The 140,817-nt window shown below is 55.6% G+C and overlaps 2 protein-coding genes across 7 annotated transcripts; one reads left to right on the top strand and one right to left on the bottom strand.

The window, feature by feature from the left end:
* Positions 1-22,759: 22,759 nt before the first annotated feature.
* On the top strand, positions 22,760-31,641 carry COM (cartilage oligomeric matrix protein). The gene is made up of 19 exons (XM_071085995.1): positions 22,760-22,916; positions 23,169-23,254; positions 23,491-23,542; positions 23,983-24,155; positions 24,824-24,961; positions 25,226-25,300; positions 25,385-25,543; positions 25,621-25,725; positions 25,816-25,923; positions 26,428-26,587; positions 27,408-27,526; positions 27,766-27,818; positions 27,914-28,095; positions 28,209-28,387; positions 28,514-28,562; positions 28,966-29,162; positions 29,697-29,869; positions 31,218-31,357; positions 31,450-31,641. The coding sequence occupies exons 1-19, from the start codon at positions 22,838-22,840 to the stop codon at positions 31,494-31,496; spliced, it is 2,274 nt and encodes a 757-aa protein (XP_070942096.1). The 5' UTR covers positions 22,760-22,837; the 3' UTR covers positions 31,497-31,641.
* Positions 31,642-32,048: 407 nt separating this feature from the next.
* LOC105485505 (CREB regulated transcription coactivator 1) lies at positions 32,049-132,517 on the bottom strand. 6 transcript variants are annotated; one of them, XM_011747902.2, is made up of 15 exons: positions 132,356-132,517; positions 71,902-72,018; positions 70,770-70,817; positions 68,973-69,110; positions 67,807-67,868; positions 64,756-64,850; positions 61,529-61,614; positions 54,948-54,988; positions 54,314-54,534; positions 49,035-49,159; positions 45,391-45,699; positions 42,802-42,906; positions 39,358-39,444; positions 38,523-38,703; positions 32,049-37,170 (listed from the first exon to the last, which is right to left on the bottom strand). In XM_011747902.2, exons 1-15 carry the CDS (start codon positions 132,479-132,481, stop codon positions 36,959-36,961), a joined length of 1,953 nt encoding a protein of 650 aa, XP_011746204.1. In that variant the 5' UTR covers positions 132,482-132,517; the 3' UTR covers positions 32,049-36,958. The 6 variants fall into 6 exon arrangements, with proteins under 6 accessions (XP_011746204.1, XP_011746450.1, XP_011746281.1 ...); XM_011748148.3 differs by lacking the exon at positions 132,356-132,517 and adding an exon at positions 104,695-105,121; XM_011747979.3 differs by lacking the exon at positions 39,358-39,444.
* Positions 132,518-140,817: the final 8,300 nt, after the last annotated feature.

The following is a 140,817-nucleotide window of genomic DNA, read 5'->3' as shown; positions in this document are numbered from 1 at the left end:
CCTCAGGCACACCCAGCCATGCTGGTAGTGAACAGAAAAATAGGTGTGTGTGTGTCTGTGTTAGAGCTCTCCTTGCTTTGAACAGTGTCTTTGAAGGGGATGGTGGGTCTGTGTAAACCTCAGGTGGCGGAGGGCAAGCCGGCAGCCACCTCGATTCTACGATCACAGGTTGCTTTTTTGAGGATGTGCTAGTGTGTTGGGGAGGTGGGTTTTGGCTTGGCCTCAATGCTTCGGTTTCCGCAGAGACTCAAGGCTGCTACTGAGGGTGGTAAAGGATGCTGACAGTGTCTAGGGAGGAAGGTAGCCCCTGGGGACCCCTTGAAATTCCCGAGCCAGGCTTCAGGCTGGGATGTATTTTGTTTTATGTTTTTGTTTTTGTTTTGGTTTTTGTTTTGAGACAGAGTTTTGCTTTATCTCCCAGTCTGGAGTGTAGTGGCGCGGTCTCAGCTCACTGCAACCTCCACATCCAGGGTTCAAGCGATTCTTCTGCCCCAGCCTCCCTAGTAGCAGGGATTACAGGCGTGCACCACTATGCCCAGCTAATTTTTTGTATTTTTAGTAGAGATGGGGTTTTACCATGTTGGCCAGGCTGGCCTCAAACTCCTGGCCTCAAGTGATCTGCCCACCTTGGCCTCCCAAAGTGCTGGGATTACAGGCATGAGCCACCGTGCCCAGCCTGGGATATATTTTGGATGGAAGTTCACTGTGGCTGTTTTTTTATTGTTGGTTTTCTTGTTTGAGACAGGGTCTCGCTCTGTCACTCAGGCTGGAGTGCAGTTATGTGATCATAGCTCACTGCAGCCTCGACTTCCTAGGCTAAAGGAAGTCCCACCTCAGCCTCCTGAGTAGATGGGACTACAGGCATGGGTCACCACACCGAGCTAATGTTTTAAATTTTTTGTAGAGACAGGGGTCTTGTTATGTTGTTCAGGCTGGTCTCAAACTTCTGGCCTCAAATAATCCTCCTGCCTCAGTCTCCCAAAGTGCTGGGATTACAGGCATGAGCCACCACATCTGGCTACTGAGGCTGTTTTGGAAGGTGTGATGGCGGGAAACCAAATGCACTTTCCTGTGGGCGCTGTGGACCCCCACCCTCTATACACATCGAGGTGGGTGTCACTGTCCCCAATTCACAGACGACCATGTGGCCTCATGTAGCCGACATTCTAGTAGAGAGAAGGACAATAGGCAAAGCCATCAGGCGTACGAAACTGGTGTCACGTGTTACAAAGCAATAAGATCAAACGAGAGATGTTCGGGCTCTCACCTGTAATCCCAACTCTTCACAAAGTTGAAGCAGGAGGATCACTTGAGCCCAGGAGGTCAAGACCTGCCTAGGCAACATGGCAAAAACCCATCTCTACAAAAAAAGCGAAAGTTAGTGGGATGTGGTGGTGCGTACCTGTAATCTCAGCTACTCAGGTGGCTGAGGCGGGAGAATCGCTTGAATTCGAGAGGTGAAAGTTGCGGTGAGCCGAGATTGTGCCACTACACTCCAGCTGGGGTGACAGAGTGAGACTCTGTCTCAAGAAGAACAACAATGAGGCCTGGTGCGGTGGCTCATGCCTGTAATCCTAGCACTTTGGGAGGCCGAGGCAGGTGGATCATCTGAGGTCAGGAGTTCCAGACCACCCTGCCCAACATGGTGAAACCCCGTCTCTACTAAAAATACCAAAATTAGCCGTGCGTGGTGGTGGGCGCCTGTAGTCCCAGCTACTTGGACAGGAGATTTGCTTAAATCTGGGAGGCAGAGGTTGCAGTGAGCCGAGATCGTGCCATTACACTCCAGCCTGGGCAACAGAGTGAGACTCTGTCTCAAAAAATATAAATAAATAAATAAGAGTGAATCCTTCATGGGAGGGGATGCGAATGAGCAAACCACAGGTCCAAGCGCCCTCTGCAGGAGCAACCACATGTAGAAGGCATCCCCATGGTGTCCCTGGAGGTGTCTAGATGGGAGACAAGCTGGGGTCTTATTCTAGGCCTCACATTGAACTGACCCCGGGGGACCCAGACCCGTCAGTGGGAGAGGTTGGTGACCACCAAAGCCTGAAACCTGCCTGTGCCACCACGGTTTCGGCAGGAATCTCTGCTCAGGGTGAAGGCAATTTCCTCAGACACACCTGAGCACATCAGCTGATTTCCTGGGCTTGGTACCACGCAGCTTCTACTGTCCAAGCTGTCCAAAGAGGGGCCGTGTATCCCATTGGCCAAACTCATTGCAATGAACCCAGCTTTGTTCCAGGCTGGGCACGGTGCCTCCCACCTGTAATCCCAGCACTTTGGGAGGCCAAAGCAGGTGAATCACTTGAAGTCAGGAATTCGAGACCAGCCTGGCCAACATGGTGAAACCCCTCCTCTACTAAAAACACAAAAATTAGCCCAGCGGGATGGTGGGTGCTTATAGTCCCAGCTATTCAGGAGGCTGAGGCAGGAGAATCGCTTGAACCCGGGAGGTTGAAGCTACACTGAGCCGAGGTTGTGCCACTGCACTCCAACCTTGGCAACAGACCAAGACTCCATCTCAAAAATAAAAACAAAAACAAAACATAGCAGGACTGTTTGTTTGTTTGTTTGTTTGTTTTGAGACAAGGACTCTGTCACCCAGGCTGGAGTGCAGTGGCACGATCTTGGCTCATGGCAATCTCTGCTTCCTGGACTCAAGCAATTCTCCAGCCTCAGCCTCCTGAGTAGCTGGTACTACAGGCATGAGCCACCAAGCTGGGCTAATTTTGTTTGTTGTTTGTTATGTTTTGTAGAAACAGGGTTTCACCATATTGCCCAGGCTGCTCTTAAACTCCTGAGCTCAAAGAGATCCACCCACCTCAGCCTCCCAAAGTGCTGAGATTACAGGCGTGAGCCACAGTGCCAGGCCAATAACGGCACTGTTTAAAATACTGAAAATGGAAGCAGGCGCGGTGGCTCATGCCTGTAATCCCAGCACTTTGGGAGGCTGAGGCAGGCAGATCACCTGAGGTTGGGAGTTTGAGACCAGCCTGACCAACATGGAGAAACCCCGTCTCTACTAAAAATACAAAATTAGCTGGGCGTGGTGGCACACGCCTGCAATCCCAGCTACTTGGGAGACTGAGGCAGGAGAATCACTTGAACCTGGGAGGCGGAGGTTGTGGTGAGCCAAGATCGCGCCATTGCGTTGCAGCCTGGGTGACAGAGCAAAACTCCTATCTCAAAAAAATAGAAAAATAATAAAAATAAAAATAAAAAATAAGCCAGGCATAGTGGCGTGCACCTGTAGTCCCAAATACTCAGGGGGCCGAGGCAGGAGGATCATTTGAGCTCGGGATGTCGAAGCTGCCATGCAGTGGCATGATCGTGCCACTGCACTCTAGTCTGGGTGCCAGAGAGTTACCCAGCTGCCCCCTAAAAAGGCTGGGCTCGGTGGCTCACGCCTGTAATCCCAGCACTTTGGAAGACCAAGGTTGGCAGATCACTTGAGGTCAGGAGTTCGAGACCAGCCTGGCCAATAGGGTGAAACCCTGTCTCTATTAAAAAATACAAAAATTAACCGGGCGTGGTGGCATGCACCTGTAGTCCCAGCTACTCGGGAGGCTGAGGCAGGAGAATCACTGGAACCTGGGAGGTGGAGGTTGCAGTGAGCCGAGATCGTGCCACTGTACTCCAGCCTGGGCGACAGAGAGAGACTCTGTCTCAAAAAGGAAAAACAAAACAAAACAAAACAATACAAAAATTACTGGGGTGTGCTGGCATGCACCTGTAGTCCCAGCTACTTGGGAGGCTGAGGCAGGAGAATCTCTTAAACCCGGGAGGGGGAGGTTGCAGTGAGCCGAGATCGCGCCACTGCACTCCAGCCTGGGCGACAGAGTGAGACACCGTCTCAAAAATAAAATAAAATAAATAAAAGGAAATTAAATAACCAAAAAGTAGAAATGATCCAAATGTCCTCAACAGATGAATGGATAAACAAAATGTGGTCCATCTATGCAATGGAATGTGATTCAGCCACAAAAAGGAATGAAGCACAAAACAAAAACAAAAACAAAACAAAACAAAAGAGGAAGAATGCACTGCTCCCTGCTACAGCGTGGACGAACCCCAAAAACATGTGCCAAGTGAAAGATGCCAGACACGAAATGTCACATAGCGTGTGATTCCATTTGTAGGAAACGGCCAGAACAGGCAAATCCATAGAGACGGAAAGCAGATTTGTGGTTGCCAGGGCCTGGGGAGGGGAAGGGGGAGTGACCGCTGATGGGAACGGAGCGTCTGTACGGGGTGACGAAATAGTCTGGAAGTAGATCGAGGTAGTGATTGCACAACATGGTGTGTGTACTGAATACCATGGAATTTTGCACTTTATTTTATTTTATTTTTTTGAGACTGAGTCTCACTCTGTTGCCCAGGCTAGAGTACAGCCTCCTGGGTTCAAGCTCCTGGGTTCAAGCACTTCTCCTGCCTCCGCCTCCTGAGTGGCTGGGATTACAGCCATGGGCCACCACACCAGAAAACCGGTTTTGGAGCCCCTCTGTGTGTTGGGTTCTGACCCTACCACTTATTCCTTTGCACAATCTCAGGCAAACCGCTGCCCCCCAAGCCTCCATGTTCAGCTCTGGGATGTGGGGTCACATGAAGCCCCCCTTCCACCTTTCCACGAGCTCCCAAAGAACAGTGACAGATCCTCCTTGTTCCCATTTGTGCCCCAGCACCCGAGGCAGAAATGGGCACATTGTGGGAAAAGAGTAGATTGTTGAATGAATAAACAATGGAAAAATGCATCACTTCCAAGGTTGAGCTGCCAACCTCTATTTTTCCCTCCCCTTCCCTCCCCTCCCCTCTTCTCCCCTCCCCTCTCCTCTCCTCTCCTTTTCTGAGGCAGAGTCTTACTGTGTCACCCAGGCTAGAGTGCTGTGGTGCGATCTCGGCTCACTGTAACCTCTGCCTCCCAGGTTCAAGAGATTCTTGTGCCTCAGCCTCCTGAGTAGCTGGGATTATAGGCAGGTGCCAGCACATCAGGCTAATTTTTGTGTTTTTAGTAGAGATGGGGTTTCATCATGTTGGCCAGCCTGGTCTTGAACTCCTGACCTTAGGTGATCCATTCGCCTCAGCCTCCCAAAGTGCTGGGATTACAGGCATGAGCCAATGTACCCGGCCCCCAACTTCTACTTTTTGAGGGAGTTGCTCTCTGGTCAGGGGGACGAGGGAAGGGGAAACTTTCCTTAGTTGGAAAAACCCTGCAGAGGCCGGGAGCAATGTCTCATGCCTGTCATCCTAGCACTTTGGGAGGCTGAGGCAGGAGGATCACATGAGCCCAGGAGTCCAAGACCAAACTGGGCAACATAGGGAGATCCCATCTCTATAACAAGTTTTGAAAAGTTAGCCGGGCACGGTGGCAAGAGACTGTAGTCCCTGCTACTTAGGAGGCTGAGGCAGGAGGGTCACTTGAGCCCAGGAGGTGGAGACTGCAGTGAGCTGAGATCGCACCACCGCACTCCAGCCTGTCCAGCCTGGGTGACAGAGCAAGACCCTCTCTCAAAAAAAAAAAAAAAAGAAAAAAGAAAAACCCTGCAGAACCTGGACCTCCAAGGAGGGCATGGGCGGGCGGGCCGGGTCCAAGCCATTCAGCAAGAGGAACAGGGGTATGACAAACCCTTTCCACTCTGTGGTCAGACTCCCGGCCCGGAGAGCCATAAAACAGCCCTGCTCGGACTGGAAACATTTTCCTTTCATGTGTTTCTGGAGGCGCTGGCAGAGCCCACGAGGAAAATTCCAGCGGAATAAGAAGAAATGTCTTCAGCATCCACCGAGGGCCAGGAAGGGGCGGTCAGGCCGGGAAGGGGTGGTCAGACCCAGGCCTCGGGGGAACCCGGCTATGCTGCGGGGAGGCCTCGAGGCCCAGGCAGGGCCAGGCAGCTGTCAGCGCATTATCTGGGTCTGGGAGGCTCCTGTGGACGGATGGACCTCCCCAGCCCCGTGGTGGTGAGGACAGCGGGTGGCCTGGCCTGCTGGAGACAGCTCTCCTCAGGAATTCACATAAAACTGCTTTGAGATGTGTCTACCACGCATGTTGAGTCCATGGAGTTCCCAGGTCTGGGAGGGAGGCTCTCGGTACCTGGCGCAGGACGACGGGGTGCAGGTCTGATGTGCCTTCTGCTCACACACCTCCCATGGCTCCCCATTGCCCAGGGATGGAGTCCAAGTCCCGTTGTCCCAGGGCTTGTGGGCCTTTCCAGCAGTATGGCCCTTTCTCCCCTCACCCTGTGTGAGTTGGGCCCCTCTACACACAGTTCCAGAAACACTCCATTGTTCTCTGTCACCTCCAAGCTTTTACACACGCTGGTCCCCCACCCGAGCACCCTCTGAGGCCTCTTACCAGGCCAATTCTCATCTCTCCTTCAGTCGCAGCATAGCAGTCCCTCCTGCTGACCCTCCATAGCTGCCTGTGCGCCTCCATCATGACTCAAACCATTCTAACATTTGTTTATTTTATTTATTATTGTTTTTTATTGTGTTTATTTATTTTTGAGACGGAGGCTGGCTCTGTCACCCAGGCTGGAGTGCAACGGTGTGATCTCAGCTCACTGCAACCTCTGCCTCCTGAGTTCAAGTAATTCTCCTACCTCAGCCTTCCAAGTAGCTGGGATTACAGGCACCTGCCACTATATCCAGCTACTTTTTGTAGTCTTAGTAGAAATGGTGTTTCTTTTTTTTTTCAGACGGACTCTCGCTCTGTCACAAGGCTGGAGTGCAGTGGTGTGACCTCGGCTCACTGCAACCTCCGCCTGCTGGGTTCAAGCAATTCTCGTGCCTCAACCTCCCAAGTGTCTGGGATTACAGGCACGCACCACCACACCCAGCTAATTTTTGCATTTTTAGTAGAGACTGGGTTTCACCATGTTGGGCAGGATGGTCTCAATCTCCTGAACTTGTGATCCACCCACCTTGGTCTCCCAAAGTGCTGGGATTACAGGCATGAGTCACCACGCCCAGCCAAAAAAGGGTTTTGCCATATTGGCTAGGCTGGTCTCGAACTCCTGACCTCAGCCCCACCTCAGCCTTCCAAAGTGCTGGGATTACAAGCATAAGCTACCACACCTGGCCTAATTTTTTTTTTAAGAGATGAGGTGCCATGGCTCACACCTGTAATCCCAGCACTTTGGGAGGCCGAGGCAGGCAGATCACGAGGTCAGGAATTCGAGACCAACCTGACTAATTTTTTTTTTTTTTTTTTTTAGAGGAGTCTCGCTCTGTCACCCAGGCTGGCATGCAGTGGCACAATCTCAGCTCACTGTAATCTTTGCCTCCCGGGTTCAAGCAATTCTCCTGCCTCAGCCTCCCAAGTAGCTGGGACTACAGGCACACGCTGCCACACCTGGCTAATTTCTTTTGTATTTTAGTAGAGACGGGGTTTCACCATGTTGCCCAGGCTGGTCTTGAACTTCTAGTCTTAAGAGATCCTCCCACCATGGCCTCCCAAAGTGCTGGGACTACAGATGTGTGCCACTGTGACCAGTGTGCCACTGTGACCAGGCTATGCTGTGGGGAGGCCTCGAGGCCCAGGAAGGGCCAGGCAGCTGTCAGCACATTATCTGGGTCTGGGAGGCTCCTGTGGACGGATGGACCTCCCCAGCCCCGTGGTGGTGAGGACAGCGGGTGGCCTGGCCTGCTGGAGACAGCTCTCCTCAGGAATTCACATAAAACTGCTTTGAGATGTGTCTACCACGCATGTTGAGTCCATGGAGTTCCCAGGTCTGGGAGGGAGGCTCTCGGTACCCTGGCTCGGTACCCTGCCATTTATTGAGGGCGAAGTTCTGGGTTGTAGGCCGGTTGTGGTGCCTCACACCTGTAATCCTAGCACTTACAGAGAGGCCAAGGTGGTTGGATCACTTGAGCCCAGGAGTTTGAGACCAGCCTGGGCAACATAGCAAGACCTTGTCTCTCCCAAAATACAAAAATTAGCTGGACAGGGTAATGTCTACCAGGGTAATGTGGTCCCAGCTACTCGAGAGGCTGAGGAACACCCAAGCCCAGGGTGTTGAGGCTGCAGTGAGCCAGGATTGCACCACTGCACTTCAGCCTGCGTGACAGAACGAGACTCCGTCTCAAAAATACATACATACATACATACATACATAAAGTTCTGGTTGTAAATCCTGGGGCATTGCTGGGGGAGGTCTGGAGCTCTCAGAGGGTATATGTTTGTGAAACTTTGTTGTGATGGCCAGCATCCTCCTTTGTCCCCAAGGAGACAATCTCACCTAGTATATGCCAGGCACAATGTCATGAACTGGGGATAAACTACGTTCCCAACCTCTTGAAAATGTAGCCGAGAAGATAATTTCCGAGAGTGAGTTTTTGAAAGAAATACCTGGATGTAGGTATTTTTGCCCATGGGTTGGGAAAGATCTTCTGAGATGTTGACATTTAAGCCAAGTCCTGGGTCACAGAAGGGTATTATGTAAATATGAAGGAAGGCGCTGGGCGCGATGGCTTACACCCATAATCCCAGCACTTTGGGAGGCTGAGGTGGGCAGATCGCTTGAGGTCAGGAGTTCAAGACCAGCCTAACCAGCATGGGGAAACCCCGTCTCTGGCCTGGGAGCCCTACAGAGTGGGGCCAACCTTGACTCGCCTCATGGGACCCCACCGCTTGGGCCAGGGCTTGTCATGCAGGTAGATGCTGCACTTGACCTTGAATGTGGATGCGATTGTACAGCAATGTCCTGTGTTCCAGATGGGAAACTGAGTCTCCCCTTGTGTCCGGAGAGATGCGGGGACCCTGCTCTGTGGACTTCTGATCCGGCCACTCCGCAGGTCTCAGGCCTGTGGGCTGGCAGGGGCCCCAGGGCCTGTTTTTTCCGCCTGGTGCTGGGATTGACGTCTTGAAGGGACAACGCCTTGGTGCTGGTGATTATTTTTTTAACCTTTGCAGTTTCAGCCAGACACTCGAAACCAAAGCCATTCTGCCCCCCAGCCCCAGCCGGGCCACAGCCAGCGAGGCCACATGGAGGCCTGACCTGTTGGATGCTGGGCCACTGGCCTCCCCAGACCGCACGGTCCCAGCGCTGGGTCCAACTCCACATCTGGACTTTTCAAATTGGTCGTGGTTTCCAACTGGAACAAAAGGACCCGGGATGGGGAAAACATGGGGTCCCCCCACCCCACCCCGCTTGTTTGCACAAAGGACGGGGGTCAAGAGCTCAGCCAGAGCCCCCTGCCCACCTCCTTGCAATGGACACAGCCCAGGCCTGGAAGTCACAGGCCACTCTTTGCCCACAAGGTCCACGGTTCCATCTGGAGCCCGGCCAGCCCAGACCAGACACCTCAGCAACAACATGGCCAAGGTGGGATTCATGGTTTTCCGCCAACATCTCTTCAAGTCTTCCTGTGTCGGGCAACAGCTCTACCAACCACCCTGTGATGCGTTCAAGATCTGGGCAGCGTCTGAGACTCCTCCCTCCCTTCCTCCACAAGCTCATCGGCAGCTCTAGTCCTCTCAGGCTTCAAAACAAACAAATCCAACCTCTCCTCCCCACCCTGTGGCCCTGCCCTGGCCCTGACCCGACCAGCTCTTGCCTTGATATTGCCTGGCCTCTTCCCCATTGCAGCCACAGGAGATGTCTCAAAATCGTAAATCATGTTCCTCCCCTGCTCACACACTCTCCGTGGCTCCCTATTGCTCTCAGAATAAAAGCCACCTCCTTGCAGCAGCTTGCAAGTCCCCCATGTGATCTCAGCTTGGCCCATCTCTCTAACCCATCTCCCCGCTCCTCCCTCACTCTGCTCCAGTTACGTCGGCCTCCTCACCTCCTCCAACAAGAAAATTACTTCCGGCTGGGCGCGGTGGCTCAAGCCTGTAATCCCAGCACTTTGGGAGGCCGACACGGGCGGATCACGAGGTCGGGAGATCTAGACCATCCTGGCTAACACGGTGAAACCCCGTCTCTACTAAAAAAAATACAAAAAACTAGCCGGGCGAGGTGGCGGGTGCCTGTAGTCCCAGCTACTCGGGAGGCTGAGGCCGGAGAATGGCGTGAACCCGGGAGGCGGAGCTTGCAGTGAGCTGAGATCCGGCCACTGCACTTCAGCCTGGGCGACAGAGCGAGACTCCGTCTCAAAAAAAAAAAAAAAGAAAAGAAAATTACTTCCAGGGCCTTTGCACAAACCCACCTCTCTGCCTGAAGTGCCCTTCCTTAATTTTTTTTTTTTTTTCTTTCTTTGGAGACAGGATCTCGCTGTGCTACCCAGGCTGGAGTACAGTGGCACGATCATAGCTCACTGCAACCTCCGACTCCCCAGGGTGGGCATGGTGGCTCATGCCTGTAATCCCAGCACTTTGGGAGGCCAAGGAGGGCGGATCACCTGAAGTCAGGAGTACAAGACCAGTCTGGCCAACATATTGAAACCCCGTCTCTACTAAAAATACAAAAATTAGGGTGCGGTGGCGGGTGCTTGTAATCCCAACTACTTGGGAGGCTGAGGCAGGAGAATGCCTGAACCCATGAGGTCAAGGTTGCAGTAAGCTGAGATTGCGCCACTGCACTCCAGCCTGGGCGACAGAGTGAGATTCTGTCCCCCTGCCCCCCGCAACCCCAAAAAAAGTCACTCAGAGTAGCCTGTGGTGTCAGAGACCCACTAAGGCAAGAGTCTAGATGGGGATTCAGTTTCCATCAAGTTCGCCTGCACCACGAGTTACTGACACCATCCTCCTTTGGCCCCTGCCCCTGCAACCCCCAGAGGGGACTCAGGCTCCTGGCCCGGCCAATCAAAGCCCTCCACCCACCGACTACAGTGATTGGTTCAGGGCTGAGCCTGTGAGAGTCAGCCCTGAGATCTTTGCTGAGTTAGTCAGGGAGAGGGTGTTTCCTGACTCAGTGAGCTGGAGGAATTTCAGCCTGGCATTTCAGGGGTCCCTCCTTGCTATTCAGAAAAGGCAGGCAGACTGGGCGCGGTAGCTCATGCCTGGAATCCGAGCACTTTGGGAGGCCGAGGCGGGAGGATCACCTGAGGTCGGAAGATCAAGACCAGCCTGGGCAACATGGTAAAACCCCATCTCTACTAAAAATACAGAAATTAGCCTGTTGTGGTGGCAAGAACCTGTAATCCCAGCTACAAGGGAGGCTGAGGCAAGTGAATCACTTGAACCGGGAGGTGGAGGTTGCAGTGAGCTGAGATTGTACCACTGCACTCCATCCTCTTTTTTTTTTTGTAGAGATGAGGTCTCAATATGTTGCCCAGGCCAGTCTGGAACTGCTGGGCTCAAGCGATCCTCCCGCCTCAGCCTCCCAAAGTGCTGGGATTGCAGGCATGAGCCACGGTGCCCAGCAATGCCCATGTTTTTACTACACTGCAGATGAGAGACACCCTCCCTGAAGCTGCCAGGGTGGGTATTGGGAGGATTAGAACCTCATTCTCTTGCCTTCTGCTTTCTCATATGTAAGATGGAATGAGGTAATCAAACAAACGGAACCTAGCCAAAAAAAAAAAAGTGCTGGGGCGGTGGCTCAGGCCTGTAATCCCACCACTTTGGGAGGTTGAGGTGGGCGGATTCTCTGAGACCAGGAGTTCGAGACCAGCCTGGCCAACATGGCAAAACCGTGTCTCTACTAAAAATACACAAATTAGTTGGCTGTGGTGGTGTATGCCAGTAGTCCCAGCTACTTGGGAGTCTGAGGCAAGAGAATCTCTTTTTTTTTTTTTTTTTTAGACAAAGTCTCGCTCTGTCACCCAGGCTGGAGTGCAATGGTGCGATCTTGGCTCACTGCAACCTCTGCCTCCTGGGTTCATGCCATTCTCCTGCCTCAGCCTCCTGAGTAGCTGGGACTACAGGCATCCACCACCATGCCCGGCTAATATTTTTTTTTGTATTTTTAGTAGAGATGGAGTTTCACCATGTTAGCCAGAATGGTCTCGATCTCCTGACCTCGTGATCTGCCCGCCTTGGCCTCCCAAAGTGCTGGGATTACAGGGGTGAGCCACCGCGCCTGGCCTGCAGGAGAATCTCTTGAACCTAGGAGGCAGAGGTTGCAGTGAGCAGAGATCATGCCACTGCACTGGAGCCTAAGTGACAGAAAGAGACTCCATCTCGAAAAAAAAAAAAAAGAAGAAGAAGGAAGGGGGAAACGGTGTGGGCAAGGCTCCTATCAGGCCAGCAATCAGGTCCCCTTTCTGTGCTATGACCGCAGTTTTTCCCCACCACAGTCCTGTGAGCTAGGCATTCTGAGCCCATGGAAGGCAAGAAACTGTTGCAGCCCATGCTTTTGGCATTCTGCAATGCACCACGTTTGGAAGCAAATATCTGGGGGGTCCCAGGACAAGGGGCTGGGGCCTGAGAGGCAACCCAGCTGGGTGATGGTAAGTTCAGGTTTAGCATCCTGCAGGCTTGGGGTTGAGACTCAGCTCCAGCCCACTGTGTTCCTGGGCTCACCTCTGAGATGGGGGCCTCAGTTTCCCCCATCTCAAATGGACTGGTCGTTCTGGGCATTGGGTGCAAGTTCTGCTGGGCAAACGGGTGCTGTCTCTGGAGAACTCATTCATACATGGATGTGTCAAGAAATTTGAGCCGAGCTGTGACTCCTGGCGATGGAGCGGGCAACTTGTCAGCGCACCGTGGCCCAGAGGGGCCGCAGCTGGGGCAAGGCCTCTCTTCCATGCTATGTTGCTGCTGGCTTTGGAAAGGACACGGATATAAACGTTACCCATTGATTCCTTTGCCCCTGGCTGCAGAGCACTCGGCGTCCGGGGGAGCCTGGCCGGAGGCTGGCAGTGTTTCCTGGTACTTGGACAGCCTCACTTGGCCCTGGTGCCAGGACTCACTGAGTGTTTGGAGGCTGGCTGGCTGCAGGCATTGGTGACGGCATGGTCCTGTCCCACAAGGCTGCTCCACAGATTGGGGGGAAAAGCACCCTGTGGCTTCCGTGGCCCCTGGGAGGCTCCTTGGAGAGCTGAGAGGTGAGGGTGTGGCCAGAGGATGGTTCTGTTGGGGTTAACTCTGAGACTCTATCCTGGTAGCACCGTGGATGTGGGATGCCCCAATGGCTTGTCTCTGCCCCCACTGGGGTCCTGTAGCTTCCAACTACCCTTTGGTTCTGTGCTTCTGTTGACTGGGCTGTGTGGATCTCTAACTCTGTGGTCATAGAGGACAGTTCAGTGGCTCCATTAACCAGTGATGTCATGATTCTGTCATTCCTTAGTCCTGTGGATCCTTGTTTTGTGGTCTTGTGGCTTTTCTTTAATCCATCATCTCTCCATCCATCCCTCCACCCACTTCTACATCATCTATCCATTCAGCTGTCTATCCACCTATCCATCCATCCATTCATCCACCTATTCGTCCATCCATCCACTTATTCATCTATCTCCCCACTTATCTATCCATCCACCCATTCATTCATTCATTTGTCCATCCATCCACTTAAGCATCCATTCACCTGTTTATCTATCCATTTATACATTATCCATCCATATGTATAAATGTATACATTTATGCATTTTCATCCACTTATTCATTCATCCATACAATATATCTCGTTATCCATTCATTTTTCCATCCATCCACTTATCCATCCATTCATCCATCTATTCATCAATTCATTCACTTATCTATCCACCCATCCACCTATCCATCCTTCTACCCATCTATCCACTTATCCATCCATCTATCCATCCACTTATACATCATCCATTCATTAATCAATCCATTCAGTTATTTATCCATTTGCCCATCCATCCATCCATCCATCCATCCACTTACCCATCCATCCATCTATCCATCCACTCAGCCATCCATCCATCAAACCACTTTCGATCCATCCATCCATCCATTCATTTATCCATCCACTCATCCATCCATCCATCATCCATCCATCCATCCATCCATCCATCCATCCATCATCCATCCATCCATCCATCCATCCGTCATTGCAGTATTCCATCATGTGTATACGCAGGGAACACAGCGGGGAACAAGATGGTGGAGCTCAGTCTGATGGAGGAGGCAGCCCCATAACCCGTGTAACCTGGCAGTGCCCATACAGCATGGTCACAGCTCTGATGGGGCACACCAAGGGCCTGTGAAGGCCAGTAGGAGCCTCTAACCCAGCTGGGGCGAGGAGTGAGCCATGTGAAAAGGAGACAGGGCACCAGGGAGCAGTCACAGCCCAGGTAAGGGCCTGGCGTGCAGTGCAGTAAAATGTGGGAATGGACATGCCCATGGAGCCTAAACATGGCTCACAGCTGGCATATTTCCTCCATTTCCCCTCCCCGCCTGCAGCAGCCACTACTATCACCTCGCGGAACCTCCAACACATCAGGCCGTACCCACCTCTGGGCCTTTGCCCCTGCTGTGCCCTCTGCCTGGGGCTTTGCTCTGCCAGCACCTGTTTGCCCCCAGCAGAGTGGCCTCCCTGACCCTTGGCCTCTGTTTCCAGAAGGGGCCCAGCTGGCCCCTTTCCGTGCAGCAGTATTGGGGCTGGGCTCCTCCCTACCTAGGAGCCTCCCTCCCCCACTGGCCTGGCCCTGGCCTGGGCTCCTGTCTGCAGCCGCCGGTGGGTAAACACACCCCGCCCTCTGCCTCCCACGCCATCCATCACTCCCCGAACAAGGGCCTCCTGTTAATGAGCCCAGGTAGGGGCTGGGAGGGGCACGAGGGGTACTGAGGAACTACGCAGCGCTCTGGTCCCTGCACTCTCCGCTTTTTCCGCTGACAGCCCACCCCACCTTCTCCAGCGGAAACTGCAGAAGCCTGGTTGGGAGACCCTCTCCAGGAGCCTTAGGCAGGTGTAGGAGGTGACTCCTCTTTCTGAGCATCCAGTGACCAAATTGAGGAGACAGGACAGACTTGCTGAGCCTCAGTTTGCCAACCTGTAAAATGGGGATGTTAATAGCTGACATTGATTGAGGGCTCAGTGCTTTCTTTTTTTTTTTTTTTTCTTTTTTTTTTGAGACGGTCTCACTCCGTCACCCCAGGCTGGAGTGCAGTGGCACAACGTCAGCTCAGTGCAGCCTCTGCCTCCTGGGCTCAGGCAACTCTCGTGCCTCAGCCTCCTAAGTAGCTGGGATTATAGGCATGCAACACCATGCCTGGCTAATTTTTGTATTTTCAGTAGAGATGGGGTTTCACCATGTGGCTTAGGCTGGTCTCTAACTCCTGACCTCAAGTGATCCACCCACCTCGGCCTCCCAAAGTGCTGGGATGATAGACGTGAGCCACCACACCCGGGCCTTTCTTTTTTTTGAGACAGGGTCTCACTCTGTTACCCAGGCTGGCGTACAGTGGTAGAATCATAGCTCTTTATAGCTTCAAACTCCTGGGTTCAAGCCATCCTCCCACCTTAGCCTCCTGAGTAGCTGGACTATAGGCACATACCACCATGCCTGGCTAATTTTTAAATTTTTTTTTTTTTTTTTAGAGGCAGGGTCTTGCTATATTGCCCAGGCTGGTTTTGAACTCCTAGGTTCAAGTGATCCTCCCACTTCTGCCTCCCGAGTAAGGGCTGTGCACTTTCTGGTCACTAATTCATTCAGTTCTTACACTGACCCTAAGAGGTGAGGATTCTTCTCATACTTACTTTCACCTTGGTTTTTTTTTTTTTTTTTTTTTTTTTTTTTTTTTTTTTTTTTTTTTTTTTGAGACGGAGTCTTTCTCTGTCCCCCAGGCTGGAGTGCAGTGGCCGGACCTCAGCTCACTGCAAGCTCCGCCTCCCGGGTTCCCGCCATTCTCCTGCCTCAGCCTCCCGAGTAGCTGGGACTACAGGCGCCCACCACCTCGCCCGGCTAGGTTTTTGTATTTTTTTTTTTTTTTTAGTAGAGACGGGGTTTCACCGTGTTAGCCAGGATGGTCTCGATCTCCTGACCTCGTGATCCGCCCGTCTCGGCCTCCCAAAGTGCTGGGATTACAGGCTTGAGCCACCGCGCCCGGCCTCACCTTGGTTTTTACTGCTAGAGTTACCTTGCATAAAACTTTACACATTTCCATTTTTTACTTCATTAGACAGAGAGACTGAAGGAGAGAACAGAGCTTCTACAGTTAGCCCTGAAGGCACTCTCCTCCCCTCAGAATACAGATACTAGTTCATTTGATTGCACAAAACCCTCATTAAATATGGGTGTTATGCCTGTAATTCCAGCTACCCTGGAGGCTAAGATGGAAGGGTCGCATGAGCCCAGGAGTTAGAGACCAGCCTGGGCAACATAGCAAGACCCTGTCTCTACAAAATAAAAAAAATTAGCCAGGTGTGGTGGCACATGACTTTGGCCCCAGCTAATCAGGAGGCTGAGGTGTGAGGACAGCTTGAGTCCAAGAGTTTGAGCTGCAATGAGCTGTGTTTGTGCCACTGCACTCCAGCTGGAGTGACAGAGTAGGAACCTATCTCAAAAACAAGAAAGAAATAGAGAGAGAGGGAGAGAGAGAGACAGGGAGGAGGGAAGAAGGAAGGGAGGAAGGAAGGAAGGGAGGAAGGAAGGAAGGGAGGAAAGAAGGAAGGGCGGAAAGAAGGAAGGGAGGAAAGATGAGAGGGAGGGAGAGAGGGTGGGAGGGAGGGAGGCAGGAAGGAAGGAAGGAGAAAAAAAAGAAAGAAACCAGTATCTATTAAATATTGTGAAATTCCTATCTGTTCCTAGGAAATTCTTTTTTTTTTTAGACAGAGTTGTACTCTGTCGCCCAGGCTGGAGTGCAATGGCATGATCTCGGGTCACTGCAACCTCCGCCTCTTGAGTTCAAGCAATTCTCCCACCTCCACCTCCTGAGTAAGTAGCTGGGATTACAGACACCCACCATCATGCCTGGCTAATTTTTGTATTTTTATAGAGACAGGGTTTCACCATGTTGGCCAGGTTGGTCTTGAACTCCTGACCTCAGGTGATCTGCCTGCCTCGGCCTCCCAAAGTGCTGAGATTACAGGCGTGACCCATCACGCCCGGCCTCTAGTGAAATTCTTTCTCTCCTGAAGCAACTCTTCAGTATAGTAACCTGAGAAGGAAAATTTTACATTATAAGAAACTTTTGAAGGTGGCAGAAAAAAAGAAGAAATAAAGGAAAAAAAGAAGAAACTGAGGCACAGAGAAGTTAAGCAACTTGCCTCAGGTCCCACAGCAGAGCTGGGATATGAAACTCAGGCTCTGATGCCAGAGACTGAGACCTTCATCACTGTGCCCCACTGTCTCCCATGATGACAAGTTCCTGCCTTCTGGGACTTCAGGGATGACAGAAAGAGAAAACCCACAAAGGCTGAGTGGCAAGGTTTCAAGCATTTGGCACTTGCTCAAGAAAATTGTAGCCACTATATTTATTGTTGTCTTCTTCCTTTATCGCCATCCAGTAGAACCTGGGATGTAATGGGGTTATGGACAGAGTAAAAGGAAAATGGGGCTGGGTGCAGTGGTGCACATCCGTGATCCCAGCACTTTGGGAGGCCGAGGTGGGAGGATCACTTGAGCCCAGAAGTTGGAGGCTGCAATGAGTGAGCTATAACTGTCACTGTACTCCAGGTTGGGCAACAGAGCAAGACCCTGTTTCAAAAAAAAAAAAAAAAAAAAAAAAAAGGAGAATGGGAGAGGAGGTGGCACCTGCCAAAGATCACACGGCCAGTCGGGGGGCGTCTCCTGGACTTCAATGCTCAGAGCCCCCCATCCCACCCCTGCCTTTTGTTCCTTCTAGAGAGATGCCTCCAGTACGTCTCTCCCAGTTCAAGGCAGGCTGAGGATGCAGAGGTGGCCAAGCTGCCCTCCCCTGCTGCCCTGATGAATTCCGCAGACTGGGGGCCTACAGCCCGGCACGCCCAAGGCAGGGCGGCTGCCTTCACAACATACTTTCCTTCTGCATTCACAAAGGCAGGCAACGGGGGCGGGAGGCAGGGAGCCGGGGCGCCCACACGTCTCCTGGCTGAGCAGGCGTCTGCCAGGAAGGGCCCCGGGGCCCCATCATGCAGGCACCCGTCCCTCTTCCTCAGCCTGGCCAGGCTCCTGGAACCACGGGGCCTGGTGTGGGGCTGGCTGGGGCGCCGGCCAGAGGCTCTGGCCAGGAGGTCCTGGGCTCAGAAGGCATCTCAGCTAATGAGGGGCTCGGGCCAGCGAATGCTGGATTCTGTTTCTGTGGCAAGGACAGAGAGGGCGGGTGTGAATGACTTGAGGGTCTTGCATGCCTCAGTTCTAATTCTGGCTGTGTGACCTCAGACTGTCTCCTCTCCTCTCTGAGTAACATAGAAATAAGAATGATCTTGGCCGGGCGCGGTGGCTCAAGCCTGTAATCCCAGCACTTTGGGAGGCCGAGACGGGCGGATCACGAGGTCAGGAGATCGAAACCATCCTGGCTAACACGGTGAAACCCCGTCTCTATTAAGAAATACAAAAAACTAGCCGGGCGAGGTGGCGGGCGCCTGTAGTCCCAGCTACTCAGGAGGCTGAGGCCGGAGAATGGCGTGAACCCGGGAGGCGGAGCTTGCAGTGAGCTGAGATCCGGCCACTGCACTCCAGCCTGGGCGACAGAGCGAGACTCCGTCTCAAAAAAAAAAAAAAAAGAAAGAAATAAGAATGATCCGAGGTGTAAGCGACAGGCATAGGGTGTAAGTTTTTTTGTTTTTGAGACAAGGTCTCGCTCTGTCACCCAGGCTGGAGTGCAGTGACGTGATTTCGGCTCACTGCAACCTCTGCCTCCCGGGTTCAGGCGATTCTCCTGCCTCAGCCTCCCGATTAGCTGGGATTACAGGCACGCGCCACCACGTCCAGCTAATTTTTGTATTTTTAGCAGAGATGGGGTTTCACCAGGTTGGCCGGGCTGGTTTCTCAAACTGCTTGCCTCAGTTGATCTGCCCGCCTTGGCCTCCCAAAGTACTGGGATTATAGGTGTGATCCACCAGCCTGGCCCACGGTGTGTAAATTTCATATGGAATAAGCACGCTAGTAGTGCTGGAGCCGGCTGCTGGGCTGAAGGATTTCCCATGGGTCAGCCCATTCAATCCTCTCAATGGTGATCATCCCCATTTTATGGGTGAGAAAACTGAAGCACAGAAAGGTTAAGTGACTTGTCCTAGGTCACACAGTAAGGCCATGCTCACCAATATTTGAACCCAGGCTGTGTGGCCCCCTTCCCTGCCGTATCAAGTACAGAGGTGGCAGGGGTTACTAGGATTAATATAATAATGTTGGCTGGGTGCAGTGGCTGTAATCCCAGGGCTTTGAGAGGCCGAGGAAGGAGGATCCGTTGAGCCCAGGAGTTCGAGACCAGCCTGGGCAACATAGTAAGATCCCCATCTCGATTTTAAAAAAGAAAAAAAAAGTAATGACATTACATTAATTATGAAGAATAGTAATGGCCGGGCACGGTGGCTCACCCCTGTAATCCCAGCACTTTGGGAGGCCAAGGCAGGTGGATCACCTGAGGTCAGGAGTTCGAGACCAGCTGGCCAACATGGTGAAACCTGTCTCTACTGAAAATACAAAAAAAATTAGCTGGGCGTGGTGGCAGGCCCCTGTAATCCCAGCTACTCGGGAGGCTGAAGCAGAGGAATCACTTGAACTCAGGAGGTGGAGGTCGCAGTGAGCCGAGATTGCACCATCACACTCCAGCTGGGCAACAAAAGTGAGACTCTGTCTCAAAAAAAAAAAAAAAAAAGAATAGTAACGAACACCAATCATAGGGATGCTGTCCCAGCTCACCAAACCCTCCAACCTAACCTTTCTACACCAGTCCAGGCCCCTGGGTGGGAGCCCCTCAGGCTCGGAGGGACAGAGCAAACCGCAGACACTCACAGTCCCCAGGATCAGGGCTGGGCTGGAGGGTTATCCAGAGAATATCAGCAGGGAAGGCTTCCTGGAGGAGGGAGCATTATAGCTGGACCTTGAAGGATGGAGGAGGTTGTACGAGGTGGTGGGAACAGCAGGTACAAAGGCCCAGAAGAACACCTAGAGTGAGTTATTCTGTAATGTGAGACACGTGTGGTGTGCACAGGAGGAGGGGACTGCCGCCTAGAAGGGGGATTTCAGGGCTGGCGAGATCCAGGAGGCCGGAGTGTGACCCTAGACAGCCCCTCTCCGGGCCTCTGTTGTCCGATCTGGGGACACCCTCAGGAGCTCCGCCTTTATAATTCCCTCCGCCTGGAATGCCCTTCCCTGCAACTCCCCATGGCCCAGGCATGGATAAGGCCACGTGCGTCCAAGCCCCAGCACTGAGACCGGCCTGTGGCAGGGGCCTGGCTTCCATGTGCTCCTGTCCTAGCTGCGTGCAGCATATGCCAGCCCACAGGCCCCGCTGGAGCCGCGGTTTTCCTGAGAATTCTAGCACTGCCGGGAGCGGCCCCCAGGTGTGCTGAGGGCCAAGGAAAACAGGAGGTGAGCTCATGGCCCCAACGCAGGCAGCAGGCAGGGCAGGCGCTATTGAGGGACAGGTTTCATTGGAAATGTTCTGGCTGCGACCGGCTGCTCCCACCCACCCTCCACTTCTAGGCCTGTCTCTCCTCACTCACCCTCTGTGGCTCCCCATTACCCTCAGGAGACTGCTGGAGCCCCACACCACCAGCACTGCCCTTTCACAGCCTCATTTCCTGCTTCTCACTGAGCCCCAAGAGCTTGTCACCTTGAGGTCAGTCCGTCCAACGGGCCAGGTTTGTTCCTGCCTCAGGGCCTTTGCCTATGCTGTTTCCTCTACCCGGAATGCCTTTCTGCTCCCTCTGCCTGGCTGTGTCCTCCTCATCTTGCAGTCCTCAGCTTGGTGGTCCCTCCTCCTCCAGAAACCCTCCCTAACCCATCCCCTTTCAAATAGATCAATCTCCTGGGGGCTTCTACCATTGTCTGTGTGTCCCCGTCACAGCCATGGGCCCCGTGGGTTCCCCATTTGAAGGAGAGACTGGGTCTGGCTTCTTTACCCTGTGTGCCCATTGCCCAGCACAGGACATGCCACACAATAGTGCTTGATGTTTGTGGAATAATTAATATGTCTGGAAATTTCCCCGCCTCCAAGCTTCACATGCTTCTCTCCACCAAAACTGCCCTCATCTTTTCCCTCTGCTGATCCAAGTCCTCCTTTTCTTTTATGTCTGTTTCCTTGCCACCACCTCCAGGAAGCCCTCAGTGACTTCTCTGGAGGCTCCCCAGAGAACAGATCTGGCTCTGAGTCTAGCTTCACCCCTGCCCTCGGGCAGTGGCCTTAGGCCAGTCGCTTCTCCTCTCTGGGCTTCCATTTCCCTGTCTATAGAATAGAGGCTGTGAGTACTGGAAGGTGGGAGTGGAGAGGGTTAACTGACACCAGGAGGCCAAGGGGTTTTGTAGCTGGCCAGTTAGCGGTCACTTTTATTTTTATTACAGGCTGTTCCCACAGCAGCTGGAGTACAGTTTGGAAGGTATGGCACAGCCTGGACAAACACAAGCCCCGGCCGCCACCCTCGGACCTCCCCTTGCTAGAGCCCTTTAACTTACTCCCCTCCAGATAGGAGCCTCACACCCCATTGCACAAATTGGAAAACCAAGTGGGCCTGTCCCCTTGGACAGGAGGCGGGGCAAGATCTTGAACGCTGTCCCCTCCTCCACCAGCTGAGGGACCACGAGGAGGGGAGGGAACACGGGCAATGAGTTGGGTTGGGGGGAGCCATTTGCAGCCCTCCAGTGTTGGGGCCAGAAGCCGGCCTCCTTGGACAGAGGCAGGAAAATTGAGAGTCCCCGGTCTCACCTGCCCCTCCCCTGTTTTCCATTCATCATCATGATCATCATTGTTATTAATCATTAATTAATAATTGTTAACTTATTACCTCTATTGTGCAAGGAGGAAACTGAGGCACAGGCATAATTTACTGAGTTTTTTTTTTTTTTTTTGAGACAGAGTCTGGCTTTGTCACGCAGGCTGGAGTGCAGTGGCACAATCTCTGTTCACTGCAACCTCCACCTCCCAGATTCAAGCGATTCTCTGTCTTAGCCTCCCAAGTAGCTGGGATTATAGGCACTCGCCACCACGCTCGGGTAATTTTTGTATTTTTAGTAGAGATGGGGTTTCACCATGTTAGCCAGGCTGGTCTCAAACTCCTGACCTCAGGTGATCTGCCTGCCTTGGCCTCCCAAAGTGCTGGGATTACAGGCGTGAGCCACTGCCCCCGGCAATTTACCCAGTTTTGAAGCACATCAGAAGGAATGGAGGGCCAGTCTGATCCATAGTGGGTGGGCTATTTTTTCAGACACTGGTGACTCTGTTTCCCCAAGTGTGAGCTGAGGGCATGGAGCCTGCCTTGTTTGGCACTGGAACCTGAGTTTGGCATACAGCAAGCACTCAATCAATCAATAAATGAATGAGCTGAATGCTATGGCTAGAGCCTGTAATCCCAGTTATATGGGGAGTATCGCTTGAGGCGGGGAGTTTGAGACTACTAGCCCACTCTACATAGCCAGACCTGGTCTCTAAAAATTAAAAAAATAATAAAAATAAATTAGCTGGGCTTGGTGGTGCAGGCCTGTAGTCCCAGCTACTTGGGAGACAGAAGCAAGAGGATGCGATATAGCCACACCCCATCACACACATGCATACACACATACATACACATACACATACACATACACATACACATACACATACACACACACACACACAGAGTGAATGAAAGTGGAGGCAGTACCCCCTGACTCCCTGCCTCACCAGCTCTCTCCACAGACCCTGGGACTCAGTTTCCCCTCCATGTTGGATTCAGCTGCAGGAGACTTAGTGGGGCATTCCGGGCGGGGACTTGAAAGCAGGGGCCAGCGCCATCTGTTTACCTTGAGGCTGGACGCTGGGCAGGGCTGTGGTGGGCCGTCCCTGGGGCCGGCCGTGCCTTGGGGATAAATAGGCCCCGCGGGTCTCGTGGGCGGTAGAAAGCGAGCAGACACCCAGCTCCCCGCCACCGCCATGGCCCCCGACACCGCCTGCGTTCTTTTGCTCACCCTGGCTGCCCTCGGCGCGTCCGGACAGAGCCAGATCCCGTTGGGTAAGCCGCATTACCACCCGCGCCGTGCCCGCGGCGCCAAAACGGACTGTGGGACCCGTGAGAGGCCCGGGGTCCAGGCTGTTTGGGGCTCACGGACTGTTAGTAGGGGACGTGCCGGGCGCAGAAAGCAGGTGGCGGGACCGAGACTAGAGGAGCGCAGTGGGGCTTCGGAGGTCCGGGTTCGCTGCGACGGTGGGAGTTGGTGGTGGGGTTCCCCGCCCCATGACCCTCACCAGGTCCCCTTCGCCGCAGGCTCAGACTTGGGCCCGCAGATGCTTCGGGAACTGCAGGAAACCAATGCGGCGCTGCAGGATGTGCGGGAGCTGCTGCGGCAGCAGGTGCGGGGCCCGGGTGCGGGGCAGGGAGTACCAGGGAGCGGAAGGGGGTCTCCGTTCCCAGCAAGGAGAGAGGAGGTGCCCGAGAAGGTGGAGAGGAGCTGGGAAGGGAAGGGGATCGGCAGGTAGGGAGTCTCCGGCGAAAAGAGGCTGTGGAAAGGGAGGCCGGGGTACAGAGAGGGGAGACTCGAGGGACGAGGAGAGGTTGGGACCCCGCTGATTCCACCCCACCCCTGCAGGTCAGGGAGATCACGTTCCTGAAAAACACGGTGATGGAGTGTGACGCGTGCGGTGAGCGCGGCCGGGGCGGGCGGGAGAGAGAACAGACGGGAGACAGAGACGCAGAGACAAAGACAGAGAGCGAGGGAAAGCTGGGGAGGAAAAGAGATGGAAGGAGATGGAGGCTGTCGGAGAGGTGGAGAGACGAACGGGAATGAGGGGGTAGAAACAGAGACAAAAAGAGACAGAGGCGGTGCGAGAGTTTTGGGGAAGTGAGAGACGCCACGGGGCAGAAAAGCGGGACAGAGATTCAGGGAGAGACCAGGGAGACGCTGCGGGCAGAGCGCGCAGCCTCTGGGGCGGGATCGCGGAGAGCGCAGGACTTCGGGCCGCCTGGGGCGGGGTGTCGGGGGGGAGGGGAAGCCTCCGGACCTGGGGCGTGGCCATGATAGGCTCCGCCCCCCCAGGCGAGCCCCCGGTCAGCCCCGCCCCCGCCCCCTCTCCCCCGGCAGGGATGCAGCAGTCAGTGCGCACCGGGCTACCCAGCGTGCGGCCCCTGCTCCACTGCGCGCCCGGCTTCTGCTTCCCTGGCGTGGCCTGCATCCAGACGGAGAGCGGCGCGCGCTGCGGCCCCTGCCCCGCGGGCTTCACGGGCAACGGCTCGCACTGCACCGACGTCAACGAGGTGCGCCGGCCCCGCCACTCCACCGCCCTGACGACCCCCTCTACCGACCCCCAATCTCTCGCCGCCCCGGAGACCCCTTCCTCCACTGGGGGTGCTCGCCCCGACGAGCCTCTCACCTCCGGGGGTGCACGGCCAGACCACCTCCCTACCGCAGGGGGACGCCCACCCCTAGGACCATCTCCGTCACCACCCCGGACGCCCGCTCCCACAACCCCCTCCATAGCTAGTGACGCCCGCCCCGACGACTCCCTCACCGCCGGGGGTGGTCCGCCCCAGCTACCCTCCTCGCCGCAGGGGATCGCCAGTCCCAACGACCCTTCCACAGCCAGGGAACGCACGTCCGGACGACCCCGCCACCGCCGGGCACGCACGCCCCGACGACCCCTGCCCCCCTCTGCTGGGGATGCCCGTCCTCATCCTTCCTCCCCTCGCCCATGAGGGAACAGCCCCCTGGAGGCGCTCTCCTCTCCTCTCCCGGTTGCGCCCTTGCCGTCATCAAGGCAAAGTCGTGTCTGACCCCTGCGACAATTGCTTCCATCTCACGTGGCGAACAGCTCCAAGCACTGGCTTATGGCCCTTGAACTTTCCATCATCCGAGACACTCCGAGGTGCGGCTCCCAGGGCCCAGCTCGAAGCCCTCTGACCCTCTGTGGCCCCTCCTTCCCCAGTGCAACGCCCACCCCTGCTTCCCGCGAGTCCGCTGTATCAACACCAGCCCGGGGTTCCGCTGCGAGGCTTGCCCGCCGGGGTACAGCGGCCCCACCCACGAGGGCGTGGGGCTGGCTTTCGCCAAGGCCAACAAGCAGGTGAGGGGTGTGGGGGTCCCATTCTTGCAGCGAAGGGAAGGGGGCGTCCATTTTGTTTACCAGTAAACTCCTCTTCCAGCCTCTTGCTCTTTTTCCAGCCTCCTTCCAGCGGGAGGGGTGGGGAGAGGAGGGGTCCTCTGCGCCAGGGCTGATCGGTTTGGGGCAGGATGGAGGCGAGAGGCAGGATGCGGAGGAAGCGTGGACGAGGCGGGAGGTCCGGGGGTGTCTGCGTGGGGTGGTGACCTCTGAGTTCCCCTCCCCTAGGTTTGCACGGACATCAACGAGTGTGAGACCGGGCAACATAACTGCGTCCCCAACTCCGTGTGCATCAACACCCGGGTAAGGCCCACTGGGAAGAAAGGATAGCGAGAGGTGGGGCGAGCGGCCAGCGGCCTGCGCTGACCTCCGGCCGCTCGGGCGCAGGGTTCCTTCCAGTGCGGCCCGTGTCAGCCCGGCTTCGTGGGCGACCAGGAGTCCGGCTGCCAGCGGCGCGCACAGCGCTTCTGCCCCGACGGCTCGCCCAGCGAGTGCCACGAGCATGCGGACTGCGTTCTGGAGCGCGATGGCTCGCGGTCGTGCGTGGTGAGTGCGGGCGGGCTGGGCGTGAGGCGGGGTTGGGAGGCGGCCACGCCGGGACTCCCACTTACTCTCTCCCTCAGTGTGCCGTCGGCTGGGCCGGCAACGGGATCCTCTGTGGCCGCGACACTGACCTAGACGGCTTCCCGGACGAGAAGTTGCGTTGCCCAGAGCGCCAGTGCCGTAAGGTGGGTAGGGGCGGAGCGGGACTGGGCCGGGCAGGAGGGAGGGCGGGACTTCATGACCACGCCCCTCACACCTGCTGTGCCCGCCCCCAGGACAACTGCGTAACTGTGCCCAACTCAGGGCAGGAGGATGTGGACCGCGATGGCATCGGAGACGCCTGCGACCCGGATGCCGACGGGGATGGGGTCCCCAATGAAAAGGTAGATCTACGGCTTGGCGCGGTGGGTGGCTCACGCCTGTAATCCCAGCACTTTGGGAGGCCGAGACGGGCGGATCACGAGGTCAAGAGATCGAGACCAGCCTGGCCAACATGGTGAAACCCCGTCTCTACTAAAAATACAAAAATTAGCTGGGCGTGGTGGCGCACGCCTATAATCCCAGCTACTCGGGAGGCTGAGGCAGGAGAATCGCTTGAACCCGGGAGGCAGAGGTTACACTGAGCCGAGATCGCACTACTGCACTCCAGCCTAGTGACGGAGCGAGACTCTGTCTTTTAAAAAAGGAAAGAAAAGAAAAAAAGAAAAGGCAGAGCTGTGAGCGGGGCCTAGGGAAGTGGGATGGGGCGTGGCTTGGATGAGGGGCGTGGTCTCCGTGGTCTAGGAGGGGCGAAAGGTTCCCTGCAGAGGAGACCCGACCTCGGAGATTTGGGAATCTGAGGAGTGTGACCTTTGCCCTTCCCGACCTGATCCCACCCTGTCACACAGGACAACTGCCCGCTGGTGCGGAACCCAGACCAGCGCAACACGGACGAGGACAAGTGGGGCGATGCGTGCGACAACTGCCGGACCCAGAAGAACGACGACCAAAAGGACACAGACCAGGACGGCCGGGGCGATGCGTGCGACGACGACATCGACGGCGACCGTGAGCTCGATGGGGGCTGGGGGGCGAGGAGAGGCGGCGGGCACCGAAGGGCGGGATTCGGCTTCGGGACGGGACTTGGTCGGTTTTGGAAGCCGGATGGGGTGAGCTGGACTAGGGCGCCCTGGACCAAAGACCATGGTGGCGCGACAGAAAAATGCAAGCTGGGCTGGGAGGCTGGGAAAAAGGCAGGAGTATTTGGAAGGGAAGGTGGTCCCTGCATCAAATGCCGCAGGCAGGAATTAAGAGTACAGAGATTCGAGCCTGGGGTTTAGGACCTGGGAGGTGACAACTTTACAGATGGGGACATAGGGGCTCAGGGTGGCATACACAGGCACCCAGCTGAGTCACCCCGGGAGTGAGAGCCAGTCCCCCTCTCTGGCCTTTCCTTGGATGGGACCATCCATTCTTAAAGTTCCCGTGGGCGGATGCGGTGGCTCAAGCCTGTAATACCAGCACTTTGGGAGGCTGAGGCGGGTGGATCACGAGGTCAGGAGTTCGAGACCAGCCTGACCAACATGGTGAAACACCGTCTCTACTAAAAATACAAAAAGTAGCTGGGCGTGGTGGTGCACAACTGTAATCCCAGCTACTAGGGAGACTGAGGCAGGAGAATCACTTGAACCCGCGAGGTGGAGGTTGCGCTGATCTGAGATCGTGCCACTGCACACTCCAACCTGAGTGACAAACACACACACACACAAAAAAAGATCCCATGAAGCTGGGGCTCTGTTCCAGGCCAGCCTCAGGCCTGGCCTCATCCTAATGAAGTCGTCCTGGCCTGGTCCCAATCTTGGGACTCTGGTCCCGTGGATTCCCGCAGGGATCCGCAACCAGGCCGACAACTGCCCCAGGATACCCAACTCAGACCAGAAGGACAGTGATGGCGATGGTATAGGGGATGCCTGTGACAACTGTCCCCAGAAGAGCAACCCGGATCAGGTGAGGGCAGGCCAGACTCCAGCTGGGTAAGCCCTCTGGGTGAGCTGCAAGTTGGATTACCCAGCCCACAGCCCAGCTTAGAGCATTTCACACTGCCAGAGAAATGACCTCCCGGTCCGAGCAGTTTGGGGCGGGGGTTTCCTTGGGGTCAGGAGGACTTTGGCTATGCGGCTGGGTTGGGTGGGAAGCTTTCTGATTTCCTCTGTCTGATTGTGGACCCCCGTATGCTGTCCCCGCAGGGGGATGTGGACCACGACTTTGTGGGAGATGCTTGTGACAGCGATCAAGACCAGTAAGGAGGCCACCACCTGGGGTGGGTGTCCGGGTAGCCCTTGACAAAACGCTCTGGAGAGCTCATTGTCTCTGGATCCCACCTATCCACTCTAGGGACGGAGATGGACATCAGGACTCTCGGGACAACTGTCCCACGGTGCCTAACAGTGCCCAGCAGGACTCAGACCACGACGGCCAGGGTGATGCCTGCGACAACGACGACGACAATGACGGAGTCCCTGACAGTCGGGACAACTGCCGGCTGGTGCCCAACCCTGGCCAGGAGGACGCAGACAGTACGGCGGGGGCGGGGCCTGCGGTAGGGGCGGAGCCAGTGGGGCTCCTGGGGCGGGATCTAGGGTGGGAGGGGCCTGACCTGAGCCCACCGAGGGAGTCTCCCACCTCTCAGGGGACGGCGTGGGCGACGTGTGCCAGGGCGACTTTGATGCAGACAAGGTGGTAGACAAGATCGACGTGTGTCCGGAGAACGCTGAAGTCACCCTCACCGACTTCCGGGCCTTCCAGACAGTCGTGCTGGACCCGGAGGGTGACGCGCAGATTGACCCCAACTGGGTGGTGCTCAACCAGGTGGGAGCGGGATCCAAGTGGGAGGTGATGGGACCCTAGAACCCCCATAGTGAGGCCTATGCTGAGGACGGGGTGCCTAGGGCTGTCACGGCCAGCCTGAGGCCCTCCTTTCTTTGACCCCATCAGGGAAGGGAGATCGTGCAGACAATGAACAGCGACCCAGGCCTGGCTGTGGGTGAGAAGCGGCGAGCAGCGCAACCCTGCACGAGCGGGCTCAGGGAGAGGGGCCAGAGAAGGGGGGTGCCGGGGCTGAGGATGGGCGGGGTCAGAGGGGGGCGGGCCCGGACTGAGGAAGGGCGGGGCCAGGTGGGGCGGGGTTATGGGGGCGGGTCCGGGCAAAGGAGGGGCGGGGCCAGAGGAGGGGCGGGCTCGGGAAGGGCGGGGCCGAGTGGAGCTGGACTCTGGTGGGGCGTGGCCAATGGTAGATGAGGGCGTGGCTGAGTCTGGGCTCCGCGAGCGGGGATGGGGCGGGTCTGCAGGGAGATAGGGACCCAGGGGGCAGGTTTGAACTCTGGGTGCCAGGTTCCGGGGGCTGGGGCTGGCTTTCGGAAAGGCCACTGCTCTCTCCCCATCCCTAGGTTACACTGCCTTCAATGGCGTAGACTTCGAGGGCACGTTCCATGTGAACACGGTCACGGATGACGACTATGCGGGTTTCATCTTTGGCTACCAAGACAGCTCCAGCTTCTACGTGGTCATGTGGAAGCAGATGGAGCAAACGTACTGGCAGGCGAACCCCTTCCGTGCTGTGGCCGAACCCGGCATCCAACTCAAGGTGCCAGGGCCGTCCGTGCCTGACCTCTGTGGTTCTCATGCCCTCCCATGCCCCTCTCTACAACCCTTTACAGCCCTTAGAGCCCTCCAGCCTCCCAGCCTCATACTATGGACCTCAGAGCTGTCCCAGTCCTCCTCTGGGCTCCCGCAGTCCCCAAATCCTCCCAGTTCCTTGCACAAGCCCTCCAACATTCTCAAGGTCCCCCAGTCTTCCTATGGACCCTAAACCCTCTCGCAGAGCCCTAAACTTTTCCTTAGTTTCCAAGTCCTTCTGCAGAGCCCCCCAGTCCTCCCAGACCCTGAACCTGTCTACAGACTCCCAAATCCTCTCACGAACCTGCAGGCCACTGCTGCCCCCTGTGACCTATCCATAAGCTGCCATTTGGCCCCTCAAGAAGGCTTCCTTGTGGGTCTCTTATCCGGAACCCTCCTGGCCGCCCACCACCTGCTGCTCCCCACTGTCTCTCCAGGAAGGTGTCTAGGGGGGCTCCGGTGGCCCGTGAGGTCTCTAACCACCTTTCCTGGGTACTGGCAGGCTGTGAAATCTTCCACGGGCCCTGGGGAACAGCTGCGGAACGCACTGTGGCATACAGGAGACACAGACTCCCAGGTGCGGCTGCTGTGGAAGGACCCGCGAAACGTGGGTTGGAAGGACAAGAAGTCCTATCGTTGGTTCCTGCAGCACCGGCCCCAAGTGGGCTACATCAGGTGGGGACTCCACCCCCTGCGGTGGGCTGGGCCGGGGACACGTAGGCCCAGGTAGGAGTCCCCTGGCCAGGCAGGACCTGTGCAACCCTGGTCCCCTTATCTGTACAATAGGAAAGATACAGTGCAGTTAGAATGAACCTATAGGCCAGGCGCGGTGGCTCAAGCCTGTAATTCCAGCACTTTGGGAGGCCGAGACGGGCGGATCATGAGGTCAGGAGATCGAGACCATCCTGGCTAAAACGGTGAAACCCCGTCTCTACTAAAAAATACAAAAAACTAGCCGGGCGCGGTGGCAGGCGCCTGTAGTCCCAGCTACTCGGGAGGCTGAGGCAGGAGAATGGCGTAAACCCGGGAAGCGGAGCTTGCAGTGAGCTGAGATCCGGCCACTGCACTCCAGCCTGGGCGACAGAGCGAGACTCCGTCTCAAAAAAAAAAAAAAAAAGAATGAACCTATGCTGGTCCAGGCGTGGTGGCTCACACCTGTAACCCCATCACTTTGGAAAGCCAAGGTGGGAGGATTGCTTGAGCCCAGGAGTTCGAGGCCAGCCTGGGTAACCTGTCCCTACAAAAAAGAAAAAATTTAGGGCAGGTGCAGTGGCTCATGCCTGTAATCTCAGCACTTTGGGAGGCCGAGGCGGGTGGATCACCTGAGGTCAGGAGTTTGAGACCAGCCTGGCCAACATGTTGAAACCCCGTCTCTACTAAAAATACAAAAATTAGCTAGGCGTGGTGGTGGGGGCCTGTCATCCCAGCTACTCAGGAGGCTGAGGCAGGAGAATTGCTTGAACCTGGGAGGCGGAAGTTGCAGTGGGCCAAGATCGTGCCATTGCACTCCAGCATGGGTGACAAGAGTGAGACTCTGTCTCAAAAAAAAAAAAAAAAAAAAAAAAAAGCAGCCAGGTATGCTTGCACGTGCCCATGGCCCCAGCTACTAGGGAGGCTGAGGTCACTTGAGTCTAGGAGTTAAGGTGGCAGTAATTGCACCACTGCACTCCAGCCTGAGTGACAGAGCGAAATCCTGGCAAGGACACAGCACACGGTGTGTATCCAGCTAGAAATGGGGCCTCACCCAGTCCGTTTCTCAGTCTCTATTCCATGCTGCTAGCAAGCCCAGGTGCTCTGTTTAGCACCAACTATGTCCAGGGCCCTTGATGATGTTTAGCACCACTATGTCCAGGGCTCTGTTTAGCACCAACTATGTCCAGGAAACTGAGGCCCAGGGCAGAGGCCTCACCTGCTCCCAGTGCAGCCCAGTCAGGGGTACCCATCTTCCAGGGCTGGCCACTGAAGCTCTGAGAGGGAAGGGCCTAGCCCAGGTCCCCCACCCCTCACCATGTCTGACCCTCAGGGTGCGATTCTATGAGGGTCCTGAGCTGGTGGCCGACAGCAACGTGGTCTTGGACACAACCATGCGGGGTGGCCGCCTGGGGGTCTTCTGTTTCTCCCAGGAGAACATCATCTGGGCCAACCTGCGTTACCGCTGCAATGGTGAGCCGAGGGCCGGCGGGGCGCAGGCGGGGAGTCTGCACACTGGCCCTGCTGTCCTTCTCAGCCCTCATCCGCTTGCTCTTTCCCTGCAGACACCATTCCAGAGGACTATGAGACCCATCAGCTGCGGCGAGCCTAGGGACCAGGGTGGGGACCCACCGCCGGATGACAGCAACCCTCACTGTGGCTGGATGGAGGCTCTGCACCCATCCCCAAGGGGTGGCCGTCCTGAGGGGGAAGCGAGAAGGGCTCAGAGAGGACAAAATAAAGTGTGCGTGTGGGGAGTGGCGGCTGTGGTTTTTGCTGTGGCGAGACAATAGGGATGGGCCTCTGAGGGAGGGTCAGGCCAGGGGACCCCAAACCCAGGCCTCAGTGCTGCAGCTGCTGCTGAGTGCCAGTGGCCTGCCAGGGACTGTCCAACTGTGATTTGGGGTTTGGGGACGACCCACCACCTCATGGTCACAGGCCTGGATGCCAGCCATGGAAGAGCTGAGACCCCTGATACGGTGTCCGCCCCAGGATTCTAGGGGGCAGGTTTGCAGTCACCCCAGCTTTGGGGACCCCTTCCCTTGTTTGGTCTGGGGTGTGTGTGTGTTCGGAAGGGCCGAGGCACCTGCCAGGTGCACCTGCCACGCCCATGTGTCATCCCTGAGGGAGGAGGGAGGGGCTCAGATAAAAGAGGAAGAGCCAGTGACGAAAACGTTGGATTTTTATTACGTTTCATTACAAAGGATGCAAAGGTACAAAGACAAAAGCGGCCACGCCAGAGGATGGGGCAGGGACGGCCGAGTGTGCCCTGAGCCGCCTGCCCCCGCCCGCTGTGGCCGCCCACAATCATGGCCCACGGGATGTCCGTGGCAGAGTATACATGCTGGGGTTGGGGGAGAGCCAGCCTGGGCACAGAGGGGCACAGGCGGGAACAGGGCTCGGACTGGCGGGTTTGCATATATCAGTGGGGCCGCCCAGCCCCTCGGGGGCAGTTTCCTACTCAGGAGCATGGCAGGGCCAGTGGACTTTGGCTGCCAAAGCCCTCCTTCCCCAGGCCTGCTGGCCAAGGCCATGGCTAAGTCCCCTTGTCCCTGATGGGCAGGAGGTCAGAAGTGCTTGATGGCTGGGCTGGGCAAGGGTTGCCCCCAAATTCCAGAACACTTCAAGATGGGGGCCACCCCTGGACCCCAACACATGCCACTTGTCCCTGGCTTCTGGGGATGGGGTGCTGGCCAGGAGCCCAGAAGGTGGACAGAGCCTCTGGAATCATCAAAGCCAGCACCCCAAGGCCCAGCCCCTGCCCCCCATCCTGCCCAGGAGGAGCCAGGGCCCTGAGACCTGCAGGTCTGAGAAAGTGACAGGAGAGAAACTGAGGCTCGGGTCACGAGGCACTCGTTCCTGCCCCACCCATGCCCTTTGGAGCTCCCCAGCACCCAGGCCTGGGGGTACAACTTACTCCACCTCCTGCCCCCAGGGGAGAACAGTGTCTGTGGCCAGTGGGGGTGGGTGGACACCTGTGCCACACGGAAGGGTATGGGGTGCCTGACCCCTGCCTGGTCAGGACCCTGGAAGGCCAAGGGCCACAGGGAACAGGACACTCAGGTGGAGCTGGCTGCGGAACATCCCAGGGACCCCCAAATCACACGCCGCAAGACCCCCCCAGGAAATGGAGGCCCCTGGTCCATGGCGAATGGGGATAGAGAGAGACCCAGGTGTCCATGTAGCCCAGGCAGGCCTCCCAGGGTGAGGGGCCGAGTCTTGCCCCTGCTCTTAGGCTGTGTAGGGAAGGCTCTGGCGCCCGCACACCCTGACCCAGAGCACCACACGCAGGTGACGGGCCAGGCCCAGGGGCACATCTGTGCCATCGGCTTTGTGGCCCTTGTTCTGAGAGCCCTTGCGTCCCACCCCCACAGGGAGGGCCCCTCGGCCTCTGAGACGGCTCCATCAGGACCCAGTGAAGGTGACGGGAGCTGCTGTTTTCAGGGCGAGGCGACATAGGACCCCTGAATACTGCTGGACCTCACTCTGCCAGTCTATCCCTGGTTGGAGGGCTCCTTGGAAATACAGAAAACTCAGGAAGCAGATCGCAGCCTGAGTTTGGAAGGATGTTTGGTTAAAAAACAGCTCAAGGCCCACCTAACAGGGGCACCAGAGCCCCCTCTAGGGACAGGTCCCGCTGAGCCTGATCAGGCCTGGGATGCTGGGCAGAAGAGGCTCACACCTGTAGCCCCAGAACTTTGGGAGGCCGAGGAGGGAGGATTGCTTGAGCCCAGGAGTCCAAGACCAGCCTGGGCAACACAGCAAGACCCCATCTCTAAAAAAATAAAATAGAAGCCACCCTGCCTTGCCCCCCATGGGCCTGTCCCACCTGACTGGGCTCAGGCAAGGTCCCAGCTCACAGCCCCCAAGCTTGACATCCAAGCCCCAGCAGGAGGGATGGATGGACATGGGAGGCCCTCCTGGCTAAGGGTCCTCCTGTGAGCTCGGCCCCCTGAAGAAATCAGGCCAAATACACCAATGCCAACACTCTCCTACCCAGAGCCAAAAACGCACAAGCAGGGCCCTGACAGGGGCAAAGAACCCTCTTCTCTGGAGGACACAGAGAGAGGCTGAGCTCGGGCTACACCCTCTGCCTGCCAGACTCGCCACCCTGGGGAGTGACGTCAGCGAAACAGGCAGGTGGGGATGCCATGCTCTCAGGAGGGAGAGCCCTGGCCAAACTTCACCGTAGGGGACTGGTGTGCCCAGTGGAGGGTCTGCGGAAGCCATGAGCACACGGGTGGGTGGGGAGAGCAGCCTCTGACTCAGCGTAGACCAAGCACACAGGCGGCAGGTCAATGTACATGCCGCAGCCCCCAACATGGGCCTGCCCCTCAGGAAGTGGCTCATCAAATCACAGTATTTTCACATCACAAAGCAAAAGGTTGATTTCCTTAAGCTGTCTTTTTTCAGAAAGTCTTGGCAATTCAAGAATATGTAGTAGTGATATTTAAAAAAAAAAAACACACGTACACACACACAAAAGGCCATGGGAGGCCCGCCCAGGTCCAGGAGGGGCATGAACCCTTTTGGCACGCGGGGATGCCTGGCTGCTGGCTCCTGGCTGGGCCCTGGGGACCTGAATGGGCCCCACTTTCCCTGGCAAGCTTGGACCTTGGTCCACCAGGTTCTCATTGGAAAAAGAACTCCATAACGGACCAAGGTTGTCACGTTAACACAATGTCACTGTGAATCTGGCTTCAGGATGCTGGAAATGGGCCACGGGCCTGGGATGCTCCGAGGTGGGCATCCCTCCTCTCCTATCTGTCTACACCAAAGACCAGGGGACAAGTAGTGGTGCCCACCGGAGGCTGGACAGACGGGGAATGAGGGCTGATGAGGTTTCCTAGCGTGGTCCTCAAGGCCTTGTTTTGAAAACCGCATCCAGGCGGGTTGCTTGTAATTTTATTAAGGCCATTTTTTAAAAAGTCCCACATACAAGTTTAATGGTAATCAAACTCTCCTATGTACATGTAGTTTTTCTTAAAAAAAAAAAAAAAAAAAGTCCCCGCTGTCTGCCCCCAGCCTCCGTCATGGTAAGAGAAAGTGACCTTGACCTGGACAGACCGACACTCTGCCCCCGCCACACCTTGGAACAAGACGGCAGCAGGAGCAACATGACCAGGGAGCCTTCTCCTATGAGTGGCCACTTGGCTGCTCAGACACATGCCAAAGGCGTTGCCGGGGAAAGAGAGGGAGGGATAGTCGCTAGGATCAAACCCAGCTCTCGAGGACAGAAGCCAGGGTGCCCAGGACCCCAGTGAAAGCGGCGGCCATAACACCACAAATAAACGGACTCAGCAGAAGGCGCTGGCCTGGCAGGCAGGAGCGAGCGAGAGCTGCAATGCAGTTTTGGGGGGATCAGAACAGCGGTTCCTATTCCAAGGAGAACAGCAGAAAACAAAGCTAACCCCGATGCCTCCTTCACAGGGCCCGTGGTATGGAGGGTTCAGGACGGCTCCCAAGGACCCTGTCACCCTGGTCTTGGAGGTGCTCCTGAAACTAAAACGCACACTGCTGTGTGTCTCCAAGTCCACCTGACATGACCCTGAGCTGCCAAGAAGGGGTGGCCGGCAGACCACACTGCCCAAAAGAGGGGGCATGGGCTGGGAGCCAGAGGGTCGGGCGGGGAGGGGATGAAATGCCAGCTCCACCCAGGTTCTCAGGGAGGACCGTACTCCTCATCTCGCGGACCCTCGCTCCCTGCCAGTCCCCCACACTCTTGGAGCAGAGAGGTCTCAGCTGCCACTGGTCGTGGCATCTTCACACACACACTCTAAGGACTAGCAGGCACCTCTGGGAGAGGCCAGCAGGGCTGGGTCTTCGAGAGACCATCAATAAAAGGCGAGGCCCCTTCCCGGAAGTCTGTTATGTGGCCCTGGCAGAGGCACCTCTGCCTACCATGAGCTCCTGACAAGTCCCTGCCCGCCAACCAGCCCTTTCGTTTTGAGATAACTTGGGGTGAAACCCAAAAGCTGGACACAGTGCTTAGACTCAGGCGGGTGACGGGCTGCTTTGGGGCGCGTGGCCTCCATTTCCAGTTAGCTTAAAAAATAGGTAAAGTTGGATTTCTGAAATAAAAACATGCTCTCAGGCAAGTGTTGGCTTAAAAAGTTAAGCCACTCATCTACAACCAAAATGTAAATAGAAACTAAAAGGAAAACAAAACACACAATGAAACTCCCCTGGCCACCTCTCCCTGTACCTTAAATTAACAGCATCTATGACAGGACCGGTGACCACAGTGCGGGACAGGAGGGCCACGGGTTGTAAAGCCCCAAGAGGTAACCCCTGTCTCGGCGTGCGACCCCTCACGGGGCCTTCCGGTCACTTCCCGGCAAAGGTGGCCACCAGTGGGCCTGCCTGGGGTGAGGCAGGGCTTGGAGGGGATGGAGACAGGGCGAGGAGGGTCGTGCGGGGTCCGCCGCCCTGCATGCTCTGTCCACTTTGCGCCTGCCCTGGTGGACACCAGGGCTCTGTGTGTGCTCAGAAATATAAAAGACAGCCGTCAAAATAGTGTTTATTTCACTTTGCGTCTGCCCCGCGCTCTGGCGCCTCCTCCCTGGGGCGGCGTGGGGCTCACTCTCTACCTGACCACGGGCTGGGGATGGCGGATGGGTGGGGGGACCAGGAACTGAGGAAGGCAGTGAGAGCTGGACAAACAGTCGGAAAATGCGCCACGGCCCACAGCCCTGGTGGACCATGCGTGCCCCTCCCCTGAGCCTGCCTGCCACGCCGGGAGCTGACACTTCCCGCATCTTACAGGGGACGGCTCAGGCCCCGGGGCTGGGGGCGAGGGAGCCAGTGCAGGGAGGGTCTGCAGGGGTGGGGGGCTCACGGCCTCCGATCCCAGCCCAGCCCCGGGCAGGCAGGTGGGTGGATGGCCCAGCTCGCGGCCTCGCGATTGGGCTTCGCGGGAGGTGGACAACCGGGGGCGGGCTGGCGGGGGGCGCTTGGCGGCATTGCAAGCTCAGAATCACAAGCTCGGCCGTTGGCGAGGGACGGAGCGTGGCCGTCCCCGGGCTGGGGAGGCGCCGTCGGGACGGCTGAGCGGCAGGGTGCCGGCGTGCCCGCTCACAGGCGGTCCATCCGGAAGGTGTCCTCGGTGGCTGGGTCGGCCAGAACCATGTCGGGGTCGTTGAGCATGTGCAGTCCGTCGAGGGTCAGGGGGTCGATCTTGAGTTCGTCCAGGGGAAACTGGCTGTCGGAGTCAAAGCTGACGTCGCCGACCCCGGCCAGAGAGCTGGTCAGTTCTTTAGAGAGGCTGGGGGGGGACTCTCCTGTCACTGGGGGGTGGGGTGGGGACAAAAGGCACTGCTTAGCCTTGGCTCCATCGCTCGCATCCATGGGTTGGACCAGGCATGCCTGCTGGGCAACTCTGTCCCCTGGGTATGCTGGCAATGTCTGGGGACATTCTGGCTGTCATGACTGGGGAAGGGGACGCTACTGGCACACGAGATGCTGCTCAGCACCCTACAGTGCCTGGACCCCAGACACCAGTCTGGCCCCAGATGTCAGGAGCACCAAGGAGAAGCCTCGGGCCAAGGGCTGTGTCACTGACACACGTCAGTGTGACCTGGTGGGGACAGGGACCTCCCTGGCTCTGCCATGAGGTCTCCTCGGCATGAGTCACTGAGAAGTAGGCTGGGGTGACTGAGTGGACCCAGCTGCTGCTAGGGTTGGAGGGAATTCTTGGTTCCCCACAAAGACCCGGGTTCAAACCTAGGCTTCCACCTGTACTCAGTTTCCAGGTCTGAGAAATGGGTCTGAAAGGCCCTGTCTTTCTGGGCTGTTGAGGCCATTGCGGGGGTGAGATTCTCAGATTCTTCTCCTGAGTCCGAGGCTGGCACGTCCACCCTTGAATTTCTTGCCAACTGCTTCCTACACCCGCGGGGTGGGAACGAGGTGCTGGATTCTGCACTCAGAGCCCAGGCCACAGTGGGTGGCACTAAATACAGACACTTCCGGTTTGGAAGAGGCCAGTGAGGACTGCTCGGGGGGTTGGGAGGCATCACCCTCAATCCAGCAGCCCTGGCTCATAAGGGAATCACCTTCTTTAGCAGGGAGACCAGCTCTGGGTGGCCATAGGAAGGTCTGGGTTCTGTGCTAGATGGAGTCGGGTCTTCCTGACATGTGCCATGCAGGATGGGGCTGGCTCGTCCCCAGGAGCCCAGGCGCCGGCTCAGATTGCTTGGGTGCGGTTGTCACGGTGCATCACGGCCCTGACCTGTTAGCTGGCTGCCCGGGCTGGGCTCACCAGGCAGGGCCCACCCCACGGCCGTCCCTGACCCTGGTGCACATTCAGGTCCGGGGCCTGGGCAGTGGACATTGTGTACCCGACTGCTCGACCTTTACCCGGGCTGCGCGGCCACACAGGAGGCTGCCGAGAGGCGAGAGTGACCATCTCTGTCCTATGCACGGGACATCTGGTCCAGGGGTGTCTCCCTGGCCTGGCCCGAAGCCCAGGAATGAGTCAAATTTGGGGGAGAGGGAGTGTGGCCTCCTCGGGCCCCCACCAAGCTTGGGTCATAGCCCTGGTCCTGTCAACCCTCATGCTGCGGGGCAGCAGTCTCTGGCTGTCTCCGCATGGGCTGAGGCCCCTCAGGGCGCCGCACACCTGCCCCCGGCCTGGCCTCACCTGTGAGGATGATGTTGGGGATGCCACTGTGGCTGGCGTATCCCAGCTGCTGCGAGTCCGGCAGGCTCCCGTGGCTGCCCGTGAGGCCCATCATGGCCGCCTGCGAGTAGTTGAGTGTGGAGCCGGGGCTGTACAGGCTGCTGGAGCTGATGGCGTTCTCCATCATGTTGAACTGCTCCAGCTGGGAAGGGAGGCACACCAGGCTGTGAGGGCCACCACGGGCCTGCCCGGTTGGCCACCCCAGGCCCCTGGCTGCTGTGGCTGGCCTGCCCACAGCTGGGGACGATGTCCCTGCAGGATGCCCGGCACCCAGGCTGCCAAGCACGAGCCCCGCTCCGCCCGCCACCTGGGGCCTCCCCGCCACCCTGGAGGCTGGCTGGATGAATGGATGAATGGATGAGCAAGTGAGTGAGCAGCTCCAGGCTGCCACCAAGCCCCCTGGATGTCCCCGATCCTGGCCTCCACGAAAAGCCAGCAAAACCTCCCGGCAAACCCGCGTGCACAGTCCATGCCTAGGCGCCGCGTCCATAGCCACGGTCCCATCCCTGTCTGGCCCGGCGTTCGCTGCCTGCCCCTCCTCACCCTCTGCCCTTGGCCTCCACTCTGTGGGCAGGCACAGATGCCAGGGGAGGCAGCGCTAGGCCACCCCTGCCGGGGACTCAGCCTCTGTAGCCTGCAGATGGGACAGGGTGGGGACCAAGGGGCAAAGCTGTGGGGCAGGCAGGGGCCCCCCGAGCACGCGCAGCTCTGACTCGCAAGGCCCAGGTCCCAGCAAGGGTCCCAGCGAGCATCTGTCCTGGGCACCAGCCGACTGGCGGCCTGGGCGCCCGCTCACCTGGTGGGACAGAGCATTGGCCTGCCTGGCTGCCATCTGCTGCTCATAGTACGCGTCCCCAAACACGCTGCCCAGTGTGGAAGTGTGCTGCAGACAGAAGAGAGGCCTGCTGTGGTCACGGCCCAAGGCCAGGCAGGAAGTCGGCACCTCCCAAGCCCAGCTGGAAGACAAGAGGCCTCTGGAACCTCCCAGATGGTGCCTGGGATGGCAGAAGGCTATGATGCTTATTTTAGGGTTCCAGAAGTACCCCCCAATCCTGGATGACTTTTTTCCACCACCTGATCCTGGGAGGCCTCTGCACCCCGAAACCCCCTTCCCAAGGCCCCATCCCCATCTCCTCTCCTCAAGCCAGGCTAAGGGAGCCTCCATTTCCATCATAGGGAAGTTGGGGGCCACAGGGATGAGGAACTCCCACCCAACAGGCCCCAGAGGAGAACCTGTCACCAGGGCCAAGGCAGGAAGTACCCAGACGTTACATTCAGGACCGAAAGTGCACTTGGTGACTCCTGACAGGAGACAAAGGACAGGATGCAGGCCACGTACATGGACAGGATGGGCGTGCAGAGCCAGCCACCAGCTGAGAGAGCACAGGACAGGCACAGGGAGAGCCCCTGCCCAGGGCTGCCGGCCTGCAGGACCTGGAGCCCTACTCCTGCTATCCAAGGCCAGCAGGGCTCTCAGAGGCAGGGGGACAGGGGCTGTCCCTGTGACAGGAGCAGGGGGCTAGCGGAACTTACAGGTGGTGGAGACGCTAGAAAGGAGGCACCCGGAGCCCCTGCCCAAGAGATGGTGGGATGAGGCCTGGGTGGGGTGTGGAGGCGAGGAGACGGTGGCTGTGGACGAGGCCTCGGGAGCCGCAGCTGCAGTGTGACCTTGCGGCTGCAGGAGGCCTGGCAGCATCCCAGGGGCTGGGAGCTCTGGCTGGTATCCCCAGGAAGCCACTGTCCCCCAGCCATTCTCAGAGCTACAGCATAAGGCATGTGCCCTTCAAGGCATCCAGGTGAATGTCTCTATAGACCCAAGGCCCTGGCCCTCTCCCCTGGAGCTCCCCATCTGAGCTTTGCTCTAGAGCGATCTCCTTTGTTCCAGGAAGATCCCAACGCCTTAGCTTCTGGCCTCAATCCCAGAGAGGGGCCGGCCATAAACCCACCGGCTGCTCCTGGTGGTCAGTGGGCAGACAGCAGAGACAAACATGCTCATCCTGGGGCAAGAGGGCTTGTGAGGTTGGACATCCCACTCAAACGCCAGGGAAGAGGTAAAAAGGTAAGCCAAGGAAGGGAAGGCCAACCCACGTGGCAAAAATGCTATCTTGGCCCTAAAAATCAACGGTTTCGGGTTTTGGAAACAAGGACTGCAAGCTTGTGGCTTGGTTTGCCCAAGGCGAGGGAGGCAGGCAATAGGTAATGTCCTGGCTGCTGTAGAGCTGGTCCAAAGCTGGGTCTGTCCTGGGGCTCAGGGTGTAGGGTGGGCCCAGGCTTCCAGGACAGCACCTGATCCTGTCCCTGTGGGCTTGGGCTCAAAAAGACCTGGCATATGCGGGGGAACACAGGCTGAGGCTTCCCTGTGAGGCTGCCATGAGGGCTTGCCAGAAAGGTGAGCTTGAAGTTGGGAGAAAGCCACAAACCAGACCAAATGGTAGCTGCCTGTGGCCCAGGGCCTTGCTGGGGTGCACACAGTGCCTACTCGAGGCAGGGCACAGCAGGTGTGGGGTGGTCTGGGCCTGTGGGACGATGGGTGAGTCCTTGGAGACACAGTGCAGAGGGAAGGCAGGTCTGGCCTCCACCTAGAACGATCTGCCCCTGAGAGCCCCATCCTGATGTCCCCACACCTCCAAGAGCCGCCTGCCTCCCGCACCAGCGCACGACGGACACCAGACACACAGACGTGGGCTTGACAACACCGCCACCTGCTCGCTGCCTGGCAAACTAACCCGCTTTGGCTTGGGGCCCAAAAATTCACCAGACGTACTGGTGACTCTCTCCTGAGAGAAACTGGCTTCACCCCTAATTCCTGTCCTGTCTCACACGCAAGAGGGACCTCACTCAGGAACCAGCCCCCGTTGGGCTGCCCACCTGCGACAGGCCCCACCTGCCGCTTCTCCAGCGCCCCCAGCGCCATCCCCAACAGCACCACACGACGAGACCAGACACGCTGCCAGAGCCCGAGAGCTCAGAGAGCCAGTGTGGACAGACTGAGCGTGCGCAGACACCAGGCTGACTCCCATGCCTCCCCGAGACCACTGCTGCCCCCCACTTCGCCTCCAGAACACAGGGCTACAGGCAGTGATCCCAGACAGCCCTTGCCTGATGGGGCAGATGTCCCTACACACGTGTGAGAGCTGGAGATGGGGGCAGAGGGGCTTCGCTGTCCTTGTCTGTGGCACTCACAGTTTGCCCTGGGACAAGGGAGCCCAACCTCAGCCCTGGAGGGGCGACTCTTCTATCTAGCTGGGAAGTAGGACGAGAGCATCCCCTCTACCAGGGACAGGGATGGCTTCAGCACCCGGGGCACAGCAGTGGCTGCTAGGGGCTTCTCAGCTCGGTGAAATTGTGGGGATGAGATGGTCCCAAGATAGTGGAGTTCTGGGGAGGCTCTGCTGCCAGGGTAAAAAAAGCTGGGGGCTGGATGTTGGCCTTGTGGGTACCCCTTTTCCTGGACACATGTTCTAGATGGAATGTGGGGTCTACTGGCCACACCTGATGTCCAAGCACAACACGAGCAGGCTGAGTGGGGAACCAGGCTGGCCGCTCCCACCGGCCAGGCAGAACGGAGGGGCATTCCGAGGAACCTGAACCTGGGAGGGGCTGGGGCATCCGCGAGCCACGGTCCTATGGTGCTGGGCGCAGCAGGAAAACCCAGGGCTGATGGGTGAGGTCTGAGGCCGGCCTCAGTCTCCCGTCTGTGGAATGGGGACAAGGGCCCTGAGACACTGCAGAGTGGCTCAGAGAAACCTCCTGGGCCAGTGGTTCTGGAGAAACACAGCTGCCTATGGGGTGAAGGGGAAAGCAGGGCCGAAGAGTCAGCGCCTTCCCTGCGGGCCGGCCAGCCATCTCAGTTGCGCCCCCAAATCGGGGGAGCCCCCAAAGCTCCAGCTCACTCTCCGGGTGGCACACTGGGTGTGGAGGGCATCGCCCCTGGGCCACTCAATGCGGACATCCAGGCAGGGCCACAGCCATCGCTAATGTCACTAATGTACATGAGGCACCCTTGTCACCCCCACCTAGTAGTATTCAGCAGAGGCAGGCCCTGGTGGCTCCTGGGAAGGGGCCTGTGGGGTTCCTGCCCTGGTGCAGCCTGGTGGGTGCACAGCTCAGGTCTGATGGCGTGGACGGGATGAGATGCATGAGGACATGCATGAGGACAGACAGCGGGCAGGGAACACACGGGGCATGAACAAGACGAGCGTTGGTGCCCGCAGGCCAAGGGGGAGGCGACGCCCCTTACTTGCGGGGAGCTCCCCGGGGAGAAGCCTTGATTGGAGACTGGCGAGGTGGGAGACTGGTTGGCCGGGGAGCCGGCGCTAGTGCGGTACTGCTGTAGAGCCGGCGCCTGCGATGACAGACAGGTCAGCACACCGCAGCCCAGCTGCCCCAAGCCCGGGCTCCAGTCCCTACTTCCTGGGAGCAGCCTGATCAGCCCCCAGGCAGGTCCCCCCACCCCTCACACCTTGGTGACGTCACCACCCCACTGGTAGGCAGAGGAGCCTGGGCACCTGCAGGAAAGGTGGGTCCCTGAGACCTAGGGGGAGCCGCCCCCAAACCCAGCTTCCGAGGAAGGAACGGTGTGGAGGGTGGAGAACTGCCCTCCTTCCTAGAGCTACAGGAGGGTGATCAGAGGGTTGGCCCTGACTCAGCAGGCTCAGACCCAGATAGCAACGCGTGCACTCTCATGCATGCACACCGACACAGAGACACACCCACGTGCACACATATCCGCACTAGAATATATATACCCACGCATGCACACCCAGACACATGCACACACATCCACGCACATATGGACACCCCCACATACGTACACATATCCACACATGAATGTACATACCCACGCATGCACACCCACACATGCACACACGTCTACCCACACCTACAAATGCACACACGTGCATACATCCACACACAAATGTACATACCCACAAATGCACACATGCACACATCCGCACAAATGTACACACCCACACATGCACACATACCCACACACAAACGTCCATACATCCACAAATGTCCACACACCCACAAATGTACATACCCACGCATGCACACGTGCACACACATCCACATGCATGCACACCCATGCAGGTGCACACCACATACACTTGCACCCACCCACTTGTGCACACCCACAACCCACACACACACAGCCTCACGGGCAGGGAAAATCCAAGGCTGGGCAGGCGGGTGCTGCCTCCTATTCCCAGCTCTCCCTCACTGTGTGCCCTGGGCAGGTCCTCTGCCTCTCTAAGCCCCCAAGTCTGCAGCCCATCGGTCTGGCCCGTCTCTAAGGGTGGGGACTGAGTAAAGGCCATCTTGCTAGCAGCCCAGGCTCCCAGCACGGGGCAGCCAAGTCACTATCCCTGCCCTACTGCATAACCTGGGTTATGCCGTCTGAGACCTGCAAGGGGTAGCCACTTCCTCCACCTGCTCGAGGGACCAAAGGCCCGGGCATCTCACTGCTATGACCCAGACCTTTCAGAGAGGCAGGCTGGGCCAGGCCAGGCCCTGGATTCAGACCATGCTCTGGTCCTGGCACGGCCCAGCCATGCTGTGTGCCTGCAGACAATTTGCCTGACCTGTCTGAGCTGGTCACTGAATGAGGCCCAGCCTGACCAGTCCAGGGCCTATAACTGCTGTCTCCCCCATGTCCTTGGTGGCACTTTCTGGGCAGTGTGGGGTAGGGCTTGAGTCCAGGTGGGGTGGGGCGGGGCAGGGCGGGGGGTGGCAGTGAGCTCTCCTGTGTAGGTGACAAGTGCCAGCACTGTTACTTAGGGATGACTGACTTGAAGTGGGGGCAGGAAGCCGTCTTTCTTGTGGGGGGTGCTGGGCATAGACAACCTGACCTAAGAGCCCTAGAGGGTCGTCCCTGCACCTGGCCCAGACACCCTGTGCCTCCAACACCACCCAGCTCCAAGGTGAGGCCCCACCTTGGGAGCCTCCCCCAGGACCTGCTGTGTTTCCACCAAAGGAAAGACTTGGGCACTTTCCCATCCGGGGGCCCTGGGTGGTACCCTCCGAAGGTCAGAGCAGCTTGGGAATGTGGGTCTCTACCTGTAGGCTCACCCGCCTGCCCCACCCCGCTCAGGGGGCTGTTCTTTGCAGAGCACACAAATTTTTGGAGGACATTTAGCCTGCGGCTGGCAGCCGGGTCAAGTGGGAGGACTTGTGCCCCAAACACAGGTCCCTGTTTCTCTGGATGTGGCCCCATGCAGCTGTTTCCCACCCAGCCCACACCACTGGAGCAAGCAGGTGGTCTGCAGAGTCAGGAAGATTTGTGGGTACGGGGTCAAAGCCCAGCCCTGTCTGCCTGAGCTGGCCCTGAGCAGAAAGTCCAATGGTCTGAGCTGTAGCCCCCAGCCCTGGGCCCCAGGCTCTGTGCCCAGTGGGCTGCCGCCTCTCAGACTGGCCTCGCCTTTCCTTCCCTGATGAGCTTATGTCACCCCTGGCCCCCGGCCTGTGCCCCAGCCCGTGCCCCGGCCCTGAGAATGCTGTACTCTTCTTGCCTCCAAGGAAGCCTGGCTTTGGATGGGAGAGGTCAGACAGGCCAAGAGGGGGTGCTCGGCAGTTAAACATGGGGTGGCCCACCTTGGGTGGAGTCTGGGGCCAGCCACCTGCTCATGACTCAGTTTCTCCATCTCTACAGGGAGTGACAGTCTCAGTTTGATTCCAAGGGTAGCCCCGTGGAGGGCTGGGCCCGGGCAGCGTTCACTGGGGTCCTGACCCCTGGCCCATGCAGCAGGTAACCTGACTGTTCTGCAGCCCCCGGGCTGTCCTCACAAGACCCCCAGCCAGGCCCCGAGGGCCCCCACCCTGGGCTTACCGAGGCGATGTCGATCCCCATCGACGGCTGGCCAGGGTTCTCTGGGGGGGACTGGGGGAGAGAGGACGGTACCGTGACCGCAAGTGGGGGCGGCTGTGGCCCACGAGTCAGGCTGGCGCTGGGCAACAGGGGGCCACCGGGGGGCAGGCGGACGGGCGCCTGTGGGGGTGGCGGGGGTGGTGGCTGCTGGGACGCGGGCGGAGGAGGCGGCGGGGGCTGGGGCTGTGGCGGTGGCTGCTGGGAGCCCGCCTGGGTGAAGAAGGCGTAGGGCAGCTGCTGCTCCAGAGACAGGGCGTCCATGGCTACGGCCTGCAGGAGAGGAGAGCGTCAAGCAGGGCGGGTCCTGGTTGTCAGTGCCTGGTCCCCTCAGGCCCCCACAGCCTGGCATGCTCAGCAGGTGGGGTGGAAGTGCCTGTGATCACGGACAGCCCCTGGGCTCAGTGCTCCTCACGATGAGGAAGCCCAGGCTAGAGAGGGTGGGCCTCACCCAGGGCCCCAGGGGTCAGCTGGAGCTGTGCAGGACCTGACCTCCTCCAGCTTGTTGCGCCTGCACCCATACTACATGCCGTGCAGCTCAGGCCGCTCCACCAGCTGCAGGGCAAGCCCAGGATGGCCATCCCTGGTGGCTCAGTGAGCAGCCAGCTCCCAGCCCCTGTGGGTGCCGCGGGGGAACCTCAAGTGATCTACCTGCCTCGGCCTCCCAAAGCCTTGCCCACCCTGGGGATGCTGGAGAGGATGGGCTTGCTGGAGATACCAGCATGGCCCCTCACCAAGGGCTGGCTCAGGCCTTCACAGAGCTGGAAAGAGGAAAATCAATGAGAGGGAAGTGTGTGACGCTGGCTGTCTGGGTGGAAACTCACAGCCAGGTGCTACCAAGCTGACAGTCCTTGGGGAAGGTAGGGTCCCTGCCCTCTAAGAAAGGCTGAGCGTGCTCAGGAGCTATGGGACAAAAACCGCTTAGTAGGATGCCCGGCCTCTGAGGACCAGTGGGTCATTTGTGAAGGGAAAAGAGTTTCCAGATAGAGGGAAGGGGCAGGTATCAGATTAAGACAGCCTAGCTCATAAAGTGGCTGAAGACACAGCTGCCAGGAGCCAGCGCCCACAGCTCTGTCTGGATCTCGATCTGAATAAGACAACTTTGTAAGCAGACAGGAGACATGAGGGCCGAGGGGCGGGGAGAAATGGAGTTCGGGCCGGGCATTGCCAGGTACCAAGGAACTACCATTAACTTGGTTGTAGGTGAACAATGCCACTGTGGTTACGTTAAAAACAAACAAGCAGTAGGTGCGGTGGCTCACACCTGCAATCCCAGCACTTCGGGAAGCTGAGGTGGGGTGATCACTTGAAGTCGGGGGTTTGAGACCAGCCTGGTCAACATGGTGAAACTCTGTCTCTACTGAAAATACAAAAATTAGCTGGGCGTGGTAGGCACATGCCTGTAATCCCAGCTACTTGGGAGGCTGGCACAAAAATTGCTTGAACCTGGGAGGCAGAGGCTATAGGAGAGCCAAGAGCACGCTACTGCACTCCAATTTGGGTGACAGAGTGAGACTCTGTCTCAAAAAAATAAAATTAAATTAAAATAAAAAACTAAAAAAAATTTTTTAAATGTCAAAGTTCTGTTAGGGTTTTTTTGTTTCGTTTTTAAAAAGACAAAATGGATAAATTTCTAGAAATGCACAAATGACCAAAACTTACTCAAGAAAAAACAGAAAACCTGAATAGCCTTATAACAAGGAGATGAGATTGGAAACTTCCCAACAGATTTGAGCTAAGACACAGGGGGCTGCACTGCTGAATTTTACTAAACTCTTTTTTTTCTTTTCTTTTTTAAGACATGGGATCTCACCATGTTCCCCAGGCTGGACTCAAACTCCTGGGCTCAAGCAATCCCTACTTCAGCCTCCCAAGTACCTGGGACTACAGGAATTTACCATTACACAAGCCCAATTTTACCAAACATTTAAAGAGGAATTAAAAATGCTTCCAAAAAATAGAAGAGAAGTGAACATTCCTAACTCATTCTATGAAGCTGCACTGATTAGGTAAAAAAGAGGGAAGACTCAAATTACTAAAATCAGAAAATGAAAATGGGAACTTTGCTACCAATTTTATGTGAATAAAAAGGATTACAAGGCCAGGTGTGGTGGCTCACGCCTATAGTCCCAGCACTTTGGGAGGCCAAGGTGGGCAGATTGCATGAGGCCAAGAGTTCGAGACCAGCCTTGCCAACATGGCAAACCCCATCTCTATTATTTATTTATTTATTTATTTATTTTTGAGATGGAGTCTTGCTCAGTCACCCAGGCTGGAGTGCAGTGGCGCGATCTCGGCTCACTGCAAGCTCCGCCTCCCGGGTTCTCGCCATTCTCCTGCCTCAGCCTCCCAAGTAGCTGGGACTACAGGCGCCCGCCACTACACCCGGCTAGTTTTTTGTATTTTTAGTAGAGATGGGGTTTCACCGTGTTAGACAGGATGGTCTCGATCTCCCGACCTCGTGATCCGCCCGTCTCGGCCTCCCAAAGTGCTGGGATTACAGGCTTGAGCCACTGCGCCCGGCCTATTTATTTTTTTAAATTAGCTGGGCGTGGTGATGGGCGCCCGTAATCCCAGCTACACAGGTGGCTGAGGCACAAGAATTGCTTGAACTTGGGAGGCGGAGGTTGCAATGAACCAAGATCACGCCACTGCACTCCACCCTGGGTGACAGAGCAAGACTCTGTCTCAAAACTTTTTTAAAAAAGGGATTACAGCCAGGTGCAGTGGCTTACATCTGCAATCCCAGCACTTTTGGAGGCCAAGGCAGGCGGATCACTTGGGGTCAAGAGTTCGAGACCAGCCTGGCTGGCATGGTGAAACCCCATCTCTACTAAAAATTAAAAAAAAAAAAAAATTAGCCGGGCGTGGTGCCTGTAGTCCCAGCTACCTGGGAGGGTGAAGCAGGTGAATGGTTTGAGCCCAGGAGGCAAGGCTGCAGTGAGCTGAGATCGTGCCACAGAACTCCAGCCTGGGCTACAGAGCAAGACTTTGTCTCAAAAAAAAAAAAAAAAGGGATTGCAAAAGAGTATTATGAACAATTTTCTGCCATCAAGTTGGATAGCAAAGACGAAATGGACAAATTCCGAGACACATACAAACTACCCAGAAAAGTAGATAAGCAAATACAGCAAATTGAAAAATCAAAAGCTAAGCTCTTGAGTCTTTTTTTTTTTTTTGAAATAGGGTCTCACTCTGTCTCCCAGGGTAGAATGCAGTGGTGTGATCATGGCTCACTGCAGCCTCCACCTCCTGGGTTCAAGTGATCCTCTCATCTTAGCCTCCCTAGTAGCTGGGAACACAGGCACACACCACCATGCCCGGCTAATTTTTTGTATTTTTGTAGAGATAGGGTTTCACCATGTTGGCCAGGCTGGGCTTGAACTCCTGACCTCAAGTGATCCACCCACCTCAGCCTCCCAAAGTGCTGGGATTACAGGCGTGAGCCATGGCGCCCGGCCTGAAAATATGATAACAATTAGAAGTGTTGGGAGCATTCTCAAGGTTTCAGGGCCTCCTGGAAGGAGCAGGAGGCCTGCCAAGAGGTAGACCCAGGGGTCCACCTTTCCCTTTCCCCCTCCCACTTGCCCCCCACCTTGCCCTCGCACCTGAGTGATGGGTGACAACGGGGACAGGGTGGGCGATGCCTGCTGACGCCTCGCCTCTGTGCTCAGGGAAAGGGGGCTGACACCAGCTGGGCGGTGCTGTGGAGAGGAGCCAGGTGTGCTCATCCCTGGAAAGGAAGTGGGAGGGAGGGAGAGTGGGTGTGAGACTGATGACTGAGAAAGGGCTGCTTACACACCCACAGTCACACTGCATGGGAATAGCTTAACTGCTCAGACAGAAGCCCGTGGGCATGTCCCAACTGCCAAACCTGGGCACCCCCTGAAGGCCCTGATCCCTAACCCAGGGGTCCCACAGTCCTGCATAGTCTGTTCTTCCTTCCACGAAGCGGGTGTCTCACAGCCAGCCAACCAGCATGTCCCCATCTCTGGAGCATACAATTGGCCCCCAGATGGACATGTGACCAGGCTGGCCCAATGAGAGTCTTCCCAGGGACTTTGGATGGAATTCCAGGAAGGGCTGTCTGAAGCCGTGCGTGGGGCATCCTGTGGCGAGGGGAGGAGCTAGCTGAAGGGCTATGGGGGAGAGGCAGCATCTGAGCTTGCTTCCCACTTTTAGGAGACAATAAATGTCTTTTTTTTCTTTTGGTTGAAAATGGCTTGGGCTGTGGTTAGCTTCAAGCCAGCAAGTCCTGCCCAATGCTGTGGTTTTGTCCACTGCCTCATGGATCTTGCCCTCCTTTGGTGAATGTGTCCATTCCTGTAGCTGCTTCTCTTGGCCCCCAGACCTGAGCACCTGCTGTCCCCCATGTCCCACATCCCTTCTCCTCCCCCGACCTGGCGCATTCCCCGAGCTGCAGTGCCACCCGTCAGGCTGCCTGAACTAAAGAATGTCACTCCTCAACATCCTTCCCCCTCTCTGCCCTAGGGTCTGACACATTCATTCCTGCTGGAAGTCCTGCCAGGGGCTGCCTCATCACCCCTTCCCTCACCCCGGCCCCAGAGGCCCTTGCCCTGAGCAACCCAATCCTTGGATTCTGCTGCAGTGATGGAGCTGGGTGAGGACAAGTTCAACGTGGCAGTAGCTGGGGCTGGTTGGGTTATCGTGGGCACCATGCCAGACAGGCAACAGGTCCCTCAATGACAGGAGGAGCCCTGGGGGCCTGGCCTGACCCCCATCCATCCTGGAGACTCGGTTTCCTGGCTGGTGAGATGGCGACGATAACCGCCGCCCTCTCTGGTTCAAAGTGAGGCCCTGGTGAGGTCAGGAGCAGGCTCTGAAGAGCGTCTGGCCTGCAGTCAAGGCGGGGGTGAAGCCGCCTGACTCACCCCGGTAGATCCAGGCACCAGATTAACCTTGTTCCAGCAGATGAGACGGCGGGTGAGTGGGCCCACGGAACACACCCGACAAGCGCCGAGGGGAGATGACAGACAGCCTTGTCCGTGCCTAGGGCAGCTGCTCACCGGGGCGAGCTTGGTCACGCCTGCACTTCCCCTCGGACGCCCTGGCAGCTCTGCTTGGCTGCGCGTGTGGGAGGAAGCCTGGTGCTGTCGACTGCTCCCCAGGCAGCAAGCGCCCTTTGCAGACCCTGGCGTCCAGGGAGGCATCAACAGATGCCTGGGCGAGAGGATCTGGGGGAAGCCTGCTCAGAGCACACTCAGAGTCATGACCCTGGGCCACTCCCTCATCTTCTCCTGAGTATCCACCACTTCGTGCATCCAGCAGGCCAAGAGATGCTCAGTGCCCAGGTCAGAAGCAGAGGTCGGGCTCGGTACAAAAGTACGGGCAGATGTCAGGAGTGTGTGAGGGTATGGATGTGGGACGACAGGGGCGGGTGGGGCCTGAGGCAAACTGGAGCACTGTGGCCCATCTTGAGGTGCAGGACATTGTCCATGGTCACTGGGCTCTCTGATTCTTCAAGAGCAGCCAGAAATTTGGTGTTCTACTGGCACTCCCCTGGTTTTTTAATGTTGATTCTAAGTACAGTCACGCATCACTTAACAATGGGGGTGACTTCTGAGAAATGCGTTGTCCGGCGATTTCATGGCTGTGCATGAGGATCACAGAGCAACTTACACAAACCTGGATGGCAGAGCCTCTGCACACCTCAGCCAGATGGTAGGGCCCTTGTTCCCAGGCTACAAACCTGTACAGGGTGAGTGTCCTGAATACCGTTGGCCAGGCGCAGTGGCTCATGCCTGTATTCCCAACACTTTGGGAGGCCGGGGCAGGCTGAGGGCAGGAGTTTGAGATCGGCCTGGCCAATGTGGTGAAACCCCATCTCTATTAAAAATACAAAAATTAGCCAGGCATGGTGGTGGGCACCTGTACTCCCAGCTACTCGGGAGGCTGAGGCAGGAGAACTGCTTGGACCCGGGAAGCGAAGGCTGCAGTGAGCGGAGATCACATCACTGCAATCCAGCCTGGGTGACAGAGTGAGATTTTGTCTCCAAAAAAAAAAAAAAAAAACCAACCGTAGGCGACTGTAGCACAATGGTAAGGACTTGTGTGTCTTGTGTGTCTAAGCCTAGAAAAGGAGCAGTAAGACATGGCATTATACTCTGATGGGGCCACTGCTGAATATGTGGTTTGCTGTTGTCTGAAACGTCGAGATGTGGCCTGTGGCCATATCACAGATGCACAACTGCGGGCCTACAAGAAACATATTATGGGGTGGATTGGGCCGTTGGGCTGCCAGTCTCTAACGTCTGCCCTGAATACAAGGGGGTTTTTAATCTTCCACTGGCTACAAAGTGAGCTCTCGGCCACCCCTAGAGAGGCCAGTTGGCCCAGGATGGCGGACGGGCGCCTTGCTGTTGAATTCCTGTCGGCAACCTGGCTCACCTTTGGGAACAGGCGCAGAGCCAGCTGGAGGGGAAGTCTGGGGCGGGCAGGGAGAGCTGCCAGGGGAGGGCGGGCCAGGTGGCAGGGCCCGCCTGGACTCAAAGCTGGGCCAGGAAGGAGAAGCCAGGGCCTGCCCTCCTCCTGCACTCTGGGAAGCAGCCAGGGATACGGGAAATGTAGATGGAGCCAAGGGGGGTACTGTCTCCCCAGCCACGAAGGCCTCTTCCTTTCCGAGGAGCTCACGTTCCGACTGGCGGGTGGGCTTCGGGGAAGGGAGGGGGCCACCTTCGTGTGTGCCAGGGGCCGGCAGCTCGGCTTGATTTAAAAGGCGCCCAGAAAGCAAAGCCCCTGCCAGGCGAGCTGCTTGGGCGGCAGGTTCACAAACAACCCAACACATGTCAGGCATTACCGGGCTGCTCCGGCCAGCACCGGCTCCGCCTTCCACATGTGTTGTGTGTTTCCTTGCACTTGTTTAGACTGGGCGCCGGCTGGAGATGCGCGGCTCCTGGGCGGGCGCTGGGGACTTGCCAAGGACCCTCCAGCGGGAAGGGGGCTATGTGCTCTGGTGGCCGTGAGGAGATGTGAGGAGAAAAGCAGGGGTTGGGAGATGGCGGCTTCTATGGAGGGCAGAGGTACCTGCAGCCCCAGCGCTGGCCTTTGGCTTTCTGGTTCCGCGCAAGTGCGTTTGGATGCTGCCTGCCTGGCCCTGTCTATCTGGAGACAATGAACAGGGCTCCTCCGAATCGGCTGTGTTTTCTGGGCCTTCTCTGGTGCCCTCTGTCCAGTGGCAGAGCCCCTCGGGCCCAGGGCCCAGGTGTGGGAGTCAGAACACAGCCTTGATGCGCTCGGGCTGGGGCCCTGTCCCCTCTTCACTGTTCTGGTCCCCATGCCCTCCTCCAAAATACCCAGGAACATTCACGGCACCCTCCACACCCCTTGCCTGCCCTGGCCCTGCTGGCACCAAAGCCAAGAGTGCCTCCAGGCTCCTCCCTCTCCCTTCACTCCCTGCACCAACCTGGCTCGCAGGCTGGCCAATTTCACCCTGGAGTCTCCCAGCAGAGCCCCCGATTGGGGTGCTGTCCTGCTCCAGCGGCCACCCCTCCCAACAGCTCCTTCTTCCAGGGCAGCCAGGGGGACTTGCCAGTTACAAATGTAAGCATGTGACTGTCTCATGGAAAGTCCTGCCTGGTGCTACCTTCCCAGCCTGCGGCAGAGGCAGGATGGGCTGTGGACTGGGCCGGGGCCGGTTCATTCTGCAGCTCTGGGGCAGGACAGAGCACAGCGAGGTGGCGTGTGTTACCCCCACCCCTAGTGCATCCCCCTGCCTGTCCCACCCCCTGGGGCTAGTTGGAGCCACGCCATTTCTCCTCCTTGGAAGCCAGGTGCCTGCCACCCCCGGGATGCAGGTCACACACTGCACAGCCAACGGGGGACACAGGCAACAGCTAAGGATGGAGCAGCAACGTGGGCCAGGGCAGGGGTACGGGAAAGCAATGTGGCAGGAGAGGCCAGGGCTGGAATGGCCTTGCCAAACGGACTAGCTCTGAACGGGGCAGGGCAGGGGAGGGAGGGAGGCCTGCGGCCGCCTGGAGGGGAAGAACTACATGTGCAGAGAGGCCCTGAGGTGGGGCTGGGGCTAAGGTCAGAGGGTGGAGGGTGGGCCAGGGTGGACATCCCAGGCCCTGGAGGCCTCAGGCTTTCACTGAAAGGGAGCTAGGGGCTGTGCAATGTCCCAAGCAGAGGAAGCCATGGCTGGTGGCTGTTCTGGGTGGAGAGGGGGTTGGGGGCCTGGGGAGAGGGGCCAGGTTAGGCCAGGTCCTGAGGGCGGAACCGACAGGATACGCTGACAATGGGCCAGGTCCAGGTCTGGAAAAGGACAGAGGAGTTGGGGGGACACCTCTGCAATCAGTGTAGCCACAGAAGGGGGGTCCCGGGGGAAGCAGGGCAGCAGCAGTGCCAGGAGCTACTGGGACGGGCGAGGGGCCTGTGCGACGTCCCTGTGGATGTGGCTGAGGAAGAAAGGAGTGTGGAGCTGGAGACAGGAGTGGGAGTGGGGAGACTGGGGTGTGACAAGCAGGTGGTCGCTGTCAGATGTCGGGTGGAGGAAGCAGGTCAGGCCTGATCCCGCCCCCCAATGAGGGGCTGGGGGCAAGGAGGGGCGGAGGGAAGGCGTAGCCCACCCCAGCTGGGTTAAAACCCCCAGGGCTCCCCTCCTGGACTCCCCAAAGCACCATCACACACCCTCAAACCCACTGTCTGGTGTCTGGGGGCACCACACGCTCCTTTCTACCAGGCCTGCACTCAGGCCCCACCCCTACCTGGGATGCCTGTGCCCACTGGGTCAGCCTGTTGGCCACCCCCCAGCCCTCTCCCCCATGCCCTGGTGTTTGGGACAGGACCCTGCCAAGTCATCCTGCAGATGCCCGTGTTGTCTGCACGAGCTGGTGCTCTGTCTGAGGGCAGAGTGTTCCTGCCTTACCCTGGCCGGTGCCGCCGATGCCCAGGTGCGTCAGGTTGGCTGCGAGGTTGCCGGTGCTGCTGGAGCTGCTCAGTGCGGGGAAGGTGGGCTCCTCGGGGTCCAGCGGGGTCGGGAGCGGGGAAGGGAAGTGGATGTTGGTCAGGTCGGGCAGGGAGCCCCCTGTGTTGTGGGTGGCGGGGATCAGGGCTGTAGTGTTTTCCTGGTCGGCGGATGGGAAGATGCTGGGGAAAGGCCAGAGGGAGGCAGGAATGAGCTCGTGCGGCAGGGCTGGTCGGGGGGCAGGGGGCTGGCGGGAGAAACTCAGCAGTGCAAAAGGGCACTCCCCATCAGGTGCTGTGTGCTTGGGAAACCACTGTCGGCTAGCACCTGGCTGGGACCTTGGAAAGCAGCCTATCACCCGGTGGGGACAGTGGGGGCCCGGGGGCAACAACTTCCCTGAACCCAGGAGAGGGTATCATCCCTGGAAATGATGTGCCTGAGGGGTGGGCATGTGGGGGCTCTGTCACTGGCCTCCGGTCACATGGTGTCCCTCTTGCAGGGACTTGCAACCTCAAGAGAGTGGACGGAATGCCCCAGGGTGGATGGAGCAGCACAGCAGCTGCGGTGTGCGGTGGGGGGCCCTGTGGAGACTTACTTGATTCCGGGGACCTCACAGGACTTGGGCCTGGACCCCGTCTGAAAGAGAAGACAGCAGAGCCTGAGCCCTGGGGCACGCCCTGTGGGGCCCTCCTCTTGGGCACTGGGCCTCCTTGAAACGGCTGATATTCCCACAAACCCCAGAGATGCACCATGGGAACCAGGCTTGTTGGGGCCACAGAGACCTGCAGATGGAGGACAGGGGCACTCCCCAGGGTGGAGGGGCGGGCCCCAGACATGCCCAGGGTGAAGCCAAGAGTTGCACAGACAGGGTTTCCCTATGGGTTCCCTCCCCCTGCTCCTGCCCTCAGTGGGCAGTCTCTTTTCAGAGAAGGAGCCGGGGGAGAACATGGTATGTGGATCTTTTTTAATCTTTATTTTATTTCATAGAGACAGGATCTCACTTTGTCACGCAGGCTAGAGTGCAGTGGTGTGATCACAGCTCACCGCAGCCTCAACCTCCCGAGCTCAAGTGATCTTCCTGCCTCAGCCTCCCGAGTGGCTGGGACCATAGGCACACATCACTGCACTACGCCCGGCTGCTTTTAAAATTTTGTGTAAAGCGCCTCTTGACACTCCCAAGGCTGTACCACAGCAGTCAGTGGCCAGCTCAGCAGAGGGGCCTCTGCTGAGCTGGCCGCCATAAGCCCTGGTACCCGAGGCTAAGTGTCCCTAGAGCCATCCCGAATCATCCATGCCGTTCCCAGATCATGGTGGCAGGGGTGCCGGGGGCAGGAATTCCCTCTGTCCAGTGCCCACCGGGCGAGTTTATGATCAGCCACTAGTCTCCAGGGAGTGAATCAAGCCCAAGGCCCAAAGGAGGGAAGAACTGAGTCAGGGGAGCCCCAGGAGGCTTGGACCTGATGTCCTAAACTCAGTTCAGAGGTCACTGCCCCTGTGTTGGGGCTGACCAGCTTTGCAGCGAGACCTAGACACATGACTTCCCCGGGGACCCTCAGGGTCTGCTACTTCCTGAGAGTCCTGAGACGTCCCTCTGCTCTGCCGGCAGTCACACTCATCCCCAGTGACTAGGGCTTGGGTAGTCCTCAGCACGACACTGGTTTTTCTGCTTGGCTGTGGAGCACTGTCAGGACACTTTTGGGACGTGGTATATGGAAAGGGCCCACAATGGGCTCTTCTTGGACTGTGGCCCACAGAGCCTTTGAAGTTCAGAGTCTTGGGAAGGGCTCCTCCCCATTTTTTTTTTTCAGAGATGGAATCTGACTCTGTCGCCCAGGCTGGAGTGCAGTGGCGGGATCTCGGCTCATTGCAAGCTCCGCCTCCCGGGTTCACGCCATTCTCCTGCCTCAGCCTCCCGCGTAGCTGGGACTACAGGCGCCTGCCACCACGCCCGGCTAATTTTTGTATTTTTAGTAGAGATGGGGTTTCACCGTGTTAGCCAGGATGGTCTTGATCTCCTGACCTCGTGATCTGCCCGCCTCAGCCTCCCGGAATGCTGGGATTACAGGCATAAGCCACCGTGCCCAGCCTCCTCTGCCTTTTTAAAAAATGTTTAATTTTAATTTTAATTTTTAATTTTTTTTTTTTTGAGACGGGGTCATGCTCTGTCATCCAGGCTGCAGTGCAGTGGCACAATCTCAGCTCACTGCAAGCTCCACCTCCCAGGTTCACACCATTCTCCTGCTTCAGCCTGCCGAGTAGCTGGGACTACAGATGCGCACCACCACGCCTGGCTAATTTTTTTGCATTTTTAGTAGAGACGGGTTTCACTGTTAGCCAGGATGGTCTCGGTTTCCTGACCTCATGATCTGCCTGCCTTGGTCTCCCAAAGTGCTGGAATTACAGGTGTGAGCCACCGTGCCCAGACTAATTTTTATTTTTTTTTTAGAGATGAGGTCTCACTGTTGCCCAGGCTGGCCTCAAACTCCTGGGCTCCAGCGATCCTCCTGCCTTGGCCTCCCAAAGTGCTGGGATTACAGGCATGAGCCATGGCACCCGGCCTGAGGTGTGGACTTCCACAGCAACGGGAAAGAAAATCATAATCCCAGCAGAAAGATCTGCCAGGTACCTCCGAGGGCTTCTGAGGCAGGGTGGGGTCCGGCTCTGGCTGTGAGGACACAGTAGGGTAGCAGGGCAGCCTCCGAACCCCCACCGCTCACGGACAGAAACCGGTGAGTGGGTCCTGTGGAGGGGGTGCCCAGGAAAACCTTTCTGGGAACCAGTGTTTCCTCCCGTGTGAGTTGGGGGTGCTAACACCAGCCAAGACAATGGGATCACTGCAGGCCCTGGGGAACTACAGGCTCCAGGTAGGGGCCCCCGAGACTCCTGTTCAAGGACAAAGGCAGGACCGTCTTCTGCTCTCGGCAGGCATGACCAGACAGAACCCTGGCCATGGATGAGGCCTCCCAGTGTGACACGTTTCCGCCCCTGGGGCCCTGGGGCAAACACTTCTGGCTGAGTTCTTTCAGGATTATCAGATGAAAAAGGCGAACGCGCTGGCAGAGGGTGGAGCTGGCCTCAAAGTGCACACACCGTGAGGGGGCAATGCCCAACCCGCAGCCACTGGGGCGCCCGAGGGGTGGCGTGCCACCGGCAGGCCTTAAGCCTCTGCGGGGAACGCCGGCTGAACGGGTTTCTACTTGGCCAGAGCCTCCTTCATTCTGAGAGTAAACATTCGCTTCATTACCGGATTTCTGCAAAGCACACTGGCGATCACGTTCTCAAGAATACTTTGAAAAGCATTCCACCAACATTATGGAGACATGAATGGGTTTCCGAGCAGTATCAAAAATTCACCCACCACCCCACTCCACCATCAGGGGTGTGTCTCCCCTCTGCAAGGTGACTGTCGCCATCTTCCTTCTCCTGAGTAACGGCAGAACATCCAGCTGTGTGGATGGACCGTGGCCTACTTACCCACCTCTCTGCTGCTGGACATTTGTTTTCTAGTTTTGTTTGCTGTTAGAATTTTTTTTTTTTTTTTAGAAACAGGGTCTTGCTCTGTTGCCCAGCCTGGACTCGAACTCCTGGGTTCCTGGGCTCAAGTGATCCTCCTGCCTTCTAAGTAGCAGGCACACACACATATCATACTAGCTAACTGCTTTAAAATGTTTTGTAGAGACCAGGTCTCAGTATGTTGCCCTGGCTGGTCTCAAACTCTTGGGCTCAAGCAATCCTCCCACCTCAGCCTCCCGAAGTGCTGGGATTACAGGATTGAGCCACGGTGTCTAGCCTAGAGTTCTTTTTTTTTTTTTTTTTTTTTTTTGAGATGGAGTTTTTGCTCTTGGTACCCAGGCTGGAGTGCAGTGGCGTAGTCTTGGCTCACTGCAACCTCCACCTCTCGGGTGCAAGCGATTCTCCTGCCCTAACCTCCCAAGTAGCTGGGATTACAGGCATGTAGCCACTACGCCCGGGTAATTTTTTGTATTTAATGGAGACGGGACTTCACCACATTGTCCAGGCTGGTGTCAAACTCCTGACCTCAGGTGATCTACCCGCCTCGGCCTCCCAAAGTGCTGGGATTACAGGTGTAAGCCACTGCGCCTGGCCTAGAATTCTTTTTTTCTTTTTCTTTTTTTTTTTTTTGAGACCGAGTCTCGTTCTGTCGCCTAGACTGGAGTGCAGTGGTGAGATCCCAGCTCAATGCAAGCTCTGTCTCCCGGGTTCATGCCATTCTCCTGCCTCAGCCTCCCAAGTAGCTGGGTCTACAGGCGCCCGCCACCACACCCAGCTAATTTTTTTTCGTATTTTTAGTAGAGACGGGGTTTCACCATGTTAGCCAGGATGGTCTCGATCTCCTGACCTTGTGATCCACCCGTCTCGGCCTCCCAAAGTGCTGGGATTACAGGCGTGACCACCACACCCGGCCAAGAGTTCTTTTTTAAAGTTTTTTTCCCACAAGTGTGGAAATCCCAGTGAGTGACTCTTTGTGCCAAACTGAAACACAGAGACAGAGCCCAGGAGTTTGAGACTAGCCTGGGCAACACAGTGAGACCCCAGTCTTTAACAAAAATTTAAAAATAGGCCAGGCGAGGTGGCTCATGCCTGTAATTCCAGCACTTTGAGAGGCTGAGGCAGACGACTGCTTGAGCCCAGGAGTTCGAGACCAGCCTACACAATGAAGTGAGCCCGTCTCTATAAACGATTTAAAAATTGGCCAGGCATGGTAGCTCACACCTGTAACCCCAGCTACTCGGAAGGCTGAGGCAGAAGAATCACTTGAACCTGGGGGGCGGAGGCTGCAGTGAGCCCAGATTGTGCCATGGCATTCCAGACTGGGCGAAAGAGTGAAACTCCATCTTAAAAAAAAAAAAAAAAAAGCTAGGTTTGGTGGCACACTCCGGTAGTCCCAGCATCACAGGAGGCTGAGGCAGGAGGACCGTTGGAGCCCAGGAGGTTGAGGTTGCAGTGAGCCATGTTCCCACCACTGCACTCCAGCCTGGGCAACAGAGCAAGATCCTGCCTCAAAAAAACAAAGAATACAAAAATTTGTCAGGCATGGTAGCATGCGCCTGCAGTCCCAGCTACTCTGGAAGCTGAGGCAGAGGACTGTTTGAACCCAGGACTCCAAGGCTGCAGTGAGCTAGGCTGGCACCACTGCACTCTTGCCTAGGTATAAGAGAGACCCTATTTCTAAAAAAAGAAAAAGAGCCTGTCATCCCAGCACTTTGGGAGGCTGAGGCAGGCAGATCACTTGAGGTCAGGAGTTTGAGACCAGTCTGGCCAACATGGTGAAATCCTGTCTCTACCAAAAATACAAAAATTAGCCAGGCATGGTGGTGCACGCCTGTGAGCCCAGCTATTTGGGAGGGTGAGGCAGGAGAATCGCTTGAACCCGGGAGGCGGAGGTTGCAGTGAGCCGAGATCACACCATTGCACTCCAGCCTGGGTGACAGAGCAAGACTCTTTCTCAAAAAATAAATAAATAAAAATAATTAATTAAAATAAATATAACAAAATTTAAAAAGAAAAAGAAAAGAAAAAGAAATACACAGATGGATATAAAGGGCTGACAGCACCACCCACACTCACCAGGACAGAGGACGCACAACCCTTGTGAGACGCCCCTCAGTCAGGTCTGCCTGCCGGTATCTGTGCAGCTGCATCTCTGCGTGTTTTATGCCTTTTCCAATATTCTTATCCTATTCTGTCCACATGACAATAGTATCAGGAGTGTCTCTCATGATTTTAAAATTTCTTCAAAATCCCATCTCCTCGAGGGACTGAAGACAATTTCCTCAATAAATCCCTCATTCCTGAAATGTGCAGGCTGTTTCTAGTTTATTGCAAAAGCTCTGGAAAATACCTTTAAACACGTCGCTCCTTACTTGTTCCTCAGCTCTCAATTACTGAATTCCTGAAGTAGAAATTGTTGGAGCAAATACTTCTTTTTTTCTCCCGGACAGAAGGGGTCTTGCTCTATTGTCCATGGTGGAGTGCAATGGTACAGTCATAGCTTACTGCAGCCTTGATCTCCTGAGCTCAATCGATACTCCCACCTCAGCCTCCCAAGTAGCTCAGAGTACAGGTGCACATCACCACGCCTGGCTCATTTTTTGTAGAGGCAAGGTCTCACTTTGTTGACCAGGTTGCTCCCGAACTCCTGAGCTCAAGTAATCCTCCCACCTCGGCCGCCCAAAGTGCTGGGATGACAGGTGTGAGCCATGCCCAGCCTAGAGCAAACCCTTTTGAAAGGATTTTGGCACAGGTTGGTCCATCACTTTCCCACAGGGGAGGAGTAATTTGCATTGCTGTCCCTTTCGCTGCAACTTGACCAGCAACGGGTTTTCTTTTTTTTTTTTTTTTTGAGACGGAGTCTCACTCTGTTGCCCAGGCTGGAGTGCAATGGCACGATCTCGGCTCAGTGCAACCTCTGCCTCCTGGGTTCAAGCGATTCTCCCACCTCAGTCTTCCAAGTAGCTGGGATTACAGGCGTGCACTACCACACCCAGCTAAGTTTTTCTTTTTTTTTTTTGAGACGGAATCTCGCTCTGTTGCCCAGGCTGGAGTCCAGTGGCGCCATCTCAGCTCACTGCAAGCTCCGCCTCCCGGGTTCAAGCCATTCTCCTGCCTCAGCCTCCCGAGTAGCTGGGACTACAGGCGCCCGCCACCACGCTTGGCTAATGTTTTTGTATTTTTAGTAGAGATGGGGTTTCACCATGTTTGCTAGGATGGTCTCGATCTCCTGACCTCATGATCCGCCTGCCTCAGCCTCCCAAAATGCTGGGATTACAGGCATGAGCCACCACGTCTGGCCATAATTTTTTGTATTTTTAGTAGAGACAGGGTTTCACCACGTTGGCCAGGCTGGTCTCGAACTCCTGACCTCAGGCAATCCTCCTGCCTCGGCCTCCCAAAGTACTGGGATTACAGGCGTGAGCCACCACGCCCGGCCTGGGCTGTAATTCTTCGTGCAGTTCCGGCCTGTTGGATAAGGCCTGCTGTTAGTGATCAACAGATCTAACAGATTCTCTGAATTTGAAGACGGAAAAATCGGAGTGAGGTTCCCTATCTCGGGAAGGTGAAGCCACCCAAACCTGCCATTTTGTCACCTTTGCCCGGGTGATGCTTGAGAAGAGAAAGAAGAAAAAAAGTTTTTGAAAGCTCACAGGCTCTTACCTTCTTGGTGTCCCATGCTTGCTTGGAAAGGTTTTTGTCTGCCTCTGATGTGGTCTCTTCCATTCCTGGGACTGTTAACAGTAAGACTGGGGAGGTAGGAGGGGGAGAAGGAGAATCAGAGAAGAAATTTCTTTGCAGCCGCATGGTGGCACCAGGAGGACACGTCCCTGACACACAGAGTCACGGCCACGGTAAGACTGCAACTGTCCTAACAGGAACTTCTGTGGACTGTACTAAAACCACAAAAAAGGGCTTCAGGACAAACATCAACAACTTTATTTATTTATTTAATTAATTTATTTATTTTTTGAGACAAAGTCTCGCTTTGTCGCCCAGGCTGGAGTGCAGTGGCGCAATCTCAGCTCACTGGACGCTCCATCTCCTGGGTTCACGCCATTCTCCTGCCTCAGCCTCCCGACTAGCTGGGACTACAGGCGCCCACTCCCACGCTGGGCTATTTTTTTTTTGTATTTTTTGTAGAGATGGGGTTTCACCAGGGTTTCATCCATTAGCCAGGATGGTCTCGATCTCCTGACCTCGTGATGTGCCCGCCTTGGCCTCCCAAAGTGCTGCAATTATAGGCGTGAGCCACCGCGCCCGGCCAATCAACTTTAAATAAGTCAGAGAATCTGTGACTTAAGAAAAAATAGATCGGGCGAGGTGGCTCACACCTGTAATCCCAGCACTTTGGGAGGCTGAGGTGGGCAGATCGCCCGGCATCAGGAGTTCAAGACCAGCCTGGCCAACTTGGCGAAATCCCTCTCTACTAAAAATACAAAAATTAGCTGAGCGTGGTGGTGGTGACTCGTAATCCCAGCTACTCGGGAAGCTGAGGCAGGAGAATCGCTCGAACCAGGGAGACAGAGGTTGCAGTGAGCTGAGATCATGCCATTGTACTCCAGCCTGGGTGACAGAGTGAAACTCTATTTCAAAATAAAAAAAAAAAAGAAAGAAAGACAAAGAGAAACAAGGCTGGGCACACAGTGGCTCACACCTGTAATTACAGTACTTTGGGAGGCCGAGGCAGGCAGATTACTTGAACTCAGGAGTTTGAGGCCGCCCTGGGCAACATGGTGAGACCTCATCTCAACAAAAAATAAGAAAGTTGGCCGGGTGTGGTGGTGCGCGCCTGTAGTCCCAGCTACGAGAGAGGCTGAGGTGGAGAAATTGCTTGAGCCTGAGAGGTGGAGGCTGCAGTGAGCTGTGATCGTGCCATGGCGCTCCAGCCTGTGTGACAGAGCGAGACCTTGTCTCTAAAATAAAATAATATAAAACAACAGCTCTGGAGCCTGAGGATGTGTGGATTCTGCTTCCCACAGAGGACGCTGAACCAACATGGGCCTCAGAGGCCTCAGGCTGCAGAGAACAGCCAAGACTCTCCCAAGAGCAGCTGCCTCGCTTGTGTGTATATTTTTCTTTCTTTTTTTTTTTTGTTTTTTTGAGACAGTCTTGCTCTCCCACCCAGGCTGGAGTGCAGTGGCACCTTGGCTCACTGCAACCTGCCCCTACTGGGTTCAAGAGATTCTCCTGCCCCAGCCTCAGACTAAAGGCGTGTGCCACCACGCCTAGCTAATTTTGTTTGTTTTGTTTTGAGATGGAGTCCCGCTCTGTTGCCCAGGTTGGAGTGCGGTGGCGCGATCTCAGCTCACTGCAAGCTTCACCTTCCGGGTTCACACCATTCTTCTGCCTCAACCTCCAGAGTAGCTGGGACTACAGGTACCCGCCACCACGCCTGGTTAATTTTTTGTATTTTTAGTAGAGACGGGGTTTCACCGTGTTAGCCAGGATGGTCTCGATCTCCTGACCTCGTGATCCACCCGCCTCGGCCTCCCAAAGTGCTGGGATTACAGGCGTGAGCCACCCAGCCCATTTCCCCATTTTCTTTATGCCTGTTGCACATTTCATTTTTTTTACTTGTAACTGGGAGACCAATGATGAGCACAGCCAGATAGACCAACCCTTCCTTGTTGAAAGCCAGGCTGCGAGGAGGCAGCCAGGCCAACCCCAGCCCTGTCACCACCTCAGGCCCTCCTGGGAGAGTGGGGATAGATGATGTGTCCCCACCAAGCCCCCACTCCAAGGCCACCAGGGGTCCCACGTCACAGCTCCTTTCCCGGGTTACAGTGTCCCAGGGGATGGTGACATCCTAGTGCCCACCCCTCGGATGTCCTGTGTTTGCGGGGACCTAGTAGGACAGGCAGCAGCCTCAGAACAGCCCGCTTATTAGGAACAGCAGGGAAGCCCCAGGCACTATTCCGTCCTCAGTACCCCGGGTATTCCAGAAGCCTCATTTTCATTATGGAGACATTCTCTTCTCCCTCCCGTCTCTGCTGCACGCTGAGCCGGAACCCCAGAGTGAAGTTCTGGCCAACAGTCCTCCTCCTCCTCCTCCTCCTATCAGCAGAATCTCCCTTGCGTGTTAACCACCCACTCAGTGAATCACAGCGATACAAGCATAGGTATGTGAGCCCTAAGCATGTGCAACTCCCTGGCTTCAGCGCCTTGGGCCGCAGCAGGTTCCCTGGGGCTGGCCTCACAGCCTCCACGCTCCCTCCCGATGGCACCGCCCCAGTTTTGAAGACAGCATATGCCCTCCTTGAACGTTCCCAGGGTGCCGCCTCCACGCCCGGCTTCAAATCGGAGCCAAGGACCTGGGTACAGATCTGCCCCCGCCACAGGGGTGTGCATGGCTCGGCTGGAGGCGACACTCTGGCCAAGAGATGGGAAGAGATGGCCTCTTTCTCACGCGCTATAGCTAGGACGGGCCCAGGGGCTGCAGGTGAGGAGAGTTCTCAGCAGCAGAGCCAGGAAACAGTCCAGCTGGAAGCCATGGAAGGAGCTGAACCTGCGGCTGAAGGTCGACCCCTGGCCTGCTCTACCGTGAGCAGACAAATGCTCCTTTTGCATGGGCTTGCTGCCGCTACATGTGAAAGAAGCAGCTGTGCAGCACCCAGACGTCATGGCCACATCCTCAATCCAGGAATGGGACCCAACGTTCGCCTGCAGGGTTGTTTTCTGTGCCTAGAAAACTCCTATGCACTCTTCAAAACCCAACTTAGGTAGCACCACCTCTGAAAGTTTCCGATCCCCTCCCCCGATCCCTCAGCACGGTCTGAGTCTTCCTTTGAAGGGCCATCTGCCCACAAGCTTGTGACCTCCTGGAGAACAGGGGTTACCTGCTGGACTTGCTTCACCCCAGCAGAGACACCCAAGTCCCCTGTCCATACCTCTTTTCTGGTGCACATCCTGGGACCCACTGGTAAAGGATTCTGGCTGCGTGGGCGTCATTGTGCTCTGGTGCAGGGCGGAGTCAGAATTGGTCCTGGCAGGGAGGGAGGAAGAGACAATGAGCCTGAGCCCAAGGCAGACAATGCGACAGTCCTGATCCCAGCCGGGACATGTTGGATGAACAGGGCGGCAGCTGTGGGTCATTTTTGTGAGCTGCTGCACCTGAGCAAAGCTCTCAGGACCTCATTCTAAAAAGAGGCACCAGAGTGACTGTGGTGTTCATCTGCAAAGCCCACGAAAAACAAAAAGGAGTCGGACGAGGTGGCGCACGCCTGTGGTCCCAGCGACTCAGGAGGCGGAGGTGAGAGGATCACTTGAGCCCAGGAGTTCAAGACCAGCCTGGACAATAAAGCGAGGCTTCTTGGCTTTGGGGAAAGAATGGTGCCCTCCTGCTGAAACCTCCCAAAGAAGGAGCCCCACAGGTGCCCAGCCTTGGGGTATGAGGCTGGGCTGGAGACCTGTTACCAGGTCCCCTCTTGGTGACAAACACAATCGGGTGACTGCCCTCTGGGATGCTCAGTGTCACACACACACAGTGTGACAGGTGTAAGAGGCTTGGAGAAGGCCCCAGAAGGAATGAAGCCACTTAGAGGCCCCCGTGATTGGGAAGCCAACCTGAGGCAGGAAGGAGGTCTTCCTTCAACCAGCCCAGGAGATGCTTTTCCCTCTGCCTCCAGGGACCCCATTTCCCTCTGGGAACTGATGGGGAGAAGGCACAAGGCAACCCAATCTGCTCCTGGCTGCAGGTGCCTCAACAGTGGGTCCCCAGAAAGCCTCTTTGGCTGCCCAGCAAAATGTGGGTACAGCCACCAGCAGCTGTGTGTCTCTGAGCAAGTGTTCTGACCTCTCTGTGCTGAAGTTCCTCATGTCTAAGATGGAGATGAACACAGTGCCTATTCCATAAAGCTCCATTCGTTTTATAGAAGTTAATGAATGTGATGGTGGGAACAGGGCCTCACTTACGATACGGGCTTGGTGAGAATTTAATATTGTATATTATATATTGTATATATATACATATATATTTTGAACAGCTTGCTTACTTTTCTTCTGTTACTTAACCTGCGTATGTATGTGTGTGTATGTGTGGTGTGCGCGCGTGTGTATGTATGTATATGGTTTTTTTTTTTTTGAGACAGGGTCTCACTCTGCCCCCCAGGCTGGAGGACAGTGGCACCATCATGGCTCACTGCAGCCTCAACCTCCCGAGCTCTAGTGATCCACCCGCCTCGGCCTCCCAAAGTGCTGGCATTACAGGCATGAGCCACTGTGCCTGGCTCTATATTTTTTCTATTGTAGTAAAATATATATAACAGCCAGGCACAGTGGCTCATGTCCTGTAATCCCAGCACTTTGGGAGGCCAAGGTGGGTGGATCACTTGGGCCCACGAGTTTGAGACCAGCCAGGGTAATGTGGCGTGACCTTGTCTCTGCAAAAAAAAAAAAAAAAATTAGCTAGAAGCAGCGGTGGGATGATTGAGTCTGGGAAGTCAAGGATGCGCTCAGCTGTGATCACGTCATTGCACTCCAGCCTCAGTAATAGAGTGTGACTATGTCTCAAAAAAAAATTATATATACATACACACACACACACGTTTGTGTACGTATGTATATGTGTGTATATATGTATAGTTTTAACTGTTTTTGAGTGTACAGTTCTGTGACATTAAGTAAATTCATGTGCAACCATAATCTATATTATTGTATGTTTTTATATTAACTATATTATTGTTATTTTAGGCCTTTGAGACAGGGTCTCGCTCTGTGGCCCAGGCTGGACTGCAGTGGCATGATCACAGCTCACTGCAGCCTTGACCTCCTGAGCTCAAGTGATTCTCCCACCTCAGCCTCCCAAGTAGCTGGGAATACAGGCACACATACATCTGGCTAATTCTCTCATTTTTCGTAGAGATGGAATCAGGCTGGTCTTGAACTTGTGGGCTCAAGTGACTCCTGCGTTGGTCTCCAAAAGTGCTGGGATTACAGGCACATGTCAGCCACTGTGCCTGGCCTGTATTTTCCCAATCTTCCATCCTAAATGTATTAATATAATTTTATCGGCCTGGCGCGGTGGCTTACGCCTATAATCCCAGCATTTTGGGAGGCCGAGGTGGGCGGATCACGAGGTCAGGAGATCGAGACCATCCTGGCTAACACGGTAAAACCTCGTCTCTACTAAAAATACAAAAACAAAATTAGCCAGGCGTGGTGGTGGGCGCTTGTAGTCCCAGCTACTCAGGAGGCTGAGATGGGAGAATGGCATGAACCCGGGAGGTGGAGTTTGCAATGAGCCGAGATCCCGCCACTGCACTCCAGCCTGGGGGACAGAGTGAGACTCTATCTCAAAAAAAAAAAAAAAATTTACATCACATTTTCAGCGGCTGTTGAGTAACATGGGTACCTTCTCTGAATACAGCATTAAGTAGGAAAGAGCAAGCTACAGTGCTGAATATGTGGTATCGTCCCACTTTTTTTCTTGCGATGGAGTCTCACTCTGTCACCCAGGCTGGAGTGCAGTGGCTCGATCTCGGCTCAGTACAACCTCCACCTCCCGGGTTTAAGCGATTATCCTGCCTCAGCCTCCTGAGTGGCTGAGATTATAGGCACACGCCACCACGCTGGCGAATTTTTGTATTTTTATTAGAGATGGGGTTTCACCATGTTGGCCAGGCTGGGCTTGAACTCCTGACCTCAAGTGATCCGCCTGCCTCGGCCTCCCAAAGTGCTGGGATTACAGGCCTGAGCCACCACGCCCGGTCCTACTTTTGTTATTTTTTAAAGTCTAAATGGGGGGAAGGGAAATGTTAGAAGACCCTCCCAAAGCTGGAACTCCTGTCTTTCAGGGTGAGGGCTAATTTCTAGAACTTCTGGATGCATCTTAGTTTGGTCATTTTTATAAGTGACTGTCCTGCTTTTCCACGTGTAACCATGATGACAGTTTGGTTTTGTTTCCAATGAGAAGGGGGCGGGGGGGGGCTCCAGCCACTGACCTTCTCCAGCTGGTGTCCGCGGGTGGCGAGAGGTACACAGTGCCGTAGGGGCAGCTGTCGGCGTGAGCGTGAGTTAAGGGGGCAATGCCGCTGGCTGAGACCCCGCCTCCATCAACACACTCTCAGCCAGGGCTTCCTGCCCCGGGCTGGCTGGTTGGGCTCAGCCTGGAGCCTGCAAACAGCTGGGACCAGTAGGGCGGGGAGGGGGGCGGGGGGCGTTTCCTGCGGCCTTTCCTGCCTGGCTACAAGCAGCCCCCGTTCCAGGGGCTCCCCAGGGGTATGGCCCTGTCCACCTAGCACTCAGCACTCTGCTCCGTGAGCACACGTGCGGGCTGCACCCCTTCCAAGGGAGGGGATTCTGGGCCATGAAAGTGGGGCCCGTGGGGGCGCTGGGGAGTCTGAGTTCAGCTGACCCCAGTCTGGACTCTCCATCCTGGGCTGACGGAGTGGCTCCCGAGGCCCAAGGGCTCGGTCTGGGGCCCAGCTGGTCGAGCTCCCCCAGCCCACGGAAATGAGAACCGGAGAACAAGCTTCTCTGTTCTGGAGAGCCGGGGGATCCCGGGAGCAACCCGAGGCCGCTCAGACTCTGGTGTTGCGGGGCCCAGCTGGCTGAGCACCAAGGGGCGGCTGAGTTGTGGGGGGAGGGGGACTCTGGCTGATCTCTGCTTGACCGAGGTGCAGAGGCAAATTTTACTCCTGTCTTATAGAGATGGAGCCTCCCTTGGATGCGTCCAGATCTCACACAAACCCCCTCAGCCCCACTGCCTTGGCTGGGCTGCCCTCCGTGCAGCGCGCGCGAGAGGCCTCATCAGCTCACAGCTCTGACTGTGGGCTCCCTGCTCACGGCCTTCCTGGCCCCACTGCGCCGCCAGGTGTCTAAGCCCTCTGTGGTCAGGTATCACCTTCCTCAACTCCTGCCTTGGGAGCTGTTCTCTGTGCCCCCTGAGCCCCCAAGTCTGGCCAAAGGCTCTAGGGCTTGTGGCACAGCCTCCTCCAGGAAGTCCCCCAGGCTGCCCTGAGATCAAGCCTCCCAGTTGGTGCTGCCCTGATTCTGTCGCCAGAGCGGGAAGCAGGCAGCCCTGTCAGAACCTGCTGGGTAAACTTGGGGTCCTGCCAGCACCGACAGGGCCTGGCCCCCCACCCTCATCCTCTGGGGAAAAGGATATCTGCCGTCCGTGTTTGTCCACTGACAGGGGCCGGCGGTGCGGGGAGCCGAGCCGGCCGCGCTCCCGGTACACCCTGTCCACCAGCCCATGGTGCCGGGTGGTCCGGCTGGTGTCCAGGCCCGAGGATTGGAAGGGGGTCTGGGGGAGGAGATGGAAACAGAGAGAGAGAAACCCAAACAATGGTTACCAGCTGTGGCCCCAGCGCTGGCCCCAGAGTCTGATCGCAGGGCCCCCCACTCCGGAGCACCCTCGGCCAGCGCTCCACAGCCTGGGATGGCCTTCTTCCTTCAGCCCCAGCTCCCTGGCTCTCCAAGCACTGGGGGGCAGGGAGGGGGTGTGAGCCGGGGTCCCGGGAGCCAGGGTGGCAGGGGCGTGCAGTGCAGCTGGCATGCACAGGCCAGGCAGAGCGGCACAAGCTCGGGGCCAGCGCCCGCCGGGTGCCAGGGGTGTAGCCGGCCTGGGCAGCCCTCCTCCCCAGCCTCACCAGGTGCAGACAGGCCTCCACCCTCTCTCTCCGGGCCTGGCCGGCCTCCTACCCCCACCTACGTCATCCCTGGAGGGGCCTGCCAAGAGACGGCCCAGGGGCTTCCAGCCCAGCACTGTTTCGGGGCCCACCTGGCCAAGCGCGAGTTCCCGGGAGGCTTCCTTGTGGAGCCCAGGGCTGCTCTTGATTGAGACACGGCCCCCACACGCCCTCCCCTGCAGCCTTCTCCAGGCACTCCAGGCACCACCGGAGCCAAGTACAGGCACTTTCCGGAGCCATGGCCCACTGCTTGACTGGACGGGGCTTTCTCCCAGCACCTGGGGCTGGCACCGGGCCGGCCCTCCCCAGGCCCTGCTACATGCCCGGCCTCATGCCCCCGGGGCTGCCAGGAGCCCGCCCTGACCCTGTGTTCCCCACTTGCCATCTGACCGGGGTGAGATCAGCAGGCCCTGCCAGCTCTGGATGCAGCCAATCCCCCGGTCCGGCCATCTGGCCCCTGAGCCCTTATGCCTTCTCTGGGCAGCCAGGCAAAATGAGACTCTGATACTAAAGTGAGTCTCCCCTCCAGAAGCCTGTCCATGGCTGGGATCGCTGCTTTGTCCCAGTCTCGGCCAGAGTTCAGGGCTGACTGCTGTCCCTAGCCCTGGGGACCCCCACGTTTGTCTTTGATCCAGCATAAACTTTGCTGGTTTGGGTCTTTCTGTGGCTCTTGCCCCCAAAAGGCTATGGACATGGGAGACGTGGGCCTGTGACGATGAGGGTGGGAACTATGCCGTCCAGCGCACAGGCTCCCGAGGACAGGGGCCATTCATCTCCTTCCAGAGATGCCTTGAAACCCAGAGGGGAAACTGAGGCAGCCGAAGCAGAGTCAGAGGCATAATGAAGCGGGGGCTGGCCACGCCCTGGCTCGCCACGTCCCGCCTGCTGGCCTGGTTTGGGAAATGCGTGCACACGTCTGTGTGTGTGTGTTTGTGTTTGTATTTGTGTATGTATACACGGACAGACCATGCAGCTTTGGGGCACATGCGTGGATTCTGCTCTGCTGGACCCCAGATGGGGATACGCGGCTGTGGCATCTGCCCCAGATGGACCCCAAGAGTCCCCAGGGCCTCTCGACGCGACCATACGCACTTCCCGAGATGGGGGTGCGGAGTGGATCCGTTTCCATTTGGCGGACGGGACACCTCCACCTCCCTGGGAGCCGCGGGGGTGGCCGCTTGGGGAGCTCAGGGATCCCCAGCGCCCGCACACGGGTCGGGGTCTTGCAGGCTGGCGCCGGGGACGCCGCGGCCTCAGCCTGGGGGCTCATTTACCAGAGAGACAGGAGCCGCTGCCAGGGCCTCCCCCAGAAATCCGCTGGGCTGAAAATGCAAAGAACCGAGACTTTGAGACGCTGCTGCCTTGCCTGGCCCCGAAGGCGGGATGCGTGGGACCCCCCTAGGCTGTGGGCCTCGGGCAACAAACACCCAACAGGGTCCTGTGCCCCTCGGCCCCACTCAGGCTGAGCTTGGGAGGTGCCCAGAGAGAGACTGTCTTCCAGGGAAGAGGGGACAGGAGAAACAGGAAGGGGAGAGACGGGCAAGAGGGGAGAAAACCCAGCCAGGAAGGGCTGTGACAACGAACAGGCCCAGCATCAGTGACGGCCCGCACTCAGTGTGCCAGGGGAAGTGCACCGTGGGGCCAGCCCAAGGATCCCTGCCCTGTCCAGCAGCGGTGCAGGTGGGGGTGGAGCTGGTGGGTGACTCGGGAGGGGCCCCGGCTCCATCTGGCCTGTCAGTGGCCATGGCTGTGTCCGAGGTGGTTTTCTCAGCCACAGAGTAGGTGTGACCCCCAGGGGGACCTGTCCATGCAGAGCCCATACACCATCCTAGGGGTGGCCCTGATTCACAGGCCAGCTCCCTCAGCCCCACCCCATCCCCATTTCCACCTGCAGACCAGGGACAGGGAAGAGGGCCGCTGTGGGCCTTATCTCCTGTTGACGATAAGGCTGTGCACGGCGGCTGTGCGGCCTGCGGGAGCCGCGCTGTGTGGGCCTCTGCCAAGAAACGTTTGCAGACAAGTGGGGTCAGGCCGCCGGGCCTCCTTCTGAGAATTGCTGGGCTTGTGGATTAGTGAGGCAGGACAGAGCCAAGCCCCAGCGGCCCCGAGCGGTTCCCGCTGCCGCACAGCCGGCCAACAGGTGTAGCGGCTGCCGAAATGCTGGAAGCCAGATGGAGGGCTCGCCTCGGGGTCTGCTGATGGGGAGTGGGTTGGGGGGGATCCTGGTGCACCCTTGCGGGGCCACTCTGCTTCCTCCGGTTCCCAGGGCAGACAAGGAGAAGGCAGGGGTTGGGTGGGCTCCAGCAACTGTCTGGTGACCCCAGCTGTCCTCAATGTCTGGCCCCTGGTGGGAAGCTGGGGGAAGCTCCCCACCATGGGGGCAGGGCCAGGGGGTGGGGCACTCACCTGGAAGGGCAGGTCCATGGTACCACTCCCAATCTGGTTCACGTTGGGCAGGGACCCGCCATAGTACTGGCCGCGGCTGGGGCCCAGTTGCAGGTACTGGGATTTCTGGAGCTGGAGCTGCGAGACAGAAGCCAGCAGCTGCAGGAGGCGTCACCTCCCAGGCTCACCCCGGAGTGCCAGCCCCAAAGGCACAAAAAGACCCAAGTGGTAGGACTGACAGCATAAGTGCAGAAGTTTGCAGGACCTCATGACCCAGATGCTTAAGGAAACCAGGTGTCCCTCCACCAAAAATGGCAGAATCGGAAACCCGAGGTGCCGGAACGGCTCCCCAGGCAGGGCAATGCACCGTGCGGAAACCCATGGCTGCGAACCTAGGGAGCTGGCTGCCTTGCTGCTGACTCGGCCAATCAATGAATGAGCAAGAGAGGCACTGGCGGGCCTGCAGCTTGCCAAGAAGGCCCCTCACCAGCCCAGGGGAGCCATTTCTTATCACGGCCAGAGGCTGTGACTTGGCAGGCCAGGCGGCTTTCCACTGGCCTCAATCAGAGGGAGCTGTCTCAGAAGTGTGGTGATGGCCTTCAAAGGGTGGGACTTGTGATCCTGATGGCAGCCCGCACAGGGCCAGGGCAGCCAAGTCAGTCCCCCAGACCCAGCTTGAGTTCTAGGGGGTCCTGAGCTCCATGTTCCTTCCTCATGGTACCTCCCAGCCTCTTGGGGACTGGGCCCTGCTGAGTGCCTTCATCTCGGCTGCATCCCTGCTTCCCACTCCCTGATTGCATCGGGGCACAGAACCAGGGGCCAGGAGCTCCCTAACTGGTCACGCTGACTCTGAGCAGGGCTGGAATCTGGCCTCCTCCCCCTCATGTGGCTGACGCTGATTTGCCAGTAACAGAGGCCCCTGACCCACGTGGCACGACCCGAGGCCCTTGGGGATGCTGGTCCATGATGCCTGCCATGCAACCAGGGGAGGCAGCCACCGTGAGGAGAGGCGGGGGCTGGGTAGGCAGGAGGGAGGGGTGGTTGTCCACTCTGGCCCAGCAGGGGCGGTTGCTAGGGTGGATATTGTGTACACAACAAGGCCGACTCGTTCCTTACAAACAGCTCCTGGCAGTGTGTGGAGAGCTGGCCGCCCCACCGCCCCAACTTCCTGGGGGGCCCTGGACACCGGAGGCGGAAGTAAAGCCCGGGAACTGGCCACCTGCCCGGCTGAGCACCTCGCCCAGGTAAACAGCTGTTTCCTGTGAGCTGCAGTGGAGCCGATGGTAAGATTAACCTTGTGTGTTATTGGGTGGCTCTCGAGGGTCTGGGGGTCCGGCCCAAGGTCTGTGCTGGGAACCCTTGGTGGCCGGTGGCCGGACACATACACGACCAACACCCAAAGTGTCCTTCCCAGCAGTCACACCAGATGAAACAGGCCAGCTCCAGGCTGCAGCAAGGGGATGGGGTGCAGGGTAGGGGTCCCTCAGCTCCCACCCCACGCCTACCTGGGCATAGGTCGCCTGTGGCCTCCCGTGACCTTCTCCACCCTCTTCTGTGTCCAAGTAGCATGACAGAAACCTGTGCTACGTTCACCTCTCACTGACTGCATGGCCCCAGAGGCGTGACCCCTCCTGTACCTGTGTTCCCCACCTAGAGTGAGTGCTACAGGCGGGTGTGAGAGGGACGCATGATGTGTGACACAGCAGGAACTCATGCCACATGCGTTTTCTACACGGGCTGAGCCGCCAGCTCCCAGGAGGCCAGACATTAGGGGCAAGAACTCCCTGAAGCAGCTTTATTTGCACTATGTCCCCGGGCCACAGGAAACCTGCGATGCAGGGACAATCTACAGGACTGGGGACGCACAGAACTCTCATGGTTCCCAAGCTCTATCTCTGTCCAAACCTTGCCCACAATATCCAGCTCCTGCCCACTTTGCTGTAGGCACTCAGACTTCGGAGCATAGCCCCCGGGCCAGGAGTGGACACTGAGCAGGGACTCTGCTCTTCTTTTTTTGTTGACGCTGTTTGTTTTTGTGTTTTGAGATGTAGTTTTCACTCTGTTGCCCAGGCTGGAGTGCAGTGGTGCCATCTTGGCTCACTACAATCTCCACCTCCCAGGCTCAAATGATTCTCCTGCCTCAGCCTCCCAAGTAGCTGGGATTACAGGCACAAGTTACCATGCCTGGCTAATTTTTTTTTTTTCTAATAGAGACGGGGTTTTTCACCATGTTGCTCAGGCTGGTCTTGAACTCCTGACTTCAAGTGATCCACCCGCCTCGGCCTCCCAAAGTATTGGGATTACAGGAGTGAGCCATCATGCCTGGCCTCTGCTCTTCTTTTGGGGAAGCCCATGCTCATTCTTGGTTTTGCATGAGTTGTAGAGTAAAGGGTTAACCTGGCCCAAAGAGAGGTCTGGCATTTGTCCCCAGCTCCTGGTAGGTGACCTGCAGGAGAATATCGTGCCTGATAAGAGTGTCATTGTGTGCCTGACGCCTTGGGCTATGGCAGAGTCTGTTCACACTGTGGTTTTAGGGTGGGGGTTTGGGCACATCAGCTTGACATCTGGAGGGACTAGAGACAGGTTGGCCATGAGGGTGCTCAGCCACATCTATAGGACCAGCCCCCAGTACAGACCCTGGACATGCAGGCCAGGGGAGCTTCTGCAGCTGGCAGTGCTCCATGCTGGGAGAACTGTGCAGTGTTCACATCTGCCTCTTCCCTTGGATGAATTTTTTTTTTTTTTTTTTAGATGGAGTCTAGCTCTGTCATCCAGGCTGGAGTGCAGTGGTGCCAACTCGGCTCACTGCAACCTCTGCTTCCAGGGTTCAAGCAATTCTCTCACCTCAGCTTCCTGAGTAGCTGGGATTACAGATGTGCAACACCACACCCAGCTAATTTTTGTATTTTTAGTAGAGACGGAGTTTCACCACGTTGGCCAGGCTGGTCTTGAACCCCTGACCCCAAGAAATTCGCCCACCTCAGCCTCCCAAAATGCTGGGATTACAGGTGTTAGCCACCACACCCAGCCTCCCTTGGGTAATTTTAATGTGTCCTTTCGCTGCAAATAAACCGTAAGCATGAACAAAACGGCTTCTGGGGAGTCCCTCCAGTGAATTTTCTAGCCAGAGGGTGGGCACAGGGACTCCTGAGTCTGCAGGAGCTGACTGTCCTCCCCGGCCTAGCTGGAACCCCTGGGAGCAGGGTCCTCCTTTCTCTGGGGTCCCAGGGTGGTGGGACGCCAGCCTGGGCTCTGCCCCCACGGACCTCTGGCCTCAGATGGAAGAACTGCCAGATGTCACGGCACTGCAGGCAACATCACAGCTTTTCTCACTGCCACATCACAGTCCCCTGCCCTCCCCCTCCCGTTGTGCTCCCCAAACCACTGAGACCCTGAGGATGAGCTCCATGAACCCAGCAGCCAGCCCAGGGCCCGCTGCTCAGCAGCGCCTGCCGGCGGAATCCACAAGTAAACAAAGATGTGAGGGGGTGAATGAATGAACAAACGCTGCTGCGCCCCCTCCACAGCTGACTTCACAAGCCAGGTGACAGGCCCGTCTGGAGACTGTACAAGCACTTAAGATTAGAACCCAGGAGGCCTCAGGCGGCAGCTTGGCCACGCCCTTCCACAGCTGGCCCAGGCAACACAAGCCACCTCAAGGTGTAACCCTCACTTGGAGCCAGCGGCTAGGATGCCACAGCAGCTCCAGCCTGCCCTACATAGAGGCTCGGGGCTGACCTGGGACTCAGGTGTCCTGTCTCCACACCATCCCCATGGCTGTCAACAAGCGGGGCCACAGGTGAAACAGCTGAGACCTGGAGAAGGCATCTCATAGGAGTCGGGAAAGCTGCAGCTCCCAGGGCACCCCTCATTCATGGCCTGTGGGCCAGATAGATGGGTATCTGGTCCCAGCTCCCCAGCTGTGATAGTAGACCCCACTGGCGATTTGGAGGGCCCTGCTGAGGACGGGTGGGTGCCCCGCTAACCACGCTTTGCCTCCAGCCTCCCCAGCCTCACTCCCTCCAGCTGCCCAAGCCTCAAAGTGCCCCCAGCTTCTCCTTTCCCCGCTGACCCCCATGCAGGGCCTGACAGCCCCTGCTTTAACTTAGAGGGGCATCTCCAACACCCCTGCCCAAGAAGCAGCCCCCCAAGTCACAATCGCACCAGACTCTGGCTTTGTTGTTGTTGTTTTGAGATGGAGTCTCGCTCTTGGTGCCCAGGCTGGAGTGCAATGGAGTGATCTCGGCTCACTGCAACCTCCGCCTCCTGGGTTCAAGCGATTCTCCTGCCTCAGGCTCCTGAGTAGCTGGAATTGCAGGCACACCACCACACCCGGCCAATTTTTGTAGTTTTAGTAGAGACGGGGTTTTGCCATGTTGGCCAGGCTAGTCTCAAACCCCTGACCTCAGGTGATCCGCCTGCCTTAGCCTCCCAAAGCGCTGGGATTACAGGAGTGAGCCACTGGGCCTGGCTCAGCTCTCCTTTCTCTTACAATTAAAGAGAAAGGCCCACCCTAATCCAGGACGGTCTCATCTGGAGCCCCTATTTCCAACTACAGTTGACCCTGAGACAACACGGGGATTGGGGAGCCCACCCTCATGCAGTCAAAAATCCAAGTATAATTTTTTTTCTTTTTATACTTTTTACTTCTATTTATTTCTTCATTTCTTCCTTTTGAGACAGGCTCTCACTCTGTCGCCCGGGCTGGAGGGCAGTGGCACAGTCACACCTCACTGCGGCCTTGGCCTCCCAGGATCAGGTGATCCTCCCGCTTTGGCCTCCTGAGTATCTGGAGCCACAGGCACGAACCACCGTGCCTGGCTAATTTTTAATTTTTTGTAGAGATGGAGTCTCACTATGTTGACCAGGTGGTCTCCAACTCCTGGCTTCAAGCAGTCCTCCCACCTCAGCTTCCCAAAGTGCTGAGATTAGAGGCATGAGCCACCGTGCCCCACGCCAGTATAACTTCTGACTCCTCCAACACTTAACTAATAGCTTACTGTTGACTAGAAGCCTCACTGATAATATGGTCAATTAACACAGATTTGGTATGTTCTGTGTATTACTGTATTACAATAAAGCTAAAGAAAATCATTAAGGAAGAGAAAATGTTTGCTATTTGTGAAGTGGAAGGGGATTATCCCAAAGGTCTTTGTCCTCACTCCTCACTGTCCTTCATGCAGAGCTGGTTGAGGAGGAAGAGGAGGAAAAGGAGGAGGAGGAACAGCAGCAGCAGGAGGAGGGCAGCAGCTTGGTCTTGCTGTCTCACCCATGAGGCAGGAGAGAATCCACGTATGAGTAGATATGTGTGGCTCAAAACCACTGATCCAAGAGTCAACTGTAAGGCCACCTTCCCAGGTTCCAGGAGTAGGGGTGTGGACTACCTTTTTGTGGGACATGATTCACCCCTCTACAGGGCTTTTGAGGGGCTATCAGTACCTGCCACTCTCCAGATGGGAAAACTGAGGCCCCCACACACCTGGAACTTAACCCCTGCATGACCAGCATGACTGAAGTCACATGGCCCCTCCTGGGACAAGTGTTACTGAAGCCACCTGATCTCAGATGAGAACTCGCCAGCATCAATGGAGGCACGTGGGAGGCAGATGTGGGCCCAGCTCTGATGCTACAAGCTGACCGCAGGGACCCCTGCTCCTGATACAGCCTGCACCGGGACTCCCTCACACAAAGTCCTACCTCCGCACCTGACCCCTCTACAGAGCCCTGTGTAAAGGTGGCTTCTCAGGCCTCCGCTGACCCTCGCCCCTTGCTGACAGGACCCTCGCCCTGGAGAACGCCCACCTCTGCCTCTGTCTGTGCCCACGTCCACGATCCTGCTGAGTCTACATCCCCTGCCCTGTCCAGGCGGCATCCACAGGGCTGGATGGAGCAGGGGCTGTGAGGTGGGGGAATGGGGGCCGGGTGGCCCTGGGGTGGCCCCAGTGTAATACGGCTGTGGCTACTTCTCCAGGACGTGGAGAGATGTTCGGGCAGCACCCAGTCTCCCGGGAACCCTGCACGGGACACAGAGACACCCCAACCTGCTGGCCCTCCCTGGGGCTCGCTCTGCAGACGGGGCCAGCCTTGGTCAGGCCCAGAAGCAATTGCCATGGCAACTGGCCAACCTTCTAATGAGATTGAGGGAAGCAGACGGGCTGATGGCTGAGCTTGGCCCTGCAAAGCCGTGGCAGGCCAGGGCCTCCCTGTGGGGGGCCAGAGAGGGAGGCGCTGTCTGTGCCAAGCAGTCCTCAGTTTCCCCCCCTCCCCACCTCTAGGCTTCAAGGTCTAGTCTCCACTCTCCCTGACCACTAAGCTCCAGCTCACATGCTTCCTCCCGGAGCCACCAGTCGCTACCTCTGGGCCTTTGCACTGGCGCTGCCTGCACCAGAAGGCTCTTCCCCCTGGGCCCACCGCTGCCCAGCACTAAGCCTCCCCCAAGGCGCCACCCTCTGCATGGCCCCTCCCCTGACAGTCCAGATGGGGAAACTGAGGCTCAAGAAAGCACAGGGACTGCCTGAGTGCAGAGGCAGCATGCACCTCAGCCTAGGGCGTGGCCCTACAAGAGGAAGGGGGGGAGCAAACACTTTCTTCAGCCCAGTGAATGCACAGGACGCACCTGGATCCTGGATCCTGGGAGCTGACCAGGACCCCGGGGATTCGCACCCCTTGACCCTGCAGCCCCATAACTCAGGGCTTTCCAAAACAGAGTTCTGGGAAGGCTGATGAGGGCAGAGGGACCCTGGAATGGGGAAGGAGGCCTGGGCCTTGGAGGGCTCTCCAAGCGTCCCAGCAGCCACAGGCAGGGATGTGTGGTGACTTGAAGGACACCCCCACAGGGCAGGAGCCTTCATCCTCCCATGTCCACGCTGGCTGGTACCTCTGCTGCTGGCACGAAGCCCAGCTGGGCCAATAGCTGAGAACCAACTGAGGCTCAGGCACCCACCCGCTCAGGCACCCACCCGCTCAGCCAGTCCGGCTCCCGCCCCACCACAGCAGCGTCCCCACCTCCCCTCCCAGACTCAAGGCGAGAGTCTGCCCAGCACTGGGCATGGTTCTAGGTTCAGTGGACGTGGCTGCCAGCCAGCCAGATGGGCACTGCTCACACAAGCCCGTAGCCCAGAGCAGGCAGCAAACATTAGATCTCCAGGCAAGTGGTGAATGCTGGAGCTTCAGCCTGAGCCACTGTGCGGTGGTGGCCTGGCAGAGACACAGTATGGGGGAGTCTTGAAGGGGAGGAGGAACAGCAGATGCAGAGGCCCAGGACTGGGAGCTCATAGGGTCTGAGATGGGCCACCAGGGGTGAAATACGGTCACCGACGGAACAGAAGCTTCTGAAGCCATTCAGCATCAACAGACAGAGCAGGACTCTTCTCTTAAAGGCTCCAGGCCTCCACGGTGAGGCCTCACCTGCCTGCTGCCCAGGCTCATGGTGAAGGAGCCAGCCCCACAGCCCTGTCACCGCCCCCGCCCCAGCACTCCCGGGGGACATGCCATCTGCTCCCTGCAGTTGAGACCTCGGCTTCAAAATGAGGCCTGCAGGAGCTGGCATGCGCCTTGATCCAGCGCCACGCTCAGGATCCCCCGCTCCCCAGGGGTTCCCCTTGTCACTGCCCTGAATCAAGCAAAACCAAGGAGGTGAACACCCTCTGGGCCGGCTTTTAACCAGACGCACTAGCAGGGACGGCATCCCCAATGCCAGGAGGGGCCAATGCCAGTGTGAGAAGGGAGACAAGGACAAAGCCCTCGGGCCTCTGCCCTGCCCTGGGGCGTCCAAGTCTCTGACAGGCACCCCCAAAGCTCCGAGTGATGTCGGAGGCTGCAGCAAAGCCTTCTGTCTCTGACTTGTGGACACAGAACTTCCCATGTCTGACCCTCAAGCCTCCTCCTGCGCTCCTCCAAGGGCCCAGCAAAGAGCCCCAGATCTCACGCATTTTGCTCGGATGCCCGTCGCCAATCGCCTGTGCGTGTTGTGGGGGAGGATCTTCTGCCCGGACACCTCGCTGTAGGGGTAAGGGATGCATGCCCGGCATCCCCTGATCGATTCATTCTCCCAGAGGCCAGGGCTGGGTAATGGCTGCCGGGTACACAGGGAATGTGGAAGCTGCTGCCCACCTCCAGGCGCTGGGTCCCAGGCGAACAGGCTGGTGACTGAGGGGATCCCCAGCTGTGTAGCAGGAGCTGCCAGCCCTGACAGATGCTCCCCAGGGAGCTGCCACTGCCCACCTCTGGAGACTGTGTGTGTGGGAACACAGCTCGCAGCGGCAAGGCCACAGCCTGTGATGTCCCGCGTCTGTTTTCTTTCTCTCTCTTTTTATTTGCGACAGGGTCTTGGTCTATGGCCCAGGCCGGAGTGCAGCAGCACGATCAGGGCTCACTGAAGCCTCAACCTCCCAGGCTCAAACAATCCTCCCACCTCAGCCTCCTAAGTAGCTGGGAGTAGTGGTGTACACCACCATGGCTATTTTTTTTTTTTCTTTTTTTTTTTTGTCTGTTGAGACAAAACCCTAGGTTGTCCAGGCTGGCCTCAAGCAATCCTCCCACGTTGGCCCCCAAAGTGCTGGGATGATGACAAGTGTAAGTCACTGCGCCCGGCCCACCATTGGTTTCTCTTTGTGGCCTGTTCCTTTTTATTTTTTAAAAATCTTTTACGTGAAAAATATGCTTTCAAAAAAGCTGCAATAAAATCCACATAAAAAATTTACCATGATCTTGTTTGAAAGTGAATGATTCAGAGGCGTTTAGTACACTGTCAACCATCACCTCTGTCTGGTTCTAGAATATTTCAATCACTCCCTAAAGAAACCCCGTACGCATCAGCAGTCACTCCCCATTCCCCATCCCCCAGCCCCTAGCAGCCACTAATCCGCTTCCTGTCTCTGTGGATTTATCTGTTCCTGACTTTTTTTTTGAGATGGAGTCTCGCTCTTGTTGCCCAGGCTGGAGTGCAGTGGCGCAATCTTGACTCACTGTAACCTCCACCTCCTGGGGTCAAGAGATTCTCCTGCCTCAGCCACCTGAGTAGCTGGGATTACAGACGCGCGCCACCAAGCCTGGTGGATTTTTGTATTTTTAGTAGAGATGGGTTTCACCATGTTGGCCAGGTTGGTCTTGAACTCCTGACCTCAAGTGATCTGCTCACCTAGGCCTCCCAAAGTGCTGGGATTATAGGCAGGAGCCACCATGCTTGGCCAGCCCCTCTGTTTTCTTACAGGAGTTTTACACTTCTAGTTCTTGCATTTAGGTCTTTGGTCCATTCTGAGTTCATTCTGGCTGTCAACTTTGTTTTTGCCTCAGTCCCTCCACGCTGTGGATCCCCACCCACGTTCACCGAGGGCCCAGTGAGAAGAGCCGAGCTGACCCCTCGCTGCATGCCTGGTCCACCAGAGTTCCTCAGTAAACATCTGCTGAGCTTGGGAAGCGATAAGGAATGATGATGAGAGCATCACGGGCACGTGGATTCCAGGCCGAGTCTCCTGGGCCCTGGAGACACTTCCCTGCTGCCTCCTCCCTCCCTCCAATTGTGTAAATACAGAACCACATACACAAACACCAGGGCTGCCTCGGAATGCCTTTTATCAGGCATGGTTGCTGCTGCCAAATTTCCAGACCCAGCTGAACAGAGGGTCCGCCGTGAGCACGTTTTGTTTCTCTTGTAGGTGGTGGCTGGGATGTGTGAAGGTTCCCTTGGGGGCTGAGTACACACAGCTGGCTCACAGGGGCCTCCCTCCCCACAAAGGAGACTCCAGCCCTGCCAGCTGGCCAAGCGCCCACCCTGGGTGGGCCTTGCAGCAGTCCTAAGAGGGGGGAGACACAGCTGTACCCTTATTTTGCAAGCTGGTAAACTGAGGCACTAAGGGACTACAGGAGGGGCCTCAGTTACAATCCAGGCTCTTTCCCCAGCTGGGAGGGCTGTCTCTTGTCATCATTTTTTTGTTGTTTGTTTTTTTTAAGAGTCTTGCCCTATTGCCCAGGCTGGAGTGCAGTGGAGTGAACACGACTCACTGTAGCCTTGACCTTCTGGGTTCAAATGATCCTACTGCCTCAGCCTCCCAAGTAGTTGGGACTATAGGTGCACGCCACCACACTCAGCTAAGCTTTTTATTTTCAGAGATGGGGTTTTCCTGTGTTGCCCAGGCTGGTCTTGAACTCCTGGCCTCAAGTGATCCTCCCGCCTGGTTTCCCAAAGTGCTGGAATTACAGGCGTGAGCCACCACACCCGGCCTCCTGTTGTTATTCTGAAGGGCCTCTGGAGTATCCCCAGGCTTAAAGCTCTCTTTTCCTTCCCCCAGAGGCAAACCCCAACTCCCCACTGGCGGCACTCAGGGCCTTCCCCCCGCCCGCCGCCTTTTGCCTCTGGGCCCTGTACGCACCAAGCCCTTGTCTGGAACCTTCCACAACGGTTCCCATTCATCATCTGGGACTCAGTTCAAGCACTACCTCCCCAGCAAGCCCTGCCGGACCCCTAGCCCCTGCATCCAAAATAACCCTCTGTCTTAGCAGCCCAGGCTGCCACAAGAAAATACCAAAGACCAAGCAGCTTAAATGACAGAAATGTCTTCCTCTGGACAGAATGCCTTCCTTCTGGAGGCTGGAAGTACAAGATCAGGGCCCAGCAGTACCCAGACCAGGTTCCAGGTATAGCGCCTTTCCTGGCCCAGGAGGGGGCCGCCTTCTGAGTCCTCGCATGGCCTCTCCCAGCTGTGTGTGCTTAGAGATCTCCCTTCCTCTTCTTACGAGGCCTCCAATCCTAGAGATCAGGAACCCCCTTATGGCCTGATTTAACTTTAACTACCTCCTAACAGCCCACCTCCAAAGACAGCCCCGCTGGGGGTGAAGGCGTCAACATGTGAGTTTGGGGGGAGACAGAACTCAGTCTGCGGCACCTGCTCACAAATAAGCCTCCCGTGTCTTTCCGCAGGCCAACATGCCCTGCCCCGGGGGCCCGGCACCACCCCCAGGCACTGTCCATAAACAGGTGTATCTGCAACTGGGCAGCTCAGAACCGCCCCACATCCCAAGTCATCAGGGGGCAACCACAGGCAGCCAAACCCAGGCGAAGCCCAGGGAGCCCCGGATTCTCTCTGCAGGAGCCCGTGGGGCGCAGGGTGGGTGAGGAGAGGGGGTTTCTGGGCCGGGCTCCAGTGTGCCCTAGCCCTGAAGGGCCAAGTGTCTGTGAGACAAGGGTGACCAGCAGTGCCTGCCCCCCACCCCCCAGGGCAGCCAGGCAGCTGAGATGTGACAAGCAGGAAGCTGTGGGCGGTGTTTCGGGAACGAGTCTCCCAAAGATAAGCAATGTGCCTACTCGGTGGGGTTTACGGGCTGGGGACGCATGGGGGCTGGCAGGGGGCCTGCCGACCACTTGGAGGCAGCACAAGGTAGCAGGAGCGGCCCAGAGTTCAAGGCCAGGCAGCCCGGGATGAATAGGGTCCTGTGCTAGATGGACTCACGGCCCCCGTGAAACTCATGTCCACCAGAACCTCGGAATGTGACCTTGTTTGAAAATAGAGAGTTTCTGCAGATGTAATTAGTGTGGGATCTTGAAATGAGATCATCCTGGAATTAAGGAGGTCCCTGCATCCAATGACTGGTGCCCCCATGAGAGGGGAGGACAGAGACACTGAGGAAAGTGGGCCAAGCACCAACAGAGGCAGAGATCGGGGTGCTGCGTCTACAAGCCAAGGACCTGCCGAGGATTGCTGGGGCCACCAGGAGCTGGAAAGAGGCCTGAGACTGGCTCTCCCTCATGGCCTCAGGAGGAACCAACCGTGCTGACTCCTTGATCTTAGACTTCTGGCCTCCGGAGATGAGAGACAATACATTTCTATTGTCTTAAGCCACCTGATTCATGGTGCCTCGCTACGGCAGCCTAAGAAAATTAGCCCAGGCTGAGCACACTGGCACACACCTGCAGTCCCAGCAACACGGGAGGCAGAGGCAGGACTGCTTGAGTCCAGGAGGTGGAGGCTACCGTAAGCCAAGATTGTACCACTGCACTCCAACCTGGGCAACAGAGCGAGACACTGTCTCTTCAAAATAAAAGGAAGGAAGAAAGAAGGAGAGAGAGAGGAAAGGAAGGAGGAAAGAAGGAAGCAAACCCAGCCCCTGAACTGTGGAGGGCCTGGGACAAACCCTTTCCTCTCCAAGCTCCCTCTGGACACGGTACTCAACTAAGGCCACAACTGGGGGCACATTAGGAGGAGACGGCCACGGGGACCACTGGCGGCCTCTGGGCTGGTCCCCAAGAGTAGGGGGACCAAGGGGGGCACCACTGGCTGCAGAGTAGGGTCAATAAGGGCCCAGAGGGGGCAGGAATCCTGAGACTAGGGAGTAGGGAGGGGTGGTTACAGGAACCAGCCAGGGTGAAGGATGAGGTAGGCAGCGGGGCGGGCGGCAGGAACTGCCGGGGTAGGAGTGGAGGCTGGACACACGGAGCAGAGATCAGGCCAGGCCAGCACTCATGGTGGTCACTGCAGAGGGACGGGGAGGGTGTAGATGAAGTTCAAACCAGGATAGCACAAGGGGTGGCGAATGCCCAGCCAGTGACTCTATGGCAGGCCTGTGGGGAGTAGGAGGGCCCCAGTACATTGGGAGAAGCGCCCCTCCCGAATACACAACTCCCCGGAAGGCCCTGTGGGTGTGACCCCGACTCCACCCCAAAGTCCAGGGGCTGTACCAGGTAGCTCGTGAAGCAGGCGGGCTCAGTGTTCACTAGGCACCCCCTGACTGGGACATGCCCCAGCAGATCCAGGGGAGGCAAGAGGGACCCCGAGTGAGGAGCTGGCAATGTGCTTCGTTGGGTCCACACACGGCAAAAAGCCCTTACATTGTTTAAAGGCTGCTGAGGCCCCCGGGAGAGCCCATCCCCACCAACGCCACCAGCAGGACCAGCTGGAGATGCAGGCCACCTTCCCAGAGTGAGCCAGCAAAGGCCATGGCCAGCCCCGGACAGGATATAGGCACAGGATGGAGCACCGTCCCACCTCAATCTGTGTGGGGAGCTGCATGGTTAAGCACACTTGCTGCTGGGCAGTGGCCCCTGGGCGGAGTGTGGCAGACCCTGGCACCCAGTACGTGACCCCATCATAATCACTGAGGGCCAGGTAGGAGTCACAGCACCTGGTTTCACCTGCAGCCACAGGAATCTGCCACAGGCTCCAGCGGGGCCAAGCAGAAGGATAAGGAGTGTGGATACCACCTCTGGGGAAGGCCACAGGACTGCAGGGCTGGGAACTGAAGAGGCTTCCAAGCAAATGAAACAGAACCAACATATTCTTCTTATTATTATTATTCTTTTAAAGATGGGGTCTTGCTCTGTCACCCAGGCTGGAGTGCAGTGGTGCAATCATGGCTCACTGCAGCCTCAACCTTCCAGGCTCAAGCAATCTTCCCACCTCAACCTCCCCAGTAGCTGGGACTACAGCTGCAGGCCAACACGCTTAGCTAGTTTATTTTTAGTAGAGATGTGGTCTCCTCAGGCTGGTCTCAAACTCCTGAGCTCCAACAATCCTTCTGCCTCGGCCTCCCACAGTGCTAGGATTACAGGTGTGAGCTACCACACCCAGCCTGAACCAACTTCTAAAGAAAATAGGCCGGGCGCAGTGGCTCAAGCCTGTAATCCCAGCACTTTGGGAGGCCGAGACGGGCGGATCACGAGGCCAGGAGATCGAGACTATCCTGGCTAACGCGGTGAAACCCCGTCTCTACTAAAAAAATACAAAAAACTAGCCGGGCGAGGTGGCGGGCGCCTGTAGTCCCAGCTACTCGGGAGGCTGAGGCAGGAGAATGGCGTGAACCCGGGAGGCGGAGCTTGCAGTGAGCTGAGATCCAGCCACTGTACTCCAGCGACAGCGTGAGACTCCGTCTCAAAAAAAAAAAAAAAAAAGAAAGAAAATAAGGCAGGCAGGTGCGGTGGCTCACGCCTGTAATCCCAGCACTTTGGGAGGCCAAGGGAGGTGGATCATCTGACGTCAGGAGTTCGAGACCAGCTGGCCAACATGGTGGAACCCCATCTCTACTAAAAATACAAAAATTAGCCAGGCATGATGGCAGGCACCTGTAATGCAGGTACTTGGGAGGCTGAGGCAGGAGAATCGCTTGAACTCAGGAGGCGGAGGTTGCAGTAAGCTGAGATCGTGCTACTGCACTCCAGCCTGGGTGACAGAGCAAGACTCTGTCTCAAAAAAAAAAAAAAAAAAAGGCCAGGCGAGGTGGCTCACACCTGTAATCCCAGAACTTTGGGAGGTCTTTGGGAGGTCAAGGTGGGCAGATCACTTGAGGTCAGGAGTTTGAGACCAGCCTGGCCAACATAGTGAAACTCCATCTCCACTAAAAATACAAAATTAGTCAGGTGTGGTGGCACATGCCTGTAATCCCAGCTACTCAGGAGGCGGAAGTGGGAGAATCACTTGAAACCAGGAGGCGGAGGTTGCAGTGAGCCAAGATCACACTATTGCACTCCAGCCTGGGCCACAAGAGAGAAACTCCGTCTCGGAAAAAAAAAAAAAAAAAAAAAAAAGGAAGAAGAAGATAAGGCACGGAGAAGTTCCCCGGAGCTGCTCTGTGATGTTACAACTGCTTTTTCAAGTGACTTGGTGTCAGGAATGAATGAAATCGGGATCTCTGATACTTTTAAGCCCAAGCCCATTGTCCTGGTTTTGCTTACCCGCAATGCATCCTGGGCAGCGATTGAAGCCGAAGAGGCCTGGGAATAAAGTTTCAAATGAGGCTAATGTACAGTTCTTCACCTAGTAACAAAGGGGGGTGGAGAGGCAGAGATGGGCCAGGATGGGACACTCCCCCAACCTCTGGGCAACCTCACGGGGAGGGCCAGGACACCAGGGGAGGGGGCACTTGTCCTGACCCCAGAGTCCCCCTTGGTCCATCCCCAACTCTTGGGCATGATCGTCTCCTGGGGCTGCAGTAAGAAATGAGCACAAACCAAGTGGCTGACACAACAGAGACGTGTTCCCACACAGCTCTGCAGGCTCTCAAAGTAAGGTGGAGGCCAGGCACGGTGGCTCATGCCTGTAATCCCAACACTTTGGAAGGCTGAGGTGGGTGGATCACCTGAAGTCATGAGTTTGAGTTCAGCCTCGCCAACATGGTGAAACCCCATCTCTACTAAAATTACAAAAGAAGGCCGGGCGCGGTGGCTCAAGCCTGTAATCCCAGCACTTTGGGAGGCCGAGACGGGTGGATCACGAGGTCAGGAGATCGAGACTATCCTGGCTAACACGGTGAAACCCCGTCTCTACTAAAAAATACAAAAAACTAGCTGGGCGAGGTGGCGGGCGCCTGTAGTCCCAGCTACTCGGGAGGCTGAGGCAGGAGAATGGCGTAAACCCGGGAGGCGGAGCTTGCAGTGAGCTGAGATCCGGCCACTGCACTCCAGCCTGGGCGACAGAGCGAGACTCCGTCTCAAAAAAAAAATAAAATAAAATAAAATAAAATAAAATAAAATAAAATAAAATAAAATTACAAAAGAAAATTATCCAGGCATGGTGACAGGCGCCTGTAATCCCAGCTACTTGGGAGGCTGAGACAGGAGAATTGCTTGAATCCAGGAGACAGCGGTTGCAGCGAGCCGAGATCGCGCCACTGCACTTCAGCCTGGGCAACAGAGTGAGACTCCATCTCAAAAAAAATAAAATAAAATAAAAGCAAGGTGGCCTCTCTCCCAGCTGTGGTGGCTGCTGGCTGTCCTCAGCGCCTCTTGGCTTGTAGATGGATCGCCTCACTCTTTGCTTCTGTCTGCTTGTGTCCTTTCCCTGTCTTCTTTTTTAGGCTGGAGTGCAGTTGCATGATCTCAGCTCACTGCAACCTCTGCCTCCAGGTTCAAGCGATTCTCCTGACTCAGCCTCCCACATAGCTGGGACTACGGATGCGTGCCACCACACTCGACTAAGTTTTTTTATTTTTAGTACAGACAGAATTTCACCGTGTTAGCCAGGATGGTCTCGATATCCTGACCTCATGACCCGCCTGCCTCAGCCTACCAGAGTGCTGGGGATTACAGGCGTGAGCCACTGCGCCTGGCCTTGTCCTTTTCCCTTTCTGTCCCTGTGCCTCTGTTTTGCCTTGTTTGTTTGTTTGAGACAGGGTCCCAATCTGTCACCCAGACCGGAGTGCAGTGGCAGAATCATAGCTCAGAATCATAGCTCATAGCCTCGAACTCCTGGGCTCAAGCGATTCTCTTGCCTCAGCCTCCTGAGTAGTTGGGACTACAGGCGCACGCCACCAGGCCTGGCCAATTATTTTTTAATTTTTTGCAGAGATGGGGTCTGGCTATGTTGTCCAGGCTACACCTGGACTCCTCCCACCTTGGCCTCCTAAAGTGCTGGGATTACAGGCCTCAGCCACTGTGCCTGGCCTGTTTTGCCTTCTTTTCTCTTTTTCCTTTTTCCAAGACGGAATCTCGCTCTGTCACCTAGGCTGGAATGCAGTGGCACAATCTCGGCTCGCTACAAACGCTGCCTCCTGGATTCAAGCAATTCTTCTGCCTTAGCCTCCCAAGAAGCTGGGATTACAGGCACCCACCACCACACCCGGTTGATTTTTGTATTTTTAGTAAAGATGGGGTTTTACCATGTTGGCCAGGCTGGTCTCAAACTCCTGACCTCACGATCCGCCCGCCTCGATCTCCCAAAGTACAGGGATTACAGGAGTGAGACACCGCGCCCGGCCTCTGCCTTCTTTATAAGGACACCAGTCACTGGATTTAGGGCCCACCCTATTCCATAATGACCTCATCATGACTTAATTCCATCTGTAAAATCCCTATTTCCAAATGAGCTCACTCACAGGTTCTGGATGAACGTGAACTTTTGAGGGGACACTGTTCAACCCTCTACACTCACTAAACCCCATGTCACCTCCAGCCCACACTAAGAACCATCCCAGGGAAGCAGATGACATGGCTCTCACCTCATCCCTGTAGCCGGCCACCTGAGGGCTCCTCTGGGGCAGCCAGCTCCCCTCCTGGGCCTGGGCCTCCTCTGCTGTCCCCCGGGGACCGAGGGGTGAAGCGAGGCCGGCACACGTCAGCGGTGCTGGAAATGCGTGGGGCTCTGAGAGGCAGGTGGCTGGGAGTGCCGGCCGAGTCATTTGGCAGCGTCCACCAAGTGCCTGAGAAACGTTCCTGCCCTCTGACCCGGTAATCCCACTTCTGGGAAGCTCTCCTGAGGGAAATCGTCCAGAACGCAGATTTATGTGCGAAGATGTTCCTGCGTCACCAGCTGGGAGAGCAAGGAGCTGGAGCCTGTTCCAGGGCCCAGCCTCAACTCCAGAGAAGATAGAGGGCGTGGTACATGAGTCGGGAGGAAGTACTTTCTAGAACATCTTTACTGCAGATCTGCACGGGCACAGGCAGACCTGGGCTGAGGCCGGGTGGCTCCTGTCCCTGGGATGTCCCCAAGGGGGTCTGGGCAGCAGGAGCGGCCAGGGTGACCAGCAGCCCTGGAAGCTCCACACACGGGGAGAGAGGAATTCTCCAGAACACGGGAGGGCAGAGGCAGATCCCGTAAGCCAGGCTGTGTTGGGGGAAGGTGGCGGAACACCTGAGCCACGTGAGAGAGAGAGAGAATTAGACCCAGGAGAGCAAGGAGAAGCCCCTGACCCAGGCCAGAGAGGTGGAAGGCTCAGGAAGAGGGAGGAGGGGCTGGTGCCAAGGATGGCCAGGCCTCCCCAGGGATGCAAGTGGCCAAGATGGGTCCATCCGGCAGCCTGGTGCCCCTGTGAGCACGCATAGCCACAGGTCTGGCACTGATGTCTTCTCCAACGCTGACCCAGGAGCCTGTGTGTGCGGACGGCTGGCCAGGCTGCCCTGACCTCTGCTCCAGAAGGGTGCCCGAGGCCTCCTAGGCTCTGGGTGGGGACTAAAGACTCCCGCTCCTCCTCTCCAGGATAGAGACAGGCAGGAACCCAGAAACCCAGCAGTGACGGAGAGCAAGGATTCTGGGAGCTGGACAGGGGCCCCCTGGAGGCCACAGGGAGGGTCAACCAAGATGGATCAAGCCGCCTAAGCCTCAGGCCCGAGCTGGGGGAGAGAAGCGGCGAGAGGTGCAGAGGCCTGCAGAGGTCAGAGGTCACAGGAGGCCTCCCCCTCAGCATTGCCACGAGGGGACAGGCGGGGGCACTAGGTAGCAAGGGGGGTCTCACACAGGGACACTGGCCTAGAGCACTAGGAAGAAAAGACACTGAGCTCCCCAGGGTGAAGCATACAGGGTTCTCCTGGGCGTACTCAGGACAAAGGGGACACTCCCCAGCTCCAGGCGGGTCCAAAGGACGGACCAGCAGGAGTGCTCCCAGGTGGGGCCAGTGTGCTGAGGGAAGGAGGGAAGGGGGTGACAGGGTCAGAGGCCTTAGGGAACCGCCAAGGCAAGCAAGAGGGTGAGAGACAGATCCCAAGCGCTTGATGCGGGTCAGTTCAGGTACTGGGGAGTGAGTTCATGGTGTCCCCAAAAGGTCATATCCACCTCCTCATCCCTGGAACCTGAGAGTATCACCTTATTTGAAAAAAGAGTCTTTTCAGACATAATTAAGGGAAGGATCGTGGGATGAAGAAATCATCCTGGATTAGCCGGGATGACCCTACATCGGGTGGCTGCTCTGTCCTTTTAAGAGACAAAAGATGAGACACAGATGCAGAGCGGGACAGCCGGGATTGGGGCGATGCGGCCACAAGCCAAGGAACGGCTGGAGCCACTGAAAGCTGGAAGAGGCAGGAAAGATTCCTCCCCAGAGTCTCCAGAGGAAGCTCAGCCCTGCCGACACCTGGATTTTAGACTTCCGGGCTCTAGAACCACAAGAGAAGACATTCTTGTTCTAAGCAGCCCAGGTGTAGTACTTTAATATGTTACAGCAGCCACCAGAAACACACATGGCCCCCCAGTCCCAATAGGTGCTGCTGTCTCCCCTTCTAGGGCAGGGCTGAGAACCCGAAAACCCCAGGTCCCTCGATCCTAGAGCCGGCTCATCACGGAATCCCCCCACGCACAGCAACAACCCGTTACCTCTCTTTCTTTTAAAATGAAAATGAAATTGACTCCTAGTGAGTGCAGAGAACAACACCCCACGCACCCACACATCCCACCCCACAGACTGATCAGCTGTCACTGCTCCCTCCTGGGACCTCGCCATCTACAGAGGGGACGAGGGAGCCGTGTCGATGCTGCCAAGGAGCCCATCCGCCCCACCGGTTCCCACCTGGAGCCCAGGGGATGCCCTCGGGACACGGTGTCGCTCTCTCGACTCCCATGACCACATACGTGGGATGCTCTGTTCTGTGCAGGGAGGTTTCACACGTCTCATAAGTGCAGCACACGGTGTCTGCTTCTGCCTGGGGTGATGGTGGAATGCCATCGCCATTAACACACCAACATGCATCCTCCCTCCTGGGGGCTCCTGGAGCACGGGGACAACTGAGAGGACGGTGATGTGTGCAATGTGCCCTACACTGATGAGGCTGCTATGGGCCTGGCATGGGCAAGGTGGGTCGATGCAGGAGCTGTCTCACTCCATCTAGGACCAGTATCCCTGCAGGGCCACTGCCCTGTTGTCCACAGGCCGTGTGACCACATCGAAACACACAGCTAAGGCTCCCTCTCCAGCCCCCAAACAAATGGCAACTAGGCAGAAATACCAACCAGATGCCCTCTCACCCTCCAGAGTTCTCTCTGAGGTCCTTTATCTAATGTGATGCAAGCCCACCATGAGGAAACCCGTCATGGACCTGGGGTCCCCCGTGAACCAGCCTTGGCCACAAACTTCCAATGCTTTAAGCCACGGCATGGAGATGCCACGTGGCTCCGCACCTCTGGGCCGTGGCGACACAGACACCCACCCTTCATCCCTTCCTCACGCCCTGCTACTTCCTGAGAGCTGTCTTCAGAAGCAAGGATGCTAAGGCAGACGGGAAGACAGGTCTCTGTCTCTCCCCATGGGGAGATTGGAGATGAGATGTCAACAGACTTACACACTGCAGGTAGACGGTTAACAACACCCAAAAGACAAAATCCACCAAATAAATGGATAAACAAAATGTGGCCCATCCATACAACAAAATATGAGTGTAGGCCGGGTAATTACAGTGGCTCAGGCCTGTCATCCCAGCACTTTGGGAGGCTGTGGCAGGTGGATCACCTGAGGTCAGGAGTTCGAGACCAGCCTGGCCAACATGGTGAAACCCCATCTCTACCAAAAATACAAAAATTAGCCAGGAGTGGTACCCCATGCCTGTAATCCCAGCTACTTGGGAGGTTGAGGCAGGAGAATCACTTGAACCCGGGAGGCAGAGGATGCAGTGAGCTGAGATCGCGCCTCTGCATTCCAGCCTGGGCAACAGAGCAAAACCCTGTCTCAAAAAAAAAAAAAAAAAAAAAGATTGTAGTATTGATTCATCCTACAGCGTGGACAAACCTCGAAGACATGATGCTGAGTGACAGAGGCCAGACACAAAAGTCCACATAGTGTGAGATTTCCATTGATACGAAATGTCGAGAACAGGCAAAGTCACAGAGACAGATTAGTGGTTGCCAGGGGCTGGGGGTGGAAATGGGGAGTGACTGCCTGCAGGGCGATGGAAATGTTCTGGGCGCAGACAGAAGTGAAAGCTGCACAGCACTGGGACTGTGCTACATGCCACCACAGCATACTCTAAAATGATTAATTTTATGTTACGTGAACGTCACGTCCATTCAAACACTGGTGGCTGTCCTTGGCCTCCTTGGCTTGTGGCTGCATCACTCTGGCCTCTGCCTCCTTCATTACGTGGCCTTCTGGCTGTATGCCTGTGTCTTCTTCTCTCTTTTTTTTTTTTTTTTTTTTTTTTTTTTTTTTGAGATGGAGTCTCGCCCTGTCGCCCAGGCTGGAGTGCAGTGGCCAGATCTCAGCTCACTGCAAGCTCCGCCTCCCGGGTTTACGCCATTCTCCTGCCTCAGCCTCCTCAGTAGCTGGGACTACAGGCGCCCGCCTCCTCGCCCGGCTAGTTTTTTTGTATTTTTTTAGTAGAGAAGGGGTTTCACCGTGTTAGCCAGGATGGTCTCGATCTCCTGACCTCGTGATCCGCCCGTCTCGGCCTCCCAAAGTGCTGGGATTACAGGCTTGAGCCACCGCGCCCGGCCGTCTTCTTCTCTTTAAATAAGGACACCGGTCATGGGATTCGGGGCCGATCCTAAATCCAAGATGATCTCATCTCAAGGTCTTTCACTTCATCACACCCCCAAAGATATTTTTTCCACAGAAGGCCACAGTCACAAGTTCCAGGACTTAGGACACGGGCGCGTATGTCTGGGGGACACTCTCCAATCCACTCCACCAGCATCTCTGAAGCTGGCTGGGAGGCACCTGGCATGCCTGTGGCCTGTGTCCACACCCCAGGTGTCCTCTCCCCGGCCAAGGGGCCCCGGACACCTTGGTAACTGCTTGGCGCGTTTTCTCGTCTCACACTCAGGGTTGCAAGCTCTCCCTGGTAGGATGGCAGCAGGGCTGGGATGAATCTCGTCTGGGACTTAGTCAGCGGATGCATAGGTGTGGGGGTCTCCGGTGCATGTCCCCAAAACCCACAGCCCCTGGCGAATCACGGCAGACTCTGGCCACTGCTGAGACCCCGGCTGCACGGTGACCCGGGTACTCCCATGTGCTGGATCATGGGGTGGAGTACGTCACGGCACCTCCTGGGCAGACCAGAAGAGGCTGGGGGACCTCAGTAAGGGCCAGTGACTATGGACATGGCAGAATGTCTGCTGTGGTTGCTGGGTACCCTGGAAACACATAGCCATGTCCTAACCCCCCGATCTGTGAATGTGACCATATTTGGAGAGAGGGTCTTTGCAGATGTCATCAGTTAAGATGAGGTCGAGGCCAGGTGCAGTGGCTCACACCTGTAATCCCAGCACTTTGGGAGTCCAAGGCAGGTGGACTGCAGGAGGCAGAGGTTGCAATGAGCTGATTGTGCCACTGCACTCCAGCCTGGGCAACAGAGTGAGACCTTGTCTTAAAAAGAAAAAAAAAAGGCCGGGTGCAGTGGCTCACACCTGTAATCCCAGCACTTTGGGAGGCCAAGGTGGGCAGATCACAAGGTCAGGAGATCGAGACCATCCTGGCTAACACAGTGAAACCCCATCTCTACTAAAAGCACAAAAAATTAGCCGGGCATGGTGGCGGGTACCTGTAGTCCCAGCTACTCAGGAGGTTGAGGCAGGAGAATGGCGTGAACCTAGGAGGCAGAGCTTGCAGTGAGTCGAGATCACGCCACTGCACTCCAGCCTGGGCAACAGTGCAAGACTCCATCTCAAGAAAAAAAAAAAAAAATGAGGTTGAACTGAAGTAGGATACGCCCTAAATCCAACGACTAGTATCCTCAGAAAAGCCACAAAGACAGGCACAGGGAGAGGAAGGAGGTGTCCACACGACAATGAAGGCAGAGACTGGAGTGATGTAAAGAGGGCCTGGAGCCACCGAAGCTGGAGGAGGCAGGAAGGATCCTCCTCTAGAGCCTCCTGCAGGCACCAACCCTGCTGACACCTGCACTGAATACATTTCTATTGTTTTAAGACACCCAGTTTGTGGTCATTTGTCACAGCAGCCAACAAGAAAGGAAGGACTGAGGCCCCATGCATGTGTGTACGCAGTGTACATGGGCAGAGAGAAAGGGCCCCATGCATGTGTGAATGTAGCATATATAATTAGAGAGAGACCGCCCCATGCATGCGTGCACATAGTGTACATGAGCAGAGAGAGAAATGGAATTCCAAAACTTGGCCGGGCGCGGTGGCTCACACCTGCAATCCCAGCACTTTGGGAGGCCAAGGTAGGTGGATCTCTTGAGGTCAGGAGTTCGAGACCAGCCTGGCCAACATCGTGAAACCCTGTCTCTACTGAAAATACAAAAGTTAGCCAGGGGTGGTGGCACACATCTGTAATCCCAGCTACTCGGGAGGCTGAGGCAGGATAATTGCTTGAACCCGGGAGGCAGAGGCTGCAGTGAGCCGAGATCGCGGCACTACACATTGGCCTGGGAGACAGAATGAGACTCCATCTCAAAAACAAAACAAAACCAAAAAAAACCAACTCACTTTTTCTCCACCTTGACTCAAAACACACGTCTCGGTGCACACTTGGCTTCTGGAATGTGCGAGCACACATCTCTATTTGTAGCTGGGGGAACAGATCCTTTGCAGTTTAATTTAAAACCTTATCACCAACTGAATAACACAAACCACTGGCGGGGGATTCTGGCCGCTTGAAACAGGGTCTCCCTCCCCGAGAGCGGCCCCTCAGTCCCGGGCAAGAAGCCCGACGCCGACGCCGCCCACATGGACGTGCCTAGGGCCTCCCCGGAGTCGGCCTGTGCCCGTCTTGAAAATGTCAGGCCTGGTTTCTGACAGGTGCCGGACCTAACCTCAGGGAAGTCAGATCCCAGATGCGGCGGAGGAGGCCCAGCCCTGCTCGCCCAGGGTCAGCCGCCCGCAGGCCTCTGGGATTCTGAGCACTGCAGGGCGATCTGCCAGGAGCCACCTCCGGTTGAGGCGGAACAAATGATTTTTGAAAACGGCGTCTGCCTGCTGACACAGGGCTTGCTTGGGGTCTGGGCTGAACCCGCCTCTCTGAGCAGCTCTTTCGACGCTGCCTCCCCCAGGACGGCTAAGACAAAGGCGACATGCCCTCATTACCATGGGCCCAAAATAGTTTTTATGCTCCATTTTTTAGACATAGCTTGACTATGGAGTTACATAACACCAAAAGTCATTTTGTGATTTGGGAGGCCAGATCCTGGGCCTGCCAGCGCCCACCTGGTACCCCTCGAGTGCCCTCATGGCCCTGTACCAAAGGCTTCACCCAGGCCCCCGAACTCCTAGTCGGGTCCCAAGTGGCACCTGCTGTAGGCCCTAGGGACCCGGTGGGGTCGGCCCTTGCCTGTCTCACCATCTTCAGGCCACATTCTGGGCCAGCGGGGCCAGGTATCAACTGGGACTGCCCCGAGGGTGCAATGATGCAGGGAAGGACCAGGCCCAGAGGAGGGGTTACTAGTTGGGGGCTGCACCCACCAGGGTAGAGGAAGCAGGGACAGACGATGGAGGTGTCCCTTTCCTCTGCCTGCCTCGTCACTCCCACGATCACTTCCCAGCAGCTAGACCTCCAGGGCCTGTCGTCAGTCCCCTCCCTAGAAATAGCCCGTGTCATCTCGCACCCAGACACCTGTGTGACTTCCTCCCCGGCCTCCCTGCTCCCTCTGCAAGTGGCCGCCGAGACTCCTTCATTTTCTTCTCTTTATTAATTCAGTTCAAATCGTGTCATGCTCCTGTTTTAAATACACCAGTAGGCTTTCATCCTATTTAAAATAAACCCCCAATCCGTGTAGCGGCTCCTCAACAAGTGACATGCTGAGCTGCTGTCTGACCAAGCAATCCCGCTCCTGGGCGGACGCCCCCACGAAATGAAGACAATCATATGTGAGTGTGTGTACCAGCACAATGGACAATAGCCAAAAGGTGGGAAAATCCAAGTGTGTGCCAAGGGATGAATGAATAAGACTGTGGTCTGTCCATACAATGCAATAGGATTCAGCCATGAAAAGGAATGAAGGCTGGGCACAGTGGCTCATGCTTGTAATCCCAGCGCTTTGGGAGGTGGAGGCGGGAAGATCACTTGAGGCCAGGAGTTTGAGAGCGGCCTGGCCAACATGGCAAAACCCCATTTCTAAAAAAAAAGAAAAAAAATTAGCCAGGCATACATGGTGGTGCACACCTATAATCTCAGCTATTCGGGAGGCTGAGGTGTGAGGTTGGATAGAGCCCAGGAGGTGGAGGCTGCAATGAGCCGTGATCGCACCACTGCACTCCAGCCTGGGTGACAGAGTGAGACCCTGTCTCAAGAGGAACAACAAAAAAGGAAAGAAGCACTGACCCATGCTACAACGTGGATAAACCTGAACACGCAACGCTGAGTGAGAGAAGCCAAGTACAGACAGCCACAGAGTATGAGATTCCATTGATCTGAAATGCTCAGAACAGGCAAATCCACAGAGACAGGAAGCAGATTAGTAACTGCCAGGGACTGGGGAGGAGAGGAGGGGAGGGACTGCTAATGGGGACAAGGTCTCCTTTTGATGGTGAGAATGTTCTGGAACTAGATAGCTGTGATGCCTGCACAATACTGTGAATGCGCTGAACGCCACGCAACTGTTCACTTTCAGATGGTGGATCTTACGTGGCGTTCACCTCAACAATAGAGAAGTAAGATTCAAAGCCGGCCCCATGACAGGGCTGCCCAGGCCCTGCTGTCTTTTTCTTCTCCCTCACTCCTGTCCCCACTGCCAGGTCTTCTTCCTGCTGTCCAAGGCCCTCTCCCCAGGGGGCCCCTGCCTATGCTGTTCCTGCCTCACACACACAGCCCCGTGTCTGGAAACCACTGCTGCCTTGACCAGGGCTGGCAAGCGAAACCGTCCTGCGAGAGGCCCTGCTCTGCTCCCGCCCGGCATTCAGCCCACCCCGGAACCCTGCACCCTCCTCTCTGAGCTGCATCCTCCAGTCCTGCCCCCACTTACTGTAGGCTGAGGCTGGAGGGCAGTGTTTGAGCCCAGGGGTCCTGCATCCAAGCTGATGGCCACCTCTCTGGGCCTCAGTGCCCCACACACAGGCAGAAACACAGGCTCCTGTGAGCACTACGACCCTTCTGCGGGCACAGTGTTTGAGGCAATTGGCTCCGGAGGGGAGGGACTGGCCCCTGAACAGTATGACGTGGCAGCCCCGCTCCAGCTCAGCATCTATGGCAAGGGCTCCAGGGCTGCCCTGGACCCCAAGGGCCATCACCCAGTGGTCATTACTGCACCAGGGACAGAGGCCACAAGGAGACAGACCCAGTCCTGGCTCTCACACAGCCTGAAGACCCTGGGAGAGGGGGCTGGGGGAAAGCCTTCTCCTGGGCCCTCCACTCCCAAGCCCAGCAACCCCCTCTCAGCCCCACCCTGGGAGTGCCACCATCACCCCTCACTCAAGGCTCCCCGAACTCATGTCTCCAGCCCAGCGCCAGTCACCCTCCGAGGGAGGCTATACAGACATCACAGGTGTTCACACACATGCACCCAGTCACACGTGTGCACATTCACAGCCATACACATAGTCACATTGTATCTATCAACACATTCATGCATGTGCATGCACACATGCTCACATGCACACACACAGGCTCACGATCCTGTCCCGCCTGCATGCCTGTTTATATGTGTGCATGCACACCACACCATACACACGTCCATGCACGCTCACACATAATGTGTGTGCCACCTCCCACTCACTTGCGTGCACACGAGCACATTCACACCTGCCCAAACCTGGCCCTTTCTTAGGAACCCCCCATGCCCCACCTGGCTCCCCCGTGCCCCAGCGCCTCTTCTGCCCTCTCACCTCTTCTGTCCTCACTCTGGCCCAAGCCACATCATCTCTTGCCTGGACAAATACAGAAGCCTCCTACTGGGGTCTCAAGTTAACCCTGTGGCCCCCAAACCACTCAGCTGGAGTCTCTCCAAACTTCCCACCTGAGCAGGTCACTCCAGCTCTAAAGGAAAGACCCCACAGCACACTCTACTCGCCGGCCCCTATCCTGGCCGCGCCCTCTCCACACACTAATGCCTGCTGGGCTACGCCTGGGCTAAGAGTCATGTGGGAGCCGGCCAGGCGCAGTTGCTCACACCTGTAATCCCAGCACTTTGGGAGGCCAAGGTGGGTGGATCATGAGGTCAGGAGTTTGAGACCAGCCTGGCCAACGTGGTGAAACCCCGTATCTACTAAAATTCCAAAAATTAGCCAGGCGTGGTGGCAGACGCCTGTAATCCCAGCTACTCGGGAGGCTGAGGCAGAGAACTGCTTGAACCTGGGAGGCAGAGATTGCAGTGAGCTGAGATCGTGCCACTGCACTCCAGCCTGGGCGACAGAGCAAGACTCCATCTCAAAAAAAAGAAGTCATGCGGGAGCCACATTCTTGCCCCACCTCCAACAGTGAACCTCAGGCTCATGTCCCCATCCTAAGACCACACCCCCCACCACGGATGGGCTGTGGCTGCTGCACTCACTACGGGGTCCCCACAGCGGGGCACTGGGCAGCAGGGAGTACATGCCACCAGTGACTCTGGGAGTCCTGGAGGCATCCCTCCCCACCTGCAGCCCAGCATGGGGCCCATTCTCAGCACCCCCGTTCTTTGGCGACACCCTCCACCCCCCAGTTGCCAGCACATAAACGTACACCTGTCCCAGGCTTTGGGTGCAGGAATGCTGGAGGCAGCTCCAAACAGCAGCCAACCGCAAGCAGCGGCAGGAAGGAGCATGGACTGCAGCAAAGTCAACAGGGAAACGGGATGCGGCCCTGAGAAGGGTAGGTTCAGCCAGACGGGCCCCTTGGCTGGGACAAACCTCCAAACAGGCCAACTCAGAGAGACCCCGGGCCTGGGAGCCCACCTGCACATGCAAATAGCACTTGGTTCCAAGACGTGATCACACAAATGATGAAAGCAAAAGCATCATGATGTCCACACACTGAGAAGCAGAGGAAGAGGGGAGGACAGGCCGGTCCCTGGGGCCACAGGCGGCTGAGGGGAGGCTGCAGCTCCCTGCTGGGCATGGGGCCTGCACCACAGTACTTACTTTCTGTTGTGGGACGTACTCCTAGAAAGGTATGTCCAAGTCCTGACTCCCGGCACCTGGAATGGGAACTTACTTGGAAATAAGGTGTTCGCAGCTATACTTGAGTTAAGGTCATGTTGGAGTAGGGTGGGCCCTAATCCAATGGCAAGGGTCTTTACAAGAAAGGAGAAGGGGTATTAGCCGGGCGTGGTGGCGTGCACCTGTAATCCCAGCTACTCGGGAGACTAAGGCAGCAGAACTGCCTGAACCCGGAAGTTGGAGGTTGCAGTCAGACAAGATCGCACCATTGCACCCCAGCCTGGGTGGCAGAGCGAGTCTCTGCCTCAAAAAAAGAAAAAAAAAAAAAAGAGAGAGAGAGAGGAGAAGGGGAAAGAGACACAGACACACAGGCCAGGTGAAGACAGAGTCAGAGACTGGAGTGATGCGGCCACAAGCCAAGGAGCGCCTGGAGCTCCCAGAGGCAGGAGGGATCCGCCCCTACAGCCTTCTACAGATAGAGTCAACCTTGCCCACACCTTGATCTTGGACTTCTGGCCTCCAGAACTAGGGGAGTGTACATTTCTGTTTCTTAAGCCACCAGATTTTGTGGTCATTTGTCGCGGCAACCCCAGGACACCAACAAAAACCGTGCTTGAAAGGCCCCTGAACAGGCACAGAAACCCTTCCCGAAGCCCAGGCTGGGAGCTGCAGGCCCCAGAGCCCAGTGCGGGCAGGAGAGGCCCCTCAAAGGGCTGAGGGAGGGCAAGGGAGTATACAGGCCCCAATACTCAGGGTGCAGACAGCAGGATGTGGCCAGGAGGTTGGAGGTTCCCTGGGGGTCATCAACATTTGGGGGTGAGAATGACACCTCAATCCCTAACCTGCCATGCTGAAATGAGAACGCTCTGGAGAGACCGTTCTGGCGATCAGAGCACAAGCTGGCCAGTAGCCACATCTGACCGGTGGACGGGAAGCTGCTCTTGTCTGTTTAATGAGCATTAGTTTTAGGCCGAGTGCGATGGCTCACACCTGTAATCCCAGCACTTTGGGAGGCCAAGGCGGGCGGATCACGAGGTCAGGAGTTGGAGACCAGTCTGGCCAACATGGTGAAACCCCCTCTCTACTAAAAATACAAAAACTAGCTGGGCGTTGTGGCACATGCCTATAATCCCAGCTACTCAGGAGGCTGAGGCAGGAGAATTGCTTGAACCCAGAAGGCAGAGGTTGCAGTGAGCGAAGATCATGCCACTGTACTTCAGCCTAGGTGACAGAGCAGGACTCCGTCTTAAAAAAAAAAAAAAAAGAGTGTTAGTTTTGTTGCAAAGCGAATAGCAGGAGGATGGAGTGCACCTCCCAGGACCCACTGGGGATACCGTGTCACGGCTGCAATGTGCACTATCATGTCTTCCTGCAAACGGAGCTATTCTGATTCCTGCTGATTTCTGGGGCACCCCAAACCCTAGCTTGGGATACAGTGCTGTGGAGGGTGGCCTTGGGTGTGCGTGGCTCACCCAGCCTCATGCATACGTGAAAGGACAGTATGGGCTTGCGTGGGGCCCAGCGTGCCCTCCCACCCTGCTGCTTCCGGGCAAACTAGGGTGCCAGGAGAGGTGAGCGTGGGCCGCCCACAGGAGGCATGTGGCTGCTATTTTTAGCATAGGTTTCCACACTTGCAGGCCCTCCCAACACAGCTCTACCCACCAGGCTGGGGAGAGGGCTGCCGGTGGTGCAGGGCTCACCCCAGCAGACACTGCAGGGCTGTGTCCTCAAGCTCCCACCTCTGCGGGGCCTTTCGGGATGTCAGCTCCTCCCCTCATGTGCAGCTGGGTGTGCAGAAAGGGGCTCTGTGCCTGGACACGCCACTTAATATCCTTGGGCCTTTGCTTCACGCACAAGTGGAATATTCCAAATGGACCTGGGCAGGAATCCCAGCCAACACGAACCCGTACCCTGAGCTAAGGCCAACCGGCGGTGAGCCTGGCCTCTGCAGAGCTGTACAGAAACACCACAAACCCCAACAACAGGCCCAGTAACATTGGAGGGAGGAGGGGCATGAGGAGGATGCCTAAGAGTGCAGGGCCTCAGCTCCCACAGAAGGGTCACAGCAGAGAACATGGAAGAGGAGCCTACAAAACCGGTGTACTCCGGGAAGACAGCCCGGCCACTACTCAAACAGTTAAACCCAGAGTCTCTGCATGATCCCGCAATTCCAGTCCTCAGTATAGACCCAAGAGAACTGAAGTTAGCGTCCACACAAACCCTGCAACACACATGTCCACGCAGCTCTGTTCGTAACAGCCAAAATGTGGAAACAGGCCAAATGCCCATCAACAGACAAGTGGATGAACACAACGCGTTCCATCCATACAGCAGAATGCGCTTCAGCCAGATGTGCTCCATCCATACAGCAGAATGCTATTCCGCCATGGAGAGGAATGAAGCACTCATCTCATGCACGCTACGACGTGGAAGAAGCCTGAAGATACGATGCTGACTGAGAGAGGCCAGACACAAAACTCCACACAGTGTCAGAGTCCATTGATCTGAAATGTCCAGAACAGGCAAATCCATAGAGACAGGAAGCAGACTGCCGGCTGCCGGGGCGGGGGAGGGGAATGGGGAGTAACTGCTGATAGATAGTGTTTTTTTTTTTGTCTTTTTTTTTTTTTTTTGAGACAGAGTCTTGCTCCATCACGCAGCCTGGAATGCAGTGGCACGATCTCGGCTCACTGCAGCCTCCACCTCCCAGGTACAAGCCATTCTCCTGCCTCAGCCTCCCAGGTAGCTGGGATTACAGGCGTATGCCACCACGCCAGGCTAATTTTTGTATTTTTAGTAGAGACAGAGTTTTGCCATGTTGGCCAGGCTGGTCTCAAACTCCTGACCTCAAGCGATCTGCTCGCCTTGGCCTCCCAAAGTGCTGGGATTACAGGAATGAGCAACTGCGCCCAGCTAAGAGGGGTCTCTTTTTGGGGGGATGAAATGTTCTGGAGCTGGGTAGAGGTGATCACTGCACAATATTGAGAAGGTACTAAATGCCACTAAATTGCATACTTTAACATGGCTAATTAGGGCTGGGCATGGTGGCTTATGCCTACAATCCCAGCACTTTGGGAGGCCAAGGCAGGCAGATCACCTGAGGTCAGGAGTTCTAGATCAGCCTGCCCAACACGGTGAAACCCTATCTCTATTAAAAATACAAAAAAATTAGCTGGGTGTGGTGGTGGGTGCCTGTAATCTCCCTACCAGGAAGGCTGAGGTGGGAGAATCACTTAAACCTGGGAGGCAAAGGCTGCAGTGAACCAATATCACGCCACTGAACTCCAGCCTGGGCGACAGAGTGAGCTCCTGTCTCAAAAACAAACAACCAAACAGATGTCTAACGGGGCCAGGCACAGTGGCTCATGCTTGTAATTCCAGCACTTTGGGAGGATGAGGCAGGAGGAGGGCTTGAGCCCAGGAAGGAGTTTCAGACCAGCCTGGGCAATATAGTGAGACCCATCTCCACAAAAACTTTTAAAAATTAGCTGGCCATGGTGGTACACACCTGTAATCCCAGCTACTTGGGAGGCTGAGGTGACAGGATCACTTCAGTCTGGATATCGAGGGTGCTGGGATAGAACTACTGTACTCCAGCCTGGGCAACAGAGCAAAACCCTGTCTCAAAAAATTAAATAAAGGCTAATTTTTATGTTATATGTATTTTATATCAGTGAAAAAAGTATAAAGGAGAAATAAAAAGTATACCCAAGGTTCTGGCAGTGTGGGGGTGGGTGGAGGGGCCCAAAGTAGACCACCCTAGTGCCTTCTAACCAGGAAGCCACCCCGGCCCCACATGTGTTTAAGGAAGAGGACGTCAGCTGCTGATCCAAGACCCTTGGCCATAAGCTTCTCAGCCATCATTCACCCCCTCCCAAGGCAGCCGGGAATGGGCGGAACTGCCCGGCACCCACCCCAGGACCAGCGCGGCTGCCCCACCCACTACAGCCCAGAGGCTCTTGGGCCCACGTCAGAGCCTGTAACCTGGCAGGCAGGAGCAGGAGCGTGGCCGGCCGCAGCTGTGGCCTTCCTGAGGTCTGAGAAGCATTTTTATAAAAATGCAAACTGGTGGCCAACTGTTACTTTTTTTTTTTAAGTTAACTTAAACATCAGAATTGCTTGGCTTCTCCTGAAACGCTGGAAGTGCCGACAACTCAGGGCCCGGATTCCTGGCAGGCGATGGATGCATCCCCAGCTCCCGCCCAGCCCAGGCATGGAGGCGCAGGATCGGTGCCCTCATGCTCCCCTCTAAGGCGGCCCTGGGGCCGCCAAGGCCAACACGTCCCACTGCCCCTCACTCGGGTCGGCAGCTGCGTGGGCTGACCCAAGGCCTGGAGGGAAGGACACCCCCACCAGCCCCCGAACAAGAAGTCCTCCCAAGCCCCTCCCTGAGAAGTGGGCCACCTGGGACGGGAAGGTTCAGCGCTAGGATGCCGCATGTGGCCAAGCAAAGCTGGGAATGCGGGTCTCACCCTGAGCCAAAACCCCAAGGAAATTCACTGCAGCTCATCCAGCAGTTAACTGTTAGCAGCCCTGGCCACAGTGGACTCCCCATCAGCTGGAGGCCTACAAAGCCCTGGGGAGGGGGCACTATGGCGTGGGACAGGGAGAAGAAAGAGGGGTGACTGGCCAAGCCTGGGCATGGGCTTTCTAAACAGTCAAGGATGAGGCCAGGTACGGTGGCTCACACCTGCAATCCCAGCACTCTGGGAGGCCAAGGCAGTGGATCGCCTGAGGTCAGGAGTTTGAGACCAGCCTGGGCAACACGGCGAAACTCAAATCCCGTCTCTAGTAAAATACAAAAATTAGCTGGGCACAGTGGTGGGTGCCTGTAATCCCAGCTACTGGGGTGGCTGAGGTAGGAGAATCACTTGAACCCTGAAGGCGGAGTTTGCAGTGAGCCAAGATCGAGCCACTACACTCCAGCTTGGGCGACAGAGTGAGACTGTCTCAAAAAAATAAAAATAAAAAATAAAAATAAATGCAAAAAATAAACAGTCCAGGGTGCTTGAGGGTGTGACCCTCGCTACCCTCTGACCCAAAGCCCCCATGGGAGCGAACAGCTAAACACGGCCAGGAGCCCAGCCAGCCGCCCACTCACACTGGCTCCTGGCTCCCACCCCCTCCAGCAGCCCCAGAAAACCCTGCAAGTCCAGCTCACCCGGAGGGATGGTCCCTTTCAAGAAGGATCTGCTGGCCAGGCAGTGCCCCCAGGCAGTAGGACGAGAGGCCAGGGAGGGATGTCGAGGCACAGGGAGTCCATAGCAGGGGAAGCCACAAGTCCTTGATGGTCCAGGACAAGCTGTGCTGGCTCAGATAGGCATGGGCCGGGCAGCTGGGTGGGTAGATGGAGGAAGGAAGTGGGGGATTTCCGAGTGAGTGGGGCTATGCAGAAAGCAAGCCGGAAATGGAGTGGCGGGAAGGTGGCCAAGGAGGTGACGCTGGACCTGGGAAAAGCACTCCAGGCAGGAGGCCCCGTGAGCACAAAGGCCCTGGTGTCACACAGTGACCATGACAGGGGCCTGCCAAGGAAGCCAGGGTGGGCAAAGAAGTTGGGGGTGGGGCCTGGCGGGCTCAGAGCCTCAAGAGAGCTGAGCCTTGTGGGACCCCACCCTGGGTGGGACAAGAAGCCACCGGAAGGATTTAACCAGGAGTGACCTGAGCTGCCCTCCCTGCGGCAGAGTCACTGCTGCTGGAGGAGGCAGGACCAAGGGGCCAGGGCAGGGCAGGCAACATAGGAGCAGCAGCCCATCCATGGCGGGGGACGTCCCAGGCCTGTCCCAGGCCTGTCCCAGGCCTCGGCCCTGGGAGCCCTCAGGTCCTAACTTCAGGGCTCCTGATCCTGGCTGCATTCCAGGCTGGGGGTCCCAGCATGAGGAAGCCCGCCCAGGGCAGACGGGACCCATCTCCCCCAGGTGGAGTCCTAGGTGCACTGCCAGCTTCCCAGAGGACCTCAGGAGCGGTGTCTGCAGGTGCAGAGGCTCATCCCAACTCCCACCCAAGGCCTTGCTCAGACACAGCCCCCAGCCACCCTCAGACGCCCTCTCTGCTCCCTCTCAGCCCCAGGCAGATACTGCCCTTCTTACCCTGCTGTCTCCCTCCTTTCTGTTCAGGCCCCAACTTGGGCCTGGAGGCTTCTCCCACTGAAGCTGTCCTGGCTCCTGCCACCTGGCCTGTTCCTTGCGCCAGGAGCCACACCCCACTGCTGCAGCCCTTCTCCCGCTGCCTGAGGGTTAGGTGTGGGGGCAAGGTGTGCATAAAAAGGCACATGAGGGGACATCAGGACAGAGGATGAGGGGCCAGGTGAGGGGAAAGGTGGTCCCTGTGTGAGGGAGGCTGTGAGCACCAGACGGGGAGGCCCTGTCCCCTCGGCTACCACCTCCTCATGTGCACCCTGCCAAGACCAAGCCTCTGCAGTTGCTGTGCCCACTGCCAGGTGCACCTGTGTCTCTGGGCTCCACGGGGCTCCTCCCATGCCATGCCTGGCACCTGCTGCTCCAGGAACAGCCCCAGGACCCTGCACCTCCGGGCGCCATGCGGGCTCAAAGGAGGTACTGGGCGGACATTTACCCACTGCACCCATGACGCCTTCCCCTCGGCCTTCCTCCCGGGCCTAGAGACAGCACCCTATGGAGGACAGGGCAGCAGGGAGCAGAAGGGAGGAGTTGCCAGGGTGGCCACATGGCTGCCTGAACTGAGCACAGCTCTGGGCTTGCCACGGTGTGGGACGCTGGTATGAGGGCAGGGTGGCCAAGTAGGGGCGGGAAACCAGGGTTCTCCTGCTTCTGGGCACCGCTCAGCTGGGGGCAGGGCCAGCATCCATGGAAGATACCACAGGGTCCCGAACAGCGGTGGGACAGGAAGGGCCGGCGCCGCAGGAGCCCTGACTTCAGTCCCCACGCTCTGTCTGCCCCTCAAACTTGGCTCCCAGAGGATTCGGCCTCTGTGCTTCTCACGTCACTCCTTATTGTCAACTAACTCCCAAGTGCCACCCCAGCCCTGCTTCCAGAATATTCCCTGAGATGCCCCAGGAGACTCCTCCAGCCCAGCAGCCCCTTGCCAGGCTCGTCGTGGCCCCAATTCCCCCATCCCATGTGCCCAATGCACCTGGCCCTGGCAGACAGAGCTACGATCTTCCTGATGCTGATGTAGAAGCCAGAAACCCCTAATGTCCCACTACAGAGCTCTCCTCCTCCAGGCAGCCCTCTCAGCAAACATGGCTCCCTTCACGGAGCACTATCTGTGTGAGCTACAGTCCTGAGGACTGTTCATGCATTGACAGAGTTAACCCCCTTCACGGCACATCTTACAGACAGGGAAACTGAGGCATGGGCCAATTATGGGCTTGCCCGGGGTCACATCGCTGGGAGGAGGAGAGCGTGACTTCTTTTTGTTGCTGTTGTTTTAAATAGAGACAGATCTGACTACGTTGCCCGGGCTGGTCTTGAACTCCTGGGCTCAAGTGATCCTCCTGCCTTGGCCTCCCAGGAGTGGTGGGATTACAGGCATGAACCACTGCGCCTGGCCACAACTTAATATTTTAGAGGTGGTAATACTACCCAAAGCAGTCTAGATTCAATGGAATCCCTACCAAAATACCATTTTTTGAAGAAATCGAAAAAAATCCACCCTAAAATCCACATGGAATCTCAAGGAATGTGAAAAAGACAAGACAATCTTGAAAAAGAACCAAATTGGAGGACTCATACTTCATGACTTCAAAACTTAACTACAAAGCTACAGTATTCAAAACAGTGTGGTACTGACATAAAGACAGACATCAAGACCAATGGAATAGAATAGAAAGCCCAGAAATAAACCCTTACATATATGGTCAAGTGATTTTCAACAAGGGTGCCAAACCATTCAACGGGCAAGGGACGGTCTTTTCAACAAAACGGCTCTGGGAAAACAAGATCTCCACATGCGAAAGAATGAAGCTGTGCCCTGACCTAACACCATATACAAAAATTAACTTAAGACGGATCAAAGATCTAAAGCTAAAACTATAAAAGTAAAAAACTAAAACTGTAACTCTATAACTAAAACCATAAAAGCTAAAACTATATATGCTAAAACTATAAAACTCTTGGAAGAAAACAGAGGAAAAGCTTCATAACACTGGATTTGGCAATAATTTCTTGGATCTGACACCAAAAGCACAAGCAACAAAAGAAAAAATACATAAATTGGATGCTGCCAAAATTAAAAACACTTGTGCATCAAAGGACGTAATCAACAGAATGAAAGGCCCCATTCCCACGGAACGAGAGAAAATATTTGCGAATCATATAGTTGATAAGATATCAATATCTAAACTATATAAAGAACTCTTACAATCCACCAACAAAAAGAAAAACGACCCAATTTAAAAATAGTCAAAATGTGAATATACTAAAAAGCCCTAAAAAACAAGGGCAAAGGACTTGAATAAACATTTCTCCAAAGACACACAAATGGCCAATAAGCACATGAAAAGATGCTCAACAGCACTAATCATTAGGGAAATGCAAACCAAAACCACAATCCCTATCAAAATATCCTTTTTTGCAGAAATAGAAAAAAATCCACCCTAAAATCGATACGGAATCTCAAAAAACCTCAAATAGCCAAGACAATATTGAAAAAGAATAATGAAATTGGAAGACTCACACTTCTTGATTTCAAAACTTAACTACAGGCCGGGTGCGGTGGCTCAAGCCTGTAATCCCAGCACTTTGGGAGGCCGAGACGGGCGGATCGCGAGGTCAGGAGATCGAGACCATCCTGGCTAACATGGTGAAACCCCATCTCTACTAAAAATACAAAAAACTAGCCGGGCGAGGTGGCGGGCGCCTGTAGTCCCAGCTCCTCGGGAGGCTGAGGCAGGAGAATGGCATAAACCCGGGAGGCGGAGCTTGCAAGTGAGCAGAGATCGCGCCACTGCACTCCAGCCTGGGCGACACAGCGAGACTCCGTCTCAAAAAAAAAAAAACAAAAAAAAACAAAAAAAAAACTTAACTACAAAGTTACAGTAATCAAAAGAGTGTGATCCCGGCATAAAGAGAAACATAAAGACCAATGGGGCCAGACACAGTGGCTCATGCCTATAATCCCAGCACTTTGGGAGGCCAAGGCATGGGGATCCTCTGAGGTCAGGAGTTCGAGACCAGCCTGGTCAACATGGTGAAACCCCGTCTCTACTAAAAATACAAAAATCAGCTGGGTGTGGTGATAGGCACCTGTAATCCCAGCACTACTGTACCCCAGCCTGGGAGACAGAACAAGACTCTGTCTCAAAAAAAAAAAAAAAAAACACCAATGGAATAGAATAGAAAGCCCAGAAATAAACTGTCACATATATGGTCAAGTGATTTTCAAGAAGAGTGTTAAACTATTCAATGGGGAAAGGATGGTCTTTTCAACAAATAGCTCTGGGAAAACAAGATCTCCACGTGCAAAAAGAAAAACAACCTAATTTAAAAATAGATAAAGTATGAATATACTAAAAAGCACCAAAAAAAAAAAAAAAAGAGAGAGAGGAGCAGGAAAAGGGCGCAGGATTTGAATACACATTCCTCCAAAGACAGACAAATGGCCAAGAAGCACATGAAAAGATGCTCAGCATCACTAATCATTAGGGAAATGCAAACCAAAACCACAATCCCTATCAAAATATCATTTTTTGCAGGAAAAAAAAATGATATTAGGATTAGTAGATATTAGTAGACATTAGGATGGGCTACTATCGAAAAGTCAGAAAATAACAAGTGCTGTTGAGGATACGGAGAAATTAAAATCCTTATGCACCATTGGTAGGAACCTAAAATGGAATAGCTACTACAGAGAACAGTGTGGCAGTTCCACAAAAAATTAAACATGCTGGCTGGGCGTGGTGGCTCACGCCTGTAATCTCAGCACTTTGGGAGGCCAAGGCAGGCAGATCACCTGAGGTCAGGAGTTCGAGACCATCCTGCTGAACACGGTGAAACCCCATCTTCACTAAAAACACAAAGGTTAGCCAAGTGTGGTGGCGCGCGCCTGTAATCCCAGCCACTCAGGAGGCTGAGGCAGAATTGATTGAACCCGGGAGGCGGAGGATGCAGTGAGCCGAGATCGCACCACTGCACTCCAGCATGGGCGGTAGAGCAAAACTCCGTCTCAAAAAAAAATTACACATACAATTACACATGATCCAGCAATGCCACGTCTGGGAATATACCCAAACAAATTCTGAGTAGGGACTCAAAGAGATGTACACCAATGTTCACAGCAGCACTATGCACAACAGCCAAATGGTGGAAACCAGCCAAGTGTCCGTCAACAGATAAATGGATAAACAAAATGTGTCCCATCCATACAGTGGAATAACAGCCTTAGAGGAGAAGGACGTTCTGACACATGTTACAATGTGGATGAACCTTGAGGATATTATGCTCAGTGAAATAAGCCAGACACAAAAGGACAGATCCTGGATGATTCCACTTACATGAGGTCCCTAGAGTTGTCAAACTCATAAAGGTGGAAAGTAGGATGGTGGTTGCCAGGAGCTGGGAGGGGATGGAGGGTGGGTGGTGGGTGGGGGATGGGTGGGTGTTTAATGGGGACAGAGTTTCAGTGTGGGAAGATGCAAAAGCTCTGAACACAAATGGTGGTGATGACTGCAAAACAATGTGAGGGTACTTACTAAACGCCACTAAACTGCACACTTAACAAGGTTAAGATAGTAACTTACACGTTATATGTATTTGTTTTGTTTTTGGTTTGTTTTTGAGACAGCGTCTTGTTCTGCTGCCCAGGCTGCAGTGCAGTGGCGCGATCTCGGCTCACTACAACCTCTGCCTCCAGGGTTCAAGCAATTCTCCTGCCTCAGCATCCCGAGTAGCTGGGATTACAGGCACCCACCACCACACCCGGCTATTTTTGTATTTTTAGTAGAGACGGGGTTTCAACATGTTGACCAGGCTGGTCTCAAACTCCTTGCACCTCAGGTGATCCACCTGCTTCGGCCTCCCAAAGTGCTGGGCTTACAGGCATGAGCTACCACATCGGGCCACGTGTTATGTGTATTTTACTAAATTTCAAAAAAAGAAAACGGCTGGGCGTGGTGACTCACGCCTATAATCCTAGTACTTTGGGAGACCGAGGAGGGTGGATCACTGGAGCCCGGGCAACATCGCAAGACCCCCGTCTCTACAAAAAAATTTTAAAATTTAGCCAGGCGTGATGGTGTGTGCCTGTAGTCCCAGCTACTTGGGAGATTGAGGTGGAAGGATTGCTTGAGCCCAGGAATTCCTGGCTGCAGTGAGCACTGCACTCCAACCTGCGCAACAGAGGGAGAACCCTATCTTAAATATAAAAAAAGAAAAAATACAAAAAGAAAACGAGCACTTCGCTTCTGTGGGATCCCCACCAAAATCCCACAACCTCAGTCCAATTGCCAGAAAATCTCCACAAGACCACAATAAGGACATTCCACAAAACACCTGACCAGCTCTCCTCAAGAGGGTGAAGGTCATGGATGATGAGGAGACACTGAGGAACCGTCACAGATTGGAGGGGTCAAAGGAGATGCTTTGACTAAACGCAACACATCACCAGGCGCGGTGGCTCACGCCTGCAATCCCAGCATTTCAGGAGGCTGAGGTAGGCAGATTACCTGGGGTCAGGAGTTCGAGACCACCCTGGCCAACATAGGAAAACCCCATCTCTACTAAAAATGCAAAAATTAGCCAGGCACTGTAGCTCAAGCCTGTAATCCCAGCACTTTGGGAGGCCAAGGCAAGCGAATCACCTGAGGTCAGGAGTTCAAGACCAGCCTGGTCAACATGGCGAAACCCCATCTCTACTAAAAATACAAAATTAGCTGAGTGTGGTGGTGCATGCCTGTAATCCCAGCTACTCGGGAGGCTGAGGCAGGAGAATCGCTTGAACCCAGGAGGCGGAGGTTGTGGTGAGGCGAGATTGCACCATTGCACTCCAGCCTGAGCAGCAACAGCGAAAATCCATCTAAAAAAAAAAAAAAGACTATCTCCTAAGAGGCCGGGTATGGTGGCTCAAGCCAGCACTTTGGAAGGCCCAGGCAGGAGGAGGATCACTTGAGCCCAGGAGTTTGAGACCAGCGTGGCCAACACAAGGAGACTCCTATCTCTACAAAAAAAAAATATTAAAAATTAGCCAGATGTGGTGGTACATGCCTGTGGTCTCAGCTACTCAGGAGGCTGAGGCAAGAGGACTGCCTGAGCCCAGGAAGTTGAGGCTACAGTGAGCCGAGATCGCACCACTGTAGTCCAGCCTGGGCGACAGAGCCAGATCTTGTCTCAAAAAAAAAAGGCCAGGCAGGGTGGCTCATGCCTGTAATCCCAGCACCTTGGGAGGCTGAGGCGGGCAGATCACCTGAGGTCGGGAGTTCAAGACCAGCCTGACCAACATGCAGAAACTCCATCTCTACTAACAATACAAAATTAACTGGGCGTGGTGGCACATGCCTGTAATCCCAGCTACTCGGGAGGCTGAGGCAGGAGAATTCCTTGAATCCTGGAGGAGGAGGTTGTGGTGAGGCAAGATCACGCCACTGTACTCCAGCCTGGGTAACAAGAGTGAAACTCTGTCTCAAAAAAAAAAAAACAAAAAAACAAAAAACCAAAAAAACAAAACCGCCGGGCGCGGTGGCTTACGCCTATAATCCCAGCATTTTGGGAGGCCAAGGCGGGTGGATGATTTGAGATCAGGAGTTGGAGACCTGCCTGACCAAAATGGTGAAACCCCATCTCTACTAAAAATACAAAACAAACAAAAAAAAATTAGCCGGGCGTGGTGGTGCACACCTGTAATCTCAGCTACTCAGGAGGCTGAGGCAGGAGAATCGATTGAACCCAGGAGGTAGAGGTTGCAGTGAGCCAAGATGGTGCCATTGCACTCCAGCCTGGGTGACAGAGTGAGACTCTGTCTCAAAAACAAAAACCAAAAAATCCTATCTCATAAGAAACAGTTAACAGCAATGAATACTCCCCCAGGTGAAACTAAACAGATGACCCGTAAGCCACAGAGTGGCAGCTGTCACACTCTGGGCCAAGGCACGGAGGTGAACAAGGTGCAATCCTGCTCTCACTGTTGCCCCGAGTAGCAGCTCAACAGCTGGTCTCGGCCAAGCAGGCATCTTTCAAGGTGTGCACCCACCACTGCCGGGCACGGGGCCAGGCACTTTGCGTGGATGCATCATCTAAAATCCATGTGACGACTCCTCAAGGGGGCTCTGTGAGCACCCCCTTTTTATAGCCAGGAAACTCAGGCACAGAAGGGACGGACTGTTTGGCAGGAGCCAACAGAGGTGCACAGAGCAGCGTGATGAGCTCTGGGACTCAGTGCCGGGGAGCCCCCCAGCAGGCAGCCTCCACCCCACGGTGGACCTTCAGGCTCCTCCCTCTGCCCTGGCTGAGCCGGCAGTGAAGAGATTAGCAGGCTCCTTGCCGAACAGAGGCCAAGGCCGCCTGGGCGCAAAGATAGGCTGTTGGGACCATAAATCATCCCCGGGGTCTGTGCATTTATTCCGTGATGATTTAATGAGCCACTCCTGTCCTAACTACAGCCACCAATCCCACCTGCCTGGAAGGACAGAGGGGATCCCCGCAGCGACGGAAGCGGGATGCGCACAGATGCGAAAGGACTCAATGGTGTAACGCAGCAGGGAGCCTCTGCCTTCAGTCACTTGAGAAAGAGACGCTGAAGCAGACACAGAGCCCCTCCGAGGTTCCGAGATTCCGCAGGTCCCTGCAGCCCAGGGAGGCGGACAGCTCGCGTGTCTTTGAGGACACGCTCGGCCTCCCCGAGTCCCCAGCCAGAGGGACGGCCAGCCCCACAGAGCCAGTCCCGGGCGCCCTGCCTGGCTGTGCTGATACTTCCTCCCAGAGATTTCCGGGCGAATGACCAGCTGGCATGCACCCACCCACCCTCTGCACCCAGGTGAGTGGTGCCAGATGCAGAGGAAACGGGAAGTGCTGTGGTGTTTCTGTTTTCAATTTTAATCGAAGTTTTGAAACATAAATGATTTCTTTATTTTCATTTTTTTTATTACAAAAAAAAAAAGTGTGGCAGACAGCATCTGGCAGCAAGAACCCTGGCAGGAAAGGGAAGAGAAGGGAAGCCTGCAGAAGTTCTCAGGGAGGCTTCGCCCCCTTGCCGGGACCCCCCGAGCATTGTGGTGGTCTCTGGGCTGTTCAAATACCAGAGTGGGGTGTACGGATAATGGACGGGGTGGCCAGGATATGGGCACAGGGTATTAGCACACTCAGTGGGAGAAGGCCCACCCTTCCAAGTAGACTCAGCCCCTCTGGGCCTCACCCCAACCTTCAACCCCACCCCACGGGGTGAAACTCCTGGGACCAGCAGAGGTGTCAGGACCCAAGTACAGAGAAGGGAAAATTTTATGTAGTAAATGAGGACCTGAAGCCTCTCAGCTGCTATAGTGGTGACTTTCTCCAGTATGGGGCTCCCTGAGATGGAAGACACAGCCACTTAACATAACCCTTCTGTCGCCAACCCTCCTGGGGAATCAGGCTCAGGGTCCGTAGGTGTGAGAGCTGCAGAGGTGAGGTTCAAGTCTGCCACAAGCCCGCCTTTGCCAAGCCCCAGGTCATCATGGAGCCCCAGCACCCACTATCTCCAGGGACAGCTGCCCTGGCCCCTCCTAAGCCTCCTGCTGCTCCCTCCTTGTTCCTCCCAGGCCTGTCCCCACGTGGCAGCCAATGGGATCCTTGCTCAAAACCCTCCCGACCCGAGGACCAGATCTCAACCCCTCAGCCCGGCCCACGAGGCATCACCCCCAGAGCCAGGCCAGGCCAGGCTCTTCGCCTTGGCTCAGAGCCACAACCTCAGGGCCAGGGCCAGCTGGCACAGGTGTGGCTTCCTGTCACTCCCTAGGGCAGGGTCTCCAGCTGACCTGCTCTCCAAGGCGTCCCCAGGGCCAGCTCACAGGAGATGCTCAGGAAATACAAACTGACTCGAGGAATGGACTTTCCTGTCCAAACCCGCACTGCTGTGGGGAGAACTCGCCGGGCCACCCTGGTGCTTCTTATTCAGGCACTCAGAGGGCTGGGTGGGCATCACCATGCAGCCCCAGGGCCATCGCACCCCAAGGATTTGACCCTGGAACACACTGTGTTCCGTACAGGTATACAGGCTTGGGATTTGCTTAGAAAAATCTGAGCTCCAGGAAGACCACAAACTACTCTCCCACTTCAGGGCCCCTCAACAGCCGGTACGTGTTCCTGGATGGAGGGATTGAGAAGAAGACCCCACACAGCCCTCCCAGGACTGAAGGGGGGACGTTGGACCATGTGGTGAGGTACTGGCCCTCTTAGAGAGCACCTGCTTCTAGGAGATTCCAGAATGAACTGGAGACAGGCCTGCCCACAGGGAGGTCAGATTCCAGAGCCTGCTGATACCTGCTGAGCACCTGCTGAGTTCACACTGCACCTGCTGAGCACCTGCTAAACACACACTGTGTGCCGGCTGAGTGCCTGCTACATACACACTGTGCACCTGCTGAGCGCCTGCAGAGCACACATGGTACGCCTGCTGAGTACCTGCTACATACACACTGTGCACCTGCTGAGCGCCTGCTAAACACACACTGTGTGCCGGCTGAGTGCCTGCTAAATACACACTGTGCACCTGCTGAGCGCCTGCAGAGCACACATGGTACGCCTGCTGAGCGCCTGCTAAATACACACTGTGCACCTGCTGAGCGCCTGCTAAATACACACTGTGCACCCACGGACTGCCAAGAGAGCACACACTGTGCCTGCTGAGTACACAGTGTGCACCTGCTGAGCACCTGAATACACACTGTGCACCTGCTGAATATACGCTGTGCACACCTGCTGAACACTGTGCGCCTGCTGAGCACCTGTATACACATTGTGCACCTGCAGAATACACACTGTGTGCCTGCCAAGTGCCTGCTAAGTACACACTGCACCTGCTGAGCACCTGCTTAGCACACACTGTGCATGTGCTGAGCACCTGATGAGTGCACACTGCGCATCTGCTGAGCACCTGATGAGTACACACTGCGCATCTGCTGAGCACCTGAGTACACACTGCGCATCTGCTGAGCACCTGATGAGTACACACTGCACCTGCTGAGCGCTTGCTGAGTACACACTGTGCCTGCTGAGCGCCTGCTGAGTACACACTGTGCCTGCTGAGCACCTGCTGAGTACACATTGTGCACCTGATGAGTACACACTGTGCACCTGCTAAGCACTTGCTGAGTATACACTGTGTGCCTGCTGAGTACACACTGCGCCTGCTGAGCTCCTGCAGAACACAAACCGTGCACCTGCTGAGCACCTGCTGAGTACACACTGCAGAACACACCATGGGCCTGCTGAGCACCTGCAGAACACACACTGTGCACCTGCTGAGCGCCTGCAGAGCACACATGGTACGCCTGCTGAGCGCCTGCTAAATACACACTGTGCACCTGCTGAGCGCCTGCTAAATACACACTGTGCACCCACGGACTGCCAAGAGAGCACACACTGTGCCTGCTGAGTACACAGTGTGCACCTGCTGAGCACCTGAATACACACTGTGCACCTGCTGAATATACGCTGTGCACACCTGCTGAACACTGTGCGCCTGCTGAGCACCTGTATACACATTGTGCACCTGCAGAATACACACTGTGTGCCTGCCAAGTGCCTGCTAAGTACACACTGCACCTGCTGAGCACCTGCTTAGCACACACTGTGCATGTGCTGAGCACCTGATGAGTGCACACTGCGCATCTGCTGAGCACCTGATGAGTACACACTGCGCATCTGCTGAGCACCTGAGTACACACTGCGCATCTGCTGAGCACCTGATGAGTACACACTGCACCTGCTGAGCGCTTGCTGAGTACACACTGTGCCTGCTGAGCGCCTGCTGAGTACACACTGTGCCTGCTGAGCACCTGCTGAGTACACATTGTGCACCTGATGAGTACACACTGTGCACCTGCTAAGCACTTGCTGAGTATACACTGTGTGCCTGCTGAGTACACACTGCGCCTGCTGAGCTCCTGCAGAACACAAACCGTGCACCTGCTGAGCACCTGCTGAGTACACACTGCAGAACACACCATGGGCCTGCTGAGCACCTGCAGAACACACACTGTGCACCTGCTGAGCGCCTGCAGAGCACACATGGTACGCCTGCTGAGTACCTGCTAAATACACACTGTGCACCTGCTGAGTGCCTGCTAAATACACACTGTGTACCCACGGAGTGCCAAGAGAGCACACACTGCGCCTGCTGAGTACACAGTGTGCACCTGCTGAGCACCTGAATACACACTGTGCACCTGCTGAATATACGCTGTGCACACCTGCTGAACACTGTGCGCCTGCTGAGCACCTGTATACACATTGTGCACCTGCAGAATACACACTGTGTGCCTGCCAAGTGCCTGCTAAGTACACACTGCACCTGCTGAGCACCTGCTTAGCACACACTGTGCATGTGCTGAGCACCTGATGAGTACACACTGCGCATCTGCTGAGCACCTGATGAGTACACACTGCACCTGCTGAGCGCCTGCTGAGTACACACTGCCTGCTGAGCACACAATGTGCCTGATGAGCACCTGCGGAATACACACTGTGCACCTGATGAGTACACACTACACCTGCTAAGCACTTGCTGAGTATACATTGTGTGCCTGCTGAGTGTCTGCTGAGTACACACTGCGCCTGCTGAGCGCCTGCAGAACACACACTGTGCGCCTGCTGAGTACCAGCTGAATACATACCATTAGCCTGTTGAACACCAGCTGAGTACACACCGTGTGCCTGCTGAGCATCTAGTGAGCACCTACTGAACATCTGCTAAACATTTCCTTGTGTGGGCACCAAGTGCCTCTTGCAGGCCTGCTGTGTCCCCGTCAAGCACCTGCTGGATGCCTGCCAAATGCCTGCCTAGTGCCAACTGGGTACACCATGTGTCCACAGTGGCCACACCTCCAGCATCTCAGCAGCAGTGAGCACCTAGTGAGTATCTATGCCAGGCCCCATTCCAGATACACCACATAGGCATTCACGTCTCACCATGATCCAATGAGGCAGAGACCACTGTGACCCCTACTTCACCAAAGACAGCAGGGCCTCCCGGGTTGGGCTAAGTGCATTGGCTCATGCCTATAATCCCAGCATTTTGGGAGGCCAAGGAGGGAAAATTACTTGAGGTCTGGAGTTGGAGACCAGCCTGACCAACATGGTGAAACCCCATCTCTATCAAAAATGCAAAAATTAGCCAGGTGTGGTGGTGCACGCTTGCAATCCCAGCTATTCAGGAGGCTGAGGCAGGAGAATTGCTTGAACACGAGAGGCAGAGGGTGCAGTGAGCACCACAGCACTCCAAAAAAAAAAAAAAAAAAAAAAAAAAAAAAGCTTCCCAGGTCTAAACTCGCCCAGAAGGAAGTGAGGTGGGGGCTGAGGCTGACTGTGTGGCCCTGGCTGGGCACCGATGGGGCTGCTTCCCCCGGTGCCAAGTGCTTCTGAATCCCTCCGTGCAAGAACCCCAAGGAGGAGGCCCCGGCCACGCTTCGTTTCTAGTTGGCAAATAATAAACATTGGCTCTCAGGCATCCCTGGCCCTCAACGCATGTGGCACTTCCTTATTTACACACCTGGACCCCCATCCAGTTGCTGGCACCACAGCCACACTCAGAAGAACAGGGCACCCACCTCCACCCAGGGGCCACGCAGGACCTGTTGAAGGTCAGAGACATACCCCAACCAGAAATAAAGTGGGGGTTTGTTCCATCCCATGAGCTCAAAGGCGAAGCAGGACTCTCTTACCCCCCACCCCTCCCCTGTGATTCTGGTTCCCACACTGCAGCCTGGGAGTCCCCCACCCACTCTCCCAATAATCCCTGTCACCATCACCTCCCAAATGCCAAGTCTTCCTCCGTGAGTGGCACACTTCCAGCTGCTCGCCCTCCTCCCTACTGCAGGGGGCTCAGGGACACACAGGTGGGGCCATTCCCAGGCAGGCACCTTGGAGAGGCCCCCACTCCCCCAGTACACGCACTGGGACAAACACAAGGAATGTTTAGGTTGAAAAAAACCAGGGACGACCTCTATACTTCTCAACAGATGAATATGAACTGAGGCTCAGCGTACAACAAGGTCCTCCACAAGGGCCTTGGAGTCAGACACGGGTTCAATCCCAGCTCCTTCTCCCACCGTCAGCCATGTGACCTCCTGTGCCTCAATTTCTCATCTGTGCCATGGGGGCAGGCAACAGGCCCTTTCTCATGAGTTACTGCAACAATCCACTGTGCACAAATACATGGATTCTAGCAAGACCAGTTCCTGCCACTGTCACTCACATTGCTATCCCACTAGAACCTTCCATGGCTCCACGTGGCAGGGCCTGGCTCCGGGCCCTCCAGCCACTGTCATACCTCCTCTGAGGGCCACTTCCTCGGCACACAGACTTCCAGCAGCCTGAACCGCCCTGCCCCACCCTGACCAGCCGGCTAATACCCAGAACTCCGTGACCCGGCAGAAACACACAGGCTGCGGGGTTAGTCTGACCTGGGTCAGATGGCAGCCTCTCCACTCCAGCGCTCTGTGACATTCCCTCTCCAGGCCTGCCTCTCCCTCTGTAAACTCAGGAGGATGCCACTGGCTGCCTGGGACAGTCATGTACTGCAGGATCCAGGTTTGCATCTCATGTAGCCAGCAGCCTCTGCCCATCCCTCTGCACCTGCACGCTCCCGGCACACACAGGGCCTGACACCAGGGCTTCTGGATTGTGACACTGCTGACACTTAGGGTTGGATAATTCCCCACGGTGGGGCTGTCCTACGTACTGCAGTGTTGAGCATTATCCTCAGTCTCTGCCCACTGGATGCCAGTAGCACCCCCATCCCCCGTCGTGACAACCACAAATGTCCCCAAAAGTTGCCAAATGCCCCCAGGGGCAGAATCGGACCCAGGTGAGCCCTCCACTCTGCACGGAATAACCTGTGGATTTTGATGTTTCTCTGACCCTGGGTTCAGGCCAGTGTCTCTACGCTCCCCAGGGAAGACCCCATTCGTGCTGTCCATATGGCATTTTACAGAGTCCCATTTAAAAAAAGAAATCCCCATGCTGGGCGCAGTGGCTCACATCTGTAATCCCAGCACTTTGGGAGGCCGAGGCGGGCGGATCTCGAGACCAGGAGTTCGAGACCAGTCTGCCAAACATGGTGAAACCCCCGTCTCCACCAAAAATACAAAAATTAGCTGGGCGCGATGGCTCATACCTGTGATCCCAGCACTTTAGGAGGCCGAGGCAGGCGGATCACTTGATGTCAGGAGTTGAAGAGCAGCCTGGCCAACATGGAGAAACCCCGTCTCTACTAAAAATACAAAAATTAGCAGGGTGTGGTGGCGGGTGCCTATAATCCCAGCTACTTGGGAGGCTGAGGCAGGAGAATCGCTTGAACCCAGGAGGCAGAGGTTGTAGTGAGCCAAGATCTTGCCACTGCACTCCAGCCTGGGCGACAGAGCTATACTCCCTCTCTCAAAAAAAAAAAAAAAAAAAGAAAGAAAAGAAGTCCCTGAAAGTGGGAGAACTGCCGCCAACCTCACTCTCCTTGCTGACCACCCCCAGCCCCTGCAGCTGATGTTCCTTAACACTTGAGGTCAGCGGGCCTTAAACTGTGTGGGAGTCCCAGAGGTCGGCCAATCCCTTCTGTGAAGGGCCAGATGCGCCCGGCGCAGCGACTCACACCTGTAATCCCGGCACTCTGGGAGGCCAAGATGGGAGAACTGCTTGAGCACAGGAGTTTGAGACCAGCCTGGACAACACAGTGAGAAGACCATCTCTCTACCAAAAATAAAAAAATTAGCCCGGCATGGGGGTTCACACCTGTGGTACCAGCTACTCAGGGGGCTGAGGTGGGAGGATCACTAGAGCCCAGGAGGTCAAAGCCACAGTGGACCGCATGATCTCTGTTGTGTGGGACTATGCTGTTGTCCCACAAAAGCAGCCACAGAAAACGAATAAATGGTTGTGCCCCTGCTCTAATAAAATAAAGAGACGTAGTTTACAGAGCTCTGGATTAGTAAATTATCAGTTCAGTGGGTCCCAACTGGCACTTTTTATTTTTTTCTTCTTTGTTTCTTCTACTTTTTTTTTTTTTTTTTTGAGATGGAGTCTCTCCGTCGGCCAGGCTGGAGTGCAGTGGTGCGATCATAGTTCACTGCAGCCGCAAGCTCCTAGGCTCAAGAGAACCTCTCGCCTCAGCCTCCCAAGCAGCTGGGACCACAGACATAAGCCACCATGCCAGGCTAATTTTTTTTTTTTTCTGAGACGGAGCCCAGGCTGGGAAGTGCAGTGGTGCAATCTCACCTCACTGCAAACTCCGCTTTTCAGGTTCACGCGATTTTCCTGCCTCAGCCTCCAGAACAGCTGGGGTTACAGGTGCCCACCACCATGCCCAGCTAATTTTTGTATTTTAGTAGAGATGGGGTTTTACCATGTTGGCCAGGCTGGTCTTGAACTCCTGACCTCAGGTGGTCTGCCTGCCTTGGCCTCCTGAAGCGCTGGGATGACAGGTGTGAGCCACTATGCCCACCCGGCCCAGGCTAATTCTCTTATTAGAACAAAACAGAGTACATCAGTGTGCCTGCAAACAGTAAGAGTTAACCTCCTTGGTAAAACCTGTCTTGATTGCACATTTGGTGGTAGGTGCTGGCAAGCCATGAAAATGAATTTCTTTTTTTTATTTTTTTTCCAAGACAGAGTCTCACTCTGTCACCCAGGCTGGAGTGCAGTGGCACGATCTCGGCTCACTACAACCTCCGCCACCCCGGTTCAAGCGATTCTCCTGCCTCAGCCTCCCAAGTAGCTGGGACTACAGGCGCATACCACTACACCTGGCTAATTTTTGTATTTTTAATAAAGACGGGGTTTCACTATGTTGCCCAGGGTGGTCTCGATCTCTTGACCTCATGATCTGCCCACCTCGGCCTCCCAAAGTAGTAGGATTTCAGGCATGAGCCACAGTGCCCGGCCAAAAAGTGAAGTTCTTTTTTTTTTTTTTTTTTGAGACAGAGTCTCGCTCAGTCGCCCAGGCTGGAGTGCAGCAGCACGATCATGGCTCACTGAAACCTCCACCTCCCAGGTTCAAGGGATTCTCTTTTCTCAGCCTCCCGAGTAGCTGGGACTACAGGCATGTGCCACCATGCCCGGCTAATTTTTTGTATTTTTAGTAGAGACAGGATTTCACCATGTCAGCCAGGATGGTCTTGATCTCCTGACTTTGCAATCCGCCAGAGTCAGCCTCCCAAAGTGCTGGGATTACAGGCGTGAGCCACTGTGCCCAGACCAGAAAAATGAATTTCTAACTGCAGAGCCACAAGTGCCATGCCTGTCCCTGAGCCAGGGACACCTGCCCCTCACCCAGCCCTGAAGCCCCTGGCTTCACACACCCTGAGGGTCGAGGAAGCCTTCCCAGATTCCCCAGAGCAGATGGGCCTGGTTGCTGCACACCCTAACCACTTCTTTTTTTGTTTTAGACAGAGTTTCACTCTTGTTGCCCAGGCTGGAATGCAATGGCACGATCTCGGTTCACGGCAACCTCCACCTCCCGAGTTCAAGCGATTCTCCTGTCTCAGCCTCTCGAGTAGCTGGGATTACAGGCACATGCCACCACGCCCAGCTAATTTTTGTATTTTTAGTAGAGATGGGGTTTCATCATATTGGTCAGGCTGGTCTCGAACTCCTGACCTCAGGTGATCCACCTGCCTCGGCCTCCCAAAGTGCTGGGATTACAGGTGGCAGCCACCACGCCCAGCCTTCCCCGCCCCCACTCTTAGGACACAATCCAAAACCAAACACTGAGCTCCTGAACTCCAACCCCGACCCTGTGGTCCTGATCCTCCACCCCAGGCCCTGCTCCTGCTGTCTCCCTCTGTCTCATCCAGTGTAGAGCAAGGGCCCCTGCTCCTAAAAAGGGCTGAATGTAGGGGTCACCCTGGGCCTCGGTGGAAACCCCACACAGAACCTGTGGAGCCTGCTGGAGCCGGCTGGACTTACGCATCTGCAATCGGCCGCAGCCCTGTCCTGATGCGAAATCCACAAGGTTACCTGGTGCTGCAGGCTCTGTCAGGCCTGGGGGTCCTTGCCACTGGCTGAAGTCACAAATGACCACAAAGTGGGGGGCATGAAAAACAGAAATTAATTCCCTCACCATTCAGCAGGCCAGAAGTCAAGGGAATGGGCCGGGCACAGTGGCTCACACCTGTAATCCCAGCACATTGGGAGGCCGAGGCAGGTGGATCATTTGAGGCCAGCCTGGCCAACAGGGTGAAACCCATCTCAACTGAAAATAGAAAAATTGGCCGGGCGCGGTGGCTCAAGCCTGTAATCCCAGCACTTTGGGAGGCCGAGGCGGGTGGATCACGAGGTCAGGAGATCGAGACTATCCTGGCTAACATGGTGAAACCCCGTCTCTACTAAAAATACAAAAAACTAGCCGGGCGTGGTGGCGGGCGCCTGTAGTCTCAGCTACTTGGGAGGCTGAGGCGGGAGAATGGCGTGAACCCGGGAGGCGGAGCTTGCAGTGAGCCGAGATCACGCCACTGCACTCCAGCCTGGGACACACAGCGAGACTCCGTCTCAAAAAAAAAAAAAAAGAAAAAGAAAAAGAAAAATTACCCAGGTGTGGTGGCAGGAGCCTATAATCCCAGTTACTCGGGAGGCTGAGGCAGGATCGCCTGAACACGGGAGGAGGAGGTTGCAGTGAGCCGAGATCACGCCACTGCACTCCAACCTGGGCAACAGAGTAAGACTCTATCTCAAAAACAAACAAACAAAAAAAGGCACTGGCAGGGCTATGCTTCCTCCAGAGACTCTAGGGGAAGACCCTTCCTATCCTTTCCAGCTTCTGGGGGCTCCGGGCGTTTCTTGGCTTGTGACCACATCGCTCCAATCTTTGCCTCCGTTGTCACATGGTCCTCTCCCCTGTGTCTCTGTGTCCTTTCTTGTCTCTTTTTTTTTTTTTTTTTGGAGAAAAGGGTCTCACTCTTTCGCCCCAGCTGGAGTGCAGTGGTACAATCATGGCTCACCACAGCCTTAACTCTTGGGCTCAAGTGATACTCCCGCTTCACCCTCCCAAGTGGCTGGGACTACAGGTGCACGCCACCACACCTCGTTAATTAAAAAAATTTTTTTTCATAGAGATGAGTTCTCACTTTGTGGCCCAGGCTGGTCTCAAACTCCTGGCTTCAAGTTATCATCCCATCTCAGCCTCTCAAAATGTTGAGATTACAGGCGTGAGCCGCTGTGCCCGGTCCCCCTCCAACTTTTTCTTTTCTTTTTTTTTGAGACAGGATCTCACTTTGTCACCCAGGCTGGAGTGCAGTGATGTGATCATAATTTACTGTAACCTCAAATTCCTGGGATCAAACAATCCTCCTGCCTCGGCCTCCGAAAACTCTAGGATTAGAGGCATGCACCACCACTCCCAGTCCACTCTTCAGTGTTTTTTTTTTTTTTTTTTGAGACGGAGTCTCACTCTGTCACCCAGGCTCGAGTGCAGTGGCGTGATCTTGGCTCACTGCAAGCTCTGCCTCCCGGGTTCACGCCATTCTCCTGCCTCAGCCTCCGGAGTAGCTGGGACTACAGGTGCTTGCCACCATGCCCGGCTAATTTTTTCGTATTTTTAGTAGAGACGGGGTTTCACCGTGTTAGCCAGGATGGTCTCGATCTCCTGACCTCGTGATCCGCCCGCCTCAGCCTCCCAAAGTGCTGGGATTATAGGCATGAGCCACTGCGCCCGGCCATGGCCCACTCTTCATAAGGACACGAGTCACTGGATTCAGGGCCACCCCCCAGGATGATCTCGTCTCTAGATCCTTACCTTAATGATATCTACAGAGACGTTTTTTTCCAATTAAGGCCCAATTCACAGGTTACAGGGCTAGGAGGTGAGCAGATGTTTTTTAGGGGCCACCATTCAGCCTGCTGCAGGGCATACAGCTCACAACCTGGGGAGTACTGAGACAGCTGGGCTTTTTGGAGGGGCCAGGGGAGTGATGAAGATGAGGGCAGCTCGCCCCACCTGCTGCTCGGGGAGCAGCTCAGGGAGTCCTGCCTGTATACGGAGGCTGTGGATGGCAGCAGACAGCTGAAGCAGCCGGCACAGAAACAAACGGCGCCAAAGCCAGGACTGGAGGGCGGGCTCCACACTCAGCTAACTGAGCCACCGCTGCGCTGTGCCTGCAGCCCAGGGGCCCGTTTTACTCCAGCCTCTGCAAAGCCACCAGCTTCACAGGGTAGGTAAGAGCAGGAGAGTGCCCTCCTTCAGCCCCGTCCGTGCCACCATGACTGTTTTGCCTGGTTACTTTTTCTGGCCCAGGTGCTTCTGCCTGAGGTCCTCAGTGATCAGTCATAGGAGGAATCCCCAATGTCCTGAGCCCCTGACAAGCAGACGACACGCCCCTCCTCCCTTCCCCTCATCCCCAACAACCAATACTCCAGCACATCTGGGTGGCTCTGCTGCAGAAATGCCACCAAATCCACCGCTCCCGGTCACCCCCTTGCTCCAGCCATCACTCCCCCTGATCTGGACATCTGCAGCAGCTGCTCACACCACACCCAGCCCACTCACAGCCACAGCCATCCTCCTAAACCACACGGTGTTCTCAAATGGATAAATGGAGAGTTACCAGAAGACCTGGCAACTCCACCCCAGCACATGCTCTGACAAATGAAGACATACGGCCGGGCGCGGTGGCTCAAGCCTGTAATCCCAGCACTTTGGGAGGCCGAGACGGGTGGATCACGAGGTCAGGAGATCGAGACCATCCTGGCTAACACGGTGAAACCCCGTCTCTACTAAAAATACAAAAAATTAGCCGGGCGTGGTGGCGGGCGCCTGTAGTCCCAGCTACTCGGGAGGCTGAGGCAGGAGAATGGTGGGAAGCCGGGAGGCGGAGCTTGCAGTGAGCTGAGATCCGGCCACTGCACTCCAGCCTGGGCGACAGAGCGAGACTCCGTCTTAAAAAAAAAAAAAAAAAAAGAAAAAGAAATGAAGACATACATCCACCCAAAAACATGGACACAGATGCCCACAGCAGCATGATTCACGACAGCCAAAGGTGGAAACCCGTGTTCATGGCCGGATGAATGGACAAAATGGGGTAGATCCGCACCATGGTGTATGACATGAACTATTACTTAGCCATGCCGGTGATGGTGCACAACACTAGGAATAAACTCAACGACACTGAATTTTATGCTTAAAAAAGGTCGGAATAGTAAATGTTATGTTACATACATATATTGCCATCAGTTTTTTTTTTTTTTTTGAGACAGAGTCTCACTCTGTCGCCCAGGCTGGAGTGCAGTGGCATAATCTTGACTCACTGCAACCTCTGCCTCCTGGGATCAAGCATTTCTCCTGTCTCAGCCTCCTAAGTAGCTGGGATTACAGGTGTGCGCCACCGTGCCCAGCTAATTTTTGTATTTTTGGTAGAGACGGGGTTTCACCATGTTGGCCAGGATGGTCTCGAACTCCCATCCTCAGGTGATTTGCCCACCTCCTTGGCCTCCAAAGTGCTGGGGTTATAGGCATGAGCCACTGCGTCTGTCCATGCCATCGATTTTAAGAAATAAATGAAGGCCAGGTTCAGTGGTTCACGCCTGTAATCTCAGCATTTTGGCAGGCCGAGGCAGGCAGATCACCTGAGGTCAGGAGTTCAAGATCAGCCTGGCCAACATGGAGAAACCCCGTCTCCACTAAAAATACAAAAATTAGCAGGGTGTGGTGGTGGGTGCCTTTGATCCCAGCTACTCAGGAGCCCGAGGCAGAAGATCACTTGAATTCGGGAGGCAGAGGTTGCAGTGAGCCATCATTGTGCTACTACGCTCCAGCCTGGGAGACACAGCAAGACTCTGTCTCAAAAAAAAAAAAAAAAAAAGAAAAGAAAGAAAGAAAGAAATGAAGCACTGATCCAAGTTGGAGGCTTGAAGATATTATGCTAAGTAAAGGAAGACAGACACAAAAGGCTTCGTGGTGTAGGATTCACCTCACAGTGTAGGATTCTATTGATATGAAATGTCCAGAACAAGCAAATCCATAGAGACAGAGAGCAGATTAGTAGACCAGGTGCGGTGGCTCGTGCCTGCAATCGCAGCACTTTGGGAGGCCGAGGCAGGTGAATCACTTGAGGTCAGGAGTTCGAGACCAGCATGCCCAACATGGCAAAACCCTGTCTCTACTAAAAAATATAAAAATTAGTTGGGTGTGGTGGCACCTGTCTATAATCCCAGCTACTCAGGAGGCTGAGGCAGGAGAATCTCTTGAACCCGGGAGGCAGAGGTTGCAGTGAGCTGAGTTCGTGCCCTCTGTCTCCAAAAAAAAAGAAAAAGAAACAAAGAAAGCAAAGCAGATTCGTGGCTGCCAGGGGCTGGGCAAGGGGGAGTCGGAAGTAACTGCTGACGAGGGCAGGGTCTCCTTCTGGGGGTATGAAATGTTCTCAAGTTGACTGGTGTTGGCTGTGCAAATGTGAATATACTAAAAGCCACTGAGTGGTGGAATGCCATGGAAATGACATCTCAATAAAGCTGTTACAAAAACAAGCAGGGCTAGGCGTGGTGGCTCATGCCTATAATCCCAGCATTCCGGTAAGCTGAGGCTGGAGGATCACCTGAGGTCGGGAGTTCGAGACCAGCCTGACCAACATGGATAAACCCCGTCTCTACTAAAAATACAAATTTACTCAGGTGTGGTGGTGCATGTCTGTAATCCTAGCTACTTGGGAGGCTGAGGCAGGAGAATCACTTGAACCCAGGAGGTGGAGGTTGCAGTGAGCCAAGATCACGCCACTGCACTCCAGCCTGGGCGACAGGGCGAGACTCCTTCTCAAAAAACAAACAAACAAATAAGCAGGGAAGCTTCCCAGGCCCCTGCCTCAAGGGAGATGCAAGCTCCTGCAGCCTCACCTGCCCTCCTCCCTGCTTTGCGCCCATTCTCAAACTCGCCAAGTCCTTCCCACCAAAGCGCTCTGACTGTGCCTGTCCCTGATCTGAAATGCTCTTCCCTGCTCTCTGGGGACGCCATGTCACCCCTGTCCTAGCCACTCCTAGCACATGGCTGTGCCACTTCTCTCCCAGCATGTGCCACCTTCTGAGGGCGTCTGCTTCATTTGGGTGCAGCGATGCTCTCCTGTCCCCCCTAAAACCATGCTGGCTCCCCAAGAACACAGCCCCAGTATGTCCTGTACATTGTAGGATCCCCCGCACCCCACGGTCTACTGAGACCTGCCAGACAACGAAAATTGTCGCTTGATGGAATGAACGCGCTGCCCCAACTTTACAAGTTAGGATTCTATGGCCTAGAGGGGTTGAGAAACCCGCCTAATGTCACACAGCAGAGTGCCATAGTTTTCCCTGCCTGTCACGCTGACCCAAGCCTAAGAATGGGAGGGAAGGCCGGGCGCGGTGGCTCAAGCCTGTAATCCCAACACTTTGGGAGGCCGAGACGGGTGGATCACTAGGTCAGGAGATCGAGACCATCCTGGCTAACACGGTGAAACCCCGTCTCTACTAAAAAATACAAAAAACTAGCCGGGCGAGGTGGCGGGCGCCTGTAGTCCCAGCTACTCAGGAGGCTGAGACCGGAGAATGGCCCGAACCCGGGAGGCGGAGCTTGCAGTGAGCTGAGATCCGGCCACTACACTCCAGCCTGGGCGACAGAGCGAGACTCCGTCTCAAAAAAAAAAAAAAAAAAGAATGGGAGGGAACGCCCGCACACCCACCCCTCCGCCCTAAGACCTGCAAACAGTCTCCCAACTTTACGCCCTGTCCCCCCACCTGACGCAGCCCTTTGGTGCTTGTGCCCTGGTGAGGTCCCTGTCTTCTTCCAGCCAAACATCTGCTGACTGGCCTTCCACGGCAGCAAGACACCTCAGGTGCCATCACCACCGGCAACTGTGAACAGACACGCATGAGTGACTGCTGTCCTTTGGAATTCACAGGAGAGAAGCAGGTGATGACTGGACCATGCCTCACCTGGCTGCAGGTATGGCCAAACCCCTGCTGTCTACAGTATGGGAGGCAGGACGCCACGGCTGCAGGAGGGAAGCCCGCCTCATATAGGTTCAGTCACCTGCTCCGGGCACTGTGGACATGCCACTTGGACTGTGCAGTGGCCAGTCAATCTGGGAATAAGCTTGCCCACCCTGGTTGCAGCCTGCCAGAGATGGCACAGCCATACAGGTGGGTGCAAAGGATGGAACTCTACCTGACCAGGTGCAAAGTTCACACCCAGGCCCACCTCACTGTTACACCTCTAATCAAAAGTTTCTCAGTCTTGGCTGGGCGCAGTGGATCACACCTGTAATCCCAGCAATTTGGGAGGCCGAGGTGGCCGAATCACCTAAGATCAGGAGTTCAAGACCAGCCTGGCCAACATGGTCTCTACTACAAATACAAACATTAGCTGGGCATAGTGGCAGGTGCCTGTAATCCCAGCTACTCAGGAGGCTGAGGCAGGAGAATCACTAGAACCCGGGAGGTGGAGGTTGCAGTGAGCCAAGATTGCACCACCGCACTCCAGCCTGGGCAACAGAGCAAGAGTCTGTCTCAAAAAAAAAAAAAAGTTTCTCAGCCTTGGCACTGCTAACATCTGGGGCCTGATTATACCACACGATGGTGCCATCCTGTGTACTATACGGGGTTGGGCAGCATCCCCAGCCTCCACCCACCAGATGCTAGGAGCACCCCCTAATCATGATGACCCAAAATGTCTCCAGACATCACCAAGTGTCCCCTGGAGGGCAGAATCATCCCCTGTCCCAGAAAGAGAACAATGCTTTGTGTTTAAAAACCTAGTACAAGCTCACCTCTGCCCAGACCCCACACTCCTCTGACCCCACGTGGTGAAGAAGATGGGAAATGATTTCCAGAGCTGAAAGAACTGCTACCTGCATATGTTCAGAATCTTTTCTTTCTTTTTTTTTTTTTTGAGACAGAGTCTCACTCTGTTGCCCAGGCTGGAGTACAGTGGCACAATCTCAGCTCACGGCAATCTCCACCTCCCAGGTTCAAGGGATTCTTCTGCCTCAGCCTCCTGAGTAGCTGTGATTACAGGCACGTGCCACCATGTCCAACTAATTTTTGTATTTTTAGTAGAGATGGGTTCCACCATGTTGGTCAGGCTGGTCTCAAACTCCTGACCTCAGGTCATCCACTCACCTCAGCCTCTCAAAGTGCTGCGATTACAGGTGTGAGCCACTGCACCCGGCCTCAGAATTTTTCCAAATTCATTGATCAATGAATGGATAAACAAATACAACATATCCATACAATGGAATATTACTTGACCGTAAAAAGGAACAAAGCACTGATCCATGATACTACAGAGATGAACCTTGAAAACATGATGCTGAGTGAAAGATGCCAGTCACAAAAGGCCACGTGTTGTGTGATTCCGTTTATATAAAATGCCCAGAATAGGCAAACCCACAGAGACAGAAGACAGCTTAGTGCTTGCCAGGTGCTGGGGGAGGGGGAATGGGGAGTGACTGTTAATAGGGATGGGGTTTCTTTCTGGGTGGATAAAAAAATGTTCTGGAATTACAAAATAGCGGTGGTTGCACAACTCTGTGAATATACTAAAAACCACCAAACTGTACACTTTAAACAAGTAAATTGTATGATGCGTGAATCATATCTCAATAAAGCTATTATTTTAAAGAGATGTTTTCGACAACAATGATCTATTTCCAATCCCACGCAGAAACTGGACTTCTAATCAGAATGACACCCATGAACCTACTGTGACCCCTTTCTTCTGGTCACACTGCAAACATTTGACACCAACTGAATACCAGCACACACCATGTGCTAGAGATAAGAAGTGGCCACTCCTACCTCAGAAGCCCTGATATGTGGGGAACACTCATGTGGAAGGATGCTCAAGTCGCACACTTTCTTCTTATTTATTTATTTATTTTGACATGGAGTTTCACTCTTGTCACCCAAGCTGGAGTGCAGTGGCGTGATCTCAGCTCACAGAAACCTCCACCTCCCAGGTTCAAGTGATTCTCCTGCCTCAACCTCCTGAGTAGCTGGGATTACAGGTGCCTACCACCACGCCCGGCTAATTTTTATATTTTTAGTAGACATGGGGTTTCACCACGTTGGCCAGGCTGGTCTCGAACTCCTGACCTCAGGTGATCTGCCGCCTCAGCCTTCCAAAGTGCTGGGATTCCAGGCGTGAACCACTGCGCCTGGCCATCTTTTTTTTTTTTTTTCATTCATTCATTCATTCACCAGCCATCTCTTTCTCTACATCCTGAGCAAGAATGTAGCTGCTTGGAGCTGGAGGGACAGATGTGGCACGCTCACCTAGCATGCCTAAAGCAGTACCTGGCTGACAGCAAGCTCCCAATCATTACTAACACGGAAATGAAGACACAAATCCTATAAGGTCTATAAGGTCACAATCTCTCAGAGAAACAAACAACTAGTTACAAAGTAACACAACCTGAAAGTGCTACCTAAGGAATGGGAGACTGAGGTTAAGTCCACCTGAGCCAGTCACATCAGTGGCCGAATCCAGAAACCAGGGATATGAGCATCTGCAAAGCCCCCACCCAAACCCTCCCCAAGGCCCCAGGATGCAGGAGAGAGGTCTCACCACACTGCAAGAACAAAGTGGAGATTCAGCATCACCTTTGCAAAGTGTGCTCACCGCCCTGGCCCAGGAGGAAGGTCTTGCTAGAATGCCTGACAAGGGAAGAAACTGAGGCCTGAGGAACTCAGGTGCCTTGCCGTGCTCAGACACCAGCCCCAATCAAGCCCCTCCTCCCGGCCCACAACAACTTCCCAGGTGAGATTTGCAGGGTATCTGCTCTGCCAGCCTGGCAGAACCTGGCCTTTTCCTGCACACCAAATGCACCCAGCCACCTGAGGCAGACCTGGCCCTCTGCCCTGGTCCTGAGAGGGCAGGGGCCATCCGTGGTCGGCGTCCCCTGTTCCACTAGGAGGAACATCACCTGGTCCCCACCATATGGGCTACATGGAGAAGGGGCAGCTGTCTCTACTCCAAGTTCCAGGACCGAGCACAATCTGCTTTCTTGGCCCCCCTCTGGATCCCCTGGGGGACAGGATCTGACCATTCCCTCAGCTGTCCAAGAGGGAGAGATCCCTGTCCCACCTCAGCTCTGCAAGTGGGGACATTTGTTCCTCCTCCAACACCCAGGGAGTAAAGGCACAGGTAACAATGACGTAGAGACACCGGTCCCCCTCAGGTAGCAAGGATGGAAGGGCATCTGTCCCTCCCAGGTAGCAAGGATGCGGGGGCACTTGCACCCTCACCCCCAGCTACCAATGGTGCTTGCAAGCAGCACCCAGCTCATACACCTGTGTCATCTTGCCCCCCAGGTAGCAATGATGCGGGGGCACCTGTCCCTTCCAGGTAGTAATAATGTGGGGCACCTGTCCCCCTCGGGTAACAATGATGTAGGGACACCTGTCCCCTGTCAGGTAACGACAAGGTACTGGCACCTGTTCCCTCCTAGTAGTAATGATGTAGAGGCCTCTATCTCCTCCGGGGAGCAGTGATGTGGGGGCACCTGTACCCCATCAGGTATGGATGATGTGGGGTCACCTGTCCCGCCCACGACGCCCGGGGCGTGGGGACACCTGTCCCCCTCGGGCCGTGCCAAGCCCCGCCCCCGTCGCGCGCGCCCCGCCCCCGCCGCGCCCCCCCCCGCCCCGTGCACGCGCCGGACACGCGCCCCCTCCCTCCCTCCGCCGGCCCTGAAGGGTCGGCGCGGGCAGCCCCCTTACCCGCGCGGCCCGCGTCAGGCTCAGGTCCTTCATGACCTCCTCGAAGGCCGCCGTCTCCTCCGCCTGCTTCTGATTGTGCAGCGCGATCTTCTCGCTGAATTTCCGCGGATTGTTCGAAGTCGCCATCTTCTCGCCGCCGCCTCCTCCTCCTCCTCCTCCTCCTCCACCTCCTCGCCCCCCCACTCGCCCGTGCCACCGCGCAAGCGCCGGCTGGGCCCACGGGCGGCGAGCTGTGCGCAGGCGCGCCGGCGGTCGTGAGCGCGGCGCAGGCGCACGGGAGCGGCGCGCGGCGCGGGGGCGAAGGCGCATGCGCGCGCCCCGGCGGCGCGCTCGGGGCCCGCGGGAAGTACAGTGGGGCGCGAGTGGAAATTTCAGCGCCGGCGCAGTGATCCGCCGCCTGGCCCGCTGGACAGCGGTCGCCTGGCTGTTGGACAAGGACGGCGAACCGGCTGGGGCACTGGAGCCCCCAAAAGGGAGACGGCCTGACCCAGATCCTCCCAATTTACAAGGGTGGGGCCAGGCACCCCCCCAAGGATTGGTAGCACCCCAAGGTTGAACCTGGGTTTGGACTAAGAGCTCTGAAAACAGACTAGGGCGTTGGTCACTCATGCATTCATTCATTCAAGGAATATTTACTGAGCACCTACTATGTGCCGGGCAAACTGGGGTACAGGCGTGAACAAGCAGAGGTGATCCTGCCCTTATGGAGTGTACAGTCAGAGAGGGGGCAGACATAGCACACAAATAACCAAGAACTTTTCAGATGGAGATAAATGTGATGCGGTAAATAACACCAGTGGCCAGCCACAGAACATTCGGGAGGGGGGCTCCTGCAGCCACCACAGACAGGGAGGCAGGAAGTTATCTTAGCTAAGACCTGAACCCTGCAATCGGCCCCCTCAGTCCATAAACCTAGCGGTTGTCCTTAACGACTTTCTTTTTTTTTTTTTTTTTCTCGAGACCGAGTTTTGCCCTTGTCGCCCAGACTGGAGTGCAGGGGCTCGATCTCGGCTCACTGCAACCTCCTCCTCCCAGGTTCAAGCCATTCTCCTGCCTCAGCCTCTCCAGTAGCTAGGATTACGGGCATGCGCCACCACGCCCAGCGAATTTTTGTATTTTTAGTAGAGACTAACGACCATGTTGGCCAGGCTAGTCTTTAACTCCTGATCTTAGGTGATCCACCCGCCTCGCCCTCCCTAAGTGCTGGGATTACAGGAGTGAGCCACCACGCCCAGCCAACGACGGTCTTTTCCCATTCCCTTGCAATGGGCATTTTGCTGTTCTCTGGATACCTGAGCCCAAAGAACGGGAGTTACAGAGCTTCAGCCTTCCCTCTACGTACTTCTCCAGTCCATTCTTATTCAAGGATCTCTATTTTGCAAAAAGGTGCTAACAGAAGGGTCCATAAATCCCGTCAAGACTCAGCAGTGAAAGAATGAGCAGAGACTCCCTGATGGCAGAGTGGTGAGCCAGGGGAGCAGGAGGGACTCTGACCCTCCCTCCCTCAAGAGAGGGACCCCCAGCCACCAATATTGAAAGTTTATATTCAGGAGGCTGCAGGGATTTCAGAGCTCCGGGCTGGGTGGAAGCTAGGAAGGTCAGCTGGGGGAATTCACGGTAGCTCTAACTGCACAACAAGCACACATTTTATTGGACTGAGGATGGCTGGAGGGGATGCTGACATTTTCCAAACATTATTTGATTCACGCTTTACAACAGGTAATAAAATGCCCATGTTAAATATATAGATATAGATAGATATATAGATATATACATCGATTTTCATTTGGAATGCCTTGGACATTGCCACTGCCCTACTTTATCTTTGTTTTGAGACAGAGTCTCACTCTGTCGCCCAGGCTGGAGTGCAGTGGCGCGACCTTGGCTCACTGCAATCTCCGCCTCTCAGGTTCAAGCGATTCTCCTACCTCAGCCTCCTGAGTAGCTGGGATTACAGGCATGCACCACGATGCCCAGCTAATTTTTAGGGTTTTTTTGTTTTTTTGTTGTTTTTTTTTTGAGACGGAGTCTCTGTGGCCCAGGCTGGAGTACAGTGGCACGGATTCAGCTCACTGCAACCTCTGCCTCCGGGGTTCAAGTGATTCTCCTGCCTCAGCCTCCCAAGTAGCTGGAATTACAGGCACCTGCCACCACACCCGGCTAATTTTTGTATTTTTAGTAGAGACAGGGTTTCACCATGTTGGCCAGGCTGGTCTTGAACTTCTGACCTCAGGTGATCTGCCTGCCTTAGACTCCCAAAGTGCTAGGATTACAGACGTGAGCCACCGTGCCCAGCCATCTTGCTTCTTGATATGATTTTGCGCACTTTGGTAACCTCCTATACTTTTTGCCTAACAAGCATATTCCTTCCACCACCCCACTCCCTCAACTTTTTTTTTTTTTTTTTTTTTTTTTTTTTTTTTTTGAGACGGAGTCTCGCTCTGTCGCCCAGGCTGGAGTGCAGTGGCGCGATCTCGGCTCACTGCAAGCTCCGCCTACCGGGTTCACGCCATTCTCCTGCCTCAGCCTCCCGAGTAGCTGGGACTACAGGCGCCCACAACCGCGCCCGGCTAATTTTTTGTATTTTTAGTAGAGACGGGGTTTCACCGTGGTCTCGATCTCCTGACCTTGTGATCCGCCCGCCTCGGCCTCCCAAAGTGCTGGGATTACAGGCGTGAGCCACCGCGCCCGGCCAATCCCTCAACTTTTTAGTGTCAACAACCTGCATTTGGGGAACACTGGTTCTGACTTTCAGTCTGTGAGATGTGAATGGCCTGGTCTCACCACTCTCCCACTACACAAACACCCCTCCCTAAGGTGGAAGTCTTGGTCAATCAGCATAGCCCATTGCGCTGGCCATCAAGATTGGTTCAGACCAGGCTGGGTGTTGTGGCTCATGCCTGTAATTCCAGCACTTGGGAGGCCAAGGCAGGAGGATCATTTGAGTCTAGGAGCTTGAGACCAGCCTGGGCAACATAGTGAGATTTAATCTCTACCAAAAATTTAAAAATTACCTGGGCGTGGTGGTGCCTGCTTATAATCCTACCTACTCAGGAGACTGAGGCAGGAGGATTGCTTGAGCCTGATAGATGGAGGCTTCAGTGAGCTATGATAATGCCACTGCACTCCAGCCTGGGTGACAGAGCAAGACCCTGTCTCAAAAAAAAAAAAAAAAAAAATGCTGGGTGCTGGCTCATGACTGTAATCCCTACAGTTTCAGAAGCAGAGGCGGGCAGATCACCTGAGGTCAGGAGTTTGAGACCAGCCTGGCCAACATGGTGAAACCCCGTCTCGACTAAAAATACAAAAAAAGTTAGCCAGGTATGGTGGCACACATCTGTAATCCCAGCTACTGGGGAGGCTGAGGGAGGAAAATCACTTGAACCCGGGAAATGGAGGTTGCAGTGAGCCAAGATAGCGCCATTTCACTCTAGCCTGGGCAACAGAGGGAGACTGTCTCAAAATAAACACAAAAGATTAGTTCAGCTGGGCCAAAAGAGTGGACCCACACAAAGGAAAACAGAGCCAGGCCAGACATGGTGGCTCACAACTATAATCCCAGCACTTTGGGAGGCCAAGGTGGGTGGATCACTTGAGCTCAGGAGCTTGAGACCAGCCTGACCAACATAGTGAAACCCCATCTCTAATACAAAATTAGCCAGGCATGGTGGCACATGCCTGTAATCCAAGCTACTTGGGAGGCTGAGGCAGAACGGCTGGAACACAGGAGGCAGAGGTCGCAGTGAGCCGAGATCGCACTACTGTACTCCAGCCTGAGCTTCTGGATCCAGCCATTCCTGAAGCTAGACTCACCTGCCTTTTCAGTTATGTGAGCCAAAAATTTATTCCCTTTTGTGCTTGTCTATTTGTTTTCTTGTTTGTTTGTTTGCTTGTTTTTTCAGACAGGGTCTCACTTTGTCGCCCAGGCTGAAGTGCAGTGGCATGATCATGCTCACTGAAGCCCCAACCCTTAGGCTTAGGTGATCCCCCCACCTCAGCCTTCCAGGTAGCTGTGACAGGTGTGCACCATCATGCGTGGCTAATGTCTTGTGGTTTTTGTAGAGACAGGGATTCACCCTATTGCCCAGGCTGGTCTCAAACTCCTGGGCTCAAGTGATCCACTCCCCTCAGCCTCCCAAAGTGCTGAGATTACAGGTGTGCACCACCACGCCTGGCCTGCCGAAATCTATTTCAAGTCCTTTTTCTGTTCCTGGTTCTGACTGAGACTGCAGCTTCTGTGAGTCCGATGCAAGACTGGGCCTGCTACATATGTGGCTTCAAGGTTTTTTTTTTTTTGAAACAGTCTTACTAGGTCTCCCAGGCTGGAGTGCAGTGGTACGATCTCGGCTCACTGCAACCTCTGCCTCCCAGGTTGAAGCAATTCTTCTGCATCAGCCTCCAGAATAGCTGGGACTACAAGCATGCGTCACCAAGCCCAGCTAATTTTTGTATTTTTAGTAGAGATGGGGTTTCACCTTGTTGGCCAGGCTGGTCTCGAACTCCTGACCTCAGATGATCCTCCTGCCTTGGCATCCCAAAGTGCTGGGATTATAGGTGTGAGCCACCACGCCTGACTGGCTTCTAGTTCTGACAGCATCCTGTGAGGTCAGAGAAGAAACAAAGACAAAGAGCAGGGACAGCAGCTGCCCTAGCAACTTATGCACCAAAATTCATGCCTCACAGCCGACCTCAGCTGCTTCCACAAACTGAGTTTTGTAGGCTTTAAATGAAGTTAATAAGCATCAACTGCCTTACTCCTAAGAAGTGCTCCGTAATTGATGCCACTTACCCTGATCAATTATATATATCTTTTTTTTTTTTCTTTTTTGAGACACAGTTTCGCTCTGTTACCCAAGCTGGAGTGCAGTGTTGCAATCTTGGCTCACTGCAACCTCCGCCTCCCAGGTTCAAGCAATTCTCCTACTTCAGCCTCCCCAGTAGCTGAGATTACAGGTGTTACCACGACGCCTAGCTAATTTTTTCTTTTTTTTTTTTTTTTTTTTTTTTTTGAGATGGAGTTTCACTCTGTTGCTCAGGCTGGAGTGCAGTGGCGAGATCTCGGCTTACTGCAGCCTCCACCTTCTAGGCTCAAGTGATTTTCCTGCCTCAGCCTCCTAAGTAGCTGTGACTACAGGTGTAGGCCACCACACCTGGCTAATTTTTATTTTTTTAGTAGAGACGGGATTTCGCCATGCTGGCCAGGTTGATTTCGAACTCCTGACCTCAAGTGATCCTCCTGGCTCAGCTTCGCGAAGTGCTGGGATTACAGGCATGAGCCACCGCTCCTGGCCCTGTAGACTTTAAATGAAATTAATATGTGTCAACATATGTTAATATGTTAGTATGTTAACATGTTAATATGTGTCTCGCTCCCAAGAGGTGCTCCATAAATGCCACTTACCCTGATCACTTACATATATCTGCACTAAGCCAGTTTCCAGACACAGGAAGATGGAAGAGAAAAGAATTCGGGGGCTAGCAGGGGTTACAGCAAGGAGCCATCCTGGGCATGTGCAGAAGTAAGTCTGCTGCTCTTCCTACTCACCCCCATTCACCCCGCGCCTGCCTGGCGTGAAACTTGATCCATCCTAAACCCTGGTGATGAGTCAGAGGAAGCAGCCAGCCCGCTCATTGTGCAATGGCCAGACAGCAGCCCAAGCCCCCCTTCTTGCTCCATTGACCCCCCAGCCCTGAGAAGGGCGAGGCATCAGTGTCCAGTGACCCGGGCAGAATCCAACCCTGAGGTTTTCACTTTCTTCCTTCATCAAAGGAACTTGTTGCCACCCAGTGTGGTCCAACACTGCTCCTCACAGCAGCCCTGCGGGCTTTGCAAAGCAAGGCAGATACCACACTCCCATGGCTTGGCACAGTGGCTCATGCCTGTAATCCCAGCACATTGGGAGGCAGAGGTGGTAGATCACCTGAGGTCAGGAGTTCAAGACCAATCTGACCAACATGGTGAAACCCCGTCTCTAAAAAAAAAAAAAAAATACAAAAATTAGCTGGGCATGATGGCGGGTGCCTGTAATCCCAGCTACTCTGGAGGCTGAGGCAGGAGAATCGCTTGAACCTGTGAGGTGGAGGTTGCAGTGAGCCGAGATCGCACCATTGCACTCCAGCCTGGGCGACAGAGTGAGACTCCATCTCAAAAAAAAAAAAAAAAACCCTCCTCCTGGCAGCCCCCCAAGCTTATGCCCGGCTCTGTTCTCACTCCAGCCACATGGGCCTCTTCGCTGTTCCCTCTGCCTGGATTGCGCTCCTCCAAGATGCTTTCGTGGCTGGCTCCTTCTCGACTTGCAGGCCTCTGCTCTGAGAGACCCTCCTGAAGGGTCTAGCTGAAGTGGCCCTCCAGTGTCTCTTTCCATGACCCAGAAACATCCCACTCGCTGAAGGCAGCTGTTTCTAGGGTCTCATCCCTTGTAGATTGAGCTGAGATTATATTCACCTTTCTCAAAGAGGCCAGGGCCAGGCCAGCGTTCCCTGTGTGCCTGTGGAATGTGGAAAGGGCACAGACATACATGATTTCATATGTGTTTTTGTTCGTTCGTTTGTGTGGTTTTGTTTTTTGTTTTGTTTTGTTTTGAGATGGAGTCTCGCTCTGTCACCCAGGCTGCAGTGCAGTGGCGCAATCTCGGCTCACTGCAAGCTCCGCCTCCCGGGTTCACACCATTCTCCTGCCTCAGCCTCCCGAGTAGCTGGGACCACAGGCACCCGCCACCATGCCCGGCTAATTTTTTGTATTTTTAGTAGACATGGGGTTTCACTGTGTTAGCCAGGACGGTCTCGATCTCCCGACCTCGTGATCTGCCCGCCTCCATTGCATGTTTGTTTTTAAGACAGAGTCTTGCTCTATCACCCAGACTGGAGTGCAGTGGTGCGAACTCAGCTCGCTGAAACCTCCACCTCCACACCTGTAATGTCAGCACTTTGGGGGACTGAGGGGGGGGTGGATCACCTGAGGTCAGGAGTTTGAGACCAGCCTGGCCAACATGGTGAAACCCTGTCTCTACTAAAAATACAAAATAACATTAACTGGGCGTGGTGGCACAGGCCTGTAAACCCAGCTACTCGGGAGGCTGAGGAAGGAGAATCGCTTGACCTAGGGAGGTCAAGAAACTCTTGAGCATTTCTGTGGGGTCCACCACTTATCAGTGCTCAAGCTGTGTGACAATGGAAAACTGTCTTCACCTCTCTGAGCCTCACTGCTCTCCTCTGCTAAATGTGGATGTGGTGCTCCTCATAGCAGGCTCTTGGAAAGATCAAACAGATAACACATGGAAAGCACTTAGCTCAGTGCCTGCTTCATCCAAGCACTTAGCAACTGTTAGGAAAGCAAAACGCTACTTCGCAATGTTAGTTTTCATGCTTTGCTTCTCAGCTCTTCCTTATATGGGATCTTAGTCGATTTGGGGTACCCACATTGTGTGGAGGTGAATTAGGGCCATTGGAGCTGAGAGGCAAAGAGGAAAACAATCCCTGGTCTGTCTTTGACTTCCAAAAGAGGCTCTCATCGTACAGAGTTTTTAAAGGGCAAAGCAAAAGCCAGGTCTGATCATGGAGAGGGAAAGGACCCAAGAGAAGCCAGCAACGCCCCTCCTTACGATAAGGTTACAGGAGGACCCAGGCCCCTCATCCTCCCACCCAGGCTTGAGTGGTGGGTGGCGGGTGGGACAGGGTGGGCTGCCAAGGAGGGTAGTGAGAGGCTGGAACTGGGCAGGCGGGGGACCCAGGGCTCAAGTCTAGGGACCCAGCCACTTGCACTGAGGGGTAGATAGCCGAAGTGTGTGTTGGAAAACTGGTTGGTTGGCTGAGTGCAGTGGCTTGTGCCTATATTCTCAGCACTTTGGGAGGCAGAGGCAGGAGGACTGCTTGAGCTCAGGAGTTCGAAACCAGCCTGGGCAACATAGGGAGACTGGGACAGGCTCCCAGGGACACCTACAGTGTCCATGCCCTCAAACTTGGCCAAGGCCCCACTGACCTCCCAACATCCAGACCCCCATCCTACTGTCCAAGAGCCTGGGGCACTCACAGCCCCTACTCACCTGAAACAAAAAAAAAAAGAGAGAGAGGGATCCCTCGACCTCCAGGGGGCAGTGGCTGCTAAGGAGATGCAGAATGGGCTTTTCGTTTTGGTTGCCAGCATCTGGGTCCCCATCCAAGTTTGGGGAGTCCCCCCGCAGAAGGAAGTTGGTCGCCCTGCTAACGAGAGGCCCCCAAGCCAAGGGTGACCCATCGAACTATTGGCCCCGGTTCCCACCTGTTCCTGCGTCCCTGCCCTCTACAGTTCTTCCTTCCAGGTTGAAGGCACTTCCCCATTCCTGATGTGGGGCTCAGCCGTGTCATTTGCTTGGCCAAAGACTTATGGGCAGGTCAGGCACGGTGGCTCACACCTGTAATCCCAGCACTTTGGGAGGCCGAGGCAGGTGGATCACTTGAGGCCAGGAGTTCAAGACCAGCCTGGC

The sequence above is a fragment of the Macaca nemestrina genome, chromosome 20, assembly GCF_043159975.1.
Source record: "Macaca nemestrina isolate mMacNem1 chromosome 20, mMacNem.hap1, whole genome shotgun sequence".
NCBI lineage: Eukaryota > Metazoa > Chordata > Mammalia > Primates > Cercopithecidae > Macaca > Macaca nemestrina.
This window is presented reverse-complemented; position numbering and strand designations above follow the sequence as displayed.

Coding starts and splice junctions, on each gene's coding strand:
- COM (XM_071085995.1), top strand. CDS start 22,838: ATGGCCCCCGACACCGCCTGCGTTCTTTTGCTCACCCTGGCTGCCCTC. Junction 24,962..25,225: donor TCGCCAAGGCCAACAAGCAG/GTGAGGGGTGTG, acceptor CCCCTCCCCTAG/GTTTGCACGGACATCAACGA. Junction 29,163..29,696: donor AACCCGGCATCCAACTCAAG/GTGCCAGGGCCG, acceptor GGGTACTGGCAG/GCTGTGAAATCTTCCACGGG.
- LOC105485505 (XM_011747902.2), bottom strand. CDS start 132,481: ATGGCGACTTCGAACAATCCGCGGAAATTCAGCGAGAAGATCGCGCTG. Junction 72,019..132,355: donor GCCTGACGCGGGCCGCGCGG/GTAAGGGGGCTG, acceptor TCTGTCTCGCAG/CTCCAGCTCCAGAAATCCCA. Junction 38,704..39,357: donor CCAATGCTCTGTCCCACCAG/GTGAGCGGGCGC, acceptor CTCCCTTCCCAG/CTGGAGCAGTTCAACATGAT.